At 51.7% G+C, this 139,272-nt stretch overlaps 5 protein-coding genes across 12 annotated transcripts in view; 1 reads left to right on the forward strand and 4 right to left on the reverse strand.

Annotated features, from left to right (window-relative positions):
* Window positions 1-10,447: 10,447 nt before the first annotated feature.
* On the reverse strand, window positions 10,448-25,516 carry HEYL (hes related family bHLH transcription factor with YRPW motif like). Of its 3 annotated transcripts, none has more exons than XM_059136667.1 (5): window positions 25,377-25,516; window positions 18,948-19,010; window positions 17,835-17,918; window positions 16,513-16,594; window positions 10,448-13,423 (listed from the first exon to the last, which is right to left on the reverse strand). In XM_059136667.1, the coding sequence occupies exons 2-5, from the start codon at window positions 19,008-19,010 to the stop codon at window positions 12,750-12,752; spliced, it is 903 nt and encodes a 300-aa protein (XP_058992650.1). In that variant the 5' UTR covers window positions 25,377-25,516; the 3' UTR covers window positions 10,448-12,749. The 3 variants fall into 3 exon arrangements, with proteins under 3 accessions (XP_058992650.1, XP_058992649.1, XP_058992651.1); XM_059136666.1 differs by having other exon boundaries at window positions 18,948-19,014; XM_059136668.1 differs by lacking the exon at window positions 25,377-25,516 and adding an exon at window positions 19,828-19,843 and having other exon boundaries at window positions 18,948-19,014.
* Window positions 25,517-37,805: 12,289 nt separating this feature from the next.
* Window positions 37,806-58,629, reverse strand: NT5C1A (5'-nucleotidase, cytosolic IA). Of its 2 annotated transcripts, XR_009345306.1 has the most exons (7): window positions 58,420-58,629; window positions 51,826-51,993; window positions 51,269-51,398; window positions 49,497-49,619; window positions 47,005-47,189; window positions 44,680-45,465; window positions 37,806-42,055 (listed from the first exon to the last, which is right to left on the reverse strand). XR_009345306.1 is itself a non-coding variant. In XM_059137224.1 (6 exons), the coding sequence occupies exons 1-6, from the start codon at window positions 58,543-58,545 to the stop codon at window positions 45,100-45,102; spliced, it is 1,098 nt and encodes a 365-aa protein (XP_058993207.1). In that variant the 5' UTR covers window positions 58,546-58,629; the 3' UTR covers window positions 43,282-45,099. The 2 variants fall into 2 exon arrangements, 1 of the variants encoding a protein (XP_058993207.1); XM_059137224.1 differs by lacking the exon at window positions 37,806-42,055 and having other exon boundaries at window positions 43,282-45,465.
* A 4,394-nt stretch (window positions 58,630-63,023) lies between these two features.
* Window positions 63,024-75,078, reverse strand: HPCAL4 (hippocalcin like 4). Its single transcript, XM_059137284.1, has 4 exons — window positions 74,928-75,078; window positions 68,957-69,126; window positions 68,557-68,772; window positions 63,024-67,037 (listed from the first exon to the last, which is right to left on the reverse strand). The coding sequence occupies exons 2-4, from the start codon at window positions 69,116-69,118 to the stop codon at window positions 66,840-66,842; spliced, it is 576 nt and encodes a 191-aa protein (XP_058993267.1). The 5' UTR covers window positions 69,119-69,126; window positions 74,928-75,078; the 3' UTR covers window positions 63,024-66,839.
* A 25,401-nt stretch (window positions 75,079-100,479) lies between these two features.
* Window positions 100,480-115,348, forward strand: PPIE (peptidylprolyl isomerase E). Of its 3 annotated transcripts, none has more exons than XM_059135808.1 (10): window positions 100,480-100,557; window positions 101,509-101,607; window positions 102,191-102,234; window positions 102,726-102,752; window positions 103,882-103,963; window positions 104,666-104,766; window positions 107,195-107,318; window positions 113,492-113,677; window positions 114,623-114,765; window positions 114,941-115,348. In XM_059135808.1, the coding sequence occupies exons 1-10, from the start codon at window positions 100,527-100,529 to the stop codon at window positions 115,007-115,009; spliced, it is 906 nt and encodes a 301-aa protein (XP_058991791.1). In that variant the 5' UTR covers window positions 100,480-100,526; the 3' UTR covers window positions 115,010-115,348. The 3 variants fall into 3 exon arrangements, with proteins under 3 accessions (XP_058991791.1, XP_058991792.1, XP_058991793.1); XM_059135809.1 differs by having other exon boundaries at window positions 100,495-100,549; XM_059135810.1 differs by lacking the exon at window positions 100,480-100,557 and adding an exon at window positions 100,883-101,017.
* A 2,442-nt stretch (window positions 115,349-117,790) lies between these two features.
* BMP8B (bone morphogenetic protein 8b) overlaps window positions 117,791-139,272 on the reverse strand; it is a 31,048-nt gene continuing 9,566 nt past the window's right edge. Inside the window, exons 2-7 of one of the 3 annotated variants that reach the window (XM_059135805.1) lie at window positions 133,271-133,460; window positions 132,715-132,863; window positions 126,376-126,570; window positions 125,506-125,585; window positions 124,837-124,947; window positions 121,094-121,390 (exon numbers count right to left, since the gene is read on the reverse strand). In XM_059135805.1, coding sequence (XP_058991788.1) covers window positions 121,241-121,390; window positions 124,837-124,947; window positions 125,506-125,585; window positions 126,376-126,570; window positions 132,715-132,863; window positions 133,271-133,460 — 875 coding nt within the window. In that variant the 3' untranslated portion in view covers window positions 121,094-121,240. Of the gene's footprint in view, window positions 121,391-124,836; window positions 124,948-125,505; window positions 125,586-126,375; window positions 126,571-130,208; window positions 130,547-132,714; window positions 132,864-133,270; window positions 133,461-139,272 lie in introns of those variants that run through there. The other 2 variants (XM_059135806.1, XM_059135807.1) reach the window with 2 other exon arrangements.

A 139,272-nucleotide genomic window follows, 5' to 3' on the forward strand; every position in this document is an offset into this window, starting at 1 on the left:
GAGCCACCTTGGCATCCCTAAACAGACTAGCATCTGTCATGCCACTGCTGTAGGTACTGGGGATGGAGCACGTGCATCCCTGCCTCCTGCAGCTGGCATTCTAGGGAGGGAAATCCACAATAAACAAAATTTAAAATTCTAATATTTTTTTCAGTATGATTAATGAAGTTAGCAAAAAAATAGAGCATGGGAGGGGGGTTAGTGCCAGGGCTAGAGGGGTCTTGAGATTGAAATGGGCTGTTAGAAAAGGCGTCACAAAATGACATCCAGCAACACCCACAGGAAATGAGCGGGGACCTTCTGGATATCCAGGAGTCACGTGGAGCAGAACACTGGGGCAGAGAGAGGAGCGAGGGTGAGGGCCTGAGACAGGACAAAGTGGCCTTCAGGGAACGGCAAAAGGGACCGCATGATGCCAATTTTATGTGCCAACATGGCCAGGCCCTGGTGCCTTGTGTTTCTGTCAAACTAGCTGTTCCTATGAAGGCACTTTTTGGGTGGGATGGATGTTTCCATCAGCAGACTTTGAGCCAGGCGGGTTACCCTCTATGTGCAGGTGGGCCTCATGTAACCAGCTGAAGGCCTGGAGAGCCCAGACTCAAGTCCCCCTGAGGAAGAAGGAAATGCTGCCCCCACGCGGCAACACAGAACTCCTGCTGGACCCCAGACCACACCAACTCCTGCCTGAGTTTCCAGACTGTGGGCCAGCCCTGCGGAGTTCAGACTGGCCTGCCCCAATGTGATGCGGAGAACTCTCTCTCCACACATATGTACGCCCCTCTTGGTTCTGTTTCTCTGAAATAGTCTGCCGAATGCAGGCCAGGGGCACAGAAGAGAGTGGGCGCCATGGGCTCGATGGGACGTGTGGGGCAGGGAGCCCGTGAGGTGCAGCCTTGCGGCCACGGGGAGGATGCTGGCCTCTCCATGGGCTGGGGAGTCATCAGAGGGTGCTGAGCAAACGGGTGGCCTCATCTGACTTGTGAGCTCAAGGCCACTCTGGCTGCTGCGAGGATCATGGACTGCAGGGCGAGGGCAGAGCCGCGGGTCCCCACGAGGAGGCCGCTGCAGGCATGCGGAGGACAGAGGGACACGCGCTGCTGGCCCGGACCAGCGGACAGAGGCGCCGCGGTGAGAAGTGGCTGAAGACAGGGCCGTGCCCACAGGATTTGCCCACGGACCAGGTGCGGGCTGTAAGGGAGAGAGGTGTCGGGAACAACCTCAGGGCTTTGGGACAGAGCAGCCAGAAGGATAGAGCGGTCACTTCCTGAGACCAGGAGGAGCTGGGGTGGACGGCGTCAGGGAGGGGGTGGCAATCGGGAGTTCGGTTTTAGACACGTTAGTTGGGGTGCCTCTTAGAGACCTGGCCGTGGGGTGTCCGCACCTGGACTTCCAGGGCTTGGGCGGCGTTGTGCATTTGGCCGCTTGGAGCCGCCAGGCCCCTGGCCACATAGGAAGGCGGGCGGAGCTCCTCCTGGGACTCGGGCCCGCGTGTTCCGGTCTGCACCTCGTGGTGGGCAGCGCCCTGCGGCACCCCATGCCACACCCAACAGAAGCCCCGAGCTCCGGGCCAAGGCTGGGCGGGCGATGTGCACACCTGCTCCCCACTGTTCCCTGCACTGGGTCATCACCCCGCAGGTCACGGTTTTCACAGAAAACAGGAACAAATCCCAAACCCGGTTACCCATTAGCCCAGCCCTGAGTGAAGGCCAGGGGACAGGCCTCGGTTTCTCCGCGGAGCTGGTTACGGTTGGTCCAGGGAAGGCACGGGCTTTAGGCGCATGCGCTGCCTCCGTTAATTAGGTGAGGCTCTGGATGGTGCTGTCTTGGTAGGAGGGAGGGGACACAGCAATTGACGAGCCGTGTCTGCTACGGGGACAGGATCTGAAAGCGGCCGTTCGCCTGCCCAGTGTTTGTCCTGCGTCATTCACCTGCAGATACTCATGGGTCTTTACTGAAAAGGGCCTGTTGCAGCCCCGAACAGTGTGGGTCAGTGAAGCCGGCTTCCTGAGATTCTCAGGGATGCCCGAGATGCTTTCAGTCCTGCCCGAATCAAACAGCAGAGCTCCCAAAGCCAACACATATCACCACATCCCATATCCCACTGGCTCCATAATGAAGGCCTCTCAGCAGCCCTTTGCATCAGAGATACAAGGACACAGAATCTGAGGTCCTGCTGAGGACAGGACTGGTAACGGCAGCCCACTGCTGCCTTTCTCAGTGGTCAGGTGACCTCCATGAACTGGGAAGTCCATGTCTTGTTTTTTTATTTTGTTTTCAGCTGGAACACAGCTTTCGACCAACCTCAAGAAGGCAAAGAATTAATGAACCTCTGCTCTCTGGAAGCAGGCTGACTACACTCTCTTCCTTAGAGGGCACGTGATGAGGGTGTACAAGTTAACCCAAGGCAGATTTAGAACTCAGTATATCGCATACTAACCCAAGAATTAAAGCTTTAGCATTACTCTTTCTGTTTAAAGAAGAAATCTATGTACGTTGTTTTTTTCTATAAATAGACTTTTTTTTTTTTAATGATTTTATTTATTTATTTAACAGACAGAGATCACAAGTAGGCAGAGAGGCAGGCAGAGAGAGAGAGGAAGGGAAGCAGACTCCCTGCTGAGCAGAGCCCGATGCGGAGCTCAATCCCAGAACCTTGAGATCATGACTTGAGCGGAAGGCAGAGGCTTTAACCCACTGAGTCACCCAGGCACCCATATAAATAGACTTTTAAAAGGACTTAAGTTTTATAATATTTATAGGTTGGGCTTATCAGATTAATGTGAATGATCTAAATCCTCAAAAAAGATTTGTCTGTATCAGATACGTGAGAGCCTGAAAAGGAAATCAAATCTATTAATCTACAGATGCACCTTAAAATATTCGAAGACACCAGTTTGTTAAAGGCCCATTTGAAGAATTTGCTAAAATGGGTGGCTCAGTCGGTTAAGCCTCTGACTCTGTTTCAGCTCAAGTCATGATCTGAGGGTCGTGAGATCAAGCCCTATCTTGGGTTCCACACTCAGCGGAGAGTCTGTTTGAGATTTTCTCTCTCCCTCTCTTGCCCCTCCCCACCACTCCCTCTCTCTCATAAATAAGTAAATCTTTAAAAAAACAAACTGTGGGGGTACCTGGGTAGCTGAGTGGGTTAAAGCCTCTAACTTCGGCTCAGGTCATGATCCCAGGGCCCTGGGATCAAGCCCCTCGTCGGGCTCTCTGTTCAGCAGGGAGCCTGCTTCCTCCTCTCTCGCTGCCTGCCTCTCTGCCTACTTGTGATCTCCGTCTGTCAAATAAATAAATAAAATCTTAAAAGAAAACTGTGGTACGTCCACGCAGTGAAATAGTACTAAACAATGAAAAAGGGAAGGAACTTATTCACAGAACTTGATGGCTTTCTAAACCATTATGCAAAGTGAAGGAAGCCAGACTCCAATAGAAAACAGATCAATGTTTTCCAGGGGGCTGGGGTAGCTCCAGGTGATGCCAAGGGAACTTATTAGGTAACAGAAATGTTCTATATCACAACTATGATGTCCTGAGTGTGTATCTTGTCAGGATGCATCACACTGCACATTTAAAACCAGTGAACTTTATTGTATGTAAATGATACCTTGATATTGTTGCTTTTTAGAAAATAACACTATTCTCAAGGTCGCCCAAACCTCCATATTCCACATGAGGAATAAAGAATGATCACCTTCTGAGAATGGACAGGGAAGGGAAATGGGTTGTGAGGAGAGAGGCCAAGTAGTAATGTGCTTACTGCCGAAAGCTGAAGCGGGTGGAGAGGCAAAGTGGGCCGCCATGTGAAATTTCTGATTGTGAGTAAATCAGACCAAAGGCTTTCTTGTCAGTTGAATGACTCTTGTCCAGCAGGTGTAGAACAGGCAAGAAGTTGGTTGTAACCCAGCTTCAGGTCTTGCCTGGTATATTATCCATTGCTGTGTAACAATTACCACAAACTGAGTGTGTTAAGCAACACATATTCATTACCTCATGGTTTCTGTGGGTCAGGAATTCTGGTATGGCTTACATGGGTCCCCTGCTCAGGGTCTTAGAAGACTGTGATTATGGTGCTGACCAGGCTCAACTGGAGGAAAATCCACTCTCAAATTCATTCAGGTGGTTGGCGGAATTCACTCCTTTGTACTATACGATGGGGCCCTGGCTTTTTGCTAGCTGCAAGTTGAAGCCTGCCCCTGAGGCCCCAGAGGCCCCAGAGGCCATTCATAGCACCTTGCCCATGGGCTTCTCCAAGAGCCACTGACTTCATCAAACATCCAGGGAGAGTCTCTTACTCCAGATGGCCAAGACAGAATCTTACGTTAGGTAAGATAACCACAGGGGGCGGGGGGAGGGGCCTCCCATCACCTTTGTCATAGGATGTAGTTTCTCCATGAGGGTGATACCTCTCATCTTTACCATATTCCATTGATTAGAACCAAGTCACAAGTTCTGCCTTCACAGAGTGGATAGGATTGATTATATAGGGTATGGACACCAGGAGGCGGGGGTGTCATGGGGTCATGGGGGCCATTATAAAGTCTGCTCCACACCTGATGACTGCAGTGAAGGGAGGGATGGGACAAGGACTGAGGTTATTTGAAGGGATGGTTACAGACATGACGGTCTGTGGGGCCTTAACAAGTTAAGGAAAGAAGTGAAACCAGGAGGTGACCAATGGCTGGAGAGGGTGGTGGGGTCAACCGTTTGAAGAACTGTTGAGGTTGAAGAATTTTTGTCATGGGAAGCCTGAGCAGAGGGAGCATGGAGGAGAGCACATGGTAGCTGGAGAAAGGGATGTTTGAAATCAGGATTCTCCAGGGCGCCTGGGTGGCTCAGTGGGTTAAGCCTCTGCCTTCGGCTCAGGTCATGATCTCAGGGTCCTGAGATCGAGTCCCGCATCGGGCTCTCTGCTCAGCAGGGAGCCTGCTTCCTCCTCTCTCTCTCTCTCTCTCTCTCTCTGCCTGCCTCTCTGCCTACTTGTGATCTATCTCTGTCAAACAAATAAATAAAATCTTAAAAAAAAAAATCAGGATTCTCCAGAGGAGCTTTCTTGGAGATGGTGGGTTCTGTGGGAGTAGGCAGTTGAGGTGGTGTGAAAGTGGTCACTGGAATTGAAGAGGTGTACATGGGCTCCCTGCTCCCACTCCTGTCCACGCTCAGTCTGATCTTCACACTGTGACTCCTAATATGTATGCCAGATCAAGAGCCTTCTGGACACTAACCCTCCCATGCCTTCCCGCCTCACTCAGAGTAAAAGCTAACATTCTCCCATGACCTGTCCCCCACCTCTCTTAGACTTTGTCTCCCCCTGCTGTCTACACCCCAGGTACACTGGACTCTGGGACTAGCCTTTGATCCTCCCTGCCTAGAATGCCCTGCCCTCTGAGAGTTGCATATCTCCCTCCCTCTCCTCCCCTCCTTCTTCCTTCACCCTCTTTGCCTTCCCTTCTCTCCTCTCTCTGCCCCCCCTCTAGTGTCAGTCCCTACTTCCATCCTAAGTAAAATAGCACTTTCCCCCACCACTCTCTGTCCCCTTATCCAACCCATCATTCTTCCGCATCAAGCATTCCATGTATTTATGTATTTGTCTAGGTGTTTATCATCCGTCTCCCTCCATGAATTGGGGGCTTTGTTTTATTTACTGCTGTATCGCAGCACCTAGATGAGTGCCTGGTGCATAGTCAACACTCCCTCTGTGTTAAGAAGGCAGACAGAGGGGCGCCTGGGTGGCTCAGTTGGTTAAGAAGGCAGAGGGAGCTGGTTTCTATGTCCTGAGTTGATACCGATGGGTGTGAGGCCAAAGCCTTGAGGTGTAAGCCAGGAATCCTTGTGGAGGTCTGGGAACCCCTCCCACCCTGAAATGTGGAAGGGGTGAGCACAGAAGATGGAGCACTTAAGTAGGCTGTAGAACTTGGCAGTTAAGATCTCTGCCCCCCAACACCTGTGTTACATCAGGTAAGTCACTTAATCTCTCTGAGCTTCTATTTCTTCACCTGTAAAATGGAGATAATAATAGAAACAAAAACTAAACTGTGACCTTGTGCAGACAAACTCAGACCTCACATGTACCTGGTACCGAGGTATAGGTACCAGGTAAAGTACCTGGTACCGAGCTTGCATAGGGCAAGTGCTCAGTGATGGTTGGATGATGTTCTGGGACTTCCGTGTGCCTGCTTATGAACCATGACTCTACTAGTTTCCAAACAAGTTCTGCCATTTGCTGTTTTTCTGATCTGGAGGCTAATTACTGTGCCTGAAATATGACTGGGTTTCTCATCTGTATTACAGAAATAATAATTCCTACCCTGGGTCCCTTGACCAAATTGTCAAGGGACATAAGTGAAGTAAAGCCCTTGAAGGCTCTTGAAATGTAACATGCTATGCTTTGTGGAGCATTCTTACCATTCCTTCTCATTGACTGATTCCTTTTAGGGTTGCTGGAGTTGTTCATTATTTTACTGAGGCTCCAACAGAGCATCTGGGTACCTGGGCTGGGGTGTGACACATTGGACTTCCTTAAGCAGAGCAAAGCAGCCCAGATTTTGCCCAAAGCTCTGAGCCAACCCTGACTTTAAAATGGCCCTTGGGCTCAAGTTGGCCCCTGAGGTTGGCCAGTCAGCTTTCTGAGATCCATGGGCTGAATGATACTCCTGCTGCTTTCTACTCTGACATGAAGTTAAAAAAAAAAAAAATGTCCTGAGAGCTGAAGTCTTTGGAGACCCAATGCCTGGCCCCTCTTCACCCACCAATGTCAAGTAATTAATGAGGGCCATCTCAGAAACCCTACTCATGAGAGAATCAAATGAGAGAGACTCATGAGAGATCACAAACAGAACCCATGGCTCTGTGAGGCCCGGCCTTTCACCAGAGCTCCAGGTAGGCTGTGTGCCTGGCAACTGGAAGAGAAACAAACAGGACAACTAGTCTGGGTCCGGGAAGGTATGAACATCACAGGGCCTCCACCCCAGTGGGGAGCCAGGATGCTGGAAAGAGGCCCTCAAGGCCCCGTGTGGCACAGTCCCTCCAGGGGAGGCTGATCACCTGTGGGTGAGGCCCGCTGGCAACAAGTCCTCTTACTCTTACAGTGTGTTTTCTGAGGGAGTTCTCTGGAGTGCTGGGCCCAGTGCAGACACAATTCCATTTGAAGGTATTTAACCTACCCTTGTGGAATCAGAGGATGGTAGATAGAGTGTCTGTCTATACTTGGTTCCTTAAACTCAAAGCAAATTGACCTCCAGATCATGCACGTGTGGATGTACGTGCACGTGTACACACACACACACACACACACGGGAGTCAGTAGCTTCCAATGGCCCTCCCAGGCTGGGTGGTAAGGGCCTAGTGATAGAGACAATATGTCAACATCCATTCATACCTATTGCAGAGAACAGGACTAAAATGCATTTCCCAGCCTCCTTTGCAGTGTGATGTGGCCAACCATCAAAGTTCTCACCTAGAGAAATGGATAGACATAGACATGCCACTCCTGGGTCTAGACTTTAAGACTGGTCATGCCTATACCAGGATCTTGTTCCCTTCTTGCTTCTTGCTGGCTTGAACCCATGGAGACCTCACTTCTACCAGGAAGACATAATGCCCTAAGGGATGGTGAGGAATCAAGATGGAAAGAATCTGGGTTCTAGAATGCCTGCATTGAGCAGAGCTTTTGGCTGACTTGGAATATTCACCAGGCAGTTACATAAGAAATAAATAAGCTTCTGTTTTCTTTCATCCACTGAGTTATTTATTGCTGGGCCTCTTTGTTACGGCAGCCAAGCCTTATTTTCACTAGCACAGAGGAAAAAAGCATGGTGGGATGAAGGCTTCCCAGGCTAACATAATAGTCCAGCAAGTCCTTCAAGCCTACCACTGAATGTCTTCCCCTTTGTAACAGGAGGCAGCTTGGGCAGGAAACAGTGTCCTGTACCAGGTTAGACTAAATCAGACAGATCTTCATTTTCATTTTGACTAGAACATTGATTAGTATTGTAAATTTTGGGTGCTTTCCCTAAAAAATTGTGTCAATTTCCTTTTTGGTAAAATGGGGGATAATAATGTTCTTGCTCCCAGGACTATAGGGAAGATTATAATGAGAATGTCAAGGGCTCGCAATGTTTACTGTTATTAATAGAATCAGCTGATACCCAGGCCTGGTTTTTCCTACACTTTTTCCCCAGGAGAGGAAGGGAAGGAAGCTAATATCTTAAGTTTTCCACAAAGTCAAAAAATACTCAATGACCCTTGAATGAATTACAAATCCCTAAAGCTTTCAACACAACATGTTTCTTAGACATCTACCATGGGCCAGGGACTAGGAGGGGCTCGGGGGATGGAGACATCCATCTGGAAATTAATTTCTGCTTTGTTTCCCAGAAAGTATCGGTTCTTTTTAGGCTCACAAACTAGAGTCCAATTCACCTATGGAATGGAAATTTATCTTGACTAGGAAATTTATGTTGAGAAAGAAATTCCAACTCTCCTTCACACCTCCTTATGGGATGTCTGGGCTATTGCACACAGGTTAAATCGTCATCTCTGGGGCCTGGGCACTGATGTTTTTGAAAACATCTAAGTGTTTCCAATGAATAGGTAGACTTGAGTCTGGAAACTCCTTCTCCCAGTTACTACCCCAAGCAAGAGTTTCTTAAATAGGTCCAACCTTGGCATTTACCTTGGCATTCACCTGGAAAAACCTGCCATGGCTTCCATTGCCCAGAAGCTAAAGTCCAAACTCTGCATGGTGCCCAAGGTTTCCACCAAATTGGATCCAGTCTCTTTCCATTAATGACACCAATGGCTAAGACTGACTCCATGTTTCATATGTCCCAAGCCCTGGGCTGAGGGCTTTCTGTGTGCTACCCCATTTGATCTAACTTCAGGAGACAGTGTCTTGGTTTAGTTGTCTCATCTGTAAAATGGGAACACTCCAAGAAAAGCATTACCAACAGTGCCTGGCACATAGTTACCACTCAGCTTATAGCCATTACTGCCTCATACCTATTTTATTGATGAGGAAATTGAGGTTTAGGGGTGTTAAGTAATTTGCCCAAGACCACAATCCTGGTATGTGACAGAGGTGAAGGCTGAACCCAGGAAGTCTGGTTTCAGTGCCCCAGCTAGCCTGCCTTTCCTTTGTTGCCAAAGGCCCATGCTCGACTTAGAATCAACTCACAGGGAAGCCCGTGATGTCTCCAGGTCTTTGCACAGAGGTTTCCTGTGCTGGTAGAATGCCTCCTCTGGTATACCTTCAGGAAGCCTTTCTCCCAGCTGTCCCCACCACCGTGGCCACGACGGGCAGAGGCAGACATCCCCTCTGGGTCCCCTGAGCCATCTCAAGAGGCCCCACTCCTTTCTCATCTCAGCATACCATCGCCAGACAGAGGTCCCAGGCCTCGGAGCACCGGTATGCTCATCACCCCTGGCTCTCCCACGCCTGGCCTGGCACAGAGCGGACCTCTGCAAATGTTTGTCAGATTGATCGCAAGCCAGATCCATCAGGGCAAGAGTGGAGAACAACATGTGCTGGAGGGCCGTGTGCCTGTGCTCAGCTGACGGTGTGTGCTCCAGCGCGAGGGCACGCACACTTTTCTTTGGCCAGAGCCTCCTCACCATTTGCCAGAACTTCCAGTCCCTTGGCCCTGCCTCTCGCTCTGCTCTCCAGCCTCCCCGCAAAGTCGGCCAGTCGGGGGTCCGCCCCTCGAGGCCTTGTGTCATCCAGCAGCTTGAGTCTGGAAGACTCCTCACCTCCTCAGTTCATTTATTCAACAAATATTTGTTGAACACCAACTTGGAGCCAGGTACAGTGCTTGACACTGGATCCAGGGCAGGGAGCAAGCCACCCGTGGCCTCACGGAGCTTATGTGCTGGTGGGGGACACGGTCAATCAAGATGTAAACACACACAGATGTGCGGATGCACGATGGCAAGTGCCTCAGGGACGGAAAGAATAGGGGACTTTGAGATAGATGCGCTAACTATTCAAGCACAGTAGTCAAGGAAGGCTTCTCTGAGGCGGTGAGTTTAAGCCAAGAGTATAAAGAGCTCAGCCATGCAAAAGGTAGGGGAAGGGCATTCGGGGCAAGGGAACCATGTATGCCAAGTCCTAGAGATGGAGACAGGCCAGAATGTCTAGGAAATGACAAGGAAAGCCAGGGTGGCAGAAGCACAGCGAATGAGATTAGAATTGGCTGGAAGTGACTGGTGGGATGAGAAGAGCTTGGTCTTTATCTTGGGTTTTACACCAGGGTTGGTGTGATATGATTTGCACGTTTAAAGCTCTCTCTGGTTGCCTTGGGAACTGAGTGACAAAGCAAAGGGAAGCAAGGTGACCTTGTGGAGGGTAGTGATCTGCAGACAGGTGAAGTGGCCAGATCAGCAGATAGCCGTGGGCTCAGAGAGAAGTGGATGGACTCCAGAGATCTCAAGAAGTAGAATCTTTCAGAGGTTTTTAGAAGAACTGAAACAATTTTATTTGATGTCTGCTACAGCCCCAGCAAGGGGGTAGAAGTCGGGGACACCAGAAAGGCTTGGGAATAGAAACAGAAGATACAAGTCCTCAACCACAAAAACGAATACACAGTCACCTTTCCCACCCGCCATCTCTTGGGGAAAATGAACCCAAGATCAACTCAGATGCTGAAAAGATCTGGGCTGTTTCCAACTCCTTCAATGGTATCAACAGATTCTTCTGCAATTGGGTCCCGGCAATGTGGGAATCGGTTTCCCATCTTCTCAGGTTATGAAGTTGTCAAAACTGCGGGACTGGAGCCCAGACCTGGTATCCTGGGAGCAGAGAGAGCTGTGGGGTGGGGGAGCTGGGGTGGAGAATGATTAGGAACAGCAGCCGTTCTTCCCGCCCTCTATGGCAAAGGTGAAGTCGGGCTCTGCCTTCTGCCACCTCCCCCTGCCCCCCTCTCCCAAGTCCTGGCAGTCTGCTGACTTGCCCTGCCCTCCCTCTCTGTCTCCCTTAGGAGCCCCCCTGGCTGGTGACCCACTCCCTGAGATTCTGCCCTCGCTCCCTGAGGCTGCACGTCTCAGACGCATCCAGAAACCCAGAAATCTGAACAAACACTGAATATGTTAGCTCTTCATGCCTCTTGGAGGAATTTGCGTTTTCAAAAGAGATTTCTGGGTCATTTAAATGATCTCTGCCCTCTGTCCCATTTCTCCAAAAGGGCCCTTTCACCAGGGTTTTAGCAAATTCTATGTCTGAGCCCAAGGATCTCCTCAATTTAGTCTCTGGGGAGGGTAGTCCCATCAAAGGGCGGGAGTGAAAGAATCTTCCCAGGGGTGACATTCGAAAGAAGTATTTACCAACCAGCGCAAATGAGCACCAAGGAATTGCCGGCCGGAGGACACCGTAGCCTCTGGTCAGCCTGGCACTGATCAGTGCAGGGTCCTGGGGGAAAGCCACACGGGGCAGGAGGCATTTGGGAGCCCTCAAGGGAAGCAGATATTTGCCAGCAAGCACAGACGTGGCTCTACATTTCAACAACAGGTCTGGCAACACGGGTCCAGCTGAACATCAGTCCCATGTCTGCCCTGATCTTGTCTGATCTCTGCTGTTCCACTGGGAATGGGGGCCAGGCCATTTGCTCCCTCTGCTAGAGGACAAGTGGCCAGGGCTGGAGCTGGGTCATGAAACAGCCTCTGAGCAGAGCCAGCTGCATGGTATCCTGGGTGAACAGGATCTCAGGCCCTTGACCCACTGTGTGACCTTGAAGGGCCGAACCGCCTCTGACTGTCCTTCCTCTCGTCCCCTCCTTGCAGTTATTTTTGTCCAGCTTGACAGCCCTTGGCTGTCCCACAGTCTGGGCTCTGCGAGCCGGATGCAAACCAGGCAGCACAAACGTCTGGTGCTGAATCCCAAGAGGGCTCCTCCTGGGGCGCCATCACATGGGAACGTGACCCTCCACACTGTGCACCCAACAGGGATCAGGCATCTGGAGGATGGTGAGAGGCAGGGAGCCTTTGTGTTCTCCACTCAAACCCGGCTCTTGTCTGGGAGGGCTGTCCCAGGCCTGCTGGTAAGGACCTCCTGTTTTGGAGTTTTACTGCTGCCCAGAAACCTCCCAGTCTCTATGTAGGGAACTGTGGCTTAGCTGGAGGGGAGGGGTCTGCAGTGGGACAGAACACCCGAGCAGGCCATGCTGGGCCCCTAACCCCCAGGCTTTGGCTGCGGTGGACGGGGGTTCCTGTCCTGTGGCCCACTGCAGTGGGGTAGACAGGGGCAGACGGGGGTTCCCCAGAGACCACTTTGTGTCCCCTGCTCTGTTACAATCTCCGGAAGTGAGGCAGACACTATGTCCTAGCCCTGGGGGCCTGGGAAGGCTGAACCAGTCACTGCACAAACTGGATTCTGAACTCTCTAGACAAGCAGCCGGCCTGAGGCTGTTGTGCCTTTTAGGGTCAAGCTTTATTCCCAGACCTTAGATTTGTGCCTGCTGCTCTCTGTGTGCTGGGACAGAAAAGGGTCTGGGCAATGCTTGTCAGGGCCTTCCCAGGACTTATTTGTCCCAGGTAAGAAATGAGACCAGGCCTCTGAGATCAGAACAGCTCCAGGAGAGCTGGGTCGACAAGCTGGAATGGGCGGTGAGGAGGGGAGGTGGGCCAAAGGAGGAAGGGGCCTCTGATGGGTAAGGGAAATGCCATCACAGACAGGAGCCAGGTCAGGAAGCAGGGCAGAAGACAGCACTGTTTAGAGCTCCTGGAAAAAGAACCCTCCTCGCTCCTTGGGAGAAGCCAGCTCAGAAGGCCCCGATTTCAGTGATTTCAGAGACCCAGGAGTGGCAGGGCCCAGCTCCTGCTGGCCTCCCAGATGCCCCTGGGGAAGAGGGTCTGGGGGCAGGAAGAGCCACATAAGCAGGGGACCCCACAATGCCAGGAGATACAGGGGAAGAAGATCGTAGAAGGGGTGTCGTGTGGCTGCTTCTGGCAGCCCTGATGCTGGGGGCTACAGGCAGGGGGGCAGCTGGTCTCTCCAAGGGACGGGCCCTCCTCATGGAAGATGCCCCTCGACTGGGCAACAAATTCCTGCGGGCTGGCAGGATGGTGCCAGTGGCTCTGCGCACAGGAGCGGTTCGGAGGGCCTGGAGGGGGTAAGCAAGAGAGGGGGCGCTGGGCAGGATGGGACCGGGCACTCTTCCCAGGATAGTAAGCTGGTTGCTCGGGGCTGACAGCCCTGGACAACTATGGAAGAAGGACCAGGGCCAGGCAGGGAAGGCCAGGGGGCCAGCAGGCGTGGGAGAAGGCTCCATCTCGGCTGCATAGCTGTTGAGGTGCGAGAGAAGACGAATCCGGACGGGGTCTGCACGGCTGCTTGGCCCTTCCAGGACCCCCAGGTACCTGATGACCTCGGTGAGGCACTCCCGAAAACCGATGCTGCGGAAGTCCACTGCCAAGGCTCGGGCATCAAAGAATCCTGCAAAGCGAGGTGTGGTGAGGGTGTGGGCCAGGCAAGGGCCAAGAGCAGATCCTAGGGTCAGGCCTGTGTGACCTTGCACCTGCCACCTCACTCCTTTGAGACCCCGTCTCCACCTCCATAAAGTGGGAATAATCACCCCTATGTGGGGTAGAGGAGACACACTGTGAGGATCCAATGAGTTCACTGAACTAGGAAGCATGATAAAACATGGAGTACCATTTTCATCAACATCTATGATGAATGCAAAGAAGAAACATGGTGACCAGGATAATGTCATTTAGGTGAATACTTGTCAGGCGTGAAAGGCCTGTGCCCATGGGAGGTGGCAGCAGCAGCCTTCAGTGCAGGTCAGTGGGGGGCTCCTCAGAGAAGGCAGTATAGTGTCATACCGTCGCCTGAGGTCTCTGGAGGCCAGGAGAGCTAAGTTCAAATACCAGCTCCGCCACTTAACTAGTGGCTTGACTGTGGATGCGTCTCTTAATCTCTCTAAGCCTCAGTTTCCTTGGCTGTAAAACGGACATAGAGTAATACTTGCCGCACAGGGTCGTGCAGGTGGAATTAAATGCAACAGTGGACAGAAATCATCCCTGACTTCTAAGTTAGCCCTCATTTACACTTGACCCTCAAACAACACAGGGGTTAGGGGCATCGATCCTCCCCCAGCACAGTTGAACACCGAGTAAACTTTTGACTCCCCACAAAACTACTAGTAATGAGAACTACCAGAGATCACTTTTTACTGTGATAGCAGTCTGGAAAGACGGACAGCTCAGGCACAATGATTCGTGCCACCTGCGGTCTTAAGCAGATACTTGGCAACGCGTGAATTCATTGCAAGAGTAACAGGAGGCAGCTAGGAAATTATTCCTGGAGTATAGTATGTACATACCACAGTTAACTTGATACAGTTACAATTCTACCGCATCTTTACGTCTGCATCTCTCTGTGCTGCAAATGGCACTGTGTATGATCTGAAAGGATTTGTATGAGGAAGTTCCGCTAAATTTTAACTTCAGTAATAAATGTGTATATATATTAAGGTAGTAAGTGATAAAACAGACTTGTATCTTTGTTTACTTTATACATTCATGACACACCTAACTTTCTCTTAATTTTTTCAATATTTTGAGCCTATGTGGTATGTGTGCCTTTTTTTTTTTTTTTTTTCCAAACAGTTGCAAATCTCCCAAAATGTTTCCACTTAGTGTAAAAACTCTGCATGTAAGTAGACCTGCACTATTCAAACCTGTGTTCAGGGCTCAACTGTGTATGACTGGCCTGGCCCTTGGAGGCATGTGAGTTTGTGCCCTTACCTGCAGGGTGGTCAGGAAAGCAGGACCTGACTCTGGTCCTCAGTGGCCACCGCCACCAGGCTGGGATCCTTACTCAATCTGACTGGTTTCAGTGAGGTCTGACCAGGTGGCCTGGCCACAGAAGTATTCAGTTCTCACTGCCTTTCTACCTGCCCTTCTCCCAACCATCCTCCGTGCAAAGACAGACCAGCCTCAATGAGCACTGGCCTCATGACTCTGGTTGCAAACATCTGGCCCTTGGCTAATGGCTGAGGCTCCCACAGACAGGCAGCTCTGCAGGAGACCGTGTTTGGAGTCAGGCCTCCTTGAGGGCAAGACCTTCCTTGGCTGTATACTTGTGATTTTGAGTAAGTCCATTCAGTTTCTGCGTTTGCTGTTCTTCTTCAGCTAACATATTCTGAGTTCTTATAAAGCACTCAATTCCCATTATCTGATTTAATCCTCAGAAAAATCCTATCATTCCTGTTCTAGAGATGAGAACACTGAGGCACACAGAAGTTAAATCACTGTCAAAGGTCATGAAGCTAGCAAGTAATAGAGCCAAATTCACAATTCATGGGATTTGAATCAATTTGATTCAGGATTCTAACCCAAAGCCAGGGCTCTAAGCCAGTCCTGTCCTCCGTTAGCCCTTGGCCAGAGAAGGGGGATGCCAACAACCCCTAACCTCGAGATTCTTGTGAAAATCAAATGAGATAATATTGGTGAAAGCATTTTGAAACGATAAAATGCTGGCCAAAATATTAGTCACTATTTTTCTTTGAATTGGATACCCATAAATGTAGTTGGAGAGCTCTCCCCCACTGGTTGATTAGAATCAGAAGTGTTCGCTGTTAGCCATGCATTCCTTTGGCAGAAGTTCTCAAAGTGACCACCTGCATCAGGGTCATCGTGCGTGTTTGCTAAACATGCAAATTCCTAACCTCCAGGCCAGGCCACCTGGCTCAGCATCTCTGGGGTGTGGCCCATAGCTGTCTGCCTCCAGAGGATACTGTGGCTCACTGAAGCTGGAGAAGCACCAGGCTGGGTCACTTGAAATGCGAATGACCCCTCCAAAGGTGGTCAAGTTAAGGTTTTAGGACTTAGGTCTTTGTGGCCCAGGTCTGCGGAGCTTTCAAGATTTCTCAATTGTGAAATCGCCAAAATACATAGGCTTCATGCAGAGAGAATTTCCATTTGTCCAGAAGTCTTTTTAAAGCCACAGTTCCGCGACTTCACAGTAATGGACCAGCCCAAAATAACAGCACGAGTTACATTTGGGTTCTACCTCAATCCCACGACGGATCTTCAACTGTGAGCATGACCTATGGTCCCAGTGCTGCTAAGGACACCACAGGACCCCAGCACTAGCCCACAAGGCACACCAGTAAACAGTTGTGGGTTAACATCTCAGGCAGCCCCTGCCAAGGTTTCAACTGGGACCCCAGTAAGAAAGAGTTCATTCAGGCTAAGGTTTAAGGAGGGTGGGGGTTAAGGTGGGGAACCTGTAGGGACAGTCTGTGTAGATGAGCTCCTCCAAGGGCTAAGGCTGGAAGAAGCAGAGTTGAGGACAAAGTGGGGACCAATGGGGACACTGACAGCAGAGAGGACAATGCTGAAAGGAGAGAGCCAGGCTTTGTGACTGCTGCCCCTGGACCTGCTCCAGCCCCACCACAGACCGTGAGCTCCTTGAGGCCAAGGACCATGTCTACTCTGCTCACCAATGGATCTGCAGGACCTAGCCCCCAGATACGTGTTTCATGAATGACTCCCCGGAGAGAAAAGCACGGGTACCTGTCCCACCAGTGGCATGGAGCATTTTCAAGTGGTCCACTGTCATCTGCAGGACCTCGGCCTTCTCCAGCTTGGAGGAGCCCTGTGTGCACAGAAGACAGAATGTGAAGGCCTCCCGCTGACCTCTCGCTCCCCTCCCTGTAGTCATCAGCCCTCACCGGCTCCAGGTCCCCATCTTCCTCCCACTCCACCACGGCCTGCAGGCAGCCTTCTGCTTTGGCCAAGGTTTCTAAAACGAATAGATTCTCTTCTGTTCCCATTTTAGTCCACGTGTACCCCTGCACTGCCAAGCATCCTTCCCAAAACCCCTCCTTCCCTTGACTTTTTCTGGCTTCTTCTACCTTGCTCTGCCTATTCCCTTAACATGGGGCTGTTCCCCAGCGGGCACTGGCTCTCTTTTCTCACTTGCACATTCTCCCCTGAAGGTCTCGTCAACCTCCATGGCTTGGCGCATCATCTGCAGAATCCCACTCCCATGTACCGACCAATTTCCTAGGCCAGCTTTCCTGGGAATCCAACTTTACATTTGCCATGCCCAAGATCTAGCTCACCCTCTTAGCCCCACAGCACCTCCTCTTCCCCTGTTCTTTCTCCTGAACAATGTTTGCTATGCCTCCAGCATCTCCTGGTCTCCTAAGGAAAATCTGAGGGTCAGACTCTCCCCGTGAACTCCTAAGGGCAGGGACCAGGTCTAGGTCATGGCTGGGCCTGTGAAAATTTCAGCAAACACCTCTGGAAAGACCGACTTGTTCTCACCAGCGTAAAGGAAGTCACATAACCCATGACCGTGCCTTGGAGTACAGGGTGGAGAACCTTTGAGACTGTCTGATTGATTTCTCCATCTGACTCCCTTCCCACTGCCACGCTCCTACCCCACACGGGCAGTGGCAGGGGGCTCACACCCCAAGCAGCCCGCTCCGCCTTCAAACAGCTCTGGAACTGTCAGCAGTGCAGAGGGTGAGGGGGCTCTAGAGGCACACAGTTCTGTGGTCCAGTTCTGTTCTGTGACCTCGTAGGTATGTGATCAAGTGCAAGGTACTTCACCTCTCTGTGCCTCAGTTTCCTTATCTGTGTAACGGGCATAATTGTCTCTACCCTTTAAGATCATTTTGAGGATTCCTGTCAAGGGGTGATGGAAAGAAAGCCCCAACATTGGAGACACCAGAGTCAATATAAATTTCTATCCCCTTTCTCCCTGGCTGATACCAGCAGGTGACAGGTATCAGCAAATGAGGCAGCAGCACGTCAAGGAGCTGCTGCCAATCAGTATGACATGCCACCTGTGTAGGGTTTCCTCTGGCACCAACAGGAATATCACATACCTGTTTCTCAAAGGCGGTGGGGACCAAGCGTCGCAACTCAGAAAGGCTGCTGTTGATGCGGTCTCGGCGCCGTTTCTCTATGATCTAAAACACAATGACAGGAATTTACTCACAGGCACTTCGCCGGTTTCCAATGTGCTTTGAGGGACACTGACTCATATCTTCTCTCACAATACTTCTGTGAGGAAGGGAAATCTGTTCTTACTTAAGCAGGGAGGAAACCGAGGCTCAGAGAGGGGCAGTGACTTGCTTAAGGTCACACAGCGAGGCAGTGCAAAGCTGGGAGTGGAACTCCAATCTCTTGTCGCGGTCTGGAGGGGTGATGTTCAAAATGCTCAACCACAGGCACAGCAGGAGACTGACCCATCAGAACAGGGACATCAGCCACAGCCCCGCAGCAGGCCCCAGAGGGCTCCAGCCGGCCAAGCTTACCCCTTCAGTTGCTGGGTGGTGAACAGGCACTGCTTCCAGCTGGGAAGGCCTCTCTCTCATTCACACAACCTCATTCTCACCTCGCCCTACTGGTAGCTGAATACTGATAGCAGGGCAGACATTATGACCCCCATTTTACAGATAAAGATGAGGACTGGAAGGAAGTGGTTGGCCTAAGTGAGTGGCAGGGCTGGTCTTTGCCCCATTTCCGGTCTTTGGACGCCCAGGGCAGAAGCACAGCTGCATCCTGGGGGCATAAGAGGGTGGGGGCTGGGATGAGGTGGCAGAGAGCAAGTCAGGGAGCCACCTTCTTCTGTTCCCCCACCCAGCACCCTGAGAGGAAATGAAAGTTCTGGTCTTGGACAGGAGAAGGGGAGGCCAGAATAAACAGTAAGGCCTAACTGCGTGTCAGGTGTCCTGAGTGTATTACATGAATTCATTTAATCTTCAAAATAGCCCTGTGAGGCAGGCACTCTCACTGGCCCAGTTACACAGCTGAAGAAATGAGGCAGGGAGAGGTTAGGGGGCTTGCCCAAAGTCTCTCTGCTAGCTCGGCAGAGCCAGGGTTGGCCTTCAGGCAGTCTGGATGGGGGTGAGGTTTCTGACCTGGGTTCTCCTGGCCAGGCCCTGGGGACTCAGGGCAAAGACTGGATGGGCAACTCTGCCCAGACAGACACTCACCCCTCTGCGTTTCTTCCTGGCTTGCATCTGCGAAGGACTGGGGGTGGACAGCGGCCTGGCCATCTGGCTGCAGAAGAAGAGAAAGGCTGATTTTTCAGCGCTCAGGGACCATCTCCCTGACCCGGCCTGAACTCGAAGGAGGCAGGGATGTGGGCGGGCACTGCCCCCTCCGAGGCTGGTTGTGGTCTCCGCGGCAGCCGCCGAAGACTCCCAGGCTGGGAGGCGGCGCAGGGCAGGCGTGGGTGGGGGCCCATTGCTCCACAGCCAAGTCGCCCCTGCGCTGGGTTTCGCCCCAGGGTCGCGCAACGGCTGAGGTGGAGGTTGCGGGGGTGGGGGCGCGGGGGGCGGTGGTCACTGGGCTCTGGGCCGGATCCGCTCGGCCTCGCCCCCTGCCCCTCGCCGCGGGCGTCGGGGAACCGCAGCCGGCCGCCGCGCTCCTGCAACCCGATCCCGGGCGGGGCGGGCGAGGGCACGGGCGGCGGCGGCGGCGGCGGCGGGGCCGGGCCGGCGGGTTGGGTTTCAGAGGGAGCCGCTGGGAAGAGCGTGGAAAGAGCAGATGCCGCCGCTTCCCACGGGCCGGGCGCGCCCGCCGCCCGCCGCCCGCCCTCCGCCCCGCCGGCAGCTGCCGCCTCCTCCCACGCAGCGCGGCCCGGGCGAGGGGGAGGCGGCATCTGGGTCACAGGCCCCCTCGGACTCTCGGGACGCTGCCCTGGCCTCCCCCGAAGGCTACAACCCTGCATCGCGTAGGGTCGCCCTTCCGCAGGCCTGGCACAGGATGGATGTTTGCTCGCACCCCGGGGAGTCCCCATTGCCGGGAAGAGGTTCAGTAACGGCCCCCCACCCTGGGGAGGGGGGGAACGGCTTTCCTGCCGCGACTGACCGATATCTTCTCCAGCCCAACAGCTCGCCCCACTAACGGTTTCCTGCTTCAGAGGCTCTCCCGGAACACAGGGGATTCGCGGGTTTGCACAGAGGGCCATTCATTTGGCCAACACCCCGAAGGTCCCATTCAGGTCCAGGGCTGGACTGGACATGGTCAGCCAGGCCCCAGCCGTCCAGACACTCCACTCCCAGGGGGAGAAATGCCCTAGCAACAAATAACTTTAGTCAAGGGGACTCCCCTGCCATTTCCAAATGCAAAATGCCACACATCTGAGCATGTACCCCTGAGCTTGGCTCTGCTCCACCACCACCCTTGTCTTCCCCAGGGGCTCCCATCTCAGCAAAGGCACCCCATCTCCCAGCTCTGTGAGGCCACCTGGCCACCACTACCTTTGATTCCTCTTCTGTCCTCATCCACCTCATCCAAAAATGCCCGTTCCGTGTGAGATACATCTCTCCTCTGTCCTACTTATTTCCACTCCTACTCAGAGGACAAAATCTGTCATCTGTCACCTGGACTGCTGCAAGAGTCTATCGCTGGGTCCCTTTGCACCCCTTTGACCCCCTACAAACAGGCCTAGTGATCATTTAAATACACATCTGATTTTGTCACTCTCTTAAAACTCCTCAGGGCCTTCCCAATGCTTTTAGGATCAAGGCTGTCATCTTCCAGGTGGCCCAGCTGGCTCTTGTCACCTCCTAGACTCAACCCTCCTTTGCTCTGTGTGCTGCAGCCTGTGACCGCTCTACTCCTCCTGTGGCTGTGCATACTGTTCCCCTAGCCTAGAGTTCTCTGGTGCTTCCCTGTCTCCCCACCCCCAAGCCTCAGCCTCTTGGCTAGTACCTTCTACCACTGTTCAGATCTCAACACAAATGCCACCTTCCCCGGGAGAGCCTTTTTTGCCATCCCTCCTCCCATTAGATAGCCCCTGATCTACCCTCTCCTATCATCCTGCATTCACAGCATGGATGCCCACTTGTTGTTTTTTATGTATATGATTATTTGATTAATGTCTATCTCTCCAGCAAGTACGTAGGCTCCCTGAGGTCACAAACCATGTCTGTCTCATTCACCATTGCAGGCCCTGTACCCAGCCAGTGCTTGGAGCACAGCAGAGCTCATGGTTGCACTCCCTCCTCCTGCCCCCATCTTTGGCATCACCGGGGACCAGAGAAGTGACACCATAAATGCTACCTCCCAGGCCTTTGTGGAATGGGGGCCTATGTGGCTCACCAGGAGGGTCCCAGCCCATGTAATTATCCTCTTGGCACGAGAGGCTAGATCATTTTCATCAAGTGCTCAAAGAAAGAAGGTTGCAGGAGAGTTCACATCAACAGTGATCAAATCCCCCTGCTATGTCCCTGGCTTTGTCTAGCTACATCTGGAAAAGGGCATCTCCTTCCAAACATCTGGATGAGAAAGGCTGGTAAGCTCCTGGGAGGAATGGCCCAGCAAGCTAGGTCCAGGGCTCAGATGGCCAGATCCTGAGATCTGTAGGGCAGCTTGTTTACAAAGCTATGCTCAGGACAAGCCCCAAGAGCCAAGGGATACTAAAACATGACCTTTGTCTGCCCCCCCTCCCGACTGGATAAGGAGTCCCTAGGGGTATTGGGTTAGCACTGTGCACGTCACTGCCCCTCAGCCTGATCCCTCCTCAGGGACCATCTGTAGGAGGCTGGCACGCCCCTTGTAGGACACAATAGCTCTGCAATCCCTTTATCCACTCTCCTGGTCACTCATTCTCTGTAGTATTATCCCCTTCCCCAACTCCCATATCTCACAGGCAAACCTCATTTCACAGTTTTCTTGGCATCACTACGTATATTTCCCTCCTTTGAGCCTAACAAAAGCCCCATTTTACAGATGAGGATGCTGAGGCTTGAAGACCAAAGGCAGCTTGCCCAGCCTACGCAGCTGCTAAAGAGCAAAGCCAGCATGGGAATCCATGTCTTCTGGCTCCAAAATCAGCATTGTTTTCCCCCTTAATTCCTATTTCCTGTCTGTCTGAATAGCCCTCCAGTCCCCTTATCCTTAAAGCTCCCAAGAGCTCAACCAGAGCTCACTTCCAGGCTGTGATCTGGCCCTGACACTGGGGGGAGGTGTGAGAGCTTCTTGTCTGACAGTCTGAAAATAAGGCAGATTTTCACGGACCCAGAGAAGATATGCTGACCACCAAGATCTGCTCCAGGGACCTTCAGTGGTCCCTAGCCAGATTTCTGGGGAGGTCTCTCGGGGTGGGGTTGCGGGGGGAGCAGCATTCTAGGTGGTCTGGCTGCCAGTCCTGACTGCCCTCAGCACTCACCCTCAGGCCCCCTGGGGCACTCCCCCCCCAAACCCTTACAGATAGATGACTCCACTCATTTTGCATTAACCAAAGGCAGAATCATGATATCCCCAGTGAAGGGTTTTCAGGAGCGCTGAGCCCACTTGCAAATCTGAGAGGGGAAGGGTCTGTTCCAGGCCACACAGCAAATTAGAGGAAATTCCAGAACTGGAGCCAAGTCTCCTGGCTTTTAAGCCAGTACTCTTCCCAGTGTACCCCGTATTGCCACCCCCTCCTCCACCATGTGTGTCCCATAGCCAGTACTCCTTGTTCTAGACAGTACTTCAACATTCACTTGTCTCCTTTATTGCACAACAGCCTTGTGAATTAAATCTTACTGGGGCTATTTCACATTAGGAAAAATAATCATTTGATAGATGGAGTGACAGAGACACAAAGAGTTAAGAATCATGCCCAGCGGGGTGCCTGGGTGGCTCAGTGGTTAAAGCCTCTTCCTTCAGCTCAGGTCATGATCCCAGGGCCCTGGGATGGAGCCCCGCATGGGCTCTCTGCTCAGCTTCCTCTCCCTCTGCCTGCCACTCTGCCTACTTGTGATCTCTGTCTGTCAAATAAATAAATAAAATTAAAAAAAAAAAAAAAAAAGAATCATGCCCAGCAAATCATCAGGCTCCTGATCTTTTCATTAGGCCAAGCTGCCTTGTGAACATGGCAGCTTCCAATTGAATGGTGACCCCTTCTAGAGCAGCCTTTGTTGGAAGTTACCTTGGGCTAAATCAGGGAGCTGTGCAGTTTAGGAACATTACCTCACCAAAGCCACCCCCACCCCCACCCCGTGAGGTAGGTATTAGCTTCCCTGTGCTGTAAGGAAGAAAATCTGAAGTCCAGAAATGCCCATGTTAATGGTGGTGAGAATCAAACTCAGGTCTGACATCAAAGGCCACCATGTGCCTTAAATCATGTAAGAAAGATCCACAGGCCCCGACCCAGTGCCTGATATATGACAGGTGTTCACTGAATGTTCACAGAGGGGGAGGGGAGAGAGAAGCTGTACTCTCCTTTGGGACCCAGCATGTGTCAGCGGAGTTGGGGGGGGGGATTGCTGGGTTCAGATAGGAGATCTGTGGGTGATTTTCTCATATGGGACAAGATGCCTCCACCAGGCAGACACCCACAGTAACAATGGAATACACCGTATTTCTTATTCTCACGTCTTCAAGTGTGGGGGATTTGCGCCCTGCCTCTGACCCCGGGGAGCCTGGCTGCCCCAGTCTTGTGGCCCTTGCCACTGTTTATCTGGCTCTCTTTGTACATGAAGCTCTTCTTCTCTGAGAGTTCCCCGAGGGCAGAGGCTTAGCAGGATACATCTGGGCCCCCCACGCCCAGCCCAGGGTCTGGGCCACAGCAGGCATCGTTCAGCACACCCTGAATTGAAGCATTGATGTCTGCTGGGGGGAGGGCCCTTTGGTGAGTGCTACAAAGAGGGGTCTATAAGTCAGCCTCTGCCAGATGTCCAACTGCTTTCTCTGCTCTGAGAGGGTCTGCTCCTTTAAGAATCTAAACAGTCTCTAACTAAAAAGGCTCTGGCTAAAAAGACAAAATGCCGTGTAGGAAAAATCTGCCCACCGATCCTTTAGGCCGTTGCCCCAATGCCACCACCTTCAAGAAGCCCTCCCTGATCCCTCTGTGTATAAGTGACCTCTCCCTGCTTGGATGCCCTCACAGCCCACAGTCTGTCTCTCCTTCCATCTTCCATTCTGTCCATGGTCTTTGTGTGACCTGGCAGGTCACTGGCCAAAATGCAAATTCTTGGAAGACAGAGCCAGCTCTCTGGCATCAATTTCATGCCTCTGATTCATAAAGACCCAATGACATTGAATTTGAGAACCCCCTCCACTACCACCACATGGTGCTGGGCCCTTCCCCTGCTCCTAGCAGGCCCAGACTCAGAGAATTGCTTCTCTAAATAGCAATTTCTGCTAAACAGTTTAAGAATGCTAATAAGTAGCATAGGAAATTGTATTATATATCCCCAAACCCAATTAATGTACAGGATTCAAGGGGGATATCTATTACCTTACGTCCCGTTATAAGCTATAAATACTTGGAAACTGGTAACATTTTACTAGGATTTGTGTTTGAGGTAGGATCTCCTGGTCTCAGAAAACTGAAGTCACTGAAATGATAAAGTCTGCTCAAAAACATCCCTAAGGATGAACTGAATCCCCCTTTCAAATTGTTCTAGAGAGTCAGGTTTGGATGAGTCAGGAGAGATCAGATAGCCCCCCTCCCTTTCCCACTCCATACCTTCCTTTTATTTTATTGATGAGGAAACAGACTCAGAAAGAGAAAGCAACAGCCCAAGGTCACCTGGTGAGTCGGTGGCAGGTTTGGGTCTGCAGACTCCCACTTGGTTCCTGCTGCTCTTTCAGGGCTCTGGGCATCACATGTTGGGTGCGTGACACGAATTAAACATTTGCTACGTGCTAAGCCCTCTGCTAAGCCCGTGACATACATGCATCATCTTATTTGATTTTCCCGGTAAACCTGGAATCGGTTCTGTTATTTATACCCATTCCACCCAATGAGGAAACTGAAGCTTGGATTGTTCACAGAACTGGGGAAAGTGGAATGGTGCCGGTGGAGTTTGTTCCACAGGTTTGAAGCAGGTCAGAATATTTACCAGGAGCTGAGAGGCATTGGCAGCAGGGTGTGCATTAGAAAGAGTGTTGGAATTGGAATCTAGGCCCCTGCACTGGCAAGTCAGCTATTATTTTCTTCGGTACCAAAACCTTCATTCCAAAGTCCAGTTTGCTCAAGGGAAGGAGATCCTTCCCCGCTGTGAGCCTTTTGTGTACTAGATGGAAAGTGCACCCAAGCTAGGGTAGAATAGAGAAAATATGGCTATTCTGCCTACTCAGCGGGGGTGTGGAACAATGAAGGTTTCCTAAGATCTTCAGGGAAAACTCCTCTCCAATAGCTTCAACCTGGCACTTCTACAGAAAGACTATCACCAACTGGGCATGAAACCCCAGAGCTGAACTCCACTTCCATCCCGGCACCCTGGGCCTCAAATGCAGAGGATCCAGACACTCGTGCGTATCACGGCCCACGCTGCACACGTGCCCCCACTCGCACCTCCCCCCAACACACACACCTGCGGGCCTTCGCCCACACCTGCGTCTCCTGAGGCCGTATGGAGAAAGAGTCCTAAGGCCCGCTGAACCCGTCCAGGCACTCCCAGTATCCCCATCCCAGCCCTCACCTCAACTCGCCCTCGCGGCCCACGTCGATGGGTCCGTCGGACTCGCTGTCAGACCCGCTCGGCTCCCTGGGCCGCTTCATGGCGAGCACAGGCTCTGGGTCTCAGAGCGATGGTGCCCGCTCCCGGCCGGGAAGTGGGGCCCCGCCCCCAGCCCCGCCCCCGCCCCCGCCCCGCCCCGGCCCCACCGCCCTTTCCCAGGGCCCTCTCCTGCGCCGCAGCTCCGGCGCCCCGGCGCCCCCTCGCCCCCGCGGTGACGCGCAGGCCGAGCCGTGGGAAGGCCCCGGGCGGTCACCGCCCCCTCCGACGGCTGGGAGGTCCGGCTCCGCTCCGCCGCCCTGGCCGCGGCGCGCTGGGTGGCCTTGGGCAGGTGCCCTTGGAGGCCCACCTCCGGGGAAGCCGGGGGTCCTCGTCTGTCCCTGATTCACCAGGGGCGCTGCGGGTCTCTGGGGGCGCCCCTCGGGGATGCCCCAGTTTCTACAAGGGACGAGCCCGTCGGCTCCTGCCTCCTGGGGTTCTGGGAAGAGTCAGACACATCGGGTTTGGTGAGGTTGGTGGGGGTGGCTGTGGTCTGATGCTTGACAAGAACCCTCTGGCAGCTTTTCCCATAGGGGTCCAAGGCATGTGGAATGTGTGTGTGTGTCGGGGCGGGGCGGGAGGGAGGCTCCAGTATGAGAGAGGCGGCTGTCATCTCCCACAAGGGACGGCTGAAGTTGTGGCTGTACCGGGGCTCTGGCCAAGAGAACTGGACCAGTTGATGGGGGTGGTGGGTGTCCCTGGGAATCAGTTCCCAGTTACCAGAGGCCAAGAGCACCAGGAGAGGTCTCCATTCCCAAAGCTGTGGCAGGGCCTCAAAAAAGAAGGTGGAGAAGTACTCTTCAGCCTCCCTTCCTGAGTCCCCCACACAACCAGAGCCAACTGTTCACTCAGTAGGGACTCCAGCTGAGAAGGGAGACTCAAGGAAGATTCTCAGGGATTCACCAGCCAACCTTATGGCCCAGTGCCTCAGGGGAGCTCCCAAGGCTCAGAAGGAGGCAGAAAGGGAACAGCCTACAAGGTGGACTTCAAGGAAGGCAGGGAGGAAGAGACGGGAGTGTCTTGATGGGGTGCATCAGACCCCAGAGAAGTCTCTCTCCTTCACCCACCCACCAGAACACAGAGGAAGCCACCCCTCTGCTTGGGTCATCTGAGCATACCTGCACTTTCCAGACCTGCTTGCGGACCCTTGATTACAGTAGTGGGCAATAACATCCCTGTGCCCCCTTCCACACATGTCCACGGACACATGGACAAGTACGCGTTCACATACACTCTGAGACATGGGTAGTAGGAACAGTCAGAACCTACACGCAGTGCTTTCTCAGAAGGCCCTAGTGGTCACCCCAGCCACACCTATGGACTCTTACCCCAGATGCCCTTAGCGCTCACACACCTTCTGTGGGCACACACCAGTGGAGTGGAAATCGCAACCAACATAGAAGTGGCATGATCCAGGCACTGTGCATTCCCTGGAAAGGCAGAGATCAGAGATGCCACGAGGTACCTGCCCCTGTGTAGGGACTCCAACTGCAAGGCCTGGCAGTGTCGTGGATTTGCAGGGGAAGGTGAAGGGCTCTTTTGTGCGCATGTTCATGTGAGATGCCCCAATTCATCAAAATGGGATGCACAGTGAAACAGGGGGTCTGGAGCTCAGTAAAGAGGTCTATTTAAATCTGGAAGTCACTGGGTAATAGGTGGCACCTAAAATTACAGGTGTAGATGGATTACCCAGAGAGAAAGTGTGGATGAAAATAGAAGAGAGGTCTAGCTAAATAGTTTTATTACACCTGAAACTGTTTTGTAAGTATTAATTCACTTAATTCCGGACAGCTCTATAAAGTAGTAATATTGTGTCATCCCCACTTTAAAATAGGAAACGAAGACCCTGAGAGGTAGAGTAACTCTATACCTGAAATGGACAGGGGGTGCCTGGGTGGCTCAGTGGGTTAAAGCCTTTGCCTTCAGCTTGGGTCATGATCCCACGGTCCTGGGATTGAGCCCCACATCGAGCTCTCTGCTCCGCGGGAAGCCTGCTTCCTCCTCCTCTCTCTCTCTCTCTGCCTTCCTCTCTGCCTACTTGTGATCTCTGTCAAATCAATAAATAAAATCTTTAAAAATAAAATAAAATGGACAGGGAGTAGGGGCACCTGGGTGACTCAGTTGGTTGAGCATCTGACTCTTGATTTCAGCACAGGTTATGATCTCAAGGTTCTGGGATAGAGCCACTGCATCAGGCTCTACACTCAGTGGGTAGTCTGTTCTGAGACTTTTTCTCTCTCCCTCTGCCCCTCGCTCTGCTTGCATTCTCTCTCTCTCTCTCAAATAAATTTTAAAAAAAACAAACTTTAAAAAATGGACAGGGAATTCAATGGAAGGGCTGGAATTCAACAAGACAACTGGGTTCCAGGACCAAACCATTAGGCTTTATTACCTTGTATAGTTTTTAAACGTTAGGCTCTCTTATCTAGTACTAAGCCTAGAACTACGCCATCAGTACTATAGCCATGAGATACATGTAGCTACTAGGCAGTTGAAACGTGGCTAGTCTAAATTGCTGTGTGCAGTAAGTGTGAAGTACATACCAGAACTGAAAGAGAGAGAGAAGAAAGGAAGGTAGAAAGGAAAGAAGGAAAGAATCTCATTTGTGTCTTTACTATTAATATGTTAAGATGATAATACTTTGCACATATTGGACTAAAAAAATTAAACTTAACTTCGCTTTTATTTTTAGTTTTTTTATGATTTTATTTATTTTTGTGAGAGAGAGAGTGTGAGCACAAGCAGGGGACAGGGAGGGGCAGAGGGAGAAGCAGACTCCCCACTGAGCAGGGAGCCTGATATGGGGCTCAGTGGTGTGGTCATGACCTGAGCCAAAGGCAGATGCTTAACTGACGGAGCCACCCAGGCACCCCTAGCTGTTGTTGTTGTTTGTTTGTTTTTAAATTTGGCTACTAGAAAAATTTATGCAACTCTCATTACATTTCTTTGGACCGTGCTAATCTAGTGCAGGGTTACTTAACCTCAGCTCCTTTGGGGCTGGAAAATTCTTTTTGCTTTTAGGCTTTTTTTTTTTTTTTTTTTTAAGATCTTACTGATTTATTTTTGAGAGAGAGTGTGTGCTGAGTGGGAGGAGGGGCAGAGCAGGGTGCCCTTGGGGGGACTCAGTCCCAGGACCCTGAGATCATGACCTGAGCTGAAAGCAGATGCTTAACCGACTGAGCCACCCAGGTGTCCCTGGGGCTGGAAAATTCTTTCTTGTGTGGAGCTGTTCTGTGCATTGTAGGATGGTTAGCCGCATCCCTGCCTTTTACTCGCTAAGTGCCAGTAACACCTGCCCCACTTAAAAATGTCCCTGTGTTGTAGGAAACGTCCCCTGGAGGAAAAAGCACCACTGGCCTAGGGAAACCCCAACACTAGGCGTTGAGTAGGAGAGAGCTGCCAGAAGAGACTGAGAGGGAGCAGCCAGGAAGGTGGAGGAGAGCCAAGTGGGGTGTTACAGCAGCCAGAAGGGTGTTTCAAGTCCTCAGTCAAGCTCCTTTAAAGTGTCAGTAGATCATGTCCCTTACTGCTCAAAACTATCCATAGGTTTGCCATCCCATTCAGAATAGAATCCCAAGTGTCAGCTGTGGTCTCTATCTAGGGTAACTATGTAACTTATCATCTAAAGCTGGGGCGCCCTTGAGAGGGGAAAGGAGGCAATAGTAATAACTATGGCGGGACATCCCAAGGCTTCCAGATGTGGAGGGTCATCCTAAGTGCTGGCGCCTGTCCCAGCCTTGCTCACTCAGCGCGAGAGCCTTCTTGCCACCAATATTTATGTTTTTTGCTATCACACGGCTTTACATTTACTGTTCCCTCTACCTGGACCCCTCGTCCTCCAGATCCTAGATCACCTCGCTCCATGCAGGGCGTCCCTCAGATCTGCCATCCTCAGAGAGGACCCTCCCCACCTCCCATCTAAAATAGCCACCAATCCCCTGGTCACTCTGTGTTCCCCCCCTCACTTCGTCTTCCTTTACTGCATCTACAAATATTGCTGACGTTATATTATGTATGTGGATATACTTGTTTATTGTCCATGTCCTCAATCAGAAGATAAACTCATCGAGGGTAGAGATCTGTCGCTTTTGTTTACTGCTGACTCTCCAGCACCCAGCACAGTGCCTGGCACGTAGTGGGTGTGCAGCGAATAAAAACTGGCTGGCAGAAGAGTAAGCTAGGACAATGGCTGGAGGGAGACGTGAAATTCAGCATTTGTTTGCTTTTGCTTTTGTTTTTTTTAAAGACGGGAAAGAGTGGGGTCTGGATCCAGTAGCAAGGACTTCTACTACAAAAAGGTTTCCATCTTGAAGTTCCTGGGGTTAGGAGTCATTTTTGTTGTTCAAAACCATGTCCTTTCATGTCCCCAGCTTTAGATGATAAAGAAAGTGCCCAGCACGTAGTGGGCATTCTAAAATATTAATAAAATAGGGGTGCCTGGGTGGCTCAGTGGGTTAAAACCTCTGCCTTTGGCTCCGGTCATGATCCCAGGGTCCTGGGATCGAGTCCCATATTGGGCTCTCTGCCCAGAGGGGAGCCTGCTTCCTCCTCTCTCTGCCTGCCTCTCTGCCTACCTGTGATCTCTGTCTGTCAAATAAATAAATAAAATCTAAAATAAATAAAAAAATAAAAATAAAATATTTATAAAATAAGTAAATGAAATAATAGTGATGATGATAATAACAAAATTCTATTGCACTCACCCTTTTACTGTACTAAGTATTTTGACATCTAATAACTCATTTAAACCTCACCACAATCCTATACTAGAGGGTATTATGACTATCTATTATAGTCCCATTTCACTGAGGCATAGGGAAGTTAAGTAACTCCCCCAAGGTCACATAGCTAGTGGGTAGTTGAGCTGGGATTCTACCCAAGCAGGTTGGCACCATCCACATTGGTCATCTCTGTGTCCTGCTTAGCGTGGGGTAAACCAAGCCCAAGACTCCAGCATTTGACCACGCAATGGGGACTGGGTTTGGGGGGGAAGAGAGGGAACAAACCCAAATGATGCTTGATTCCTGTCTGGGTACTTGAGGAGATGAAGGTGACAGGCACCAAGGGGAACACAGAAGAAGGGGAGAAGTTCAGTGTCGCCTTGTTCTTTCTGAGACCCATGAATACCCAGGAATAGAACCCGGCGAGAAGTCTGGACTGGAGTAAAGACTGGGGACTAGTAGCTGAAGCCGTGGGGCACAGGATCTCATGTAAAGCAAGAGGGAAAAGACCCAGGATAGAAGCCCGGGGAACAACAGCCAGAGAAACTCCAGGAAGATGGAGGAAAATTAGGGAAGAATGGAGGGCCAGGGGTCGCGGCCAGAGAGGACCAAGGACAAGTGCTTGGTTACCAGTCCTGGGACTCAGAGAGGAAGATGAGCAGTCACAAGGTCACAGAGGCCTCAGCATGAGTGGAGGAGGCAAGAAAGGGGCCAGGATGGGGAAGTGTCTGAGGGAGGCAGAAGCAGTCTTAAAGAAGAGGCAGGTCAATGAAAGCGCCCCAGAGGGCCTCAAGAGGAATTTGCTTGCTGATGGGGGAAGGGGGGTCAGAGCAGGCAGAAGAGCGAGCCCTTCTGGGGCTCAGAGAGAGGCCGAGAGGGGACTTCTGTTCCCCCCACTTTTCCTGTCCTCCTACTCCAGAGCTGAGCGAGCAGGGAGATTTTCAGAGGCAGATTTCAGCTTCAGCTCAATGTCTGGTCCCCACTCTAGGTCACCCCATCTCCTGTTGGCGCTGGTACTCGGATTCCTGAATGCTCACGGCCCAGGCTCCAAATAGTTGGGTTTCACGATACCTCCACTGGGCCAGGCACTGAGCCTCTGACTGTTGGCTAGCGACGGTATCTGAGGGGTCCTAAAGGAAAGGATGGCTGGCACGGAGGTGCTCAGGGCGGTGGTTGGGAATTACTAGTTGTGCAGTAATTTCTGTCCGTCCCTGTATGTCCCAGACGCGGGACCCAGGTCAGGTCTGCTCACCATCATGTCCCCTAGCACCTTTACCGAGGGCCTAGCAGTGTCTGGCACTTAGTAGGTGTTTGATAAATATTGGCTGAGTGTCTAGCGATGGAGAGGGGTACTGGGGGGCTCTGTGGAGGAGTCCTTGGGGGCACTCTCCTGAGCCAGGGCCTGGGGGGAGGGCTGGAGCTCCTGGGGGCCACTCCATCTTCCCTCTGTAGGGCCTTGCCCCTCCTTTTGTGTCTGGCCTTTCTGCACTTTGTTTTTCTTATCTGTAAAATAAGCTGATAACAAAGCTATTCACTCCATAGGCTGGTTGTGAGGGTTAAATAAGGTAAGGGGCATAGAGCAGTGCCTGGTGTTCAGGATGAAAGTTGGAAATATTAGCATTTGGGCTAAGCCTCTGTCTCGGTGCATTCTCTCCCTGGGAGATTCATCTGCTTCTGTGGTTTTACCTCCTATAAGCCAACGGTTCCCAGATTTATACCTCTAGTGTAGACCTTTTTTTCCCCTGAGCTTTGGACCCATATATCCAACGGCCCAGCGTCTTTCTCCTTATACTCCTGTTGGTCCACCGATGTTCCAAGACCCAGCGGGGTGTGCCGGGCCTGCCCAGGACCTCCCCCCCGGCTCTCTGCGCCCAGGCCCACATCCACAGGGCTCCCAGCCCAGATGTCAAGCGTCCCCATCACCACTTTCCTGCTTGCTGTTCCATCCCTGAGAACCCATCTGAGCCTCCTTGCCTCACCCCCTCCCTGACCTCTGCTCATCCCAGGCCCTTCCTGTCCTCCCCTTGCTCTCCTCCCCTGCTCCCCTGGGACCTATCAGCACTCACTCCCCACCTCCACAGCTGCCGCCACAGCTGGTCCCTGACGGAATGCGCAGCTGCTGAGAGCCACATGTGGGGAACAGGCTGTGCACAGCTACCCCTGGGGCCAGGCGGGGGTGGGGAGTGGGACCATCTGTCTGTGTCTGTTCATGCATCTACTACACACACACACACACACACACACAGACACACACACACTCCTAACCTCCTTCTCAAGGGATGGTGGTGGACAGTATTGATTTGGTCCCTTTCTCTGCCCCTGGACTGCAGGGTTCATGCCCCATCAATGGGGGTCCAGTGGTCCCAGTTTGGGGTCCCTGATGGCAGACTGGCTGGGTCCAGCTAGCTTGGTGCCCGGATAGTCCCTGTCCCTGTGTGCGGGTAGCACAAAGCCTCCCCAGAGCTTGCCGAGGACCAAAACGGTGGCCTGGTTGATCAGAGCCTCTCTTTCTTTCCCAGACCCTGGGGGGTGGCCGGTGACAGAGGAAGCCAGAGGCCTCAGACATTCCAGAGCCCCCTGGGCAGCGCCTGAGGCTCCAAAGGAGTCTCAGCCCTGGGGCAGCGCCAACAGCATCTGTCCCGGTTCCCACACTCTGGCCTCTGGAATCTCCACGAATTTCTCTTCCATGTGTGCATGATGTCAGCAGGACAAGGACACTGGGGATAGAAGGAGGGGAGGCACTGAGGACACTATGCTCCCAGAAGTTAGATGGCCATGGGGAGAGCCCCCCCACCATAAGGAGAGGATGACTCGGCCTCTTGCTCCCAAGCCTAACTAGGTCTGGACACAGCCCGGGGCATTCCTATCAGAGCCCCTTGCCATCTCTAGGGCCTCAGTTTCCTCATCTGTAAGACAGAAATAAGACTAGCAGCTACCTCCTAAGTGTAATATGGAGGCTATAAAATCTTGACCCTTGTTGGAGTTCCTTCGTGATGTAGACACAGCTCTCTCTCTCACCACTTCCCTGACCTCCACCCCAGTCCTGCCATTTTTCATGTTTTAGAACACATAATGTAGGTTCATACTTCTGAGTCTGTCCATCTTGAAAGCCTTTTCCTTTCTCTATCTGGAAAACTCCTACTCAGCCTTCAGAACCCAGCACATAAGCCCCTTTCTAAGATGCCTGTCTAGACTCCCTTGGGCACTGGTACTGCTTCTTTGTACTCCAATGGTTCCCTCTATGGCAGCCTGATCTTCCCATACTGTACTTTCTATTTACCTACCCTGACTGGCTCTCAGGAAGCTGTCCTTCCTGGGGAGGATGGCCACTCTCAGGAGCCCAGACACAGCACCCACCCACAACTTGCAGGTGCCAGAATATAACCAGGACATGGTTATAGGCTCACCCTGATACTACCTGGTAGAACTGCCCCCCACCCAGCCCCCAGCCCCTAGTCCCACTGGTTTGGTCTTAACAGGAAAAGGAAGTACTTTGTCCTTACCAGCTGTCAAGGCATTTCTTAAACCCAGGAAACAGCCACTGTTTCCTTTCTCCCACCCAGGGCAGCCAAGCCAAAGTCCCACTGTACAGATGGGTAAAACTGAACCCCAGAGAAGAGAAATTAGCAGTAAAGACTGGATTAGAACTCAGGGCTCCTACCCCAGTCTAAAGCCCCAAATCTGTTTTTCCTACCCCTAACTCCCTCTTGCAGGTTAGAGCTGGGAAGTGATAATGGGGTCAAGGCAGGGCCCCACTGGGTTGAGCGGGAGCCCCGGACTTGGGAAACAGCTGTCCCTCACCTCTGGCTGTGACTGGAATTGGGTCCCACCACGCTCCCTGGTATTGACAAGGAAACCTCCCTCTCTTGCACCACTAGTAATGATGGAGAATTTTAAGACCACCTGGGGACAGATGGGCATGGGTCCATGGCCCACAGAATGTGTGTCAGCTCAGGTTTTCCAGGAGACAGATGCTAAGACAAATAAGAGGTGCAGATTTATTGGGGACACCACCTGTAAAGATAAAGAGAAGGAGCAGAAGTAAGACCAAAGAGCCTTTTTGAGCATGGTGGAGTTCTGACGCCTGTGAAGGAAGAAGAGCCTCAGACTGCAACACAGCTCTGACAAGGTCTTGGTCAGGCCCCGAGTAGAGATTATCCACTAGGGGAGTCCCAGAAATAGTGAGCAGAAATAGCCCAGCTCTGGTCTCTCTATGGTGCCCAGCCACCAACTGTGAGCGGTCCAGGGAGCCTCTGCCATCTGCTCCCCGAAAGTCCCAGTGGATCCAGGTCACAGCAGCAGGGGACTATTGGCTAACGACGCTCCTCACAGCAGCTTCTCTTGAGGACACATAGGAGTGACGGGCCCCCCAGCAGCCGCCAAGTATCCGTGCTTGGCAAAGTCACCCAGCCAGCGAGCAGGTGTCAAGTTCACGTTCCCGCATTGCAGGCATCCTAGCCTAACCTTTAAACCTCTTGGATCTTCACAGGGCTTGATGTGGGGGGTGGGTGGGGGACTTCACCAGAGGAAGGAAAGAATGAAGATTCAGAGGAAGTCAGGTGGGAACATTCCAGAGGGAATAGCTGTGAACCCGGAGCAGCTGGTTGGCATTACACGTCCTTTCAGCATCCACCAGTGTGTGTCTTCAGATGAGTCGCTTCTCCTCTCTAACACGTGGCTTTTACCTTTGCAAGATGGGAATAAGAGAATATCTCGCTCACGCTTCCCCTGCCCAGATCCGAAAACAGTGGGACGAGGGGACCAGTTGTTTTGTGTCTGGAAAGATGGCTGTGTCTCTTACAGAGGTGCCCATGAAAGGCCACTCCTGAAACTTCCCCCTGGAGGAACCAAGTGGCAGAATACTATTTGTACTACGTCTGAGGTTCAGGGGGACAGAGCTCAAACTAACAATGAAAGCTCAAATTTTATGTGTGTTTTATCTTGAGATGATACACAAGAGAGTCGGTATAATGTAGCACTGAAGATGTAGACAACTTGAGTTTGAATCAAACTCTGCTACGGACTGTGGGTGAGTTACTTTGCCTCTCTGAACCTCAGTTTCCTCTTCTGTAAAATGGGATAATAATAGTACCTACTTCATGGGGTTATTGCGAGGATCAAATAAATCGGTTTATAGAAAGCATGTAGGACAATCATTCTGTTTGTTGTTACGATGTGAATTTGTCATTTATTCCTCGAGTTACCTGTTTGTAAAAAAATTTTTAATGGCTTACTGTCAAAGAAAACCAACCACCAATAAGGAAAAGTAAAGGCAAAGGAAGAGAACACACTTAGCCCTCAAGGCTCAGCCCTCAGGTCTTTCAGCTTTTCAGGTTGAAAAGTGAGGACACAACAGAGGAAAAAGAATTATGACCGTGATTTCTCCTTTCCATTGTTCCAAGGCACAGTCACACTTCTGTGTTGTAGCACTTTTGCTCCCAGATCCAGTCCAAGATCCTGTCAGAAAATGGAGGATTCAGTTATGGCACCAGAGGGTTGAGTCTGTTTGCTTGAGGCCTGGGCAGGGGAAAGTTAGGGTTCAACGACCTCCCCCACCACCCTTCCGTACCCCTGCCCTTTCCCTCGCCTTAGACATGGCCCATCACCTACAACCAGCGTGAGCAGCTCTGGGACCACTGGCCTTACAGACTTTCTGAAAACTTCACAACGAGACCGAGACATCTCAGAACACAAATTCTCCATGACGTTCCCAAGTAGGTGACCTCACAGCCCCTGAAGGAATCTGATGGATGGGAGGTGTGTGGAAGGATGTGGATGAGGAGTCACATTTCTCCTTCTCCCTGGTGACTGTCTGGGAAGGTGGAGGACCTTCAGGTGGGAGAACCAAAGAGGCACATTTGGGGCTAGTCTTGCCTGGAGGCTGGGGAATGGATAAGATAACGTTGGAGGCCTCTAGTGATAGCAGGCAGATGGGAGCGTAATGACTTGTGGGAGTTGACCTCCAAGATGGCCGCCGATTTTCTCCACTTCCTAAGTTCGCACCTTGGATCATGCCCTCCCACACTGTAACAGGTTGGTCTTCATGATCCACCGCATGTGGTAGAAGCGATAATATGTCGCTTCTGAGGCTGGGCCTTCAAGGACAGTTTTTTCAAAGGAAGTTTGCCTTGTCTGCTCTTGGTTACTTTGGGGGAAGCCACAGTTACGTTGTGAAGACACTTGGGCAACCGGAACTAAAGCTGCCTGCCGACACCCATGTGTGTGCGAGAGCAGATCCCCCAGCTCCCGCAAGTGTGCCGGTGACTTCAGCCCCCAGCTGACAGCCTGACTACAACCTCCTGAGACACTCTGAGCAAGACCCTCCGAGCTCAGCTGCTGCTAGGCTCCAGCCCCACAGAGACCATGAGATAAGAAATGTTTGCTGCTGTAAGCTGCTAAGTTAGTTGGGGTAATTTGTGACACAGCAAGAGATAACTAATGTCCCATGCCTTTGGTTTCCTACCCACATGGGGGATGCTTTGGTGGTCTTTTAGGAGAGATATTCAAAATACTTTACAACCAATTCAGAAATGACATTGGCTACAAACAGCAGACTCAGTTCTAACAGCCCTGAATTCATTTGTTCAATTATAGGCACCTTTTAAAATTTTTTTTAAAGATTTTATTTATTTATTTATTTAGAGCAAGAGAGAACAAAGGGAGGGTCAGTGGGGGAGGGAGAGAGAGAATCCCAAGCAGACTTAGTGCTGGACACAGAGCCGGATGCAGGGCTTGATTTCAAGACCCTGAGTTCATGACCTGAGCTGAAACCAAGAGGTGAAGGCTTAACCATCTGAGCCACTCAGGTGCCCCAATTATAGGCATGTTTATTGAGCCCCACTTGGGGGTCACTTCGGGAACACCAAAATAAAACCGGAGATTTCTCCTTTGCACTATGGGACAAAGAGCCATGGAGCTAAAATGGGAGAGAGTGATCTCTCCCTCACGAAGTACCAGGTTCTGAAGGAGCCTAGCTGAGGAAAGTGTTTGTTTGTTTGTTTGTTTAAGATTTTATTTATTTATTTGACAGATAGAGATCACAAGTAGGCAGAGAGGCAGGCAAAGAGAGAGGAAGGGAAGCAGGCTCCCTGCCGAGCAGAGAGCCCGATGTGGGGCTCGATCCCAAGACCCCGGGATCATGACCTGAGCTGAAGGCAGAGGCTTTAACTTACTGAGCCACCCAGGCACCCCATGAGGAAAGTGTTTTGAGCTCAGTCTTGCCAGGGCCTCAGCAGATGGAGGGGAAAGCAAGTGGCATGAGAAATGAGGGTGGTGGACAGAATGGGGTCGAGGTACTGGGCCCAGGTTTGATGGGCTGTGGAGGGGACTGGGGTGCAGGAGGAAGGATAATGGGAGGGCTGAGGCTAGAGACTGAGTCACCCTCTTCCTCCTCCGTTTCACACCCTCTCTTATCTGCTCTTCCTCCCGCTCCATCCCACCCTCCCTTGCTAGCTCCAGATGGGAACAGAGAGTCCACGCCAAGAGCACCGCCAGGAGAAGCTTGCCTTCTGATGGACTCGGGCCGCCGAATCTCCCCCCAAGGTGGTCTTCATGTAGACACTCGTACCCCAGGATGGAACTGATCTCAGGCCTGCTTGCTACAGGTCTCGCCAGGGGCAATCCTCCAGGGGGCCATCAGTCAGTCAGCAGATACAATCGTGAGGAAGGCAGACAAGACAGTATATGTTTATTTTAAAAGTCTTCGATTTATTTGAATGGCTTTTAAGAGGCAGAAGCCCATGTTGTGAAATTCAGTTACAGGACAAGCACGAGGACTGAGAGGCATCCACACTGACGATCACACAGCACCCTTTATCACGTGACTGGGTAGCTGCTGGGAGCCAGACCGAGCGGGGGCATGGGGAGGGCTGAGCAGACCAACGAGGGGCAGAGTCGAGAAGGTACGAGCCATCTTACCCCCTCTTCAGACGAGAGAACTCAGAGAGATGAAGAAGAACATGCTCTAACTGTTTAAGGAGGCACTTAGGAGATTTTAAAAAGCAACCCAAGGAGGTTCAGTTGTAAGGAAGACCAGGGCAGCCCGTGTTTGCAAAAGATATAAATAGACCTATAAAGATATAAGTAGGGCTTCTGACAGGTAGATACAAGCACGACTACATGTAAGGCTTCACTTTCAATCTTGTTCTACACGAGGGGGTGGGCACTGAGATGCTTTTAAATAGATACCAGAAGCTAAAGATACGTGTGTTAATAAAGAACTTTATATGTACACAGTTTAAAACACACAGGGGTGAACTAGGCTATCTCTGAGGTCTCTCAGAGACCCCAGACTCTGTGAGCCTGAGGATAATATCCTCACATGCTCAGTGAGTCGGTTCTGAAGAACTCAGTTCCCTGGGCCTGGGCCAGAGGGAGCAGACAGGAGGCTCCAGGGCTGGCTTCGGCCTGCAAGATGTGTTTTGTTTGGCCTGCACGATCCTTTCCAAATTCAAAATAGTTGCCAACATTTGAAAGTCCAGATTTTTAGCTTCCCTTGAAAAATGGGGTGCGATATCTGGGAACAGCCCCACACATTCCCACACGGCAGCAACCGTGTCCGACAAAGAGCAAATGTGTGCTCCATTACCCAAAAGACCCGGCCGGCCTCGTCTCTTCGCTCACTCACATTTCCCGCCTGGCCCTGGGAGGCTTCAGGGTTTGGGACCAGGCCCAGGCATCCAGTCTGCGGTGACCTCATGATTTTCTACATGGTGGCAACTCCAAGATTAGCCTGAGGCCTTCCCCTAATTCTGTGGCAGACCCATCTAACCAGTGGGCCCATGAAGGCATCTTCACCCACAGGCCAGGAGCGTGGGAGGCAGTAACTCTGGTCTATAGAATCCCAGTATGTCTTACAGGGACCACTAACTCTGAGAAGATGGGTTACTGAAAAGCTGCCAGCATACTTCACTTTCATAAATTCAATCTCAATGACATCAAGGAGATATTTCCAGATCAAGGTCAAGGGTTAGTCACTTCTAGGCCAGACTAGAACACCCAAGCAGAGAAAGGAATCCTAGCCTAGGCTGGGCTGGGCCAGGGGGGCAGGGAAGAAGGTAACTTTTCTAGCCATGATCATGAGATGACCAGGACAGCCATGGGAGGTTGGCAGGTTTTGCAGGTGTTTAGAAAGCTCCATTCAAGTCATAGCGTGAATGACTCTATCTGGATTTGTGCAGTATGCAATCTGCCCAACTGCCCACATTGGCCCTGGAACTATCAGTAGGAGGAAAGAAACAAATGGAGATGGTGAGGCAGGTGCAGTCAAAAGGGGTATCCTAGCACAGATTCTACCACTTCCTTTCCAAGTCTGCGGGAGGTAGGGCTTGGAGGCAGAGGGATGGGAGCCAAGATTTTATTGGCCAAATCTGAAAGCTGGAAAGAAAGATATGGAACTTGGCTTCAGTGGCCCCCATGCTGCACATGTGCAAATGCCCATGAGATGATGGGAATGGCCAGAAGCAGTCCCAAGAAACAGGGCTGGCCATAAGTATATGGGGCCCAGGATCCTTAGTTAACAGAGATAACCATCCTGTCCACTGTACATGTACACACACACACACACACACACACACACACACAGAGTTGTCACAGAGATATCTGATCTGTTACACGCCCACGTAAACATGGACACATGCAGCTTTCATCCTGTTGCACATGCTCATATGAATCTGTCCACACACACAGTCACAGTGGTTGCTGGTAAGAGAAATCAGCTTGTCACACAGGAAATTTTCAGAGCACCTATAGTGCTTTTAGGCCAAGCTACACAAAGGAGTCCAGCACAGCACCAAGTACCACAGCAGAGAAAATTAACCAGTGAAGAAAACCAGGGAACTTTTGCCAATGGCGGAGTGCTGGCCTCTAGCGCCACCTACTGATGGGAAGGGTTTTCGTGCTTTGCTTTGAGCTGGTGAAACCCAGAGAAGGACCTACATTTAAAGGCACCCAGTCTGGGGAAGCAGCCAACCCCAGGATGCCTACCATCCCCCCTCCATTCCCCCCTGCACCCCTCCTGCCCGGGTAAGGTGAGACCCCCCGATTCTGAGTGGTACCGTGTCATCAGAGAATAAACAAGGCCTTGCAGAGGCCCTGGAAAGCAGATCCTCACACCAACAAGGATGTCAAAATAGGGTTCCATCTTCTGTACCAACTCCAACTTGCTAGTAGGGGCTCCTGGAATGCTGGATTGAGAAGGATTCTGAGGCCAAGTCTGGGCTTAAGAGACAAGAGTATCATGATGGAACAATCATGTCTATAGGTGGGACCACTTCTGCCTTTCTTGCAGCGGATCCTGGAGACTGAGTAAACTCCTCTGGCTGCTGGGTCCCAGATTTCTCCTGATCCGCAGTTCCACCATGAGGGCGTGTGAGTTGCTCACACACGCACAGCCCAAGACAATTGCCTTTTGACTTTCACTGGAGTTTTAGCTCTTGCTTGATCAGTAAGTTCTGGATCAGCTAAAGCGCTCGCTGGAGTGGCCTTCATGAAGACCTTGTTCCTGCTTCCACGGAGAGCATACGGATGACTTGTTAGATCAGAGTGCTGAAGTCAACATTGGCTGCTCCATTATATCCAAAACCAATATTTAGCTAAAGCCCATTCACCTACCAGCACTTTTCATTTCCCAAGAGGCCCAGGAGGGCAATGACGAGCTGAGAACCACAAAGGCACACCGAACAGGTGCTGAACAGCCAGCTGGGCTCAGCCCTAGCCAAGGGTCCTGCTCCCTGCCCTCACCCATCAGCTGAGGAGGGCACACCCGAGTCAACTTTATGAGTCAACATTTCAAATTATAACAGGCCATGGGGCACTTGGAAATGGTCAAAACCTGAAATCTGAAATCCTCCGATACCAAGGATCTATTGTGTTCAACATCACGGTACTCAGCTAATGCCTATGATTTTCTGCAGCCCTAACAATCCCCGCAGATGGGCACAGAACCGGCCCATGCTGCCCTCCCTTGGCCGTGAAACCAGCCTCTGCCTCCAGCACTCAGGTGGATATGAGCTGGTCTCTCCCACGAAAGGGCACGCTGTGGGTGTTTGCCTCAGTCCAGGGTCAGATAAATATTTTCAGCTCCTTGGTCTCTGTTGAAACAACTCGACTCTGTTGTTGTGTGCAAAACCAGTAGGCATGGCTGTGTTCTGATGAAAGTTTCTTTACAAAAACAGGTGGTGAGAGGGATTTGGCCCATCATCAGTTAAACTCTGCATGAGCCCCACACAAGGGCCTTTAGACTGGGTTCCAGAGAACTTGGGTGATGCTTCAGCAGCTCTGCAAATGTCTGGCTCTAATTTAAATTCTTCCTAGCTACTTAGGACACTACAACAGCAATGTACCATGTATTGTATAGCAGTTTAACAGGAAGGAGGTCAGCATGCTAACTGGTGGGCAAGCCCCTCTGTCACAAAGCTTCTCTTGTGGCCTCTATGCTGTCTGGGCTGAACGGCAGAATGGCTGAGAGCCTGGGTCCCAAGGGACAGACATGGGCTCATTTCCAGGGCTGCCACTCACCAGCTGAATGACTCTGGGTAAGTTACTCTCTCTAGACGAGCAACTAGAGTGGATGATGGCCATTGGGCTAGCACAGACTCCTGGACGCCCCTTTTGCTGAATTGTGGGAAGACGGCGTTGTCACAGTGGAGGGAGGCCAGTGCAGCAGAAACCATGGAGGGGCACTCGGGGGCTTGGGCCAGCGCTATTTCGCAACTGTCATAGAGGTATTTCCATGTGTTGATCACCAGTTTGGTGTGCGGGCGCTCACCTGTCACACCAGCTGGATATCATTATGATCCCAGATCCATCTCATGTTTGAGCTTCTCACAGGTTTTGGTTTCTCCTAGAGTTTCCTGCTCCGTTCCCGCCAATCTGATTGGGCACCTGGGGAGAGGAGGGAGCAGCTTTGCGATGATCTTTGCAGTCTCAGCGTCTAGGAACAGGGCTTGGTTTCCTGCTCACTGGCAGATTCCCCTGGGTCTGGGACAGTGTGGGCAAGCACATCCTGGGAAGCATTCAGGGGACTTGTCGGGGGGCAGAGCTATGGGCTCCAGGGGTCCAACATTTCAGGAGCTGCGATTCCCTGCCCAGTGCTGCAGTCCAGTACGGGCTGTGATGCTCACCTGGCATTTCAATCTGCCCGGGGAACCAATGCACAATGCTCCTTGCCTGGGGTTCCTCCTCACCACTGGAAAGAATCAGAAATTGTGTCTGGCTACTGCCTCGCCTGCCCCCAGGATTCTGGCCTTTTACTCCGGCCCCCTAAAGCTTTTTTTCCAGGCCCGAGATGCTCATTTATGGTTTCAATAACAGAACCAGATCCCAGTGGCTCTCACTGCCCAGGGCAGTCTGTGTCTATTACTGGTGGCTCCAGTGAAATCCACAGCTTTTACTGTCCCTTATCTTTCTCCTTCCAGCATCATATTTTTCTGCTTCTTGAAAGACCTGGAAGAATCAGGGCTTTTTATCATTAGGTCCTGGAGGCAAGACCTCTTGGTTCCCAGAATCCCTAGGGTTTATCTTAATTAGGTGCCATCTGGTGCCTAATGTACATACTCCATTCTGGTCATGCAGACTAATACTATTCTTTGAACCTCAACTGTGCCAGCTTTTCATGCCGCATATGGCTCTGGCTGGCTTTGGAGCCCTAGAGGCTCATCCAAGGGGGTGATTCTGACTGAGGGAAGGACAGAGGGCCTTTCATGGTTCAGCCAAGATCAAAGCTGAATCCCTCTATCACTTTTTTTCCTAGAGGTGATTCTTATGTCTCCTAGTATCTCTGGCTGGGCTAGGAGCAGAGGGAAGAGCTCAAAACCAGGCTCCCTGCCCTGAGGCCTCCTCTGTTGGCCAGATGGATCCTGGATGTGGATTGAAAGACCTGTACGAAGACATCATCATCACATGCCCCTCCTGTGATAAGGCAATCAGTGGTGGGGTCTGCCCCAGAAACTCAGCATGGCCTTGACCTTCCCCCTTCTGCCGCTCCCCAGCCCAGCTCCATACACAGTGGGTGCAAAACCAGCCTGGCATTCCTCTTCTGGCCCAAACTATTGCTCATCTTGGAAACACTTCTGTCTCCTCACTTTGTCTTCCATCCTGGATCATCTTCCATCCTGGATCATCTTTCTGCAACTACTACCCTGCCATACACTGCCCTGAACTTGTCCCCATTCAGATCCTGCACTGAGTCCACAAGATGACAAAGGTCAGGCCCAAGGTAGCCCTTTACCTCCTTTTCCCGCCCTCCAGCGGTCCAGCTCTCTCACACACACCTCCAGGCTCCTGCTCCCTATGATGGGGCCTTTGGCTTCCTTCACAAAGTGCTTGCTTATAGCTGGGATGGCCCAGGAGCCAGATAATCGGTCGCCTGCCCTCTCAGATGACTGCCCACCTGTTCTGGGTCTTCCTGAGGGACCAGCCATCCCTGTTCACACCCTCCCTTCATAAAGAGAGCCAGGCTCGTTAGCAAAAAAAGAAGCGGACTCAGTAAAGAGTGAGAGTTCTCCCCTAGAAGTGGTGACAAAGAGGCTGCAGAGGCTCCTGCAAATGGTGGATTCACTGGCCCGCTGCCGGGAGAGGTCACTTCATTCTGGCGTCCCTTGCACAGCATCCCAGTGAGAGAGAGCTCAGTGCTTTCACTCATAGTCCCATAGCTGGAGGATCTTGCTAGTGCACCTTTCAGCTCCTTCCTGTCTAATGGGTCACTGTCTCAGACCAGATTTTCTCATGTCACCCTGGGCAGGCCTTCTCTCAGGGGCAAGCAGGACACCCTCCCACTTCAGCCACTGAGCTTTCTTCCCCTGCATTTGGACCCATGACAGCGAACCCCAACACTCGACCTTTTCCCCGCTGGCAAAGCTGCTTGGAAACACAGCAGAACACGGTAACCAAAGGACTGAGAGCGGAGGGGAGAGGGTTGGCAGGCAGGAACAACTAAACTTTGGCTAAAAGCAAAAGCAAAGGAGGCCCTGAGCAGGCAGTCCGGAAAGCTCCTCCTGGGGAAGAGCCCGCAGTGCCCCCTGCTGGCGGAACGAGAGTTTGTGTGCAGGTTAAGGTCACTCCTCTCTCCTTCCACAAACCCTGCTCGTGGCAGCTGACCCTCGACGGGGGACTCACAGTAGAGGATCATGGGAAGCAGACAGGTCATCTTGTCTTGTGGTTTCCAAACGTGCAGAATGAGAGGTAGGGTTGCTGCGGACGACTGTGCATTTTGCCCCTTTGACAAAGACCTCCGAGCCGAGGAGTCCGTGGGGGCTGAGATAAAGGCTACGTGCTTCTGAGCAAGCAAAGTGCCCCAGAGTGGATCTGGGTCAGCGCAGAGCAAGGGTCGTCTTTTTGAAATTCACTCTCGAGACAGTGTTCTCCTCTAATTGCACAAAGGTACCCTACGGTCTGGCAGCAGCCCTGGGCCGGGCAATCTTATTAAACCATGCCAATGCAGCTCCAAGAGAGATGGAAAACCACCTACAAGATGCGGGAACTGAGGCCCATGAAAGGGAGGGACTTACCCCAGGTCGTCAGTGCACGCCGCCACAGAGCTTGGAAGCCGGATGCCTTCTCTCTCAAAGCCAAGTTCTTTGCACTGCACTGAGCTAGTCTTAATCCCAAGCCCCCTTGGAGGCAGCCTGGCTCCTCTGACACTGTCACCCTCATTCCCATCAACCCGCCCTCTTCCTCCCCCGAAACCAAGCTACTCTACAATCTTACTCTTCCAGCCAGGATGGTGGCACAGTGTTTGCCCTGCGGGAGGGCTCTGGAGGGTGCTGGGTCAGTCTGCCTAATTCCCTACAAGTTCCTCACTCGTGGGGATGAGGGCAGACGTGCAGAAGGACAGAGCGGTGAGGAACTAGAAGGGTCCACTGGACGTTGGGGTGGAATACAGACAGGGATCTGTGCCCGCAGCTCTGCAAGTCAGTGAAGCTGGCGGCTCACTGTGCAGCTGGGGCTGGCTTCAGAGGGGCAGGCGGCCGGGGCTTCTGGGCCACACCATAAGGCACATGGGCAGCCACCGTGCCCATCTCCTGAGCCCCGGCTACGTGGAACATCTGGTCATCGAAGAAGATGTGTGGGCGGATCTTCTCGAGGAGGGGGCCCTTGGGCGCTCCTGCAAGGAACAAGGCCTCATCCGTCTCCAGGCCCCAGCTGCGCAGGGTCTTGAGAGCCCGGGCCCCCGAGCTGGCTGCGCTGCGTGCTGTCACCAAGTAGGTACGGATCGGGCACTCCAGCCGCAGGCCCTTGGAATAGAACTTCTTCTGCAGCCTACCCAGTGCCTCCAGAAAGCCCTTCAAGGGGCCCTAGGAGAAGGCAAGGGAACACCGTGAGCTCCTCTGTCTCCCAAACACTTGCCCCCTCTCCGGCAGGACTCCTCCCCAAAGCACTAGGATCCTGCTGTTTGGGGTGGGAAAGCTTTTCGAGACCCCTACATCTCCTAGCTCTGCTACACCTGCTGGGGCCACTGTGTGCGTCAGTGGGTCTGTAGGTACCTATGTCAGTCTGGGCATCCATATTGCTGTGATTGGGGCTGTCTGGGTCAGAATAACCATCCCAGGGCAACTGTCGCTATGTATGTCCATCTATATGCCCTGTAGGTACATGGTTGTCAGTCATGCAGCTGCGTAACTGTGCCCTTCTGTGCAATATCAGCCAGGAGGATATTTTAGTGATTATGGGATGGGCAACCTCCAATCAGAATGGACTCCAGCTGCAAACAACAGGGACAGACAGACCAATGGGTACCTGCCAAACACCGACTCTGCCCATTGGGCACAGGTGGCTCAGGATGTTACGCCCCAGCTCTCTAGGGTCAAGGGAAAGACCGACTCTGCTGTGCCCAGAACAATACAGCTGAAGGAGGATGTGTGAATAAAGAACCAGATGCTGATAAAGGGGAAAGCTGTATCCGTGGCTGGAAACAAGGGCAGGTGGGCTTCTAATCTTAGACACCCCTCCCTGGCTGGGTGACCTGGAGCAAGTAGTGGTCTCCTGGGCCTCTGGCTACCACTTAGTGGTAAAACTGGTCCTGTCCCGGGTTTCCAGAGATTTCAGGAGGACTCCACAAGAATGGAAGTCAGATGAGTATTTGGGAGCTGCCACTAAAAGCCTGCTGAGCTCTTGGGGAAAGAGTTCTGGGATTATTGCACACCCAGACTTTTGTTAAAAGCACAAATAGGATCTCCCAGGAGGTCTGTGGATTCCACCACCTCCAAACCCAGGAAATTTTCTCCAGGCTTCCTGGCATATTCTACTCTCAGGGAGACTCCAAGCAGTGGAAGGGTCCCCAAGCCTCCTGGCCAAGGGATGGATGGCAGGAGGTAGGAGGGCTGGTGTGGCCCAAAGCAGGGGGCTTGCTCCAGACCCCACAACCAGTTGGGTCTCCCTGCCCCCTGAGGAGCTGCCCAGATTTTCCTCTGCTCCAGTAAGGGAAACAGGGGCTTCTTGAGGACGTGGGACCTGGGAGACTACTCAGAGGGGTGGGTGAATCTCAGAGAGGGGTTGAGGGTTCCGGAGAGAAGATGGCAGTTTTGGAGACAGAGCGAGGCCTTCAGAAAGAGGAAGGAAGCTGCAGAGGGCAGAGGAGCTTAGAGAGAGAATGGGGGCTTCAGAGGTGGAGGATAGGACTGCAGTGAGGGGCCGAGGGTCAGTGAAGGTGGAGAAACACATTGAGGGGGCCAGGAGTCAGGTGAGAGGGATGAGGGCTGGAGGCCTGGAGAGGGGAACTGTCTGGATTCTGGGTTGGGCCTGGGGTTTGGTTCTGGGCTTGAAGTTCCAGCCAAGGGCAAGTTTAGGGGACCCGCCTTGCTCCTCTCAGGGGTTCTGGGGAGTGTATGCAGCACCTGGGCCAAAGGTTTGTTCTCGTGGGCCTTCTCATGCTCAAAGAACCTGTCCAGCCCGTGGGCCTTGACGATGCGTTCCGACTCATCCGAGAAAAGCACAGCATCCCCATCGAAGGCCACGCGCAGCTGGCTCTGGGACACAGCCACGTCCCTGCTGGGGCTGAAGATGGTGGCCGCTGCGATCCCTAGGCAGAGAGAGGCAAGTGTTGTCTGCCTTCATCTAGGTAGCGGGGGCCCCTGACACGTGCCTCAGAGACCTGGGGCCAAGAGAAAGTCATCTCAGGATGCCTTTGGCCCCCCGCCCCAGCCTCTCCCAGGACTCAGGGCAAGACTAATGGGGGCTCATACTCAGAATATTTAAAAACTGGTCAATAAGAATGGACAGCGGCTTTTGCTCTGAGGAGGGCTCAGAGGGCCCTGGCCCATGTCAGGGTTTCCCTTTAGTTGCTGCTTTGTGGGAAGGTTGAGGGGTGGGGCTGTGTGTGCCAGAAAGAGAGGTAACTCAGAGGACTCAGGGAAACAGCTGTTTACCAATCAGTATGGAGAAAATTCAATTCCTTAAAATCTAATAAGGTCACACTGGTATGGACCAGCTGAATGTCAATCCTGACCAGAAGGAAGGGTCCCCCAGGCCACTGCTGTCCTTCTAGCAGATCCTCACAGGCACGATGGGGCTGGGCTGGCCTGGCCTCAGTTACTCTCCACTGCTGATTCCTGCAAGTAATCAGCACCCTCTCTGGACCAAGGTAGAATTAAGGGTGTTCGAGCTCTGGAGCTGGAATTCCAGGCTGAAGTCTATGGGCACCCCCAGTTCACTGCCACAGTGGCCCCAGGTATACCCTACTCAGGGTTCCTTGAGGCAATGTTGGTGATCAAAAAGGGCAGTACCAATGCCATCTGACCATGCACAGACTCTGCAACCCTGGGCTTCTCCAGGAGTCAAGGATGCCCGTGGGAGCCCAGGCCCCAGACTGGAGCTGCACTGGGCAGCAGAGAACCAATGCTAGGAGGCTGGAGGCCTGGGGGTCTGTTGTCTACTGGTCATCTCCCAAGGGCTGTTTCAGCTCTGCTCTTGGAACTCCAGGCTCGCAAGGGCTGGGCTAGGGCAGAGGTCCTGGGAGGAGAAAGCAGTGTCAGGCTCCCGGCAACTTCAGCAGCCAGAAGATGCGCCCGGGCATCAGGCCGGGCACCTTCTCAGTGCCTGCAACACGGGAGCCAAGAGGAACCAGGACCACCCAGCTGGGGGCAGGGTCTCCCTCCTGACCATCCCTTGCTTGCTATCAGGCATTCAAATTACAGATGTGGAGAGGCACGCACTCAGGTGCCAAGGGCCCAACCAGACCAACCAGAGGGTGTGCCATCTGCCTAGGGAAATTGCTTCTGGTTTCTGGTTAAAGAAAGCATCTTGCAGCCCAAAGCAACACAGAGGAGTGAGGCATTGCGAGGCTAGAGGCCAGGCTTCTAGGCAGGAGACAGCATGAAGAGGGAGAGAACAGTGGATATTAAAAAAAAAAAAAAAAAAAAAAGTGGGGCACCTGGGTGGCTTGGGTTATGATCCCAGGGTTCTGGGATGGAGTCCTGCATCGGGATCCTTGCTCAGGGGAGAGTCTGCTTCTTTCTCTGGCCTTTCCCCCCGACCTGTGCTCACTCACGCGCTCTCTCTCTCTCTCTCGGGTGCTATCTCTCTCTCACATGTGCTCTCTCTCATGTGCACAAAAATAAATTTTTAAAAATCTTAAAAAAAAAAAAAAAGTGAATATATTGCTGGTTGATAGCAAAACCTGCCGGGAGTGTTTGGCCTGAGGAGCCCGCGTGGGCAGTGCGGCAATCCTTCCTCCCCTGTGGGCCTGTTTTCTTCCATGAGCAACAGGGATACATACTGTGTCCGGAGAACCAGGTCTGTGGGAAACAAGGTTCCCACAGTTTAACCCTAAACTGTCCCTTGACAGAGACCCACGGAGGGAGATTCTCTTTGTCAGCCCTTGTGGCTGGGTCTCCTAACCTCACCCCAGCACTGGCCAGGCCGGCTGCTGGAATGCCAGCCGTTGCCCAGACCCCAGGGCTCAGGAGGAACTAGATACTGACCTTCCTCCCGACTGGCCCAGACGGGCGGCAAAGGCTGCTTTTGGTCACACAGGCATCAGAACTACCGACCTGGAGGGCTCTTAAAAGTGAGTAGCCTTCCAGGCTGTAAGGAGGGTTTCCACGGGAAGAGAAGGCTGGGGGATGCTGATGAGTAAAGGCATCCTTACCACGGGAGGGCGGAAGGTGGCAGAATGGAATAGAAGGGCAATCAGTGGAACAGGTGGGCCTTGTTCTCAGTTTACCTGACAGGTCACAGGAATTAAGGAAGGCACTCCCTTTCCAATTACCACAGTAACCCCTAGCATCTGCTTAGAGCTTTAGGGCCAGCACCCCCCCCCCCCCGCCCCGGCAACCTCTGCAACCCTTTTGTCAGACTCCCCACATTCTCCCTCCTCAGCATGACTCACCTTCATCGATGGCTTCCCGCACTTTCTCCGCATCAGCTGACAAGTAGAGGTTGGTGTGATAGGCCTTGAGGTAGCAGATGGGGCTATTCCCACCTGTCATGCAGAACCGCTCAATGAACAGGTCTGGGGAGGAGGCAGAGAGCACCGAGGTGATGCCTGAGTCAACCCTCAGGGCCTCAGAGGGGGTCCCTCCGTGGCCAGTGGGCTCCATCTTGGCTCTGAGTGGGGATGGGGCAGCAGAGCGATTCTCGGAGTGATTGTAGGCCACCCTTCCCCCTCCATCCTTCACCCATGAAACATGGATGACTAACCAGGAGTGACCGCTTGGCCCACGGTAATGTGCTCTTGTCAGATAATCACACTACTGCTACGGAAGGTGGGTGTCCAGCCAGAGGCTGGCCCTCCTGGCCGTAGCTGATTGGATAGCGGCAGACACCTGACCCAAGCTGGGCGGATCAGATCCTCTGCAAGCCCAGGCTAATGGTCACCCAGTACCCCTGCGCGCAGCGGCTGGAGTGGATTTGCCGGTTGGTAAAAGGCTGCTGCTCTGGGCCTACTGAGTCACTCCATCACGACTACCCCAGTCCCTCATGGGGGACAATCCACAACAGAAGGCCTAATTCCTGGCGCGGCAGGACCCTGCTCCGATACTACGGCTGGTGTCTCTTGATCGCTCCGTGCCTGTGTCCTGAGGTAGTTAAATATTTTGAGTATCATTCTGCTCCCAGCAATTTGAAATGAGGATTACGAAAATGCCACCAAACTCTGTTGGTTGCTTAAAACAAGGATTTGTAAACGTATAAATTTTGGCCATATTCAGGAAAAGCAGAGAGACCGAGTTTGGGAAGAGAGATGTGGGTAGGGGGAGGGGCTGGAAACAGGCCGAGAGAAGCAGAAATAGGGGCTCACCTGGCCCAGAGAGAAAAAGCCCAGGAGAGATTTCCAGTACTTGGATTCAGGCTGCTCTGGGCCCGGTTTTACTTCCTGCCCTGTAGTTCTAAAAGACATCCTTTTAACCTAGTAAGATTCTCACCAGCGTAGGCTAGCTCTGGAGGGTGTGTTAGTTTCAATCAAGAGTTTGGATTAAGGGGCGCCTGGGTGGCTCAGTGGGTTAAGCCTCTGCCTTCAGCTCAGGTCAGGTCATGGTCTCAGGGTCCTGGGATCAAGCCCTGCATCGGGCTCTCTGCTCACTGGGGAGCCTGCTTCCTCCTCTCTGCCTGCCTCTCTGCCTACTTGTGATCTCTGTCAAATAAATAAATAAACTCTTAAAAAAAAAAAAAAAAGAGTTTGGACTAAGACACAAAGTCCCTTCACTCTGACAATTGCACCTGCTTCTCCTAGCAGCCTTGTAAGGCCTGTGAGCCCCGCTGGCGAAAGAGAAACTGAAGCACGGAGGCAGCAGGTGCTCTGCCCAATACAACAGGGCCTATGCAGTGGTGTGCTGGCTCTGGCCTGCACCAGCTTGCAGGAGCTGAAGGTTAAACATTCAGGGATTTTTTTTTTTTTTTTTTTTTGGAGCCAGTTAGAGTGTCCAACTGTAGATAACTTGAAATCAGGCACCGAGGGATATTCACACCCTAAGATGACTATGTTACAATCAGGGTTTTTGTTGTTATTTCTTTTGGTTTGTTTTGTTTTCTTGAGGAACCAGATTACCGGCATACCTCTGGGCTTCAGGTTCTAGCTGGTATTACCTACCCCCTCCCCAAAGGAGCGGCCCCATCTGCAAGCATCCGGTAGGCGTGTCCCATGGCCAAGCCCCTGATGCTCACCATAGTGGTTGATACTGTTGATCAGACGGACACCCACTTGAGCGTGGTTGTTGGTCACAAGGACGATATCAAAGATGTCCTCACTATCGGGGTACAGCTCCCGCAGCCTCCTGTTCACAGCCTCCAGAGCCTGGATAGGAGAGGGGACCCTCCTGCTCAGAACCCCAGGGACTGACATCTGGAGTTGGTAGCCAGCTTTGGGAGGAGGAGTGAGCTGGGATCTAATGGGGGCGGACAGGGATGGTCAAGGGCTGGCTGTGGACGTGGACTGTCTCATCCTAACATCAGCCATTGCGCTGGCTGATATCTGCACAGGGGCGCCTCCATACAGGGTGAGTGGGGGTCGAAATCCTGCCCAGCTCCACTCACTGAGCTAGTGACCTGGAGTGGGGTTGCATTAGCGCAGGGGACAGGGAGGCTTCTTCCCACGATGGCTCTGTCCCCTTGTCAAGCCGTGTTCCTGCGGGCTGGCATCTACCCAGAGGAAGCCCCCTTTCCTTATTCAAACCCAGGAGGGCTTTTTTCTAATCCCCACAAAAGCACTGCATGGCACCTACCTTCACAAAAGGGAAGGCTGGCCCTGGGCTGAAGGGCTCGTTCTCGTGCTCCAGCTGGTAGCGTACATACTCCTCCACGCCCTGCTCCGTGTAGATGCGCTGCTCCTCGTCCATGCGGAACAAGGCTCGGGAGGACACAGCAATGGTGACAGCATTCTGAGGCTTGGGCTGTGAAGGTGCAGGAGGAGGGCTGTTACTCCCACTCTGAAGCAGGTCTCCCGTGCCAGCCTCTCTAGGTGCCCAGCTTTGGGCAGGGGCAGACCTGGGTCAGGACCCCTTCCATGTGGGACCCAACCAGGACCTAAGGGAGACGGGGGCTCCCTGCCAAGAGAGCATGATCCAGTGGGAGGACATGTCTTCAGGAAGTGTACAATCTCGTGGGCCATCTGGACACACGGGAAAAATGAATACAGTGCCTGTAGCCAGAGTGTAACTGATGCTTGAGATGGTCTCCAGATGATTTCCATTATAACATGAGAGCTACATGCCCTGTAGGAAGAAATGGTGCCCAGAAACAAGGTAGTTATGTAAGAAAATTCATCTCCAGCCCAGATCTTTCTCCTGAGATCCAGGCTGATATATTTCATTGCCCCAGTTGACTAACAGACACTCAAACTTAACATGCCCAAGTTTGGATTCCCACCACCGCCTGCACCTCCAAACCTGGTCTCCCATCTGCCTCCTCGTCTCAATGCTCAGCACCACCATAGACTCAACGCTGAGGCCAAAACCCAGAAGTCAACCTCAAGTCCTCCCCGCTCCTCAACTCCCCTCCCTACACCAGTCAATCAATCAATCAATCAATCACCCAAACCTGTCAACTCTATAGAATCCATCCACTTCTCTGTGCCCTCCCTGCCAGAGTCCAGTCCATCACCATCTCCCATCCTAGGTCATCCATATCATTGTTAGGGGGTGTTCTCAAGTTCACATCTGAGGATGTTCCTCCCCCTTTCAGTGGTAACTGCTCCTCTCAAACTCTGTTCCACAGCCTTGAGTATGGAGTAGGAAGCCCTTGGAGACAGATGCCTACCTCTTCACACTGTCAACTTTCTGCTATCCAGCTTTGCTCAATCTGACCTTTCCCGTGTCTGAGTATCGTTTCCTGTCTGTCCCTGAGCCTCTGCACATGATGTGCCCTCTGCCTGGTTCTTCGTCTAGCTAACTTCCCCCCAACCTGCAGGTTTCAAACTACCTGTCCCCTACCTTTCCTGCTCCTAGTCATAGGTTTCCTACCTCTCCCATAGATTTCCTTTTTAAATTAAATGTAGCATGGCCCTAATTGCTTATTTATCTATTTCTATTTCTAGACAGAGTCCTGGGGAGGAAACAGGGACCATGCTTAAGTTTGGAGGGAACATAAGCCAGAACTATCTTGTTCATTCAGAGTATCTATAGTGCTTAAAATTGTGCCCAGCACCTAGTAGATGCTCAGTAAATTTGTAATGCTCCTGAACTCTCACATAATCTATTTCAATGAGAAACAGTATTTGCTATGACAGATTTAACATGACCTAGAAACTCCAGGACAATACCCTAATCTGTTCAGATTGCTTGACATACAGTAGATGCTCCAAGAATGGGCTCTGAGTTTTCTATAGGTGCTCTATTGTGTTGTTTGTTTGTTTGTTTTTGGTTGATGCAAATTTTACAAACATTTACTGGTTCTTTGCTCCAGGTCCCTGGGCTCTGCCTGGGAAGTGGTCCTGGCAATGACAGGGCTCCTGCCCTCAGAGTCACCTGCTGATAAGGAAGAAAGGCAGGTAAACAGAGACACAAAAGGGGCTAGCATGAGTGATAGGACACAAGGGAAAGCAGAGTCTTGATGATGGGTTCACAGTAGGCTGTCACGGGAGAGGAGGCATTTGTGTGCAGCCCAGAAGGAGGAATCAGGTAAAGGAAGGTATCAGGAAGTGAGCAAGTACGCAGTGCATTCACAGAGGTGAGCAGAGCCCAGGGCAGGGAGCGTGAGTGCCGATAAGTCCAGAAGAGTGGGCAGGTGCTAGGAGGCCTTCCCCAAGGCCCAGGAGGGCCTCAGAACTCCTTCACCACCCTCTGTGGAATAGAGAGAGACAGCAGCTGGACCCTTAAGAATCCCTGGGGAGGATCAGAATGTGGGGGTGACTCCCACTTTGCATGTGAGGAAACAGAGGCTCAAGATGGGGGCAAGATTCATAAATGGACCTCAAATTCAGGCCTGTTCCTGATAGCATTGCAGGCCATGTACCCAACTCCACTGCTTCTTTCTGGAATCAAGCCTGGGACCCAATCAGTGGGTAACATTGAGTGATTACCATGTGACAGGCACTGTGCTGGGGACATGGCAGGAAACAACACAGACAGGATCCCTGCCCCCACAGAGCTTATGATCTGTCCCTAAGCAGAGATTTGTGCCACCCTTTCGAAGAGCATTATCCACTAGAACTTTCTGTGATAACAGACACGTTCAGTCACTTGCAATGTGACTATTGAGACTGAGGAATGGGATTTCTAATTGTGTTTAATTTTAATCAATTTAAATTTGAGTAGCTATGAGTGGCTAGTGGCTAATAAAGCTTTAAACCTCAAAGCAGTAAATGGAAGACCAAAGAGTTCCCCAAGCGCATGCAGTAAATCTCAGTTTGCCTTTGACTTTGACCCCAACAAAGATGGTGTATCCAGCCAGAGGGGTCAGGGAAAGGCGGTGGCAGGCAGGACAGGTGCCTCTTCTGGGGACTCAACCCAGGTACCCTCTCAGTTGCCAGCCACCCCTGTTTGTGTGATCACAGGTTGGGGAACTCCCAGCCCCCTTGGCAACTGTGAGCTTTCAAGGAAAGAAGGGAAAGCAAAAGCAAAGCATAGAGGGATGGCCAGGGATGGTAAGTGTGGGTGGGGCTGGTGGGTTGGGGAGACCACTCTCATAAACTCAGGAATGGCCTTCAGAATGGAGACTGAGTTTGCCCCACCTGCTGGGCTTACTTTCCCAGGGACAGGCCCAACACCATCCAGGACAGAGAGCCAGCTGCCCTCCTGGCCCCTTCAGGCAGATTCCCAAGCCAGCCGCTCCAGCCCAGGCAGCCAGCCAAGGTCTCACTCTTGTCTTGTTGTCCCACAGTCCCTGCCAGTCTTCTCCATTCTGGGTCCCCTCTGGTTGAGCTGCTCAGACCCCATCCCTACCCATCCCACTTCTGGCCATCACAAGAAAGATATCCTAGTTGTCTTGGCCCTAGGAGTCTCCACTTCCTTCTTTTACAAATGGGCAAGCAGACTCAGAGATGGACAGAGTATCACTCTAGGTCACACAGCAAAGTCAAGGCAGATCCAGGTAGGTAAGATCCCTAGGCTCTGGCCTCTAACCTGGCCTCTGTCCACATAGCAGCATCCCCCCATATGCCCTTCCTAGATAGCTTCCAGATGTCCCCAGCCCCTTCCATTTCAGCCACTTCCTTGGGACACTTGCCCCAGGGAGCCCTCCCCTTCCAGATTTGGGAGAAATGGTGGGGGAACACCATGCCCCCAGACTGAGGTTTCTAAGCCGCAGGGCTCTCTTTCTCCTCAGAATGGGGGTCCCCAATGAAGAACCTTTCCACCAGCTCCACCTGCTCTCACACTGTACAGGAGGGTAGGGTCTTGGGGCCCAGAAGGCGTGAACTGCTGTGAAAGATACAGAAAGAGCGGCCTCTCCAGGCTCCAGCAGAGTTGAAGGGACAGGTAAAGGGCTGGCCAGAGCTGGGGAGAAGCCAAACACTTGGAGACACCCCTGGGCCTAGCTGCAGAGGGAGACCACCCCTTCATGTGTTGTTAGGCATGGCTAGGAACAAACTGTTCCTCCAGAACACAGAAAGAAGTCCTGATTCCAGACTGGGAAATGGGTCAGGGGGACCCTTGTCCTAGACAGGGGACTCAGCCTGGGAACAATGGGCTCCAGGGAGCTAGGGTCCTGCCAGTTCTCTGCCTTCCACTGGTGCTGGGGGGCTGGTGGGGGATTAATGGAGGAAAGCCAGCCTGCCTGAGGAGCTCTCATTTAGACCGACATGATTCTGCCTATTGGGCCCAAGTAGGGAACACAGCCAAAAGCTGTTCTTTCCGAACAGTCTTACTGGGAGAAGAGCTGCTGGAGGAGAAAGGGACAAGATAGGTCTGGACTGAGGAGTCCTCTGACCCCATGAGGTGAGGGGCTCCTCTGGGCCGTCAGGGCTTAAATATTTCACTCAGGCTCCTGGGAATGAGACTAGGCTCTAATGGGACCCAGGAGGCCTAAAGCCCTCAAAATAGCTTGTGGGAGGAGGGGCTACTGCAGGAAGGAGTAGAGGCTGGGAGGCTGCCAGGCCCCTTACCTCCCAGAGGCCCGTGAGGCGTCAGGGGTCATGACTGACAACTAGGCCTGAGCTCCCTGGCTCCATGGTCCTTGAGGGGGAGATGTATTGGTGAGGCTCTACTTGCCACTCCAGCCCCAGTGTCCATCTCCTGAGCCATGGCCATGAGATCAGTCAAGGTTCCCCCTCAGGCAGGGACCAGCTCCTCATTGGTCTGCTTGCTGCTGGACTCACCGTCTCCCATCCACTCCCCAAGCAGCCCCAGAGGGATCGCGCTCAAATGAAATGGGACCAGTTAATATCCTGCTGAAAAACGGTTTTCATACTTTTAAAAAGGTAGGTTGACCTTTTATTTCCATGAACTCCTGGGTAGAACCCCAATATGTAAATCAGCTAGTACTATAGTTGATTAGCATACAATTATTTTACTAGTTTACTTTTTGATTTCAGTGTATTACCTGTACATGATCTATTTCTTATAATGACAACCAATGGAAACAGCACGGTTGTGTAAGTGATAAATTTGAACCTAGGAATTAGGCTGTCGGTGCAGACTTAAACGTCATCTCCTAGTTAATTTGTTCCTGTATTTGATTGGTTTGTGCACAGTATTAGAAAGTCCTGAGTCCCATCAATAAGTGGTTGCAAATTGCAAAAAAAATTTGTTTTCTGTTAAAATATAAGCCTCAAGATACTCGGCAACAATAATTGCCAGCAAACTCAAGATAAAACAGTTCCTAGGGAAGGCTTTGTCTTGAGGTTTGCTAATGAGAAACCAAAAGACAAACAAAACAACAACAACAACTAATCAACCTACAGCATTAAATTAGTATGTTGGTGGTACTGAAGGTGCTAAGATGTCCACATAACACATTTGAGTGAATGGAGTTTTATTACACATTTAATAGTTTAAGAGGAGTTGGGAAAAAAAAGAAAAGAAATTAGATCCGCATGTGTGCAGACCTCCAGAAACATAGGGCCCCAGCGGAACCTGGTTTTAAAACCCCTAACCCCACTGACAACCCAGGCTCCTGAGTATGGCATTCAAGGCCCTATGTGGGTCTCTGGCACCTGACCCATGTATCTCCCCCAAATCCTGCATTCTCCCACCCAGTATCAAAGACATCCTCAAGCCGTTTGCCCATCCTGTTACCCAGTCTGGCTGAGAAATGCTGCCTACTCAGCCTTTAAGCTGAGCTCAAACGCTGCGTCTGCAAAGCCTTTCTTAGTCTGTGTCTGCAAAGCCTTCCTTAGCGGGCAGTCTCTCACTCCTGTATGCTCCCTCTGGACCATGTAGGGTCTTTCATCTGAACACTCAACCTGGCCAGGGTCTCCCTCAAGGGTCTCCCTCAAAAGTCTCCCTCAGTGCACCGCCGGCTCCTGAGGCAGGGACTCAACCAAATTCATCTCTCAGTCCCCACTGCTGAGCAAGCAGGACCTGGAGATGCTGCAGGGAATGACTGTTGATAGGGTGGGCCTCCTGGGGAAGGGCCCTAGGAGGGAAGCAGCAGGATGCTTTAAGGTCAGGCTGGAACCTTTCGGAGGATGCCTCTGGGCCAACCTCCGTTCAGCCCCCTTCCCAAGCTCTGAGATCTGGGAAGCAGCAATGAGCAAGGCCCAGGGGACAGCGGGGACATCAGGAATCTGTCCGATGGGAAGAGGAGCTCTCTTCACTGTGTGAGTCTCTCAGACCACCACGGGAGTCACGGAGATGTTGATGCCCACTGCAACAGGACCAGAACCTCGAGCTGTGGCGCAAAGTCCAGCCTCGGGAGCCCTGAACGTAGGGCGAAGATCCAGTGCAGTTCCCTTCCCTTAGGACGCGGACAGCGCAGCCCCCGGAGCCCACAGCGCAGGGCCGTGAGCCAGAGCCCGAACGCAGACTCTCGGGTCCGGAGCCCGATGCCCCAGATGGCAGGGACCTGAGCGCACAACGAGGAGCCGGGTTTCCAGGGTCAGGTTACCCTAGCCCAGGGCGCTTGGGCAGGCGCCGCTGACCCGCTGTGCCAACAAGTGCTGTCCGCGAGCCCCGGGCTGCAGGCTCTCGGAGGAACTGGGCTCTGAGGACAGCATGGGGGAAGGGGGTTCCTGGCGTGGAACCCGAGCCCCGGGGAAAAAAAACACCGGCGCAGAGCTCCCAAAATAAACGCGAGCCGGTGCCAAGGGCCCGGCACATTCTGGTGCTAAAGAGCTGCGTCCCCTCCTGGAGGCCTGCCACGGGTCCCTCTCCAGAGGGCTTACGACCCTCCCTCAGTGACCCCTCCCCTGCTCTCCCCCCGTACCCAGACCCTGCTGTTACCGATTTGGGTTTCTTCTTGGGCGCGAGGTTTTCGTAGAAAGTCTTGGTCTCCTCCCAGCACCGGGCCGCCGCGGTCTCTGCCCCTGGCCCGGGCTCGCGGGGCTCCCGGAGCTCCCCGGCTTCCATGATCCGGCTGCCACCCTGCCGGCCCGAGCTGGCGGCGGCGGGGACGCGGCGCTGACAGGAATGGGCTGCAGCAGGGAGGCGCGGCCCGGGAGTGAGAAGGGGGCGGGCCGCGCGGGGAGTGTGCGCGCGCGAGCCGCTGGGGGTGGGGGTGGGCGGGGGTTTGTTAAACTCGTTCTCCGCTGCGGGCGGGTTGCTGATGTTGGATGTGTCCTGGGGGGGGGGGGGCGGTGAGGGGGCAGCTGAGTCCCCAAGTGAATGTGGGGGTGGGGGGTGGTGACTGGGGAGGGTTTGGCCTTTCGGGCTCCCAGGAGCACCGGCCCTGAAGCTGGGCTTGCGGGCTGCCGCGGATTCAGGATTTCGGGGATCGTGTTCTTCGCTGGTGCTTAAGGGCGCCGAGAGAGGAGAGGTCTGACAACATTTCCCCCCAGGATGGTGATCCTTAAAGGAAAAAATGAAAAGCTAGCCTCCCGTCGCCAAAAGCTAGCCGGCGGCCGCTTTCCCCTCCGGTGCCAGGACCCTGGGAATCCGATTGGCAGACCGTAGTCAGTTCTGCGAAGGGAGAGGTGGCTGTGGATGGACAGCTCCATTCTTGAGCTGGATTCTGCTCCTAGCCGGGCGCACAATAGACGGCCCGGATGGGCAGCTTTTCCCCTCTAAGGCGGAAGGACCTTTAAAGTCGGTGGAGAAACCAGGTCCCTACAGCCTGGCTGGGGACCCACACCAGGAAGACACCCAGGGACTCTGAACCCAGGTTCTTGCTGGCCCCTTGACGGCCAGTAGGGGGCTCACGCTCACAGGTCCACCTGCCGAGGGAGGGTAGAAAAGGAGCTTGGTACCAAAGACTATTGGACCACCATCCTGGAGTTCCAGAGCACTGTCCCCTCTTGGTGCAGAGCCCGGGGTGCGGCCACTAATGTCACCTGTCCTGGAGTACAGGTCAGGAAGCAGACAAGGGGCATCTCTGTGTGAGCCTAGAAGTCCACACAGGTGAGTGGGGGAAGCAGAAGAACATACTGGCTTAGCCTGGAAGGCATCTGGCTGGAAGGGGGTACAGAATGGAAAGATATGCCCAGCCTCCACCATGTCCTGGGGGGAACCAACGAAAGTTTGTGTGGGAGGAAGGGGGAAATAATAACAAAATTTGGGATCGGGGTAAGTATGTTTCTTCTCCAGACTTGATAGTTTCCATAGATGGCCCCAAACCCTCTCCTGTCTGCCTACCCTCTGGCAATGTGACTTGGACAGAGATCTGGGTGAGCCTCAGCAGGCTGCGGCCATGTGCAACATGGAGGCTGTAAGAATGAAGTTTGGGGGCAGTCCAAATGTATAGATGTGTTTTTTGAATGTTCGGTGGTAGGGGGTGGTCAGTGCCTCTAATCCCTGCATTGTTCAAGGGTAGTTGTAGTTCAGGAGCCTGGCCTCCCCAGTCACAGGAGTAAGCATGTGAACCAGGCCTGACCAATCGGAAACCCTATTTCCCTGGACATAACAGTTGAACAAGGAAAGAGCCTGGGACCCCAGCTGAGCCACCCGCCTGTGCTCTTATTTAGGGTTGCTGGGAGATTTGGCTCTTCTCTGGGGTTATTAATTTGGGGCAGCGAGAGCTAGGAACCCATCTTTCCCTGCGGCAGGCGAAAGAACGTGGGAGAAGCCCATACAGAGCAGACGGCGAGGTCACAGAGGTGGAGAAGCAGAAGTAGAGAGAGGAAGAGAGGATGTGACCCAGAGCCTCTGGCCCCAGCAGTGCCCAAATTCCCAATTACAGGAGCCAATAAGCCTCCCTTTTTTCTTGAGCTTGTTTGAATTGGGTTTTGTTCCTTTGAAACCAAAAATCTCAACCAATCTAGATGGACATGACTAAGCCTCTGTCTAAGGATCCTGTCTGACTCTGGGTTCAGTTCCTTTAAGAATCCTCCCTAGATCCCTCTTTGGAAGGGTTCTAACTCAGTGCTAGACTGTTCTTTCCTCTCTATTAGGCTTCAGGCCATTGCCTCTATCTTCTCTGCCACCTCCGACCACGGGCTTGGTGCAGGGATTCCCTGGCTCTGCATTGCTGAACTTGGGCCAGCGCTTCAAGGTTCAGCTGAACCTGAACCTCAGGGTTCAGCTCTTTTGCAGCTGGATAAACCGGGAACACACCATTCTGCACATGACTCCAAGGATCTCCGCACCTGAACTGCTCATCTGGCCAGCCCTGCCCCAGCGTGCCTGTTGGCTGGTCTTTAGCAAGACCTGGGGCAGAAGCCACCTCCATGAAGGCTCCCTTCACCCTTCTCTGCTCTCCCCTCCCCCCACACAGAAAGCACAATAAGCAGTAGGCTTGATGTTAGAAGACCCGAGTTCAAGTTGTATTCTTGCCATTCCCTGAGCCTTTATTTCCTTGCCTTTTTTTTAAACTGGAGACTTGGCTTCCAGTTTCTTTAAACTGGAAACTGGAGCTGACAGGTAATCCCATGGAAAACTGGTAGCTATCATGGACTGTGTTCGAAAGAGGGGTCATTGTTTGAGCTTTAGGAGGGCTTCGCAGGGAAGGACATCACTGAGATAGGGAATGGGGGCTCAGGGAGAGGCGATGGCTTGCACACCAGCACAGAAGCATGAGAGATGCCTTAGGGAAATGGAGGGCAGTATGGGGAGGCCAAGTGCAGGGTGAAAGATGGGGAGGTTGGGGAGGTAGGGGAGGAAAAGGCTTTGGAGGTCAACAGGTGGCAAGCAGATCCTGTAGGACCTTGAGGGACTCTCTCTCTCTCTCTCTCCCTTTTTTAAAGATTTTACTTATTTATTTAAGAGAGAAAGAGGATGAGCGGGGGGAGGGAGAGCGAGAAGCAGACTCCCCACTGAGCAGGGAGCCCAATGCGGGGCTCAATCCCAGGACCCTGGGATCATGACCTGAGCCCAAGGCAGATGCTTAACCAACTGGGTCACCCAGGCCTTAAGGGACTTTTAGGAAGCTTATCACACTCACACTGAGGGAAGAGTGGAGATTTCGGAGTTTGACACTGTCAGACTTGCGCTTCAGGAAGATCACTCTGATTTCTGAGGATACCTGGATGGCATGGAGGGCAAGCCTGAAAGCAGGAGGCAGACCAACCTGTGTCAGAGGTGCTGAAGGCCAGGAGGGTACTTTTGAGGATGTAACCCTGGACCCGGACCTGTGCACCCCAAGTAGGTAGGGAACAAGCCTCCCGATTACCCCAGCAAGGCTTCAGCGGAGAATAGCAGCCCCAAGTTCTCAGGCTCTTGAGTCACCTCCGGAGGTTTATGGCTACCCTGAGGGCAGGTCAGCCTCCTTCCTCTGTCCTAATTGCTTCCTGCCAAGGAAGCTGGCCCCCTCCAAGCGTCCTTGAGAAAATCCTTGTTAATGCAATTGAGTGTTTCAGGAGCAAGCAGTCCCCTCCAGCTGCCACTGCCCCTAGCTCCCTGCAACAAGCAGTGCCTCTCTGGCCACTGTGTTGGGTGGGGGTGGGAGTTGGTATTCTAAGAAAAACACGTCAACACTAACTCCGTTCCAGAAGGTCTCAGGGCCTGGGCTGGTCTCCTTGGGGACGGCGGAACAGGTAACGCATTGCACCCTCCACCAGCAGGGCAGGTGGGACTGAAATTCAAGATATGCTTCACTTGCCAAGCCATGCACCATGGCATGACAAGGCTGTTTATTCAGAAGAACGGGTATACTTTTTCATTAGGCCAAAGGTGCCATCCACTGGCCCAGCTGTGTTCTTATGAGGCTGTTTACACCCAGAAGGGTGTCTTTTCCTAATTTGCACAAAGGGCACCATATAGCTTAATTAATTATAATCCTGGCTCTTGGCCTTTCTCCCCACTCCCCACTATTCACTCTTTGGGGCTCTATGAGCCTTCCACTGGACGGAGGGAGAAACTACATCCAATGCTGTCTGCCATTGGCTCCCTTCTGGGGAAACTGCTCCGCCCACAGGCCCACCTTATCAGCACCTGGTGTGGTCATTGATGAATGGACCAAGGGGTCCCACCATAAGCCAAGCTCAACCAGTCAGATTCTTTTGCTTGAGAACTGGAACTAACTGGTGCAGTGGGGACTTGTCCCCTGCTGGGAAGTCTTGATACAGAGTTGGGGATGCAGCCACTTTTGCAGGGAAACCAAGGAAGTCTGAAGAGAAACCGAGGAAAAGAACACAGTTGCAAATATTGCCTAGGGGAGGAGAGCCTGAGAGGCCCAGAAAGGAGAAGGGTGAGGCCCTATTGTCGGTTCCAGTCCTTCTGAGGCCAAGCCATTCTTGATTTTCCCTCTTCATGGCCCCTTGAAATCTGCTCACCCCTTTCTCTGAACTAGCTCAAGTGGGTCTCTGTTCCACATAACCAGAGTCCTTGCTAGAAAAAGGCCCTCAGGCCCAAGGAGGTTCCTGAGGCACCCCCACTGTTGAGCTCCCTCCAGGCTTCTTCTCCCCCTGTCTTGTATCCTAGGGCTACCTCAGCTTACGGAAGAGCAAGAGCCCTCAGCATGGTCACACCTTTATTCACGGTCAGTGACAAACACACCATACAGCACAGGGTTGAACAGTGAAGATAGTCTCTGCAGCCACAGCCAGGAGCAGCACATATGGAAGGGACAGGGGCCACACTAGAGAATGAGTTGGGATGCCCCCCCTCTGGCACCCAGCTCCCCCTTCCCCCCAGGCCTCTATACCCCCACAGCCTCCACCAAGCAGGAAGGGCCATATGCCCTGGGAGGCCCAGTTCTGCCCCACCTTCTGGCAAAGGTAAAAGAAAAACCTTGAAAATTTCAGAAAGAAAATTCCATATTATTCTGAGACTTCTTCACAATTATAGGATTTGAAAGATTTTTCTTCAAAAATGATAAAATACATAAGAACTATATTCTTTCTTACACAGTGATCTCTAAAGTCAGAACAAAACCTCACCCAGGGCAGATCTTCAGGAAAATTGTTGTTTTAGTAAATTTTTTGTGTAAAAATATCTACAGTGTCAGCTTACTACCCTGTGTAGAAACCCCAGCTGTTCTCTCATTCTCTTTCCTTTCTCTTCCCTTGCCTCCTTCTCTCTCTCTCTCTCTCTCTCTCTCTGCAGCAGGATGAATTTCTACCTCTAGAAACTGTCAGTAAAAGATTAAGTGCCTTTGCTTATGGGCTTCTATCTTCTTAACTTTTGATTTAAAGGTAAGTTACAGAACCCTGACTACAGCTGAAAGGACCAGAGCAGCCATCTGAAGTGGACCCTGCTGATGGTTTTTAGAGATAAGAAATAAGCGGCTCATCAGTTGGTCCAAAAGGATGAAGGACAGAATGCAGTTAGGAGGTAGATTCTAGAACCTTTTAATTCATATATATTCAGACTTGCTGCAAGAAGATATAAAACTTCAAAAGGAGAGTTTGAATGTATCATTGTTTTCACTCTCTGTATATTTTTGTCTCTGTCAGTCATAATTCAATGTCTCCTTACCATGTGCTCTATGGCAAGTCCCTCAGAGCTGGCACGGAGATCAGAGGCCTGCCTCTCTTCTCAAGGGAGGGCCAGTGCTCTACCACAGGAGTCCCTGAGCACACAGTCCCTGGGACATCCAGGAGCATGTGGGAGCAAGATCTGGCCTGCCTGTGTCTCCTCTCATCAACAAGATGTTGGTCTCAGTTCCCAGCCTGGCTTTATGTGTTCACACCGCTGGGTGTGAATTTTTGGCCATGGGATATGTCCAAATCTTGGTGATCAAACATGCTCTCACAGATAGGACTTGCCCACCTGCTGGAGAAAAACAGAAACTGTTCTCTTAGGGAGGAATATGGTGGTAAAGATATAGCAAGATGCTTCTAGGGTGCTTAGTCAGAGGCATCCCAGGACAGCACTGACCTGCTGGCAGAGCTGCCCAGAAGCAGACAACAAGATGCTTGAAAATGTCAGGAGTTCAGCCAACATCCTATTTCTTTTTGGAAGACCACTGCCTCAGAAACTTCTTGGCAGGAAGCTTGTCAAAGACCAAAACTAACTTGGTTTGCCCCACAGTCAACTTGGTATGACTCGGAGTCAGAGAGATGAGAAGGGAGAGACTCTGAAGGACAAAACCCTCTTAAAGCCTTGGGTTCAAGTCCTGGCCTGTGCCACCCTCCTTGCACAAGGGCAGCCCCCCTTTCTGTGCCTCACTTCCCAAGTCTGGAGAAAGGGAATGAAAATCTCTATTTCCCCAGGCCAGAGGATACAATGTGATCGAGCAGATCAAGCAAGCGTCTGAAAGCTGTGAAGTTCTGTGCGATTATATATCAGGTTAGATTCAACATTTGGGGGATGGGAACCCCACTTGGTAAAAAGTCTGGCAGTCTCAGCTCAGCCAAGCTGTTAAGCATCTATGTATCTGTGGTGCTGACTAGTAGCGCAAGATACGCCTAATGACCCGCTCCTCAGAGCAATGGAACATTCCTTGAGGCATTACTGGATAAAAACCTGCTGGTTCCTGCCTGAGGATGTAAATTCCCAGCCTCACCACATGGCTGGTCATAGGCATAAGACAGAAAGAGAGTGGCAACTAAGTGGCCTTGCTACCTTCAAGGGCAGCAAGAAGGAAGGTCCAATAGAGCTTGGGACCAAAGGTCAGCAGCCCCAAGAGCTTCCACTTTCAGAGAGGGAGGACAGGTGAGCCCCCAGAAGAGGCATGCCTTTCCTCTTTCCCGGAGATACAATCCCACCCCGCTGACTCAGCAATCAATCATTCCCGGCTCCCACCCTGGGCTGACAGCACCTGTGTACAAGACTGTTTTCACCAGCAGCTCAAGAGGAAAACTGCCACTGCACATCAAAGCTAATTTCTGATCACAAGTACAGGAGAAAATAAAGTGAAATGCTTGAAGAAGCAAGATAAGTTTTCTGGCAGTCAAAGCATGCAGCTGTAGAGCTCACTAACCCAAAATCAGAAAAGCAGAAAGCAAAGCCAGTACACCTGGAAGATGATGAATTTACCTGGCACAGTGAGGATTTGGGGTTAGGAAGAGCCTTACAAATGGAGCACATCCCCAGCACTTGAGGCATTTGGTCCATTAATGCAGTCTGGCAACCTAAACAGTGGCTGTAGCTTCTTCTGCTTTGGTAGCAGAAAGAACAAGCCCATCCTTGAAACAAGACCTAATCCAGAAAGGAACTACCAAGATGTAGAAGATACACTTGTCTCACTCTTAGCAAACCTTGTTTTTTTCTGTTTCCGCAGTCAGCATCCAGCCAGAGCAAGTGCACGATGAGAGAGAGCTGCCCACCGAGTTGAAAAAGGAAGCAGCAGAAGCTGCTGATGGTGACGCCTCAGGACTTAGTCTGATAAGAGGTGTTATTTGGTAAGTTTGCTGGTATTTTCCCTCGTTTTTTCTCAGCTCTCCCTCCCCACCACTCCCCAAGTTAGCATTTTCTATATTCATTTAATCATTTTACAAGAAACCAAGTAATATAAAGTATGTTTTAATATCCTAAACTAATAAAATGACTTTAGCTCTTTTAAAGGGTACTAAAAAAATAAGTATTACACAAATATCAGTGTTTCTTAAACCTTCCACTCACAACTGTTCCTAGACTTCTAAATACCTTTCATTTCATCCCTCTGCAGCTCCGGGTGGAGGTGAGCTGAAGGTATTTCATGGTTCCTTTCAAACTAACTGGCCTCAGCACGCCCGCTGCTCAGCTGTGTGCCATGCTTCCAGCTGAGACTCTGACCACTGGACGTTTGCCTCTCTTCCCTTACGAGCTTCCAGAGGGCACAGAATGTGTCTTGTAAACTACCATAACCTTAGCACCCAGAGATGCCTGGCATTAAACAGGTGCTCAATAAACGTTAGGTGAAGAAAGGACTGAATGAACGCTCCACAGGCTGGGGCCGGAGGGGCCAGGTAGAGTCAAGGGGGCAGGGCAGAGACCACCTTCAAGGAATTTAGGTCCTCAGCAAAGGACAGACCCACTTTGGCCCTTTAACTGGGATCTGTGAGATCACATCTTGTAAAGCGTAATCCCAGGAGGAACAGAATTTCAAAGCAGACCTGCAGCCCCCTTTCCTCGATCCTGCCTCTTGGGGCAAAAGCCATCTCCCTATGCCCAGAGGATGCTGGTTCTGGGCCAAGACGGGGTGGGGCTAGACCACAGAATACCCGAGGATCTGTCTCTTTTCCAGGGTGAGGTGGTCCCTCAAGGATCTCAACTGAGGGGAGCAAGGGCTTGGGCAGAGGGGTGGGTGGGCCAGAGAGTGAGGCTAGAGTACCCCTCCCCCTGAGAGGTCATCAGGTTGGGAGGTGGCCACGCCCCTCCTGGCCAGGGGCCCTGCCCCTCACCAGCCTCTACTTCTGCATGTCACACTGCAGCAGCAGCACAATGGACGGGTCACTCTTGGCCGCCTCCTTGAACTCCTCCAGTGTGATCTGGTCGTCCTTATCCTGGTCCATCTTCTTGAAGATCTTGTCCACACGCTGCTGGGGTGTGAGCCCATCCTGGTTCATGCGCATCATGATCACAGTGCCCACCATCTTGTAGATAGCCTGGTGGGGGTGGGGGGCAAGGGGGGAACTGTGAACACTCACAGTGGGCAGGAATGATCCGGGGTGAATGAAGGGGGTTGGGGATGGGCAGGGAGAACATGGGAGATGGCAAGGATACTGGAAGGTGATGTGTGGTCGTTAAGACTGAATATTTAATGGATATCTCATACCACACATGTCTACAACCCAACTCTTCACCTCCAGCCTGCTCTTCCCCCAGCATTCCCAGTCTCAGTAAATAGAAAATTCAACCTTTTGGTTCAGACCAAAAACCCTGACGCCATTCTTGGCTCTCCCTCATGTCCAATCTTTCAGCAACTCTTGCCAGCTCAAATCTGGCAACAGGTCCCGTATCCAATCACTTCCGCTGCTTCCCCAGAGTTGCTGTGTCCATCAGCTCCTGACTGGCCGGCCGTGGACGCATCCTAACTGGTCTCCTTGCTTCTGCCTTCCTGCGCCCTTAGTCTGTTCTCCACACAGAGAACAGAGCACTGTAAATGGCTTCCTATCTCACTCAGAATAAAGTCAATTCTCTACGACAGACTGTGAGATGCTAAGTGATTGGGTTCCTGGCTGCCTACCTGACCGCTTCCTACCACGCTCCCCTCACTCACTTCTCTCGTACCACTCTTGCCTCCTGGCTACTCTTGAACACTGCAAACATAACCTCACCTCAGTGTCTTTGCATTTACTGTTCCCTCTGCATAGAACACTGTTCCCCCAGGCATTTACATGATTAGCTCCCTCACCTTATTGAGGTTGATGCTCAAATTTCACCCCATAGACTTCTCCATTGCTCTCACTCTCCTTACTCAGCTTCGCCTATCTTCTTCATAACACTTACTTCTTGACATAGCACAGGTTGTTTTCTTGTTTTAAAACCTTCTCCCTGTTTTGGGGTGCCTGGGTGGCTTAGTCAGTTGGGTGACTGCTTTTGGCTCATGTTGTGGTCCCAGGATCCTGGGATGGAGCCCTGCATCAGGCTCCCTGCTCAGAGGAGGTCTGCGTCTCCCTCTCCTCCCTGCTTGTGCTCTCTCTGGCTCTCTCTCTCTATCAAATAAAATCTTTAAAAAAATAAATAAATAAAATCTCCTCACTATAGAATGAGTGCCCTAATAAAACAGAACTTTGCCTGGCACACGGTAGGCACTCAATAGATATTTGTTGAAAAAATAATGAATTAGAAACTTGGGCTCTGAAGTCAAGAGTCCTTGGATTTGACTCAAGAACCATTACACTACGTTTCCTCCTATGTAAAATGGGGTTTCTGTCAGTACCTACTCCATAGGGTTGCTGGGTAAAGCACTTAGCACAAGGCTTGTCCTACACTGCGCCCCCAACCAGTGCCAGTTAGCCACTGGGTCCTGGCAGGCGGGAGGCGGGGACAGGTGGAGTACAGCCAGGACACTCCTGAGGCCCGACAGTAGGGTGCCTGGGGAGGGCTGGAGAGGACCCGCCACGAAAATAGGAGGGGCATCACCCCAGCACAACCTGGCCTCCCGCATCCACCCCCGCGCACCTCGATGATCTCCAGCATCTCCAGGCGCGTGATGCGCCCGTCGCCGTCTAGGTCGTACATCTCAAAGGCCCAGTTGAGTTTCTGCTCGAAGCTGCCGCGAGAGGTGACCGAAAGGGCACAGATGAACTCCCGGAAGTCGATGGTACCGTCGCCGTTCTTGTCGAAGGTGCGGAAGGCGTGCTGCGCAAACTTGGACGCGTCGCCATAGGGAAAGAACTGAGGAGTGAACCGAGCGTTGGGGCGAAGCCACAGCCTCGCGGTCTCTGCGGGTCTCCGCGATTGCGTGGCCCCGCCCCCTGGCCGTCCGGCGAGCTCCCTAGGTGGCCTGACCCCGCCCACACCCGCCTGCCCCGCCCCCTGGGGTTCCCTGGCCCCGCCCCCGCCCGCCCTGCCTGCCCACCTTGATGTACAGCTGCTGGAATTCCTCCAGGTTGAGGATGCCGCTGGGGCAGTCCTTCAGGAAGCCCTTGTACCACTGCTTCAGCTCCTGTTCGCTGAACTCGGTGTTCTGAACCAGGTCCTCCAGCACCTCTGGGGCCAGCTTGCTGTTGGTCTTCCCCATGGCAGGGCCTGGGGGACATGGGCTCCCTCAGTTTGGTTCAGGGCAAGGCCCTCACCTCAGCAGCGGTCCCCCAAGTACCCAGAGGACAGGGTTCCCTTTCTCCACAACGACCCCTCCCATAACAGACCTCACGTTCCCACCGCCAGGATCCCTCCTTCCACAGCAGGGTGGGTCCTCTCCGGTCATCACTACCCTCAACAAGCTCACTTTCCTACAACTAGGCCCTGTCCTTCACACTCCTTCCCATAGGAGGTCCCGTCTCCCTTCCCGCACACGGGAGGGGGTCCCTTCCCCCATGAAGCTCCCCCATGGCAGGGCCTCTTCTCTCCTCACACAGGTTTCCTCTCCACCCCCGGGTCTCAGATCCCCACCTTCTCCCCGACCAGACCAGCGCGGATGCCTCAGTCTTCATCCTCCTTCTCCTGTGTACACCTGGCAGAGCACCCCACACCCTGTGAAAGTCTTAATCCTCTCCTTGCTATTTAGAGCTTTCGGCCCCTGGTCCCCACCCGCCAAGGCAGGCTCTTCTCTGCCCGGGACCTGAGGAAGGTCCCTCGTGTATCCCCCTGGCACCATCTCCCAAGTTCTTCCTCAAGGCTTTCAGGGCCATCCCAGCAGGAAGCTTCTCTCTCCTTCTTCTGTACAGAGAAGTCCTAGCTGATAGCACTGACGACCTTGACTCATCCTGCTTTTCATTAGTCATTCATTCCCTGAGCCTTTACTGAGGCTGACTGTGTGTGCCAGGTCCCATGCCAGTGATGGGGATAAAGGAAATATGGGCTAACCTTCAATAACTCATAATTGGGTCAAAGAGGTAGCTGGCTGATTGTGAAGGCCCTTCAATCCCTGCCAAGGAGCTTGGCTTATACCCATAGAGATTTTTTTTTAAAGATTTTATTTATTTATTTGACAGACAGAGATCACAAGTAGGCAGAGAGGCAGGCAGAGAGAGAGGAGGAAGCTCCCCACGGAGCAGACAGCCTGTTGTGGGGCTCGATCCCAGGACCCTGGGATCATGACCTGAGCAGAAGGCAGAGGCTGAGCCACCCAGGTGCCCCCCGCCCCGCATAGGGATTTTAAAGCAAAGGCTAGGAACATAGCACTCAGTCCACAAACACAGAATGCTTATGTGGCAGATCCTGAACTAGATGCTGAGAGAGAAGGAATGCATTTAGGAATTTTTCCTTTGGCTACAATGTACAAGATGGCCTGAGTGGGGGGGCAAGTAGAGAACAGAGAGAGGCAAGCTGCATAGTTCAGGCGAGAGATGGTGACACTAGGGCAGAGGCTGTGGAGTGACATAGATGGATGGAGGTGTGTTAGGAGGGGCATCAGCAGGGCTTGGTGACCGAATGTGGGGGTGAGAGGGACAGAGAAGTTGAGGCAGATGCTTAGATTTGGGGCTGAATGGAGAAGTGGTAGTGTTGAGAAGCAGGTTTGGGGAGGATGAAAAGTCAGTCCCCCACGGGAACAGAAGCCCCTTCATGTGGCCTGTGACAGAGGCAGTTTTTGCAGAGAGGTACAGGACCTCCCCAGGATGCATCAGGAGTGAGGCCCTGCCAGGGCCTCAAGGTGGGCACTCTTGTCTGACCTCCATGGGAGGAATATCCCTCCAGGGCCTGAGTTTCCTAGGACATGGCCCTGGAGGTAACTTTGACCTGTCTAGTCTTTTTGGAAGGGCATTAGACCCCGGCCACAGGGTAGCCTGTCATAAAGATACCTTGGAAAAGGAAACCATCAGGTTAGCAGAAGGAATTCCACATCCATAGCCCACCGCCTGCCAGTGTGGCTTTTAATCCTTACTGCTGGGAGTGCCCCAAACAACCAGACCTGAGCTGGGTCTCTGCCACACCCCCTCCCTTGCTCCATGGCTTCAAGTTAGTCATAGGATATCTCTGGGCCTCCTCCACTGGGCCACAGGAAGATCAAGCAGCAACGGGAGTAACAACATCCTCCCCTGCTCACCACCCCCAGAGCATGAGGACTCCTCCATGCTCCCGGGGGAAGAGAGAAGCCGGTGGGGAGGGAGGTATGCTATCTTAGGAACCTGGAATGTGCAGTCTAAAATAGCCACATTAGGTGCAAGGATGACTCTTGGACACCTATGGGCAGAAGAAGACAGGTTTTCCCCTCTGTTGATCCATCCCCAAGTCCAAAGCACACTGAAGTCTTGGGGTATAGTCAAGGAAGCTGGAGAACCCAGAGAGAGAGGTGTCCAGTGGGGGAAGTGAAATCTCTCTAGCATGCTCCCGGGGGACGTGCCCGAGTGTCTGTGTAAGGGGCTGGATGTGGGTGGGAGCACGTCATTTTATGAGATTGCGTATCTGTCAGAGCACATGTGTGTGTGTATACGTGTATGTATCATGGCGTCTGTGTGGCTTTTCTTTCACCTTTTTCCTCCTCCCTGTCCTGTGCTCCCTTCCCACAATTCTCTATGTCCTGGGGTCACATTCCCAGCCCAAATCTGGTCCCAGGCTTACTGGACACTATATCTCCCTCTTCATTTCCTCTATTGTTCTTACATTGCCAGTCAAAGTTGGCAGTCCCATCAAGATATCCCCTTATTTTAGTGGAAACTGGAACCCCGAGAAAGGAGAAAACGCTCAGAGTTACACAGTCGGTCAGTAGAAGAATCCAGATGAGCACCCAGGCGGAGTCCATGCCACCTGCCTGGACCACCCTCTCCAAATCATGGCTACTCTTGTCCAGTACAGACTTTCCCCACTCCTGCCTGCCTTCTGGGAAAACCCTAGCTCTGATCTCCCTCTTGGTCCCAGGGGGACCATCTCACCAAGCTTCAGGCCACCATATCTGACATCTAGGAAACATCCATCGCTTGGAATGGCCCAACATCTCCTCTGACTCCGCTCATCTACAATCAGACACTCGCAACCTGTGGCCATCTTCCCTCTCCATCAGCCCTTCCTTCCTTCCCTCCCTTGTCCCACGGCCGAAATGCAATCTTAGTTACCTTTAGTTTCCCCTCTTCCTTTTCCCTAGGTCCGGCTGTCACCAAGTCTTGTTGTTTTTTCTTTTCAAGTGTTTCTAGAACCTTCACCATATCTTCTCTCTCCCCATAGTCAGGGCCAGGGGCACAGCTGACAGGCTGAGGTCCTACACTGCACTGCAGCCTAAGGCATGCCCATGGGCTCAGGGGTCTCAGAGAGAGTGCCTTTCTTCTGACTTCTGTGTTCTGAGACAATGTCATATCTGGTTTTGCCCAGAAAATATAGGCTAGAGGTGGACATGCCCATTAGGCCCCTCACACTCTAGAATCCTCTAGAATCTGGCGTCATGGTGCCCAACCTGTCTAGCCTTATCTCCACTGCTCCTCGCACAACTATATGCTTTCCAGTTAGTCTTCACCCAGCCAGGACCTACGTCCCTATTGCATAGCTGCTTTCCCTTCCCCTAATATCCCTTCCTCCCATCTGGGCTAATGCAGCTCTCCTCAGCCTTCAGGCCTGGCGGAAGCCCACTTCCTTATGATCAGCCTCTCCCAGCCTGGATAGTGGACAGTCAGCAGCATGGATTCAGCATTTGAGGGCTGTGAAAGTGAGCCCCACAAGTGTGTAGACTCCAGAACTCTCTGACCCTCACCCGGTGCTCTAGAATTCCAGAATGGAACCTGATTTGGAAGAGATCTTCGTATTAAGCCTTGGCCCAAGCCAAAAAAAAAAAAAAAAAAAAGTCCTTTAAGCCTTTTTCTCAATGGCAAAGAGCTTATCCCCTCCTCCTATAGCCAGGTCCTCTTCGGGGCAACCCAGAGAGTGAGGAAAAACATTTTTCCCATCATTGAGGTTTCTCCTCTTGTAGCTGCCCCACACCGGTCCTGCTCTCCCCTCTGTGGCTACACAGAACTGCCTGCAGAGACCCAAAGGCCATGTCTGGAACACAGAGATGTTCAATGAATGTCCCTTGGTGGGTTCCATGAGAGGAGCAGAACCCCCTTCTTCCTCCTCGGAATGGCGTCGGGCTTTCTAGTTTATCTGTGTTCTCCTGCCATTGCACCCACTTCAGAGACCATGGAACCCCGACCCGGGAAAGGAAGGGTTTGCCCAAGGCCAACCACAGTAGCAAGGTAAAGGCCTTGGGGGCATGGCGTGTTCTGTTGGAGCTGTGGCCCTGCTGGACATGGGCAGGCTTCTTGCCTACTGCTTGCGGGCTGCCCTTCAGCCGTGAAGGAGATGGCATTGCCTCATACACAAAGCCACGGCCCCTCTGTGCTCAGAGGCTTCTTCCAGAGGGCAGAGCTCGGGGTCCTGAGTTTCAAATGAGGAAGAGGCGGTGAGGGTGGGAGGGATTGAGGGAGGCAATAATCCCACATCCTCACCCAGCTTCAGAGGAGCTGGTGCTGAGACGGTTGCCATAGTGACAACAGCTCCCTGGTCAGGAGATTTTCTCTTTCCTCTCCTCCCTTTGCTCTTCTCCAAGCAGCAGCCATAGCAGCAGCAGCCAGGTCTTCTCCCTGTCCTTAATGAGGGGTAGGGCGTGATAAACAAGATGTGGGCCATAGTGACCACCTCCACCGCAGAACTGTCCATGCCACATGGGCTGGTGGCCTGGGAGGGACTCCCAACAGCTGAGAAGGGGTCTGGGCCCGGAGAACATGTGGGAGGGGGAGGCCTGAGTAAGAAGCAAGTCCCCTTGGTGAGGACTAACGCCACTCAGGCCTCTTCTCTGAAATGTCCTAACGGTTCACGGCAAGTGTGAAACGGTCCCATTTGCTCATAATCAGCCACAGAACCAGAGCACGTCAGGGTTGGAAGGCTGTTCAAGACCATCTCATCCAGTCCACCCTCTGTCCTGCCCCTTCCCCATTTCATGAAGGATCAGAGAGGGAAGTGGCTTGGCCAAAGGCAAACAGCAGCTGAGGCAAAGGCAAGATTTAACCCATCTCTTCTGCCTTCCAGATTCAGGCCACCTTAGGGAAAGGAGTGACACAGTCCACATGGAGCTTTGGCAGGTCCTTGTGGAACAGCGGGAAGATAGCAGAGCAGGAGTGACTGGGCACAAGAAGGCCAGAGAGGATCCAAATAAGAAGTGTTTACGAAGTAGAGTGAGAGAACTTGGTGCCTGTCAGGAGTGAGGGGAAAAGGGAAGTCTGGGACCTTGGCAACACTGACGGACAGGTGTGCTGGGAGGTGGTGCCCCTGGTTCATCCTCCAGCCAGGATGAAAGAAGCCAAGCATGGGACTTCTCCTAGCCCTGGGACCATGTGGGGTGGTTCTGCTGATTAGAGAATGTGAGGAGGAGAACTGGGGGAGGGGGGCGCTTCTTTCCTCTTCCAGATATGCTGTGAGCTCCGGCAGCTTGAAGGGTGGGAGGTGGGGACAGTCGGAGGGGACAGTGTGAAGTGGGAGTAGGCTCTCTGTGGAGGTGGAGGCTGTCTTTGGGGGCAGCGGCCTTGTGGTGTGAAGTGCACAGGGAGCTGCTGGGGGGATGTGTGGGTGGGGGCTATCTGTGGAGGTAGGAGGTTGCCATGATGCTGGGCAAATTACCCATCTCCAAAGGAGAAGGGTGATTGATGCCTCCTCAAGCACCAGCAACACCACACCCCCAGGTGTGTATGTGTGAGTGAGTTGGGGGGCCAGAGCAGTGGGTAAGGAGGCGGCTGGGCCCCCTTCCCTGGGACCCATGGGGCCTGGACTGGGGTGGGAGTCCCCTGCCCAAGGGCGGCCCCCCAGATGCTGCCGCCTATGGGGGGAACCAGGGGTCAAGGATGAATGAGGGGGGCAGGAGAGGAGAATGGGAATGGAGAGTAGAGGGGGAGGGGACAAGGGCCTCTGCCCGGCCCCGCCCGCGTTACCTGAGGCCGCTCGCCGGGTCGCAGGATGGCTCTGAGCCTCGGCGGGCCGCGGGGACCGAGACTGGCTCGCGGACTGGCGGCCGGGCTCTCCGAGGTCCGTACCGGAGCCGCCTCCCAGCTCTTGTATCACTCTGTCTCTCGGAGGCGACAGGATTTGCATAAGCCCCGCCTCATCCCGAGCAGATCGGGCGTTGATTGGCTCCGCTGGGGCGGAGTGGCAGGCGGGGTTTCAGGTGGGGACTGGATGACCAGTGAGGCCCCGCTGCCGGTGCGCGCCCCGCCCGCCCGCGCTGACCTTCTCCGAGTCGCGAGAAAGGGGGAGGGCTGTGCTCCCAGCGGTACCCCGCCCTAGGGTTCAGACCCCGGGCCGCAGTCTGGGGCGAAAAGTGATGATTGAAGTGGATTCGCAAAAACAACCGCACGGTTGCTATGGAAACGTGAGAGCCACAGCCGAGTCTCTAAACCTTCCCTCCCAGGGCCCCAGACGGGGGTGGGGATGGAAGAGAGGATGAGTCACAAGATGTGACCCCCTCCATGTCCCACCCGAAATCGGAGGAGGGCGACGAGGAGTTGTGGAGTAGCTGAGTGGGGGAGGGAAGAGTTGGGGTGGTCGGCTTCGCGCCCCCACGCCTTCGCGCCGCCTCCGCAACACACCCACAGCGCTGCCGCCGTGGGACTGCGCCGAGAGCGCAGCACGGATGGCGAAGCGCCCCACTTCTACCTGGCCCCAGACTCCTCGTGCTTTCCCTACAGCCCTTAATTCCGATCCTCTCCAGACAGGCCTTGCTTGGTGCTCATGGACCCCCAACAGGCCTCTCGGGATCGCCTCCAGAAAGTCCCTCTGCCTATCCCATGGACCCTCCTTTCCACACACTCCCATCTTCCCGTCCCGCAGACGGAGCCGGTCCCCAGACGCCGCCAGCCTCCGGCCTCGGATGTTGACACAAACCCGTGGCGGTTTACACTGAGTGGGTCTGGAAGGTTTCAGGGCCGCGGGAACACCTCTTCCCTGCACTTGGGGGTCTCCCCAAAGCCCGGCCAGGTTGCCCTAGCTGCTCTGGCAGCTGAGAGCTCCTGAACCAAGGCGGTGGGAAGGGACTCTTTTATTCCAAACTGGGGGTTGGGTGGGGGGGCGCTGAGGGGCGGGGTATAAGAGCGAGTGTCTCTCAGACTGGGCCATGTGCGGGGGAGGGACTTCGAAGCATCTGTCAAAAAAGTGAGGCGGGGCTTCTGGAGATTGGTCGAATGGGAGCTGGGATACTAAAGATGGGGGGCGGGGCTTCCGCCGCAGGAGCAAAAGTTGAAGTGAGCCGGGTGATGGGGGATGAGGACAGGTCAGCCAAGGCTGATCTTCAAAATTCCTGGATCAGGCTCCGTGGGGGAGGAACCGGAGGATATTTTTTTTTTAGGAACCCGTTTAGGTCCCATTCCCTCTGGAACTCGTTTTGCAGTCCCATTCTTCGGGCTGCAGGCTGTCTTCTCTCTGGTGGTCCCCACGGGATGACAGCACTACTTAGGCCTCCAGTTAGCCGGCACATCCTGACCCCTTGGTTGATGATTCACAGGGACAGAGCTTTGAAAGCCCTGACAGTGTCACTTCCTGAGCACCTTCTCTGCTGTGGGCCCTGGGGACCTGGAGATAGGCAAGAACTCCCCATCTTCACAGTGAAGCGGGTACGATTATGATTCCCATTTAACAGATAAGGAAGTTGAGGCTCAGAGCGCTTAAGTGACTCGCCGGAGCTCACAAAGCTAGTAAAGCTGCAGGGCTGGGACTTGAACCCAAGCAGTCTGGCTCCAGGACCCACCCTCCTAGCCAGAAAACAATACTGCCTCTCTTGAAGATCTTTCAAGTCCTTAAGTGTAGAAACCTTGGATTAGAATGTTCTTTTTCGGACCCTCCAAGCCATGGGAAAGGCAAAGCTCAACTTCTGGTGAGCAGCTTCTCTGACTCTGAGGTGGTCAAGACGGGATTCCAGCAGTAGCTGGCATAGTAGAGCTGGTAACTGTGAGAACAAAAAGAAGCTCCCCTGAACTTCAAGAGGGCTAGAATGTGGCTGCTCCTGACTTCCCCACCCCCCACCCAGCCATCAGCATGGGGTCCATGCAAGGGGCAGTTAGTGAAGCAAGACATAGGACCCAGGCAACCTTGCCCATGAATCATCTCAAGCCCAGTGACTGACTGTTCCTGAGTTTGCAGTCTAAACCTATCTTCACCAGCTCTAAGACTTGAGAACTTGATCTTGATCCTGCATCTGCCTTTAGGTTTGATGTTTAAAACAACAACAGCTGGGGGTGCCTGGGCGGCTCAGTGGGTTAAAGCCTCTGCCTTCTGCTCAGGTCATGATCCCAGGGTCCTGGGATCAAGCCCTGCATTGGGCTCTCTGCTCAGCGGGGAGCCTGCTTCCTCCTCTCTCTCTGCCTGTCTCTCTGCCTACTTGTGATATCTCTCTGTCAAATAAAATCTTTAAAAATAAATACCTAACAATCCATTCAGACAGGAGCATGATCAGTCAAAGTGGATGCTGACCTTAGTGCTAGACCAAAGACTTAGTAGGTCTCTGTTCTGCCAAGAGCTAGCACTTCAGCTACTGGATCAAGGGAAATAGGAGAGAAGCTAGGGATGGGGTGGGGGAGCCCAAGACCTGTGGTTCTCTATTTACAATCAGTCTGGAAGTATTTTGATGTTTTTCTCAACCAGCTCAGCTGTACCAGGCCTGGGGACTGAATTTCAGCCCGGGGAACATGACTTTATTTTATATAGGTCATTAGCAACAGAGTTGGGATACCCATTCAGGTCTGATTCCAGAACCCACACTCCTACCACCGACTGACCTGTGTTCCTAGGAAGAGATAGTCAGGGTTTCCACTTCCTGCAGCTAAAAGCCAATCCCAAAGAATGAGATTTAAGTTCTGGGACTTAGGCTGTGGCCTTGCTATTCTCAGGCTTGGAGCCTTGACAACACCTGTCCCATGTTGTTGAAGGAGTGCGCCCTACCCCTGCAGAGTGAGGAGGGCAGAGCAGGCTGCCTGGAACAGCGTGCTTGTGTGGGAGAACCCAAGATGGGGGCACAGAAGGGGAAACCCAGTAGGGTTTTGATGAGGGCAGAGAACTGCAGAAATGGCCCCTTCAATCTGCTTCCCCAAATGCTAACATTCCTCACTGTTGGGTAGGGACAAGGCCTTTATGATGGATAACACCTCCCTAACTCCCTGGGTTTCCTCAGCCCTGGCTAGTGCAGCCTGGTGACAGCTAGAATTCCCCTGGGTCCGAGATATTTCACAGCCTTTATGGCTGGGAGAGAGTGAGATCACCAGCTTTGGACTCCTTCCCTCTCCCTTATTGGCTAAGTAAGAATTTTTTTTTTTTTAATTTCCAAAATAGAAATCTGTTATCTTTTTTCTCTTCCTGTTAATACATGGTGGCTTAAAAAAAAAAAAATGATACTGAGAGAGTGGAAGTTCCCCGGTAATTCCTCCCTTGAACATTACCTGCAGGGGACCTTGTGTTTTTGTCCACCCTTCATTTACTTTCTTCTGAAGAAACCCTATAGTGTAGTGGGTTACTCACACAGACTCTGGAGCCAGGCTGCCCAGGTTTTCATCCCCACTCTATCACTTACCAGCTGTATGACCATGGGCAAGTTACTTAACCTCTCTGTGTGTCCATTTCCTCATCTGTAAAATAAGGATGGTAGTAACAGTACCTATATCAAAGGGCTACTCTGAGTACTAAAATGAGTTAGTATGCACCAACTGCTTAAAACAGGTTTTGCTATGGGGGAATTACACAGCCCCAACTGTATATCTTCTTAGTGGTATTATCAGTCCAGGAGTCCTGCCCTCCTGTAGACAAGGGTTGGGCACGAGTCTCAACTAGGGCTAAAGGGACACTCTGCCCCCTGCCCAAGCTCATCTGAATCTGGAGTGAAGTGACACAAGCCCTCTAGATGGTTACCACTGGTTTATTCCAAGGCTGCTCTGGTGAATGCCCACTCATTCCTCCTATCTGAATCCCCAGGGGGTGAACTCTGGTACATATCCTTTCCAAGACCTAATTTTTCTGCTTTTCCTTTGGTTTTATGAGCCACTCTACATCCCCCCCCAAATTTCTATTCTTTCTTTCTTTTTTAGCTTAAGTTATCTAGAGGTGATTTCTGCTTACTTGTGGAAAACATGAGTTTAGAATATTTCTCTATCCATTATGGCTCTTGGTTGCAAGTGACAGAGAATCCAGCCCACAATGGGTTAAGCAAAAAGAGGATGCAGGAAGAGAAAACCCAGGAGTAGATTGGACTCTGGGGATGGCTTGATTCAAGGGCTTAAATAGTGTGATTAATATAGGACCTCTTTTCAGGGCATGGCTTTTCTCTTCTGTGTTGACTTCATTCTTGAGATCCACATAAAGGCAAGGTATCAGCCAGCATCTCTAGGCCCACACACTCTCAGTTTAGAGAACCAGAGAAAGGAAGAGAGCTTCTTTTCCCCAGTGCAGGCAGCCAGTGTACTGGACTGGTTTGGGATCCATGCTGTGCTCTGAACCAGTCACTAAAACAGGGGATACAGTGCTTGAATTGGCCAGAGCTGAGGTACATACCTACCCCTAGATAAAGTCAACTCCTCCCAAAGCTTGTGTCCGAAGCCTAGGGCAAGTGGGTGTTCTTACCAAGGACAGCAGAAATTCCTAAATTATAAAAACACAGACAAGCTGTACTATCAGGGTGCAAGCAGGAAACAGATGGCGCTCAAAGAGATGACTGAAGATAGGTCAGGGAGGGAACTATTAGCACAGTTTTGGGCTATGGGGAGAGAAATCCAGAAGGTATCCTGAATCGCTGGGACTAGGGCCAATGGAGAGCCACTACCAACTCCAGGCCTCAAGGGGCAAGGGGAGGGAGCAGAACTGTTGTTGTAGGAGAGAGTCTTCTAGCAGGAGTTGTAGCCTTTGGTAAGGGAATACGGCACTGCCAATACATGGCCTGGTACAGAAAGTCTGAGAGTGGGTGGAATAAAGACCTTGACCTCCTTCTACTCCCGCAGCCCGTGAGTCTCCTACTTATGTCTTCTATTGTCCAAACCCAACTGGAAGCCAGAGAGCAAAGAAGCTCCAACTCATGGGGTCCCACAGGAACCTCGTGAGTGGAGAGAGTGGAGACGAGCAGAAAACAAACCTAATGGGAATAGAGAATGTCTGGATACACATGTTATGTATTTGCATGTAAAATATCTATCTATATATGTACCCAAGTGCGTAGGGCTCCAAGTGAGACAGCCCTTGGCCAAGGTTCTTAACCTCTCTGCAATTCAGAGACTCTGCAAATGGGAATGATAAAAAAAAGTACTTGTTGTGTGAGACTCCAGTGAGGACAGAGTGCTTAGCAAAGTGCCTGACATTCACGTAAATATGCCAACCATGGCTGTGAATGTGCCTTATTAATTGAGGCAAAGGTGAAGCTACTGTAACAGATACACCCCAAACTACAAAAACTCAAATGCAATAGCAGTTTCTTTTTCTTTTTTTTTTTTTAAAGGAGAGATTTATTTTTCTTTTTCTTTTTTAAAATATTTATTTATTTATTTGACAGACAGGATTACAACTAGGCAGAGAGGCAGGCAGAGAGAGAGGAGGAAGCAGGCTCCCTGCTGAGCAGAGAGCCCTATGTAGGGCTCGATCCCAGGACCCCGGGATCATGACCTGAGTCGAAGGCAGAGGCTTTAACCCACTGAGCCACCCAGGTACCCCAGTGGTTTATTTTTCATTTACATACAGTCTAAGGTCACTGTCAGGTGGATGGGTGGCTCTCCCTTTTACAGGGATTTGGGAGCAAGTGTTCATCTCCTGTGTGGTTCCACCATTCCCTGGGGTCTCCAGCCAGTGGAAAGGTAAAGAGAGAGTGGAGGAGGCAGACAGTGAGGTGACCCAGAGATTTCGAATTGGAGGAAGATACTACCACCGCTAGGCTGAAGGGGCAAAGGGGAAAATGATATTAGCCAGAGCCCCCTCCTCACTGCATGGCTAGATCGAGTGGAATGCCTGCTGCCATCACCATCAGAACCACCACCATCAGAACCGCCACCATCAGAACACCACCGCTGCTGCCTCCCAGGAGCTCCTACTCTTGCTGATGCTAGTCTGGAAGTCTGAAGTCACTTGCTGCTGTTGTTGGACCCTAAAAGCCCAGCAACCAACATGTGGTTCCTTGTGCAGGGGAATAGCGGTTATGACCCAAAGGAAGAGGCCTGCCCCAACTCATTCGGGGCAGTCACACGAGAACCTGTTTTTTCCTGTCTCCCTCCATCCTCTTACCCAGACCAGAGAAGCAAACACAAGGACAGGAGTGAGAGTCTAAGAGCTCCCCCGCTGCCTCCAGCTGCTGGAGCCTTAAGTCTGCGCTTCATAAGGTGGGGCTGGGAAAGAGCTTTGAGTCAAATGTGAAATGGAAACTTTAATTGAATTTCAAGAATCAAAAGTGACTGAGATGTTGGGCTCAGGGGTGGAGTAGGGATGAGTGGCCCAGTGAAAGGAATCAACTCGCTTGATTCAAGTGCTGATCTCCTTAGGGACCTCCTTCTCCTGTCTGCCATCACCACTCCCAGGCAGCTCTTCTCTTACCCTGGCCCTGGGATGTCAGCCACTGAGCCTAGGGAATGCCTGCTTGGTCCTTTGGCCACCTACATGCACACACATACCCCAGCACACCTGTCTGCTCTGAAGACTCCCAAGGTCCTTTGGGAATACAGGAGCAAATCAAGGCATTCAGGGGCCAGTCTGGCCGTTAGAGGGGGAGACCCAATGAAGAGACCCCATAACCTCAGTCTGCTCTTGTGGAAAACGCCTGGCTCAAGTGGGACCAGTCAGATGTTGTATCCTGGGCATTTGGAATTTTGAACAGAGAGCCACAGAAACCCCAGTGTCATTAGAGCAGAAGCACATTGATGGCAGCCCTCTAGGGAGAAAGTCCTCTGGTCTCCTATGGGGAGTTGGGGGTGCTCTAGGCCTGCCCTTCTGTGAATTGTCTTAGTTGTTCAACCCCGTCTTGGAATCCATGAGCTACTCCATACCTCTTCTAATGTTCATCCTCTGCTCTCCTCACTCACCCCCCAACATACCTTTTCCCCCTTAAGTTAGCCAGAGCTGTTTTCTATGACTTTCAGTCAAATGATTGAGCTAATAAAGGCCATTTAAGGTCAGAGACAGGAGATGCAGTGAGAGGTAGAGGCCAGCAGAGGGCACTGCGGGCTCATTCTAAAGGGGCTTCTGAGTGTGCCCCAAAGGTTCTGGAGGTCTTTGAAGGGAAGTTGAGTGGAGGAGCCAGGCAGTGGGGAGAAGGCTTTTCCTTGCAGTAGGGAGGGCATACAAGGAGATGGTGAGATGGAAAGTCAGGACCTTTGTTGCAACTGTCTATCATTTCACTCACCGTGTGACCTTTGGCAAGTCATGTCACTTCTTTGGTTTCCTCATTCGTAAAACTGGGATAAGACTAGAACCTACTTTACGAGGCTGTTGTGAAGATTAAATCCAACAATGCCTCTTAAGTGCTTAGCACGTTGTCTGGCCAGGGGCACCTGAGTGGCTCAGCTACTTGAGCATCACACTCTTGGTTTCAGTTTAGATCATGACCTCAGGGTTGTGAGATCCCAGGCCCATGTTGGGCTCCACGTTGGGCAAAGAACCTGCTTAAGATTTTCTCTCTCCCTGGCTGGGGCGCCTGGGTGGCTCAGTTGGTTGAGCAACTGCCTTCAGCTCAGGTCATGATCCCGGACTTCCAGGATCGAGTCCCACATTGGGCTCCCTCTGGCCTTCTCCTCTCTCATGCTCTCTCTCACTCATTCTCCCTCAAATAAATAAATAAAATTTAAAAAAAAAAAAAGATTTCTCTCTCCCTCTCCCTCTGCCCCCCAACCCATGCTTGTGTTCTCTCTCTCTCTTTGTCTCTAAAAACAAAAACAAAACAAAACATTGTCCAGCAAATACACTATTAATAGGTTTTAGTTATTATTATTATTTTCATTTCACCACGCACATAATCAAAGGGTCAGAGAAAGAGCCAGAAAATAGCAAGGGACAGGAAAAAAAAAAAAAAGACCACTGAACCGTGGCCACAGACTTCAGATGTTTCCAAAGAACAGGAATGTTATCAGGAAGCCCTTGGTACAGAGGAAGAAGAGGAGAAGGGATAGAAGGAAGGTTGGTGGAATGGTCTGCAAAAGGGAAATGGGGCATTTTCTCCTTTGGGGCAAGAGGAAAGGCAATCAGGCAAACACCGGAAAAATTAGGTACAGATGTGGAGGTCAAGTCTTTGTAAAGCACACCATGTGCTTAGCAGAGAGTGAGGGGGTGGGCGTGGCTGGGGAGACCCAGCCTTCTCCACTATCACGGCCCCAGACCTTCTTTATCATGTGAGCCCTATGTCTGTCTTCTTTAAGTTTTCACCATTCATCTACTGAATACATATTTATTGGATGCCTATTAAGTATTAAGCTCTGGGGATATAAATAAAAGAGTCTATATTGGTCTGGGTTCTCAAGAGAAACAGAACCAAAAGATGATAGAGATGGATGGGTAGGTAGATGGATAGATAGATAATACATAATAAGGAAAGGTTTATGCACTTACAGAGGCTAGGAAATCCCAAGATCTGCAGTCAGCCTGCTGGGGACTCAGGAGAGCTGATGCTATAAATTCTAGTCTTCATCCATCCAAAGGATGTCCTAACTCGGCGATGGTCAGGCAGCAGGAGCAAATTCTTCCTCACCTTTTGTTCTATGAGGGCCTGAATGGTTGGATGTTGCCCACCCACATTGTGGAGGGCCGTCTGCTTTACTGAGTCCAGTGGTCCAAATGCTAACTCGTGCAGAAACACCCCACAGGCACACCCCAGAACAACGTCTGGGCACCCCATGGCCCTGTCATGTTGACCTGTGAAATTAACAATTACAAAGACCAACATGGCAACTCCTCTCCTGCAGTTTATGGTCCAACAGGAACAACAGACCCAAAAAGTAAAACCACGGGTATGTAATTCGTACTGTCACAATATGCCATGAGAGAAATGAACAGGGTCTGTGATCAAATAAGGGGGCACCAAACTGAATGCAGATTGGAGGTTTAGGGGAGCATCTCTAAGAAGATGACATGTCAAGGATTGGCAGTGGCCAGCCAGGGGAAAGAAGAGGATGAATGTTCTGGTGATGAAGAGTGGTTTATCACATGAGCTCGGAAAAGACCTCTGTAGCTGAAAGAGAAGGGAGTTCACTGAGAGAAGACTATAGCCAGGAGCTGGGGTTTTATCCCAAGGGCTACCAGACTGTTTTGTGCGTGGGTGGTGGGTTATGTGAGCTGTCTGAATCACATTGTTTGGTGTTATTCAGGCTTCTAGGGAGAGACTGGGTTGGAGGGGGCTGAAAGTGGAGATGGCTGGAGGGGGTTGAAGCCTGCAGGGGTCCTGATGGAAAGGGGTGACAGATAAAACTTGGGATTAGGGTCTCTACGCCTGCTCCCCTGGCCTCCCACACCAATACCGTGGAAGGAGACTGGAAGCCTAACTCCCTGTTCTGGATATTGGGGGCCTCTGGGTGCCAGGTGGGTAGGTGCCTATGCTTTAGGGTGCTGTGGAAGGGGAACCCCAACAGTAGCCAGCCCATGGAGAGGGAAGCACTGAACTTATTCCTTCTTCCTAGTAGACCGCAGCTAGCTAGACTGAACTCAGGGGTCAATTCCAGATCCGAGTTCTAGCTCCTGATCTCGGGTGAGCAAGTGAGAAGGGAAAGAGGAGAGCTCAGGACAAGTCTGATTCTATCCCAGCTCTGCGCTATAACTCCCTGCTGGGACTTCCCCTTCAGTGATTACTTGGTGTCAGCAAGATTGATAATGGTCCCAGGCTCACAGGATTTGTGATCTGCATTGGGTGAGGCAATGCATGAAAAAATACCTAGCACGGTGTCAGGCACAGAGCTGGGAGTCAACACATGGAAGCTGCATCCCCATGCCCAGAGAAACTCTAGTTTCTGGCTGAGACTGAAGGGTCATCTGGGGCTAGGTCATATCATCTGGGCTGGCTCTGAAGCCTCACTTATCCTCTACTTGCAGATGGAGCCCGGTTACATGGGGCTGGATAATCTCTCTCGAGATCTGTCTGGAAGGTGGGGAGGTAGCCAGAGGCAAGAAAAGGCAGAGCTTGAAGTGACCCAGAGAATAAAATTGGAAATGTTGGGGTGACTTCTGGGAATCTACATTCTCTGTACACTGAAGTTTGAGAACTACTGTCTTGTCCATTTTATTTATTTTGGGTTCATGAAGACTTGAGGCCAAAGGAGGAGAACTAAAGGCAGGGTAGTGGGTGCGCTTGGGTGAGGAGGCTGGAGGGGAAAGACAAGACCCCCTGGAATGAATGAGATAGGCAACGGGTGAACACACGGGGCTTGACTGGATTAGGGAAATGTTCTTCCTGTTTAAAAAGAGCAAACAGGGGCGCCTGGGTGGCTCAGTGGGTTAAGCCTCTGCCTTCGGCTCAGGTCATGATCTCAGAGTCCTGAGATCGAGTCCCGCATCTGGCTTTCTGCTCCACAGGGAGCTTGCTTCCTCCTCTCTCTCTCTCTGCCTGCCTCTCTGCCTGCTTGTGATCTCTGTCAAATAAACAAAATATTTTAAAAAAAGATTCTCTCTTAAAAAAAAAAGAACAAACAAAACACTTCTGTGATGTGAATTCTGAAAAGAGAATTTGCAAGTGGGGCGAGTTTTCTAAGTAAATAACCCAGTTCTGCCCCACCCATACCCACCCCCCATCGTGGCAGGACAACTGGGACAGGTGAGGAAATATTGCCAGCTGACATACCAGTCGGAACCTCACTAAATTGCAAAGTTAATTATATATAAATATAAGTTCTAGATTCATTAGTTCATTGGATACCCTCATGAACATTGATAAATGTCCTCCTAAAATAACCACCGCTGAGAAACACCCATGGCGCTCTCAGCGACTCTGCCCACGTCTCTGCACCCAGCACCCGGTGCCTTGCTCATTCTTTATAAAGCGCTCTGTGCTCTAGGGGAATCATCAGTTTATCTTTATCTTCAAATTACTCACGTGTTAGGGGCTCTAAATAGTTTACCCTTTCCATCGGCTTTAATTGGTGGCCCATTATGCTTGTATAAGTAGTAGGTGGGCAGGGTGTTAACGTTTTCTTGGAAGATCCAGAACTTACAGAAAAAAATTTAAAGATGAACATCCAGGAGAAAGACAGTGGTGTTTGGGTAAATGTTTCTTTTAAATATCGGAAAGAAAAATCTTCCGGCTCTAAGGGAGAAATATTCAAAAAGGTATTAATAATTGCTAGGCATAGAAATGTTGGGTCAAAGTCTACCCCAATTTTCCTAAAAGTAGAAGGTGTTCGAGCCCCTTGGTGCTTGTACTATTTGGAATGGCAAATCTGTTCTACCGAAGTTCATGGCTTACATGAATCAGGGTTATAGCAGATAAGCAGAAACAGTATGAACAATATAGAAAAAGGAATTTATGAAGGGATTAGAGTTTATGCAATTGTAAGTTTCCCTTAAAGGCATAGTTGGCAAATGTGGCTTCTCTCTGTTCCTCAACATCTGGGGTTCAACTGGGAAAATCAGAGACGGAGGGCTAACGTCATCTGGCGCCATCTTCACACGCACATCAGGGACTTGATGCTGGTGTCAGTCGGGGACCTCAGCCGGAGCTGTTGTGTAGACATGGGACTGAGCTCTGGCCAATGGAATATGAGTGGAAGTGGTACGATCTCCTCCAGGCCTGACCCATACAAACTTCCTGTATGACCCTTTCTCTTTTCCATCTATTAGCTCAACAGACAGAAATTCAAAGACCTAGAAGAAGGGAAAACCCAAATGTAGAAGAAGTCTGGGTTTCTGAGGAACCATGTAGAGCAAAGCCCCCACTGCCTTGCCCCGGGCTGGGGCATGAATGAGAGCATGTTGCTACTAAGCCATTTACAGTTAGGAGCTGTGTGCTACAGTGGCCAACATTCACTGCCTTGATTAATAATAACCATCTCTGCTCATTTACTGAAGTTACACGCAACTGGAGGCTTTCATCTGGTGGGATCTGATGAGCTGTGAACATCTCTGGGGGTTGTGTTCAACATCTCACTGTGACAAGAACCCTTTGTATGGGCACTGTGTCAAAGGGTTGGTCTTGCAGCTCTGACCAGCTGTTTTTGATGTGTTTGATCGAATTTTGATGATCTCATATACCTCTTTCTGGTCACAACATATGAGTTCGTTTTGTTGGCATTTTGTTAAGGAAAAGGGCAAACTCCATTGTCTTTCTATCACCCAGTTTATGAAAGAGCTCAGATCTGGATCCATCTCTTCTGTCCCCATGAACTTGGAGGAGTGCTCATCTCCTACCTAAAGGCAGTCAAGTGTACAAATATCTTCCCCCTGACCAAATCCCATAGTATTTCTATGTTATTGTCCCTCTTAATCCCATCAACAATGCAGTTGAACAAATTTTTCCTTGAGACATTTTCTTCATTGGACTCCTATAACACACCTTTCCTATAACATGCTGGCTTCACCATAATCCCTTTTTCAGGCTCTTTGGTTGTATATCTAATAATATCTCAAATAAAACAACTCCAAATTAGAAACTCTGATTAACCCCTCCAGATCCAGACCCCCTGCACGCACCCACACATCAACCCTTGGCACCATGCTTCATATAGTTGTTCTGGCCAGTCACTCAGGATTCATGCTTTTCGCCTCCTTCTCATACCCCCAAACTCTAATCAATGGATAAATCCTACCAAATCCAACTTCAAATGATATACACCAGGATCAGTCAACTTCTTGCTATCACTGCTTTTACTGTTCTAGTTCCAACTACCATCTTCTTGTGCCTGGATGATAGAATAGCCTTGGAATTGGTCAACTCTCCTCCATGCTTGTTCCTACATTGTTTATTCTCCACAATGAAACCAGAGTGATCTTTTAAAAGCAAAAACTGTCTTTTCAGTCCCCCAAACATACCAAACACTTTCCTACCTCAGGGCCTTTGCACTTGTGGGTCTCTTTTCCTGGAACATTGAATGACTATTTCTTTTTCCTTCCTTCCTTCCTTCCTTCCTTCCTTCCTTCCTTCCTTCCTTTCTTTCTTTCTTTATCAGAGAAAGAGCATGTGCACAAGCAGGAGGAGAGGCAGGCAGAGGGAGAAGCAGGTTCCCCGCTGATCGAGGAGCCCAATGCAGGGCTCGATCTCAGGACCCTGTGATCACAACCTGAGCCAAAGGCAGACGCTTAACAGACTGACCCAACCAGGTGATCCTGAATGGCTATTCCTTATGCTTCAGATCCCAACCCATATGGCATATCCTCAGAAGCACTTAGGTTCTCCCTCTCTTGCTGTTCTCTGTCACAGGACCCTATTTATTTTTCAGTAGGACTCATAATTATATTTTTGTTTACCTGTTTATATTGTTGAAATGTCAATCTTCATGAGATGATAATCTCCATAAGAGTGAGTGCTATGGACTGAATTGTGTGTCCCCCTACACCAAAATTCATAAATTGCTTTAACCCCCAGTGTGCTTGAAGATATGGTCTTTAGGAGGTAATTAAGATTAAATGAAGTCATGGGCCCCCCGAGGTGGCTCAGTCGGTTAAGCGTCCAATGCTTGGTGTCAGCTCAGGTCACGATCCCAGGATGGTGAGATCGAGCTCCATCTTGGGCTTTGTTCTGGTTGTGGAGCCTGCTTAGGATTCTCTCTCCCTCTGCCCTTCCCCTCACCCCCACATTTCTATGCTTGCTCTCTCTCAAAAAAAAAAAAAAAAAGATTAAATGAAGTCATAAGGATGGGGTGCAAATCTAATAGGACTGATGGACTTAGAAGAGGAAGAGTTCTCCTCCCCTCTCTCCCTCTCTCTCTTAATCTTTCTTCCCCTTTCCTCCACCCCAAGTATACACCCTAGGGAAAGGCCATGGAAGAACGTAGTGAGAAGGTGGCTGTCTACAGGCCAGGAAGAGCGCCCACGCTAGGAACTGGATTTAATCTGACATTTCCCAGCCTCTAGAATGGTGAGAAAATACAGTTCTGCATAAGCCCTCCAGGCTGTGGTATTTTTTTATAGCCGTCCACGCTAAGACAGCAGATTTGCAGAGTCTGCTTGTCTCTATGTTTTTATCCCTTGCACTTAACATGGTGATCTGCACACAGTAGGCATGCAAAAATTATTGTTGAATGAATGAATGGGCTCCACACAAGCTGCTTGTCTTACCCTTTCAGCTGTATATGCCACCCCCATACCAGTCCTCAACTTCCCTAAATGTGAGGACCATGTCACAGGAATTTAAAGAGCAGCTTTTCCTTTCTCCTGCCCCTTTCCTGATTACTGGAAACATTACTGATGGATGACTGCGCCGCTTCCCACTTGTTACGACACTTTATCCAGAATTTAGCTATTCAAGATTGCCACATGAGATGAAACCTGTTGGCCTTCCTGGGACTAAATGTAACCAGCTCTGGTGAAAAAATGAGACCTCAGGGGTCATCTGGGTGGCTCAGTCGGTAAAGCTTCCGACTCCTGGTTTTGGCTCGGGTCACGATCTCTGGGTCCTGGGAAGGAGCCCCCCCATCAGTCTCCACTGAGCAGTGAGGAGTCGACCTGAGATTGTCCCTTCCTCTCCCTCCCTCTCTGCTCCTCCCACCCCGTTGTGTTCCCTCCCGCACAAGTGTGCTCTCTCTCAGAAAGAAAGAAAAGGAATAAGGAAGAGAAAGAGAGAGAAAGGAAGGAAGGAAGGAAAGAAGTCAGTCTTCAAAAAACAAACAAAAACCCTAGGCCTGTCCCGTGACCCTCACTCAGGGCTGGGTTAATGGGTAACCGGGTTTGGCGTTTGTCCCTGTTTTCTGTGAAAACTGTGACCCGCGGGGCGATGACCCTGTGCAGGGAACAGTGGAGAGCAGGTGTGGGCGCCGCCTGCCCAGCCTTGGCGCGGAGCTCGGGGCTTCTCTTGGGCGCCGCGCAAGGTGCAGACGGGAACACGCAGGCCCGAGTCCCGGGAGGAGCACCGGCCACCTCCCTGTGCAGCCATGGGCCCACGGCTCCAAGTGGCCAAATGCACAGCGCTGCCCAAGCCCTCAAAGTCCAGGTGTGGACACCCCACGGCCAGGTCTCTAAGAGGCACCCCAACTAGCGTGTCTAAAACCGAACTCCCAATTGCCACCGCCTCCCTGACACCATCCACCCCAGCTCCTCCTGGTCTCAGGAAGTGACCGCTCTGTCCTTCTGGCTGCTCTGTCCCAAAGCCCCGAGGTCGTCCCCGACACCTCTCTCCCTCACAGCCCGCACCTGGTCCATGGGCAAATCCTGTGGGCACGGCCCTGTCTTCAGCCACTTCTCACCGCGGCGCCTCTGTCCGCCGGTCCGGGCCAGCAGCGCGTGTCCCTCTGTCCTCCGCATGCCTGCAGCGGCCTCCTCGTGGGGACCCGCGGCTCTGCCCTCGCCCTGCAGTCCGTGATCCTCGCAGCAGCCAGAGTGGCCTTGAGCTCACAAGTCAGATGAGGCCACCCATTTGCTCAGCACCCTCTGAGGACTCCCCAGCCCATGGAGAGGCCAGCATCCTCCCCGTGGCCGCAAGGCTGCACCTCACGGGCTCCCTGCCCCACACGTCCCATCGAGCCCATGGCGCCCACTCTCTTCTGTGCCCCTGGCCTGCATTCGGCAGACTATTTCAGAGAAACAGAACCAAGAGGGGCGTACATATGTGTGGAGAGAGAGTTCTCCGCATCTCGTTGGTGTAGGCCAGTCTGAACTCCGCAGGGTTGGCCCGCAGTCTGGAAACTCAGGCAGGAGTTGGTGTGGTCTGGGGTCCAGCAGGAGTTCTGTGTTGCTGCGTGGGGGCAGCATTTCCTTCTTCCTCAGGGGGACTTGAGTCTGGGCTCTCCAGGTCTTCAGCTGGTTACATGAGGCCCACCCGCACATAGAGGGTAATCCGCCTGGCTCAAAGTCTGCTGATGGAAACATCCATCCCACCCAAAAAGTGCCTTCATAGGAACAGCTAGTTTGACCGAAACACCGGGCACCAGGGCCTGGCTATGTTGGCACATAAAATTGGCATCATGCGGTCCCTTTTGCCGTTCCCTGAAGGTCGCTTTGTCCTGTCTCAGGCCCTCACCCTCGCTCCTCTCTCTGCCCCAGTGTTCTGCTCCACGTGACTCCTAGATATCCAGAAGGTCCCCGCTCACTTCCTGTGGGTGTTGCTCGATGTCACTCTATGACACTTTCTCGGACAGTCCCAGCACACCCAGTCGCCCCTCTGCTGGGCTTCCCTGTAAAGTGGTCTCAGGTGAGGCGTGTCTCAGAGGCACACTTTTCTGCTCCTGCGGTCTCATTGTCAACAGCTGTGCTCTGGACTAGAAACTCCTTAATTTGCAAACCCCACCCCCTTCCTATATGGACTTTGTGAGGCTGGAGCCAAGATTCTGGGGCCCGCATTCGGCTTTGCTAGCAGGGCTCTGCCCTTGGGGCTGTCACAGAATGCTCTAGGGGAACGTGGGGTTTGTTTAATCAGATATGGTGGGATACACACACACAGAAATGACAGTCGTGAAGGAGACTGCTGATGCACAGTCCTGGAAACAGGAAGGCAGAGCTCACTGTGTAGGGCTGCTTGGGGAAACGCCAGGATGGGTCAGGAGGGAGAGGGACTTAGGGGAAAATGGGGGAAGAGAACTGACTGATGGGTTGCCGCTTCCACTGGAAGGAAGAGGCAAGGCAGAGTTAGCAGGTCCTGAATTGACTAGGTTGAGTAATTTCCGGGGGCTCTGGGGTATAGAGGCTGTCCTTAGTTGTCTGGCACGTGGCTCTGGGGTGCCTAGAGCAAGAGAATAGTGACCCTGAGTGTGAAAGCCCACTAGAGGAGGTGGCTGGTTTGCATATGAAAGGCAATCTCTAGGGCAAATTGTGTGCTACTACTAGTTTGTTTGTTTTTTTTAAGATTGTATTTATTTATTTATTTGACAGAGAGCGAGAGAGAATGCAAGAGGGAATACAAGCAGGGGGAGTGGGAGAGGGAGAAGCAGGTTTCCCGCCAAGCAGGGACCCCGATGCAGGGCTCAATCCTGACCTGAGCCGAAGGTAGACGCTTAATGACTGAGCCACCCAGGTGCCCATACCTCTATATTTTTTAAGGTTTTGTTTATTTATTTGAGAGAGAGAGAGCAAGAGCAGGGGAAGGGGCAGAGGGAGAAGCAGAGAATCCTAAGCAGTCTTCCCGGCTGAGCGCAAAGCCTGACATGGGACTCAGTCTTACAACCCTGAGATCATGACCTGAGCCAAAATCAAGAGTCTGGATGCCCAACTGACTGAGCCAGCCAGGAGCCCCTTACCTCTAAAGGTGATGGTATAAGCAGTCCCTTCAGAGCCAGTAAGTCCCCAAGGTGCCAAAGCATCAAATAAAAGGAATCAAAAAGCATAATTACTAGAGGCATACCTTGTCTTATGGCAGTTCACTTTATTGTGCTTCACAGATAATGTGGGTTTTTTTTTTTAAACAAATGTGGCAACTCTGCATCAACCAAATCTATTGACACCATTTTTCTTTCTTTCTTTTTTTTTTTTTTTTAAGATTTTATTCATTCATTTAACACAGAGAGAGATCACAGGTAGGCAGAGAGGCAGGCAGAGAGAGAAAGGGGGAAGCAGGCTTCCCACTGAGCAGACAGCCTGATGCGGGGCTCGATCCCAGGACCTTGAGATCATGACCTGAGCCAAAGGCAGAGGCCCAACCCAGTGAGCCACCCAGACACCCATATTGACACCATTTTTCCAACAGCATTTGTTCACTTCATGTCTCTGTGTCACATTTTGCTAATTCTCACAATATTTCATTACAATTATATTAGTTATGGTGATCTGTTGATCCGTGATTATGAGTTGCTGAAAGCTAAGTGATGGTTAGCATTCTTTTTTAGCAATGAAGCGTTTTTTAATTAAAGTACGTACTTTTTTTTTAGACCACAGTACAGTGTAAACTAACTTTTATATGCACTGGAAAACCAAAAACTTCATCGGACTTGCTTTATTCTGATATTTGCTTTCTTGCAGTGGCCTGGAAGGGAATTTGCCGTATCTCCCAGGTGTGCCTAGACAGGGAGGGAGCACGCAAGGACAGGAATGGAAGAAGAAACTAACTCCCTTGCCCCAAGCCCTGCGAACTTCCCGTGGGCTCTTGAAATGGCTGACACTTTCTGTGTCACTCCAGCAATACTCTGACTCCCTAGTAACAGCAGCGCCTTCCCGCTACAGCCCCAGATTCCAGGGTCCAATTTCCTAACTGCTTGCAAAGCCAGCCCCATTGTGCCCATCTCAGAGATACCAGCACTAGCCAGCCCGTGTCCTGTTCCCAAACATGGGTCTCAGCCCCATGGAAACTTCTTCCAGATTCAGAGACACCAGCATCCTCCAAGCAGTGCCCATCCTTAGAGGCCTGTGTTCCTGCTCTGCTTTGCCCTCCTCCAAACTCACACGGAGTCTGGATCGTTCAGCTCTCATCTCTGAGCTCCTTCAGCAACTTTTATTGAGTCCGTTAACACCTTTATAGCTAGTTAGCAATTCCTGATAGTCCGTTCTCTCTGTTGCAATCATCGGTGGGCTTCTGCTTCCTGAATGGGCTCTGGCTAACTGAGACAATGTGACAGGAGGGAACTTTTTTGACATTGCTTTGGTTGTGTTCTTGGAGTTGAATTTGGTGCTGACCTCCTTGTCCGTGGACAATGGGATGATAGCAGTTGTAGCTGTGGAGGCCAAGAAAAACAAGGCTGTACCCATCTTGAGCCCTGACATAAGTGCAGCCATCTTGATGTTCCAGATTATCACAAAATATTTCTTGGGTTCTGACCTACTCAGATGAGCACTTTAAACAGTCCCTCTCTCCTTTAATGATTGATTTAAGCCCCTGGACTCAGTTGCCTCTGTCTTTCATAACTCCCCTCTACATTCCCCAACTGATCAATGTTGACCCGAGTATGTAGGGACAACTCTATGCCCCTACTCAGCAGGAATAAGTTACAGAAGATGAGACCTCCCACCTTCAACAACCTTAAAGATTTAAGAGTCAAAATTGTTCAGGGGGAAATGTGGAGGCCAAGAAAATTAAGGCCATCCCACCTCAGGTTTAGCCTTAGCATAGGTACAGCCATCTTAGCTCTGGCAGCCATCTCAGACCTCTGTGCCCAAGGGCTGAACTTTCCCCTACTTTGCTTTAGTAAGCCCCACCCTGCTTTGGTTCCAGGAATCCCCACCCTGCTTTAGTAACAGGAACCCATAATTACCTCTGCCTTAACTAAGCTCGGGGTCCAAGTCCCTACTCCGTTGTGTTGAGTATACTTGGGCCCAAGCTGAAGCTTGTCAAATAAAGCCTCATGTGATTGTATCGGTGCTTGGCTCCTTGGTGGTCTCTCAGACGTGAAAACTGGGGCACAACAGTAGCATGCAAAGACTTCACAATCAATCAAACTATCACCCCTGGTTGACTGTGATGAAATGCCTATTGAAGTGCCAGGGGATAAAGCAGCTGCTTCCCTTGGTCACTATGGTGGAGACCATGACTACAAGGACCATGGTGTGGCATGAATTCTTTTGAATGCCCCAGAGTGCTTGTGGAAAGAAGATGGATGAGCTCACATGAATAGTCAGTTGGGATTATGACTTGAATTTGAGGAGTCATTACCATATCTTAGAAATGGATGTCTTAAAAATGGATACAACCATTACTGCAAACTTGACATCTTCTCCTTTGGGGGAAGAAGATTAGATGTCTCCATTTGTATGAAGGACAGTTTTATTTTGTTAGGTAGAAAGACAGGCTTGTTTATATTGTCTTATGGAAGTTCAAATACGTGAAGACTTGTGCACAGGGATGCGGAATAGCCAAAGGGAGGGAGGGTGCCATTCGTTAAGCTGTTGTCTGTTAGCTCCAACCGGCCCTTTCAGACTTTGCCTTGCAACGTGAGGGCAGGGACTCCACCAATCATTTCTCTGCTCTGCCAAAAGCAGGCTCACTCTAGTCTCTGTCTACATGCGGTACAAGGGACGACAGGATTGCCAGAGGAGGAACTGGCTTCTTCCCCTGGAGTTCCCAAACTTGTATCCTCCAGGAACACTTCACCATGGTCACAGCAGACCCTCCTGTGGGGCTTGCTGAATCCATTTGGGGTTTTTCCCAACATTGGGACACCAACCTTATTGCGCTTCGCTCAGAAACCCCAACCGCAGCTGAACAGTACCCCTCCTCAGAGATCTCAGTCTCCGCTCTGCAAGGCCTGCTTCTCCGCTAAGCTTGAGTTTTTAAAAATTTAAATACCTTCCCTTTGTTCTCCCAGCCCAGATGATGGTATTGCTTCCAGTAATTGCTGCCTCCAAGATACCCACAGCTAACCACTCAGTAACTTTAGACCTAGGGGACAATCACTGAGGTTAAATTCTCTCTGCTCAAATAAATCGTGTGGTTTCTATCTCCTGATCAGACCCTTCCCGATACATACACCATAGTGCAGGACACTGTAGCACTGAAAAAGATATTTGTCGAACTAATGGCAATAACACTTATGAGCCTTACTGCCTCGGGATTTGTTTTAAGTGCCCTACAGGCCTTTCTTCATTTAATTGTCAAAGTAATCTGATGAGATAGGAATTGTTATCCCTAATAAAAGGAAAAATAAGTACTTATCTGTAGTGAGTATTCAATTGAACACACGGCCAGGGAAAGCAGGGGAACTGGATCCAGTAGAGAAGTGAGGCCCTGGGAGATCGCATCTTCAGATTAAGTGTTAACAAATACCTGGGGATGCCTGGAAGGCTTCCTTCGAGGTAGTTAATGTACAGGGGCTGAACACGCCCTGTAGAAACAGAGGGTGAGTTTCTAAGGGCGACAGCCCCAGTTTCAGCAGAAGGGGGATTGGTTGATTTAAGCGTACATTTTCTTATCATCTCATTCTTACCACGAGGAACCTGAGCCACAGAGCAGTTAAGCAGCCTCCCATTGGTCCCATGGCAGCTCAGTGATAGAGCCAGACATTGGTAGGTACGCAGGTGGCTTTTCATGGGAATCGGTTTCCTGAGGCCGTATTTCCTTTCCTCATACGGGCCAAGCCTTCCTGGTCAGGCAGGTTGACCTCAGAGTTGGTATATTTAACCACTTTGGTACACTCTTTCTAACAGGAGGGGGCAATAGAGAGAGAGAGAGTGAGAGTGAGAGAAAGAGAGACCAAGAATATAGTATTGCTGGGGCGCCTGGGTGGCTCAGGGGATTAAAGCCTCTGCCCTCGGCTCGGGTCATGATCCCAGGGTCCAGGAATCGAGGCCCACATCGGGCTCTCTGCTTGCCGGGAAGCCTGCTTCCTCCTCTCTCTCTGCCTCTCTGCCTACTTGTGATTTCTCTCTGTCAAATAAATAAATAAATAAATAAATAAATAAATAAATGAATGAATGAATAGATAAATAAATAAATAAATAAGAATATAGTATTGTTAAGAGCACGGACTCTAGTGCTCCATAAATCTAGGCTAAAACTCCAGATTTACCTTATGCCACTTACAACTTCAATGAACTCATTAGGTTACTTAGCTTTTCTAAACTCAGTTTCCTCATCTGTATAGTGGGAAAAACAATACGTACATACCTAAAAGAGCAGTCAGTTTAATCTATTTTGTATCAGTTTTTTAAAAGCATACCAATTTGTAGTCCATGACTGCCCCCTAGAGGTAAGATTAAAAATTGCGCTCTATCCTTACACAAAATACAGCTCTGAAAAGCCGTATACTTCCCCAACTGTTCAGTGACAAAGCCAGTAGTTTCTGCAAATCAAATGGCCCAATAACCACCACTCTGTAGAGTCTCTGATGTCTTTGAATTGCAAGATTAGGCTTCTTCAAATGGAATCAGCAAGGCTCGGCCCAGGTGAGTACTGCAGGGCATTGTGGCACCAAAGAAGGGATTTGCATGAAATGTTAAGTGACCTGCTATGAGCAATAACAGCAGCATGAAACCCAGAGTGTTCCCAGGTCAGAGAAAGAAATGATCCCCTCTCTTATACAAACGGCTTCAAATAACAACAGAAAGAGAGAGAAGAAACCTGACCAATTCATTTTATTAGGTTAAACTAAGTCTGCAATCCTTTATCTTAAATTCTTTGGGGTTTGGGAGTTTAGAAAGATAGTACAGGGACGCCTGGGTGGCTCAGTTGGTTAAGCAGCTGCCTTCGGCTCAGGTCGTGATCCCAGCGTCCTGGGATGGACTCCCACGTCGGGCTCCTTGCTCAGCAGGGAGCCTGCTTCTCCCTCTGCCTCTGCCTGCCATTCTGTCTGCCTGTGCTCGCTCTCTCCCCCTTCTCTCTCTCTGATAAATAAATTTAAAAAATTAAAAAAAATAAGTAAAAAAAAAAAAGAAAGAAAGAAAGTACAATGTACAAGTTGTGTATAACACCTCCAGCAAAGTCTGGACCAACTCTGACAATCAAATATGTAATATCTTCATAGCATAACATACTAAATGGGATATGGGGCACTTGGATGGCTCAGTGGGATAAGCCTCTGCCTTCTGCTCAGGTCACTCTAGGTCCTGGGATCAAGCCCTGCATCAGGCTCTCTGCTCAGCAGGGAGCCTGCTTCCCCCTCTCTCTCTCTGCCTGCCTCTCTACCTTCTAGTGATCTCTCCCTCTGTCAAATGAATAAATAAAATCTTTTTTAAAAAAATAAAAACTGGGGTGCCTGGATGGCTCAGACGGTAAGCGTCTGTCTTCGGCTCAGGTCATGGTCCTAGGGTCCTGGGATTGAGCCCTGCATCTGGCTCCCAGCTCAGCGGGAAGCCTGCTTCTCCTTCTCCTGCTCCCCCTACTTGTGTTCCCTCTCTCACTCTCTCTCTCTGTCAGATAAATAAATAAAATCTTTAAAAAAATTTTTTTTAAACTATAAATAGGCTCACCTCAATTCAGATCAGGTTCTGCTGCCAAATGAGTTTGCTGAAGAAGTACTCTCCCTTAAAAAAAAAAAAAAAAAAAGCCCCTATTGTTAGTTCTCAGAACTTTATGAATTTTAGAATCGCAGATAAAGACCGTGAGCCTATTAATGGATGCCAAACAAATCTGGGAGGCTAGTATGAAAAAGAAAATTTAGCCCAAACTTGTTAAAATATTTGGAAAGCTCCTAAAGTAAAACACAGCAGGGTATAAAACAAACAAGCACATAACATGACCCCTTCTCTCCCATTCTTTGCCCTCTACTTTCAAAATATATCCAAAATATATCCAATATATAATCCACCACTTTTTACCACCTCCAGAGCCATTTGTCCCCCATTCACATCACCATCTCTCAACTGAATTTTTGTAATAGTTAGTTCTCTCTCCACAGAAGCCAGAATGGTTCCACTAAAACACATCAGGTCTTGTCACTCCTCTGGGCAAACCTCTGGTGTCTTCCCATTGAATTCAGAATAAAGTTAAAGTTCTTACAATCACCTGCAAAGCTTTACCTGATCTGATCTCCCAGCGATTTTTCTGGCCTCACCTCCTACTGCCCTCCCACGGCTCCTTGAACTGGAGGGGAAGCCCCAGGCAAAACACCAGAGTCCCTCCGTTCTTACCTGAAGTCCACCAGGTTTTCGTGAATAAATACTTCTCAATCTGTTACGTGGCTGAGGCACAGGGGCTCAGGAGCAACTGTGCTAGGTTCTAGAGACAAAGATCCAACATAGGTATTTTTCATTATTCCACACCCACTTAAAGGATACCTGGTCAGATTCTTCCTGAGAGTGACCTTATGGGTATGGAATCGTGCCAGGGACCCAAGGAGATGTCAGAATCAGATCTCAGAGCCTTATTTCTATTAGCATCTCCATGGTTTGGCCTGAGGTTGGTACGGTCAGCTACTGCTTGGCTCTGAGAACACAATAGGCACAAGCCTTGGTGTCCAAGTGGGACAGAGAGACACACCTGACTATAGTTACAGGGTGTGTTTTTGATTGGCTTCTGGGTTTGAAAGCTGTGGCCTCTCATCTGCTGAAAATGAACTAGGACCTCTGACAAGGACTGGCAGGTAGCTCCTGATGGAAGAAGGGGAGAACCAGACGAGCAGGGGCAGAGGTGAGGGAAAAAGGCATGTGGTAAGGGCCAGAGTTAATATGGAGGTTAGGGTTGACTTGACACAGCCATGGCCCCTTGTCAAGGGCTCTAGGAGCCTTGTTATTAGCATTCATCAGTGTTTAAGAAGGGAGCTCTAGAGTGTTTACATTTATTTTGAAGAAAGATCACCCTAGGAAAAAGCTGGAGTGTGGATTGAAGGGGCAAAGCCACCAACTCTTTCCTAGTCAACTGCATTAACCTTCTGGTCTCCAGGATTCCACCCAGTCCTCTCTGGACATAGTGGTCAGAGCACTATCTTAGAACATAAAATGTGACCATGAACTCCCCCAGGATAACCTCCAGTAGCTTCTCCAAACTGCCAAATCCCTCACGTGGCTTACAGCTGCCCACTTTTCCTGCCTGATCTCATGGCCCTCCTCTGCACCCTCTGACCTTTTCATTCCTTGAGTGTGCGCAAGTGTCTCTCCCTCAAATCTTCTCCCACCTTCCTCCTCTCCCTGCTGCTTCTTCCTTTAGGCTTCAGCTTAGAGGAAACTTTATATTTTTTGTGAGAGAGAGAGCATGAGTGCAAGCATGTGAAGGGGGCGCAGAGGGAGGGAGAGAATCTTAAGCAGGCTGCACCCAGCTAGGAACAGGAGGAGGTGGAGAGCAGAACTCAGTCTGCGCACACTGAGATCATGACTTCATCCTAAATCCCCCACTTAACTGACTGAGCTACCCAGGTGGTCCAAGGCTTCGACTTAAATGTGACTCAAAGAGGTCTTAACCCACAGCTCTACGAAAATTAGGTGGTCCCATTATTTTCTACCACAAATGGCAATCTGTGATTTATGTACTGGTTTATTCCAAGAGTCGCATACTTTTTTCCTATAGTGTCAGGTGGTAGATATTTCAAGGAGGTCTGATCTTGTGTGAAAGAAGCCACCGACCATACTAAAAGAGATGAGCATGCCTGCGTTCCAATAACACTTTAGAAACAATTAATTTTCACCTGTGACAAGATATTCTTGTTTTAAAAACGCTCCCCATCTATTTAAAAATGTAAAAATCTGGGCACCTGGGTGGCTCAGGTCATCAGCCCAGAGTCCTGGGATCAAGCCCCGGCATTGGGCTCCCCGCTCAGCGGGAAGCCTACTTCTCTCTTCCCACTCCCCCTGCTTGTGCTCCCTCTCTCATTGGCGCATTGGCGGATTCCGCCCAGGCGGGTTTCCAAGGCACCTGACACCGACCGACCTGGTCTGGGCGCTGCGGCTCACTCCTGGGCTCACTCATGAGCTCACTCACGGGCTCACTTCAGCCGCCGCGCCTCCCACCACCCCCGACGCGGACTGACAGCCGGAGGCAGGGTCTGCGGGCACCTAGACGCGGGGGCGGGGCCGGAGGGGCGGGGCCGGAGGGGCGGGGCCGGAGGGGCGGGGCAGGGGAAAGGGGGCGGGATGAACGCCGACTTCCGGCGGGTGAGCGCGGGAGCAAGATGGCCACTACGAAGCGTGTGCTGTACGTGGGTGAGCAAGCGCGGAGCTAGGCGGTATCGGGGCTAACCGGGCCGGAGTGGGTCTCGGCGTGGGGCAGGAACGCGTTTACGGTTGCGGAGGGTGGCGAGCCTTTGTCTAGGCCGGATCGATGGCGGTATTGCTTTGCTTCGAGGAGTTAGCCCCAGACTTCCGCAGTCTTTCCGGGTTTTTTCCAAGCCGGCTGAGATCTAACGGGAACCCCTTCACCTGCTGGGCCGGGAGGATTGGTAGAGGAATGTTATGAGACTCAAGATCCTCGCGCTCCTTCATTTTACAGACCCTCACTGCAGTGATGGTTCAGTCCTGATCCCTGCCCTAAAGAACGAAGTTCCCAGATTAACCCAGTAGAAGTGAGAAAAACCTCCGTAGCGAAGTTTGATGAGGGCTTTGTAGCCTAAGTAGGGGGCAGCTGTGTTTACTGAAAGGGAACAGCAAGAGCAAAAACCCGAAGGTATGAAATAGCCTTACCCATGGAGCAAAGGGGTCCTCTTGGGGGAAACCCAGAGAATTGAGGAAGCAGAGGGAAAGAGGGTGAAATAATTGACAGGGCCCAGGTCGTAAAGAGCCTTGTGTTCGCTGCTAAGGAGTTTGTACTTTATCCTGAGGACAGTGGGAAATCTTTGAAAGAGTTTAAGCAGGGAAGTGATGGATTAAAAATCTGCATGTTCCCGGGATCGCTCTAGTTGGCTGTGTGGAGGAGAGGGAGGCCAGTTAAGAAGCTATTGCAGTAATCCTGGCGCTAAAATGAGCGCCCGCAAGAAAAGGTGAAGAGGTGTGTTTCATAAGGATGGTTGAGGGAGCAAATGAGAAACGTGCTTATGTACCCAAAGGACTAAATGGAACAACCCCTCTCCTTGGCTGTCACATGCTAACTGGGCTGCGGGAACTTCTCCTCAAGAGAATGGAGGACAGTGGCTCAGAAGGCATTTGGCATCTTTGCAGGTGGGTTGGCAGAGGAGGTGGACGACAAAGTTCTTCATGCTGCTTTTATCCCTTTTGGAGACATCACAGATATTCAGATTCCTCTGGATTATGAAACAGGTGAGTCCTTTTCATGTCTTGTTCAGAATCCTAAGAGGAAAAGAATTTGAAAAAATTCTAAATGTGCATTCTAATATGGTTGGTATGTAGGAAAGTTCCAGAGGGTGCCTCATTAGGGTAGCAGGACAGTGATCTTTCTAGTTATAGCAGCATTTTTCTGAGGATAAAGAGTGAGCATCCTACTCAAGATTTTAGGATTCGTGCTTTATGCACCGTTGATGCTCAAAATGTGGGATCAATAATTGAGAAGTTAAATAACTTCATTTTTCTGCTTGCTTTGTATGCTGAGGTTAAGGTTTTAATTTGGCTTTGGTAGAAGAATTGACTGCCTGAAAGATTAGAAGTATAATTCATTACTTAGCCTTGTCTTCTAAAAGTCAAAGTTCAATATGGCTTGAAATATTGTTTAAACTGGGAAGAATTAAAGAAGGAGATTCCTTCTTCCAAAACAATGATTGGGTGGATTTTCCAGTGTCAGGATATGGCACGTGACTGACTTCACTCTCCTTGTAACCCTGTTTCTTCCCATTGCCCCCCAGGGTAATTACTTATTTTTGTCCCCACCCCCTTTTTTTTTCCCCAGAAAAACACCGAGGATTTGCTTTTGTTGAATTTGAGTTGGCAGAGGTGAGAAAATTCTGTGTTACCTGTGTTTAGTCTTGGGCTTCTTTTAGTGTCGTTACTAATTACAAAAGCAGCTGCTCTCCCATTTGGTTGGTTTTCTCCCATTTGGTTGGGTTTCTCTAACTGATGCTCCCATAGAGGCAGGAAGTGCCGCTTGATGGAAAGCTTCTCTCAGTTAATTAAATTGTACACTGTTAACAACACTGACATGCCCCTCTTGCTCTGCCGAGCTCCTGCAGCTCTGCTCACTGAGCATTTTTGCCTGGCATTGCTGGTGAATATTTCTTACGCCTTCTTCGAGATGGCAAGTTGCTGCACCAGCAGTTCTAAACTCAGCCAGGATGCGCTCTTTGTTAGACGGACACACAGCCCAGAGAAGAGGTATAGATGGGACTTTTTCCTGTTTTGTTTTGTTTTACTCTGTTTTTCTGTTGCTATGAGTATGTGTTTAGACACCACAAGAAGCTAAACTTGACCTTGTCTTTCCTTGACAGGATGCCGCAGCAGCTATTGACAACATGGTAAGGCTGAGCATCTTCATTCTTACTGAAGTTGCTTTTGGGTGGTACAGAGGGGCCTTGTGCGTCTGCTGGCTTGCTGAACTGTCAGAGTTACAAGGTTGCACGGGGAAGCAAAAAGCTGTGGTCGTGTGAGAAGATTCACTGTGAATTAATCACTTATAAGATCAGTCCTTACTCAAAAGTCCTTTGCCGTTTAACAGTGATACAAATTCAAATCCTTGTTATTGGCCAGTCTCTCACCGGCTGCCCCATGTCTAGGATAATAAATTGCAAACACTATGTAAATTGATTGCACAGTGAAACCGCATATGTTGCAGAAGAGGCAGAATTTCATGAAGCTTCAGACTAATTACAAGTGAGAAATTTCAGTAAGGATAATGGCAGGGCGTGCTCGTGATGCCAGTGATTTTAATATCCTGGAGAGGTCTTTGGGAGTAATGATGAAATGCTGGAGTATTCGTGATTTTCCTATCAGAAAGGAAGTGCAGTGATGTCACAGCATACTGTCGATAGAATCTTGTTGGAAAAAACACTGCAAATTAATCAGCACCCATTGTATCTTTGCTCTACAAATTAGTGCGTAGTTAAACCTGAAGTTTATAATAAATTTATTCCCCTTATTTTTAGTTTAATCACAATAAAATCCCATTCCTTTTTTTTTCCCCTTAACTTTTTACTGTGAAATTTTCTTCACTGCTCTAAATGGATTTACATGAAGTGACCATTCCTGGTGCCAGTTATCTTTGGATGATAAAGTTCTTTATTCTTCTTCCGTTACCCACTCACCGAACATATTCCTCAACCCCCCGAGATCATTTCTCACCATTTCAAAGCAGATCTTGGCTTTTGAAGGTGAGCTCAAGTACGTGGAAACTACATGTATCCTTGTAATCCCAGGGCACTCTGGACCTGGAGTCACTTTAAGGAGCACAGGCCTTTGCTAGTATGAAAGAAAGGTGTGTGATGGAGGGAAATTGCCTGCAGCGCCTGGGCTGAGCTTGCTGCTGGGGCTCACAGATTAAGGGAGAACGAGTCATGAACTTATCTCACATGTAGCAGTAACAAATGCAAAAGCGGTCTGACTCATAACCCAATGGAGTTTAAACACCTAGGTATTTAATCTTTTCAGAATGAATCTGAGCTCTTCGGACGGACAATTCGTGTCAATCTGGCAAAACCAATGAGGATTAAGGAGGGCTCTTCCAGACCAGGTGAGTGGGGCATGTAGGTTCCCCAGCGTGCCCTCCACTGTGGCCCTGGTTGCATTTTTATCCGGATTTACTTGGAAGTAGGTGCTGAACACCACTCTGGATGGTTTGTGTTGGCAGAGGGCATGAGCCACCTTTGTGGGAAATAAAAAAGAGGTTGAGCTTCTCAGAGTAATTGCATTAGGAGAGAAAGCCTGCTTGATCTCCCATCTTTCCCAGTTTCCTCCACTTCGTTCCTGAGATGTTCCCATCAAGGGCTGGAACTGGCAAGGCTACACCTTCCATCTTGGCATAGTTTTGTTTTGTTTTAGATTTTATTTATTTATTTATCTGACAGAGAGAGATAGCAAGAGAGGGAAAACAAGCAGGAGGAGCGGGAGAGGGAGAAGTAGGCTCCCTGCTGAGCAGGGAGCCCGATGTGGAGCTCCATCCCAGGACCCCGGGATCATGACCTGAGCTGAAGGCAGACGCTTAACAACTGAGCCACCCAGGTGCCCCTTGGCATACTTTTTTACTTGGCCTTCTAAGAGCTGGACTTCAGGGCTGACATTCCCAGTGGAAACGTTATACTTGGGAGATCCCTCAGCCGAAGCCTCTGGCTGAGAGGGCCACTGAGTATGTTCTGCTTTGCAGACAGAAGCAGCTGGCGAGCCGTGGGGCAACGGCTTGAATTTCTGAGCATTTGTTCAATTCTTTTCCTTGCAGTGTGGTCAGATGATGACTGGCTGAAGAAGTTTTCTGGGAAGACTCTTGAAGAAAATAAGGAGGAGGAAGGGTCAGAGCCTCCCAAAGTGGAAACCCAGGAGGTGAGTCGAAGTCATGCGCCTCCCCAGAGAGGCTGGCACTTTCCATAAGAGATTTTTTTTTTGTTTTCAAGTTTTTGTGGAAATTTGCATAACATATTTTAAAACATATTCAAAACATATTCATAACAGGTCTTAGTATTGTGGTAAAGGAGGTATTGAGTGAGTGAAAGAGACAAACAGTAGGTCCCTCACCTTGTGCTCTGTGTGATGAGCTACTCCGCTCTGCCCAGCCCTGCCCAGCCCTGCCCAGTCCCAGGTTGGGATTACCTGCTGAGGAGGACACCTGAGGTGAGGAAGGCGAGTGAGGGCTCCTCTTCACCCCTCCTGCCAGTCCCTCCTTCACTGAAGGACTTTGCCCAGGCGCACGGCCGGGGTGTGGTACCTGCCCTCAGTCTGCACATGGGTCCGAGGCTCTCCCTCCCCGGGAGCAGCCTGCCGGCACTCTCTCCCTACTCTGGACGTCCCTCTCTGGCTGGCTCCTTGGGCTTTCCCAGCGCTCCCTCTGGGTGGTGTTCTCTGGACTTCTTTCTGGGCTCGGAGCATCCCCCTTCCCTTCTCATCTTGGCCGAAACAGTAGCAGTCACGGATCTTTGCAGCCTCTCCTGTGCTCTTGCCTTTTCTGGTCTCTGTTCTAGTGTCAAGCTGCAGACGTTTTGGCCACCAAGTGTCACAGGCAACGTCGAGTTGCCCAGAATGGGTGGCCTCCTCTCTCTAATCTTGTTCTCCATCTTGTCGATTTGCCACCATCCATCTGCACTCACACTGACCCAAGCCAGAAACTGGGTTGCAAAGCAGAGCACACCTGTGGCCTTCACAGTCGGAGACACCATCTACAGAACAGGGCCTGCGTGTCTTCACGTGCTGCTGAGTTCTCTCGCAGACCGTCCTGAGTCCCCCTTCCCTGTTTGTCCCACTGTACCCCGCAGCTGCTTCTCCTGCACGTAACAGCAGAAGCTCCCTAGCTGGTCTCTGGTGCAGTGCTCCCTAGCCCTTCACCAGGACAGCTAGAATGATCTGTTTAAGGCACAGACTGCTGCCCTGACTCCTGCCGAGAACTTTTCAGTGGCTCCTACCGCGCATCCCAAGGGATAAAGTTGGGGGGGGCGTGCCCCAGCTCCTGTCCCCCCACCTCGCTGTCTCACTTCCACCCTCTGGAAAACCAGTCTGTTTCCCTGTACGTCTTCGCTCTTGTGCAGCCTACGCAAGTGTTTATTGCCTGTCCCTTTCTAGACAGGGATTCTGTGAGGTTAGGGGCCTTGTGTGAGCATCTTACTAACTAAAAAGTGAGGTGGAGGAACGTGGTTAAGAGTGTGGGCTCGTTGGGATGCCTGGGTGGCTCAGTTGGTTAAGCAGCTGCCTTTGGCTCAGGTCATGATCCCAGCGTCCTGGGATCGAGTCCCACATCGGGCTCCTTGCTCCACAGGGAGCCTGCTTCTCCCTCTGACTCTGACTCTGCCTTCCACTCTGTCTGCCTGTGCTTGCTCTCACTCTCTCTCTCTCTTACAAATAAATAAATAAAATCTTTAAAAAAAAAAAAAAAAAGAGTGTGGGCTCAGGGATGGGGTGATGATTGAGGTTTTATTTCCAGCTTCACTTACCAGCCTCTTGTTTTGGACAAGTGACTGCACTTCCTTGGACCTCTGTTTCCCCACCTGTAAAATGGGGATAAATAGTGGTACGGCTGGATCATCAGGATGGTAGTGAAGAGTTGATGGGCTAACAGATGTGAACATCGAGAATAGTGCCCTGCTCTTGGCAAGTGCTCTGCGCGTGGCAGCCAATCACAGCCGTGTCCTCTGTGCCTGCGCCGGGTCTCAGCACACGGCCGCTAAACTGAGCCCCAAACCAGTTAGGAACTTTGGACTTTTCTCTTTGGAACATGCAATGCCTGAAAATGTCTCTTATCCCTTTTTAAGCCTTGTCTCCATGGGGTGGAAAACAGGCTCCCTTCCTCCCCCGCTGTCTTCCGAGCAGGCCAGAGGGCTGCCCTCCTGGTCTCCATTGTAGCCAGCCTGGGGGGCCAAGGGGGCCCAGCCGAGGGGAGGACATGCTGTCCGCCTGACTGGCATGAGATGGGTTTGTGGGTGTGGAGAGCCACGTATTGTGGGCTAGGGAGGTGGGGTTCTTTGACCATGGGGCAGGGTGCGGCGAGCTGGGAGCTGGCATGTCTGAAGGCGAGTGTCAAGGGGTCCCAAGCTGTGGGGCAGGGCTGAGTTAGCTGGAGCTAGGTGGCGGGGTTGGGGGGGTCCCCAGAAGTGTCACTGGGGGTCTGGCTGGTGGCTGCCTTCTACAGCCCCAGGCCTTCCCTGGTGGCACCAGGCAGCAGCCCACTCCCCGCACCTGGGTTCTTGGTGTGGGTACGGAAGACTCAGTCTCTGACTTGGGGAGGCGGGGTACTCTCCAACCTGACCATTTCTTCTGTGCCCAGGGGGAGCCCAAGGCAAAAAAGGCCCGCTCAAACCCTCAGGTGTACATGGACATCAAAATTGGGAACAAGCCAGCCGGCCGCATCCAGATGCTGCTGCGTTCGGACGTTGTCCCCATGACAGCAGGTGAGCGGGACTCTGGGCGGGACGCTGGAGGCCGTGCAGGGGGCCTTCCCCTGGGTCTCACTGCCTCCCTTCTTGTGCCCTTGACACTGTTGCTGACCTGAGTTCCTTTGAGGCATCTCAGACCCTGGCTTCTAGTAACAAATGAGGCCAGCCAGGCACTTTTGAGGCTTTATAGGTGCTGCTTTACTATTTTCTTTTTAAATACATTTCATGATAAAACAAAACAAAAAAAATCGGACATACGTATTCAAATAATACTGAAGGTAGTAAGTAGAAAACATCCATTTTTTCCCTCCCTTCTCCATATCCAGTTTATTCTCCAAAAGTAACTGGTTTTTGTTTTGTTTTAATTAATTATTATTATTTTATTTTGACACAGAGAGAGAGAGATCACAAGTAGAGAGATAGGGGAAGGGAGAAGCAGGCCTCTTGCTGAGCAGAGAGCCTGATATGGGGCTCGATCCCAGGACCCTGAGATCATGACTTGAGCTAAAGGCAGAGGCTTAACCCACTGAGCCACCCAGGTGCCTAAAAGTAATTGCTGTTAACAGTTTCTTGAGTCTTTCTAGTGTAAATACCGACTTCCACTCATTTTTTTTTTTTAAATCTTAATTTTGTTATGTAGACACATAGTTTAAAAAGTCAATTTCACAAAGCTTGTTTTGAAAAACAGCAGGCCCCTGACCCTGGCGCCCCACCAACACCATCTGCTGCTTGTCAGAGGCAGTGGTTTCAACTTCCAGCTGGTTCTTTGGGCATTTACCTCCGTATTGGTAGAGAAGAGATTTTTATGTTGCTACTTCCTGGTTTTTTGTTTTAGAGCTCTGTTGGCTTTCCATTCCATTCCATTCCATTATTTTAGACCTCTGTTGGATTCCTAATAAGGAATCAGCTTATCCCTCTCACTGCCCCTTCATCTTCCTTATATAGTTACTGTAAGTTTGGTTAGGCCATAGGTGATTCTCACTATGTAAGCATCATACTAGGGTGACCTCCTTTCGTGCACAGCATTTTGTTTTCCTGGGATTCGTAATTGTCCAGTTTTCACACAAGCATAGTCTTTTGTTCGTTTATTCCTGATGCTCCCCCTGATTCTGCTGCCTGTGTAAATCTCTCCTCATGTTCACACACAGCAGATAGTCAGTTTCCCTCCCCTGCGGAAGTTCCTTTTGGAGCCTTCTGACTCTCCCCAGCCTGGACCGTGCTGTCCAGGCCCACTGCACAGCGAGTGTCATGGGGTCTCCTGTGTTCACCTCTTAGGTTGGACTCTCTTCTGTCTTCTTTTTTGGTGTATTCCCTCATTTTAGTAGAAGACATCCTTCTGTAAGCTTCTGCAGCAAAAAGCTTGGGAAGTCCATTTTTGGAGAGTGAAGGCGAAATACATGTACCTTCCCACTTAATAGACAGGGTGTAGATTTTTAGAGAAGTCTAATGTTCCAATTCTAGATCCTTTACATAAAACTTCTTTTCTCTCTAGTGCTGAGCTGTTCGATATAGTAGCCACTAGCCGTATCTGACTGTTGAAATTTAAATTAAATAAAATTAAAATTCATTTACTCAGTTGCACTAGCCAGGCGCTTAAGAGCTGTTCAATAGCCCTGTCTAGAGGCTTGTAGACTGTCTGTGTGGTGTTCTTTTTTTTTTTTTTTTTTTTTTAAGATTTTATTTATTTATTTGACAGACAGAGATCACACATAGGCAGAGAGGCAGGCAGAGAGAGTGGGGGAAGCAGACTCTGCCGAGCAGAGAGCCCGATGCGGGGCTTGATCCCAGGACCCTGAGACCATGACCTTAGCCGAAAGCAGAGGCTTAAGTCACTGAGCCACCCAGGCGCCCCATGTCCTGTATTCTAAAACCATGTGCCTTTGGCTAGATCTTACATGAATCTGGATATTCAGTGGGCCCCACTGTATTAGTTTTCTCTTGCTGTTGTCACAGATGACCACAAACTTAGTGGCTTATGACAACGCAAATTTAAATTGTCTCCCATTCTGTAGGCCAGAAGTCCTGTAGGCTACAATGAAGATGGTCGGGTCACTGCCTTCCCTACTGGACGTGCTGGGGGGAACGTTTCCAGGCATATTCAGGTTGTCAGCAGAATTCAGTTCCCTGCGTCTGTAGGACTGAGGTACCCCATTTCCTTGCTGCTGTCAGCTGAGGGCTATTCCCAGCTTCTGGAGGCTTGCAGCACCCACCCCCCTTCCTCTGTCTTCAGAGCCAGCAATGGTGGATCCAGTCCTTCCCACATTTTGAATCTTTCTAACCCCACCTGGGGAAAGTTCTGTCACAGGTTTATGATCATATTAGGCCCATCCAGATAATTGGGGTTGTTTTCCCCGTCTTGAGGTCCATCCATAACCCTAATCGTGTCTGCAAAGGCTCTCTTGCCATAACAGGTTCTCAGCTTCCAGGGACTGGCATGGACGTGTTTAGATGGCTGTTACTCTGTACCACACCCACAGGACAGTGTTTTATCCTCTGGTTACGGAAATTTTCTTCAATTATTTGTTTGCTTTTGTCCCCTCTGATTCCTCTCCGTGTGGAGCCTTCCTAAGTGTTCTTTCTCTATAGCACTCTGTGCTTATTTCCCAGAGGTAAGATCATTTCATCTTTCTGAGGACATTACTGAGTTTTTTCTTCCTATATTTTATGTCTTAAGTCGCTATTTCCTGAGTATTATGTTTTGCTTTGTGTTTGGTCTGTTTGTTTTGGTCTTTGCTTTTCACATCAGATGCCTCCCTCATATTAAGAATGGGTCCCTAACTATGTGCTTGCAGAACTTCCTAGGAGAACTTCCTAGGCATTGCTAAGGCTTGCTGGCTGCGGCTTCCACTGTGGGGTGATTCATTTGGGGTCTTCTTCTGTCAAACCCCAAATATCCATTTCCCTGACATATTCTCTTGGACAGCTGGGAGTCCCCTGAGAAGAGTCTAATCTGCTGGAGGCTGTACATCCAGTTATTAGCCATTGTGATGGTGGGAAGCGGGGCTAGTGTAGAAACCTTCACCTAATACCTGTTTGTCGCTAGGGTCCCTCAGCCCCCAGCTGCGTCTAGTGTATTCCCAGCCAGAGACCTCAGCTTTTACCCACCAGAAAGCAGCCTCCAGCCGTCTGCCTGCGGAGTGGGGGAGGATCCAGGGGTTAGCTGTTTTCTTAAATAGCCGACTTCACTGTTTTTAGAACTACCTTCACCTTGGACCTGAGCTTTCGGCATTTCTGTAGCATAGAGTGAGTTGGTTCTCAGCTCTGCCAGCTTTTAAGATTCAACTTTTCTTTTTTGGTTTAAATGTTTCAAGTTTTTATTTAAAGTCCAGTTTGTTAACATAGCATATAATAATAGTTTGGGGAGTAGAATTCAGTGATTCATCACTTACGGTTTGCCTCCCTTTTTTTTTCTCCTCTGTTCGTCTGCTTCATTTCTTAAATTCCACGTAGGAATGAAATCACGATAATTGTCTTTCTCTGACTGGCTTATTCCACTCAGCATAATACCCTCTAGTTCCATCCATAGCATTGCAAATGGCAAGATTTCATTTCTTTTGATGGCTGCATTGTAGTCCACTGTATATATACACCACATCTTCTTTATCCATTCCTCAGTCGGTGGACATTTGGGCTCCTTCCACCGACATTTGGCTGTTGCTGATAATATTGCTAAAAACATCAGGTATAGGTGCTGAGATTCAGCTTTCTGAGGTCTGCTACATGTGGTATGATTCTGTCTGTTTCCTAGCTTTCAAAACTTTTATGTTGCTTGGTCTCCTTCCCCTATCTCTCTCTCTCTCTCTCTCTCTTTTTGGCCTTTTAAACCATTTTTTTTAAAGATTTTATTTGTTTATTTGACAGATAGAGATCACAAGCAGGCAGAAAGGGAAACAGAGAGAGAGAGGGGGAAACAGAGAGAGGGGGGGGAAGCAGGCTCCCCGCCAAGCAGAGAGCACAATGCGGGGCTCAATCCCAGGGCCCTGGGATCACGACCTGAGCCGAAAGCAGAGACTTTAACCCACTGAGCCACCCAGGCGCCCCCTTTTTAAACCATTTTTAAGTGTACGGTTCGGGGGCATTGATCGCATTCACAGTTGTTGTACGACCATCCCCACTGTCTCCAAACTTTGCTCAGCCCGCACCGAACTCCTGATCCCATTAGCCCACTCCTCATGGTCTCCCTCCTGCCCCTGGGGGCCTCTCCTCTACCCTCCATCTCTGGATTTGCCTGCTCTAGAGACATTTCCTATAAATAGAATCATACACTATGTGGTCCTTTCCTTACAACTGGCTTTTTTTCACTTAGTATGTGTTCAGGGTTTATCCATGTTATGTGTTGGGGTTCTGTCCCTTTTTTATGGCTGAATAATATCCCGTTTTCTGGATATGTGACATGTTGTTCGTTCATTTATTGATGGATATGAGTATTGTTTCTACTTTTTTGGCTCTCGTGAATAATGCTGCCATGGACATTCGTGTGCCAGTATGTGTTTTAACACCTGTTGTCAGCTCTTTTGTGTATATACTTAGGAGTGGAAATGTACTCACATGGCAATTCCGTGTTTACCTTTTTGAGAAATTGCCAGACTTTTCTACAGTGGCTGTACCACTTTACATTCCCACCTCCAATGTATGAGGGTCTCAGTTTCTCCATATTCCTACCGACACTCATTATTTTCCATTGATTACGGCCATCCTAGCGAGTGCAAAGCGGCATCTCATTGTGGTTTTGATTGGCATTTCCCGCATTTGCTAATGGTGTTGAGCATCTTTTCTTGGTCTTATGAGTCATTTGTAGATCTTCTTTGGAGAAATGTCTGTTCAAGTTTTTTACCCATTTATCAACTGCGTTGTTCGTCTTTCTGTTTCTGAGTTGTAGGAGTTCATTATATATTCTGGGTATTGAACTCTCATCAGATAAGATTTACAGATACTTTCTCCCATTCTGTGGGTTGCCTTTTCTATTGAGTATCCTCTGATCCAAAAAGGGTTTTAGTTTTGACGAGGTCATTTTATTTTTTCTCTTTTATTATTTGTGCTTTGGGTGTCCTGTTTAAGAAACTTGCCAAATCCAGAGTCACAAAGATTTTATTATTCCCTAAATAAATATCCAAAGATATTATTCCCTATGTTTTCTGGTAAGATTCTGTTTAGTTTTTCTTTAAAAAAAAAAAAAAGAAAGAAAGAAAGAAGGAAAAGTAAAAAGAAACCAGGATGCCTGGGTGGCTCAGTTGGTTAAGCATCTGTCTTCAGCTTAGGTCATGATCCCGGGATCCTGGGATCGAGTCCCACATTGTACTCCCTGCTAATGGGGAGACGGCTTCTCCTCCTGCCTGCTTCTCCCCCTGCTTGTGCTTTCTCTCTGACAAATAAAATCTTCAAAAAAAAAAAAAATGAGATGCCCTCCATTCAGAGTAGAGCAGAGCTGGAACACAGGTATTCAATTTTCCTTTTTAACTGGAGTCTCTCTAGTCCTTTATAGTGTGAGGATCACACAGGTTTGGAATTCACAGCATATTTTTTTTTTAAGATTTTATTTATTTATTTGACAGAGATCACAAGTAGGCAGAGAGAGACAGAGAAGCAGGCTCCCTGCTGAGCAGCGAGCCCGATGTGGGACTTGATCCCAGGACCCTGGGATCATGACCTGAGCCGAAAGCAGAGGCTTTAACCCACTGAGCCACCCAGGCGCCCCACAGCATATTTTTTAATGAAAATACAAATATTAAACAAATATAGTTTATTAGAATCTAGCTTCAGAGGTTTTGTTTTGGGGCGGTTGTTGTGTTTTGTTGTTTCCTCAGAGACTTTGGTGTTATTAGAGTACATGGGCTAGGAGTGATGGGAAGGGGGGTAGCTGTCATGGGCAGCCCTGAGTCATATCAGATGCCCATCCCAATGGCCACAAATGTGCCACAGGTCCTGCCATGCTGCCCTGCCTCATGGTTTTCCTGCCGGTGCTGCCCACGGCTCCTAGCCCTGCATCCTGCGCCTGGCCCCCACGCCCACTGTGTGGCACACCTCAAAGTCCATCTTCATGTGGTTGCAGCAGCTCGGCTGGGACTGTCTGGGGGCCCCACGGCCCCTAGCATCTTGCTGGCAGCTTTGGTGGCACAGTGACCCCACGGCCTGACGAACGGCTCTCTTTTATTTCCTGACCTCTGTACCTTTTCCTTTCTCTGCACCAGAGAATTTCCGATGCCTGTGCACCCACGAGAAGGGCTTTGGCTTTAAGGGAAGCAGCTTCCACCGGATTATCCCCCAGTTCATGTGCCAGGGCGGTGACTTCACGAACCACAACGGCACAGGGGGCAAGTCCATCTTTGGGAAGAAGTTCGACGATGAGAACTTTATCCTCAAACACACAGGACCAGGTGGGAGCTGCTGGGGTGTGGGGGGCTAAGGTCTGCAGGCGAGCCAGCCGGTGACCCAGTGCCAGTGTGTGGCCTGGTCAGGGTCGGGGAAGCAGCATCCATCTGTCTACTCGTGCATACCTGCTGTGGTCTAGCTCCGGCTTGGGCCTGCCATGGTGAACTGGGTCCGTCAGCCCCGCAGCCCCGTCTCTCTGTCGGACATACCTCTCTGCAAGCAGCTGGTCCCCCAGCAGCTGGAGAAAGACAGCTGCTGTGCTGCGTGATCATCTTGAAATTCAGGACTACACTTGAGGGGCCTGAGCTGTGCTGCTAGAGCCCCTCAGGGAATCATGCTTGGTCCCTGTCCGAGACCACCGTTGCCCCTTCCCTTCATTCCTCAAGCCTCCACAGCACCTTCCAAGTGGATAGATGGCCCCCTGCATCCCTCCCAATGCACCTGCTCTGCCTTCCCTCCAAGGAAGGGAATGAGCTGTCTCCTGTGGGTGGCTCTGCTCATGGCCTGGACCCCATCCCCCTCTCCCACCAAGGAAGCGTGGCTTCTGTAGTTGTCCCCCTGCTGCCTTGTGGCCGTGTCCCCTGCTCTGCTGGATCAGCCCAGCAATGTGAAAGTATGTGGTATTGATCTTTAAAAAAAGAGTCCTCCTTTGACTTGTGTGAGCTGTCGCCCATGCCTCCAATGCCCTGGTAAGGAAAACTTGTTGGAAAAGTGCAGCCTCCCTGCCTTTTGTTCCCTCTCTCCCCCTTCAGCCAGACTTCGAGCCCCACGCTGTCTCTGAAGCCACTCTTACCACAGATACCAACAGCATCCATCTTGCCCGTGGCCAGTTCTTGGCCCACATCCTGGGCCGGCTTCTGGCAGCATTTCCACTGCCCTGTCTCCCACAGACATCCCTTTGGGGGTTGGGGGCCAGGGGAAGGGGGTGACGCGCTCCTTCTCTCCCCCAGGCCTGCTCTCCATGGCTAACTCTGGTCCAAACACCAACGGCTCCCAGTTCTTCCTGACGTGTGACAAGACGGACTGGCTGGATGGCAAGCACGTGGTGTTTGGGGAGGTCACAGAAGGCCTGGATGTCCTGCGGCAGATTGAGGTGGGTGGCTGCCCGGGCTCTGGGCCCAGTGGGACAGCTGGAGAGGGGGGCCACGGCTGCTCCCAGGGAGGGCTGCTTCTGCTCAGGTGGCAGCAGGCACCTGGAGAGGGCATCCCTGAGCTGCTCCTTACTCTCCAGCCTCCCTGGTTTCTCTCCCTCTTCTGTCCCCACAAAGGCCCAGGGCAGCAAGGATGGGAAGCCGAAGCAGAAAGTGATCATCGCCGACTGCGGGGAGTATGTGTGAGTCTGCGCTGGCCATCTCTGTGCCGCCCCTGCCTGTCCAGGATCCATCTGCCTGGGAACCAGCACTTGAGGTCGCCTGTCCCCTCTGCGGCAAGCAGGGATGTGTGTTGTGGCCCTTCTTGGGGTCAGCTTGGAGTGGCTCTTGTGCAGACGCAGCCCGGACTCCCTCTGGCTCTCTCCCAGGTGTGGCTCTGCCCGGGAGCGCACAGAGGCACCGCCTTCCCCACTGGGGACAGGCTGCGCGTGGCCTTTTTCAGGCCTTTGCTGCCACGGCTTCTCCTGGGCCCATCCATGGGGCTCCTGGACATTGCTTCTGGTAAAATAAACCCTCTTTCTTGTACTGCTGAGTCCAGCTAGTTCCTAGGGGTTGTCAGGGATTGCGTCTGTGACTGAGCAGTCCTGCTGAGTTAGGCTGTCAGAGGGGTAGGGCTTAGCTTTTCTTTCCTCCCTTGGGTGGATTCCCGGAGATGCCAGGTGGGAGATCTGAAGCCCAGTACCCTTGTCAGACCATGGTCAGGATAATGGAAATCAGAAATACTGAAGAAGTCCCTGTGTCCTGCTGCCTCCACTCTTGAACTCCTGGCCAGTCCTTGAGGCAGCAAGGGTATGTTATGATTCTCAACAATTCATTTGTTTCTTCATAGTCAGTCTACAGAGGTTTTTTTAAGTAAGCTCTATGCCCAGTGTGGGGCTTGAACTCATGACCCTGAGATTGAGAGTCGCCTGCTCGAATGACTGAGCCAGCCAGGCACCCCCATTCTACGGAATTTGTAAATGCTATTTTATAACTCGAAGTGCCTTCTCTGTGCCAGGTATTTTGCTTACTTGTCTGGAGGCAGGAGGTCACTCAACTCTGTGGGCCTAATTCAGCCTGCTGCTGCTTTTGTGCATAAAGTTAGTAGAATCCAGCCATATCCATCCATTTACATATTATCTGTGGCTGCATCCCTACTGCAGGGACAGATACTGTATGGTCTCTGGGTTAGAGCTTTCCAGAGAAGCAGAACCAGTAGGATAGGTGTAGGTATGCATATAGAGATTGATTTATTTCAAGCATTTGGTTCCATGATTGTGGGGGATAGCAAGTCGGAATTCTGCAGGGCTGATAGGCTGGAGACCCAGGAAAGAGTTGATGTTGCAGTTCGAGTCCAAAGGCTGGCTGGAGGCAGAATTCCTCCTCCCTCATGCAGTCTCTGTCTTCTCTCTCTGAATAGCCTTCCACTGATTAGGTGAGGCCCACCCACATTATGGAGGGTAATCTGTGCTACTTCCAATCTGTTGATTTAGAGCCAAACTGACACAAAATGAACCAACACAGCTTCAAAGCCTAAAATATTGACTACTTGAACTTTTACAGGAAGAGCTTGCTAATTGCTGAAAGACATAGCCCCACCCCATGCTGAGCTCTGCTCCTTCTAATGCAGCCACTGCTCACGTCAGGCTGGCTTCTCTCTCCCTTCCCTCTCCACATACTTCCCTCCCCACATACTGCTCAGTCAGGTGGGTTTTGAGAATCCCTCACCTGCTGAAGGCCCCAAGCAGGGACTGAGCCCTATGGCCACTAGACACCTCTCTCTGATTGGGTTACTAAGACCATTCAGAATCCACTGGGCTGGGCTTTTTCATCTTGAGATCTGGACAAGCCAGGTGCAGGAGAGGCTTAATGCCTCCTGGCCCTGGTGGCCCCAGGAGCGCTCCTGTGAGGGATGATGGCATTCTCACCCTGCCTCTGGCTTCTCTGGGCCCAACAGACTCCCAACCCTTTGTTGAGCTCCTGCTCGGGGTTTCTGCCTCCCTGTGGCCAGGATGTACCACATGGTTACCCTTGGCCCTGTGGGGCTTCCAAAGGAGACCTTCCCCCAAAGCACATGCCTCCACTCTGAGGGCAAATGCTGGCCATCACAGGTCAGTCACTAGGAAAGTTTGTGTTTAAAGGGCATAGCATGGCACATGGCCACCTCCCAAGAGGGAACTAACTTCTGTGACAATGACCTTGTTGCTTTCTCTTCTTCTCTGTTAGCACCCACTGGGCACCACTGCCCATCCCAGTGCACTCCGGAGTATCCACAGGTATTATCATCATATCCACAGTGGAACTCTATACAGAGGGAAACCAAGGCTCGGGTGACATGCACCCAGAATATGGCAGAACTGGGATAGGAAGCTTGGCCTGCCTCCCCATACTTTAATGTGGTCCTGGGAGGTTTACTGGGCTCTAGCCTCAGGCTATGGCAGGGGCCCAAGGCCCTGGGGGAAGACATAGTCATGGTCCTTATAATTAGTCTGGACCCTCTGGGGAGACTCAAGGAAGCCATGCTCTTCTCTGCCAGGCAGGAGGGGCCTGGGGCCCAGGGAGGAGTGGCCCCATGGCCTGGTTCGGCTGTCACAGCCCAGCACCAGCCTGTTCCGTGGGAAGTCTGTGCACTGACAGAAGTGGACCTGAAGGTGCCATGCAGCATCTGCTATGGCCCAAAGGGCAGAGTGCCTTCCTTGGTCTGCCTGGCTCCCATCCAGGGTGGCCTGGTTGGTGTACACGTTGCTCCATTGTGGCAAACAGGGCTGGGTTTTGCCAGTGCACAGACTCCTTTGGGCTGTGGCCCTGAGATCAGGCCTGCGGCTGCTGGAGCTCCCTCTTAGACAGCAGGTCTGCCTTCAGGCACGGTGGGCTCTAGGTGCCAGTCATGACAACCTACAGCAACCCTCCCAGGAAGGCTAGGGACCTACTTTTTAGTTGTGAACACTGAGTCTCGTAGGCTTCGGGGGTTAAAAATCTAAAAAGCCATGTTTTCAAAAAACATTTATTAACAAGAAAATTTTTTTACTGCATAATAAAGTGGGAAAAGCATATTTCGAAACAATTTATAGAAGACGGTATGATCCCAATTTTGTAAACATATCTGTCTATAATATATAAACATCTGTATGTGTATATGCTAAGAAGAAAGCCTAGAAATAAATTCACCAAAATATTAAGTGTGTTTATCTGAGTCATACAACTGTGATTTCAGTTGCATTTTTTTTCCAATTTTTCCTCCAAAACTGCATTATTTTTGTAATAAATGAAAAACCCATTTTTTTTAAGAGGTGGGTCAAGCTTTGTACCTTCAGCAGGCTGGTGGGATCCCCTTGCCTCTGGGAACACAGGGAAATATTCACAGCCTTGGCCATAACCAGGCGTTTTCCTTAGGCCTTGAAAGCAAGTGGGTACACAAGGTCTTCCCTCCACAGATTGCAGGGTCTAGATTTTCCAGGAAAAAGCACAACTCTGAAATAAATACTCCACCTACAGCACACTTTCTGGGAGGAGATTTAGTGGACAAACATGGAAAGGGCTAAGCAAATCAGTAAATCAGTAAATGATGCCAACAGGCGCCTGTTGCTAAGCGTTCAGATGGCAGACATTGTCCTAAATGTGAATGTCCATATGTTTGTAATAGCCTGGAAGGAAAGAACCAATACCTTGCTCCACAAAAGAAAAACGGATTCAAACCCATTTGACTTCAAAATTCTGTCCTCTTGCTATGCTGCCTCTTTTTCTATTTCTTAGGGATTTTTCCATAATGGGTCACTTCCCCACCTTAGAAAACTGTGAACACTGATGTGTTGACTTGGCCTTGAGGCTAGCCTCGCACTGCCCAAACCAAGACTGACCGCTGCGTTTCTTCTCAGCCTTTTCCCACAGCCCACCCCCCCCCCCTTCCTGGCAGCAGTCGCTGACTCAGAGCTATCGGTGCGTCTAACCAACTGCCCGTATTTATCCTGGTCCCATGCACCCAGATAAGCCATGCCTTGAGCAAGAGAGAGGGAAACGGTGGCGTGTGGGCCGCTCCCTGCCGCTGCCGTGCGTGGCTCAGCAAACAGGTAACTGGGAATACGTAGCATGCAGTGAGTGCATGCAGTATCCTGCAATAAACGGGATAAAATGCGTGGACCTTATATCCATTCACAATTGTTTCTCTGCTCAGGGCTTTTTCTGCGCGATCTCATTCAGTGACGGCGGGGATGGCGACAGTTGCTGTAAGTCTGACCCAGGTCAGCAGGCAAAGGCTTACTCTTCAGGTGTTGGGCATGCAAACGGAGAGGGACAACCTCCAGGCATTTGTGCCATGCTCACCCTGACAGGTGAGGTGCACTCCTAGTCTATAAACCTTTTGAGTGATTTGACAGACATTCCTGGTACATCCCGAATTGTGCTGGGCTGTTGGCTGGGCACAAAACATACCAGGTGAAGTAAAAATTAGCTAAAATAATTGGCTAATATTAAATTTATATTTGCCTAAAGGACAGTCCTTGATGTTAGAAAGACAGAAGTGTCAAAGGACTAGAATGGCAAACAGGTTCCCTATTATATACCAACTCTGATCTGACTGCCACCGGACCCCCAAGTTCAGGATCATGAGGCTGTTTCTGGGTACAGTGTGAGAAAGGGCTGGCAGACAGATTCCTGGCGGGAGGCCCTTTGGAGACCCAAAAAGCGCACTGCCTTCAGGTATAGATGGAAAATGAGGCCCAGAGGCAGAAGCCACCTATGAGTCTGGTCTCCTAACCTCTAAGCCAGAGTTTAGATCCCTGCACCGATGGAGAACTCACCACTTTGTCAAGAGTCTGGGCCCAACCTCTGTGTACAGAGAGGGTCTCCCTCTGTGCTCACTCCAGACTCACCTCCCGGTCCCTGTGGAGGGGCCGCTGTCCTGCAGCAGGGCCCCAGCGTCCACATTTGCTATCCCGGGCCCCTCCTTGGGGTGCGGAATGACTGCTGAAGGACTCATTCTTGGGCACATGGGGGGGCTCCACCTTGGCTGGGCTATGCCTGTAGGGTGGGGCGGCCCCACGAACTGCTTTTAATGACAGTATTTTAGGGTTCGAGCAGCTGGACTCTGTGCCAGCAGGTAAATTACAGGCTTAGCAAGTCAGAAATCAAATAAACAGCCCAGCTGCCTGGGGCGGCTGCTCCAAGGAGAACAGCGGTTTCCGGGAACCTCCCCACCCGGGGCCAGCCTTGTTACTGCCTGTCACTCCCCTGGGACAGGGGCCTTTTCTTTGGCTCACAGGTCTTGAGAAACAGGACAGCACTCCAGGGCGTACAGGGTGGTGCAGATTATGACAGCCTGTTTCTGACAACTTCTGGACATAAGCAGGTGCTGGGAGGCCCTAGCCCCAGCCACAGGCTGTCCAGGGTCACGGAGGTATGGCTGTGGATGAAGGGGATCGCTCCTTAGCACACCAGAAGATGGCAAACAGTTTTCACTTCACGTGTCAACTCTGATCTCTTGGCAGTGGCTGTGTGGAGTTTTAATATGGATCATTTTGAAATTCTATACAGGTTTGGAAAGAAAAAATACCAAGTTTGGTGACTGATGTTTGCCATGCCAAAGGGAAAGCGAAATGATGTCATCTGTGCTGAGCGTTGTCCTCCTGGACCACCCAATGTATCTACCTGCTAGGTTCAATAAAAAGGTAACTTTTCCAGGGAGCTGAGCTCCTCATGATTCAATGTGATGACAGGCGAATGAGGCCCTCCAAATTTTTTGTTTCTACAAAGGTCAAATGTCCATGCCTGGCACTTCTTCCCCAGACAGCAGAGGCAGATCAAGGCAGAGGATGGGGGGAGACAGATGCCATTGGCCTTTGCCTTACATCATGTTGTTCATCAGCTCATTCTTGAGTTGACCCACATGCCTCTCAGCAGGCTGATATTCAGATCCACAACGACACAACAATGAGGGCAAGTCCACATTCTAACAAAAGTGCCCAGAAAATGCCTGGGAGTGGCAGGCAACCGGAGGTGGACTAGACCATGTCTACACATATCCATGCCCTGAAATGAACCGTGAAGAGCCCGAGGTAGCCATTTGGGGCCCCAGGTGCTTCTCAGTTCACCCCATATTACCCGAAGCCCGGGCCAGCAATGGACAAGAATAGGTCCTCAGACTTTTGTTCCAAATGCAAAATGTTGGGCAGCACCTGCTTTTGGAGGAGACGGCTGGGAGAGAACCTGCTTGATGACTCAGACCACCAGGCCTGGAGGCCAAGAGACTGTCACAAACCTCAGGCAGGGAAGGGGGCAGCAGGGCCTGGAGAAGATCCAGCCCTGGCAGGAAGGAGAGAGGAACACAGATACATTGATCTGTGAGGGCCAACCCACCGGAAGTCTGGCGAGGTTTGAGGGTTTCCTGGCTCTGGAGAGGGGCCTGTCCTGGGCGGAAGGGGTCCCCCGCGGCGGGCACTGGCCTCAATGGCAGCCGCAGGCCCGGACCACCATGTTGCGGTGCTTGCGCAGGATGACATTGTTGCTGCTGTCGTAGTAGAGCACGGAGGTGGCGCTCAGCTTGGTGGGGGCGCAGCACGCCTTGGGGACTGCATCTGGCTTCATCAGGTGCACCTGGCCAGAGCAAGGGGGCAGGCACAGGCGTGAACATGGTGGCCTTGCCCTGGCACCCCCACCCTCGCTGGCCCCAGAGTCTCTGGCCACTCATCCTCCCCTGCTCCGTCCTCTGCCTGTAGTGCAGGCAGGTGCTCATGTGGGGACCTGCCCCACCCCGTGCCCCTGTACCCCTGCCCTGGCCCGCTGCCCTTAGGGCCCACCTACTCCCTTCAGACAGGACACCCCAGCACATGGTGTGCCCAGAAGCCCTCCGGGGACCCCTCTGCTCCTCTCTCTGTGTCTCATGATGTGTCTGCATTGTCTCTTGTCCCCATTAGCTGTTTGCCGTCTGTTTCCCCTACCAAATGTGGGCCAGTGAATGTTCCCAGAACCAAACAAAGCCCAGAATCCTCAGTCCACCCCTGGAGTGTCCGGCGCGCTTACTCCTCAAAGTCCTTACGTCCCAGCCCTGACAATGACCTCCAAGGCAGCTCTGTTCTGGGCAGACGGAGACCGAGCGTGTGGAAGCTGCACATGGTGCTGAGTCACGTAGCTCTCGGTGGCGAGACGGGGACCAGGTGTGGGGACTTGTGACCCTCTTAACAGCATGACTGCCAGCAAAGAGCCTGCCTGAAGGAGCAGCCTGTACTCAGCCTCCTAAAAACAGTTCTCCTGAGCAGTGGCAGGATGGGCTGCACTACCTGTGACTCCTCCCTGGGGCCAGGGAGGTGGCCAAGTGGGGAGGTGGCAGGAGAGAAGATGAAGCCTACCACACCCAGGGGTGGTGGCCACCCTGCAGCCCAGGACATCGGGCCTCTCAGAGCCTGCCAAGTGGGACCCAGACAAAGCTGGCTAGGGGCAACCTGTCTGGCAGCTCCAGGTGCAGGGACGGGGCTTGGTGTTCATGTGGAAGAAACTGGGGGACACTGGCCCACCTGCACCAGCCGGGGTCCACATGTCTGGAAACCAGGGAGGGCCTTTCCTGCACTGGGGTGCTGGGGAGAAGTCAGGCACTGCAGGGGTGCGGCCTTCCTGAAACTCCCCCAAACAAGAGCTTTGTTAGCTAAGTGACAGAAAGAAGGCCTTTTACCCTATCTGGCACCAAACAGAATGATCTGTGGAGGCTCATGTGCCATTCCATTTAGCCTGTCTTTGAGCCTCTGGGAGACCAAATTGGAGGGTCACTTACTGGCTGTGCATTATTGGGTACAAATCACGCATCTATGGGGCTCATTTTCTTCTCTGCCAAATGAGTATAATGGTTCTTTTCTCATTTTCCAGCATGAACATATCTAGAACATGTATCCTGTGCCAGCTCTGCCAGGATGGGTCACAGAAATGTCCCAGACATGGTCACTACTCTCACAGACTCAGTGGGGAGGAAGGGGAGACAGGGAACATTCCAGTGGACAAACAGGACCCATGGGGGTTGGCACAGCACACGGGTGCTTAGCACTGGGAGCATAAGCATGGTGACTGACCCTGACAGGAAGGGCCACAGACACGGGGTGTGCAGGTAAGCAGGTGGTAGCTGGGCCCAGAGCGGGGGAGTCGGCCTTCAAGGTGGAGGGAACAGCAAGTGCAAAGCCAGAAAAGTGGGAAAATCAGGCCATCCTGGCACTAGGCCTGTGCAGGGAGATAAGGACACTGGGGCATGTGGGGATGCTGGCGAGGTCAGCAGGGTGGCTCATGAGGAGTTCTGTGTCCCAGGCCAGGGGCTCAGCCTTCCCCCGGGGAATGATGGGAGGCAAGACGAGCTTCTCAGCGGAGAACAAAGTGCTCAGCTGTGCTTTAGTGGGGCCCCTGGCTGCTGCATGGAGAAGGGCTGGGAGGATGAGCCCAGGGGGAAATGCTTTCTTCTCTTGGCCCCCAGGACACCCCAAGACCCCCATCACTGCCCTGGCATCCCCACAGAGGAGGCCAGTCCTAGCCACCTCTTCAGTGTCTGCGGTCTCCCCAAAGGAGCTCATCTGTTTCGAGGACTTGAAGCTTGACCACATGCCCCTCTCTCACAGAGCTTCGGCCTGGCCACCTCTCTGACCTCAGATCTGTTGCTTTGGTTTCCCACCGGCAACCCTGCTTGAGATCTAATTGGACCCCAATCTTACGGTGCAGCTGGTGCAGAACTGCTGTCCCCCCCTTCACCACCTTGGACCCCAGCAACGACTCTGCCCCCGACAAGGCTCCCCATCCCTGTCTTCACATAGCCCTCATCTGTAGGCTCTTGGGTTCCTCCCACCCCACACCCATGCCCATGAGCAGCCTTACCTCCACCCTCCACCAGCTGCCCCCACCCCTTGTCGGGTGACCACAGCAGCCTCTCACTTGGCTCCCCGCCTGCCCCACCCTCGATCCCATTCATCTGCGTGTTGCTGCCAGTTACTTCTAGAGTAAGTCAGATCACTGACCTGTGTTGCTAAAACTCTGCACCAGCTTCTCAGTTTCCTTGGAAATCAGTCCACCCACCCAGCATCCTAGGTGGGACCATAAGCTCCTCTGTGCCAGCCCCTGCCCAACCCCAGCATCACCTTCCCAGCTGCCCCCCCACTGCCCTGCAGCCTGAGTCCACCCAGCCATCCTGACGTGGGTGACCACTACCCACTCGCCCCTATGGGCCGGAGGAAGCACACATATCTCATCACTCCCGAGCTTCTCACAGGAAAAGGGCTCCTGGGGGCAGCAAGTCCCACTGGGTCTGAGAAAGGCAGTGTCACCACAGGGTCAAAACTGCTGTTGCAGATACATTTACTCTTGCTCAGAAGCATCACATCACCTATTACTAGATTAACATGGGGTGGATTCTATCTAAATGTTCTAGGAAGAAATTTCAACCCTAGAACCAACAAACATTTAAAACACTTAGCAATCAACGGCAGCTTGTGAAGGTACCCCGGCCACAGCTCCCAAAGCCATACCGTCTACGGAAAGCACAAAGGAAAAAAGTGCCAGCGGGGAGGTGAACAGGGGAGGCCAGAACCCAGAAGCCCAGCGAGGCACACCCGCACCCCTCCCTGCATACACACGCAGCAGGCGGCTGAGCGCACGTGTGTGTCACTCATGTGCACACAGTGATGTGTGTGTTCGGAGCACATGGGCCCCAGGAGGGATGTACGCCCGTTATGCAGGCACTGTGTGTCTGACCATGAGCAAGCATGTCTTGTAAATCTGGGTACCCACATACTGTCTGTGGTGTCCTCACACATGTGTGTGCAGTATACAGAGGTTGGTGTGCACCAGCAGTCAGGGTAAGTTGGGTATATGCATGTTGAGGTACATAGGCGTCTACACGGCCAGCACGGCCATAGAGGCACCCATTTCCCTCCAGGTGCAGGCCGTCCTTGCTCATGTGTACAGGGAAGGTTCTAGGCAGAGAGAGCCCCCTGACCCCCTGGCAGGGGCTTCCATTCACCGGGCCGTGCCAACCCCCGTCCCCGGGAGCCGGACCAGACAGACGCAGTACTGACCAGGGACTGCAGGATGGCATGGTTGGTGGCGTTCATGCACGAATCCAGTGGGAACGAGCACTCCCCCTCACAGTAATAGGCCGAGTAGCCTTGGGGAGCAATGACCCAGTCCTGGGGGTGTAAGGGGAGAAGGTGAGTCCCATCCAGATGCCCCCTCCTGAGCTCCTGAATCTAGCACCCGGCACAGGATGGCTCGGGGCTGCCCCGCACCCAGCCCCTAGCCCCAGGCCAGTCAGCCAACCCCAGGGTCCCTTCAGACAGGCTCCCCCAAGAGGCTGGGCACTCTCAGCAGGTGGGGCTGGGCACAGCTCTGTCCCCCTCATGTGCAGTCAGCCCGGGCCTTGTCCTCCCCACCTGCCCCTACCGCCCACGCCTCCTAGAGCTGCAGTCCCAGCAGGTGCACAGGCGCACTGCCCACCATGGCCTCCGTTTCCCTGTTGCAGATCTGGCCTGTTAGGGCTGAGGATTCAAACTATCCCTCTTTTCATGGTTTTTACCAAGAAGCACTTCTCACAATAAAAGTAAGATATTCTCCCTTCAGAAAACACAGAAGAGCCTAATGCATGAGAAAATGAAAATCACCCATAATTCTACCTCCTCCTGGAGCTACACTTAGGATGTTTGGGTGGGGACCATCATTTAAGAAGGAGGAGGACAGTCAGAAATTACCAGCCAGCCGAGGTCCTGGAAGCTGACGTAGAGCTCATGCCGCCGGCAAACCTGCCGGCCGTGGGCACCGTGAACATCATCTGCAGGGACAGAAGCACAGGTCTTTTCTGGGGTTCCTGCTCACGCAGCTACCCCTGGTGGCTCCTAGGGTGGGGACACCGCATTGGGCATATTTGTTGAATAAAATGATTGAAGAGGAACTAAGGCATGTGGTGTCATAAAGCCCATCCTGCAGCTCTGCTGGTGCCCTGACCCAGCTTGAGAAACTTCCATGGCTCCAGTGGCTCCTAATAGCTACAGAGTAACCCTGCACTGAGCCCAGCCTCCTTTGACTTCCAACCTGTGGCCCCAAAGGTGCCAATAAAGAGCCCAAGGGGGCCCAGGACATCAGGCGGCTCCTCCTCTGCAGAGATACCTCCTGACCTCCCCACACCTCTTCTGCCGCACCCATTCCACCGGGTTGAGTGGTTCTATGGAGGCCAAAGGCTGACTCCCCATGGAGGAAAGGAGGGCAGGAGGGCAGGGCAGGCCCACTCCGATCCCAAGGAACTTGGTCAGGTGGGGAGAAAACAACAATGGGTCCTCAGGGTCCCCAGGGGAGACCTGAGAGCCACCAGTGCCTGGAGGAAGGGGCACCTGGTGCTGACAGACTTCTGGAAAAAGCCCTGGTGAGCCAGAGGAGGTCTGAGAAGATGCTTCTGGGTGGCAGGAACAGAGAGGACAGTGGCTGGTCTTCAAGGCACACAGGACAAAGGAGGTGTCGGGAAAGTGCTGGAGGGTAAGCACAGGCTTGAACCTATGGCAGGCCTGGAGGGTTCTGTCCCCCAGAGCTGTTCTGGGGCCCAGCCGCAGGCCTGCCCTGGACCTCACCAAAAATCCCTGGAAGTCTGTTTGCATGTGGCAGCTCGTTGGTTTTCTTCGGCAGCCTCCTCTTCAGGGGCCTGGCTGCCCGAGGGGCTCGGATGGGACTGGGGTTTGCCCTGAAAAAGGTGACCAGGAAAGGCTGCTTGGAGCGTGGCGCCTGTCGCCCCAGCAGACCGGCCAGGCCAGGATCCACGCTGTGCCCTGGGATGGAGACAGGAGAGAGGGCGGTCACTCACGGGCAGGGCCGGGCACAGGGGACAGCGGGGACCCTTCCATTAGAGACTGCACGGGCTCTGGCCCATGGAGGCAGAGGTCCTCAGTTTCCTCATCTGGAGACCCAAGGGAGATGGTCCACGGAAGACAGGGCGGGGGGCCTTGCCAACACAGGGTCGTCATTTGTGACAGTGGTCAACACTGCCATCTGTGAAGCCCTTTACAGGTTTGAGCGACTCCCACTTGTGACCCCATGTGTCTCCACAGTAACCTGGACCACATGCCTCACGGAGAAACTTTGGAGCCCCGTGGCCAGGGGAGCACAGAACCGTGGTTCCCACTGCCGTATAAGAGCTCCAAGGCCCAAGTTCTCCCGCCCACCCCATACTTTCGGAGGACTCGATGGATTGTGCCCCAGCAGATGGGAGCAGCTGCCAGGACATAGCAAGGGCTTGTTCTGCTTGTGATGCCCACAAACGGGACACCGGGGACAGCAGGGCCACAACATCAGGCCAAAGTCCCAGAGCTGGGGTTCAGCCCACGTCTAATTCCAGACCCCAAGTTCTTATTCACTTAAGAGTTAACCCCAGGTTTGTGGGTCCAAAAAGAGAGAAAAGACTGTGGGCAGGGAAATACGGAGGCCTCTGGATAGGAAGAGGGTTACCCATTAAAATGAGATTTGGTCCCAAAGCTGCTTAAAGATGAGTATGCCTTAAGAAACACAGACATGATCCCTGGAAATGTCGACTCCACCAATAAAACTAATTTCCTGTACCTCTTTGTATTTCCAAAGGACCTCCTGATTTTTTTTTTTAGGATTTATTTATTTATTCTGACTGGGAGAGAGAGTCTCAAGTTGACTCCCAGCTTAGCATAGAGACCCATGTGGGGCTTGATCTCACAACCTTGAGATCATGACCTGGGCCAAAACCAAGAGTGAGCAAGGCTTCTCAACTGACTGAGCCACCAGGCTTCCTGCCTCCTGATTTTTTAATTGTCCAAGTAATACAATAGCAACTGTAAAGTAACCTTTGAGAAAAAAAAGATCCCCCTGAAATCTCTCCACACTCCAACACAGCATTTTCATATTTCTGGAATATATTCATGTCAATTGAAGTTTTACACAATGGTGACCATGAGTGTCTGTATTTTTTCCAACTTTTTCATATAAACACGTTCACTGCTGTTAAAATGTCTCCACAATGAGCATTTCAAATGTATAAAATCCTTTGAGAAAATACACCATATTTAGATATTAGCTTCACTTTAAACACGTCAGTTATTTCCTGGCTTCCACTGTGAAGACGAGAGTGCCACAGACCCCTTCATTTTCTCTTCCTGTGGAATTTTCTTAAACAACAGGAGAGGATTACTAACTCAGTTTTATGCTTTATAACATGCAGAGTCAACTGTTCCCCTTCCGTGTCCCTGTCCCCTCGAAGTGACCACCCTGACATACACACACATATGTATAGAAACACATGCATTTATCATACAGTATACAGACGTCCACATGTACAAATACCTATGTTTGCTCCATTAGTGGGTCTATTATGAGTCACTGGGATATACCACAGGTCAAGGGCACTGCCTGCCCCACCCACAGTCCTGCTCTTCTGGTAAAGGTCAGTCCTTCAATAGCTGTGCTGTAGGCCCATGTCCTTGGGCCAAGTTGACTGAACAACGAATCAATCCAAAGACTGAACTCTGACCTATGACATCACCTGCCACACACAAATGCCCTGGACCCATTAGAGGTTCACTTGGGAAGAATCCTGCTGGACAGGAGGCCAGCAGCAGCAGGAGCCTGAGGATGAGAAAACCCAGAAATCCGTCTTAGGTTTCTAGAACCTCCTCCCACAAGCCGCAGCCTTCGACAGCACACGGAGGGACGGCTGTTCGACAGGGGAACCTTGTCACTGCGTTGCCAGTCCTCTGGCCCAGCAAGACAACCTTGCTGTCGTTCCAGACACACCCATCGAGCCACGAGGAGGAGGACGTGCAGGGAGGAAGAGGGAGGCCGCAGGGACACAGAATTTGACCAGAGGACGGAGGCCCCAGAGGAAAAGTCAGAGGGGCCGCAGGAAGACAAGCTCACCCGGACAGCATCCCCCAGGTCACGGGGCGTACGGTGCTGGCAAAGTGGGGCCTTGGGGGTATGGGGGTGGTCACGCCTTCCTCCCCATCCCCCCACGTTTCCTGACTCATTCACAAGGGGAGGCCCTTCTGTGAAAGCTGTCCCGTGGGCTCATTCAAGCTGCACACAATGTCATGTAAACAGCACAGTGAGGAGGGCGTTCACAGCGCCTGACGATGGTACCAGACCATTCTGGGAAGTACAGAACAAACAAGATAAAGGGCTCCGTTCTTCTTTGGCTTTTAATTAAAGCCATATCCCTCTTGGCAGAATAGTCTGGCGGTGGGAAAGCAGGTCAGACAGCCAGCGCCATGGAGAGAGGTGACCAGACCTCCTCTGGTTTCCAGTGAAACCCACCCTCTGTGACCGGGGCTTCCTTCCCAGCTCAGGCTGCCACCTGCTGTGTGGGTCTGAGGTTTGGGGACAGGGCAAAGGGCTGCCCGAGCTCTTTCTGACGTTGTCCTCCATCAGGCCATCCCAGAGTTCGATCCGCGTGGGGCCTTTCTTCCCGTGCACGTGGAACACAGCCTTCTTGAGGATGGTTTTGTCCGCACAGTGCCCTGGTCAGCGGCCCAGTGCATTTCTCCAAGACATGGGGTCCCTTGTCCTTGGTGTGGCGTTGCATGGTGACCACCATTCTGGCCTTGGTGTTGGACACCAAACCGATGGCTCCCTCCAGGCTGCTCCCCTTCTTTCTGGGGGTGACCCCGTTAGCCTGTCACCAGACAGGAAACCTGCACGGCTCCCAGTATGGTGAGGTAGAGGTGTCCCCTCGAATTACTACAGATGAGTCTTCGTGGGAGAAAAAACAGCTCCCGAGGGAAATGGTGACTGTCTGCTCACCCGCAGTGATGAGATCTGCATCCACCTCCTCTTTTAATGGAAACGGAAGGAAGCCCAGGATCCCATTTTCACGGTGAAGATGAATAGTTACATCTGGGCTGATGTAGTTGCTGGGCAGGAGCGGGATTCCTATGCCCCAGGTGGCGCACATGCCATCCTCGTGTTCAAGAGCTGCCCATGTGATGATCCAGGCCCTGGGGTCACCCACACACTTGGCTTTCTCACCTTCCTCTGGCTGCACCATGAGATGTTCAATTCTTTTCTCATACTTTTCTCTCCAGATGACACGGCCGTATCAGCGTTAGGAACCTGGACATTTTCGGGGGCAGACATGCCCACACCTGTAGCTTCCTCTGCCCCCATCATGGAGGTTTCTGCAGCTTTGCTCATGGGCATGTTGGAACTCCTGGCGCTTCTTCTGAAGATAACGTTTCCTCCGCAGTGGGCCTTTCACCCTTTCACTAAAGCAAACCCACCAAGATGGACGCTCCAGAAGACAGTGGTCCCCGAGAAAGTCCCTCACCTCTGGGTACTGGTTCTTGAGGGCCATGTGACCTCCTGCGAGTACCTGATGGGGGCACCTCTCTCCTGAACCAGGATCCTGTAGGCTATGGGCCTGTAGAACAGGGGCACCCCTGTGCACCCCTTAGGGATGTGCTCCCCCGGGGCCCTGGGGTGGCAGCTCCAGCCCCAGCTGCGGGACAGGCACTGGTTCTCCCCTGCTCAGTGCCAATGATATGGGGGGCCTGCTTGGTCTCCAAGAGAACGCCCAGCCCAAAGTCGTCCACCCCCATGTTGCTGCTTCCTTGACATGTATCTTGAGCAGCACCTTTATCAGGTTCTCTGGAATCCTGCAGAGCCCAAAGCCATGACCCTGAGCTTGACACTGTCGGAGATGTCTTTCCCAAGCTCCATGGGGTTCGTGTACAATCTGGCGAACCGATGAAGGGCTGCCATCATGCCCTCTGCCTCCTGGCTCTGGACCTGGTAATGAATGACTGACTGATTGCCACAGCTGCCACGTCACAGAGCAGGGAGGGCACACAGGGTGTTTATGTGGAGACAAGGTGACCCCCGACGTCCTGGCCCCTCCACACTCCCAAGAGGCTCGGGAAGCATCGTGCCTCTTAGCCTGCAGGACCCAAACCCAGGACCCTGCACCCGATGGGGGAGGGAGCCATGCCTGCAGAGGCCCCTTGGTGGTGTCTATGAGGGGAAGACTGACCCTGAGCCCTCAGGTTGGCTGGAAGGCCACCTTCTCCACCCCAGAAGCCCCATGGGATGGAAAGATCCTCCACATCACCCCTTCTGGGCAGCCCTCTCCATAGGGGAGGCCCCAGAGTTCTGGACTGTCCCCTTCCTTCTCCATCCACACCCCTGCCCAGGAGACCTGCTCCGGTTCCAGGCCTCTCAAGCCACTTAGATGTGGGCGCTTCCCACCTGTGCCCCAGCTCTCACCTGTCCTAGCTGACTCTCCATCTGGATGTCAACCAGGGCTCTCAATAACATCGCTGCCGAAAAAGGCCTCCTGGTTTGCTCCCTCAAGCCTGCCCGTCCACTACCCACACTCAGGCAGGAAAATATAACGATTATATTAAAAATGGCCACTGGCTCGATCCACGTTTTCCATCATTCCTCCTCTATCCCCTCTTCTCTATTTCTGCTGCTACCAACCAACAAGCACGTCTCCACTCTCCCCTGCAGCTCGTGGCTCCTGTTGCTCCGACTTTGCTCTTGTCCCCCCCAGACTACTGCAGGGGGACAGGACCTTTGTTGGACACACACACTAAGTTTTTATTTTACAACAGCTGACATTTACAGAAAAATCGCAAGGACAGTACAGACAGTTCCCAGATACTCAGGCCCGTTTCCCCGGGAAATGCCAACATTGACATTAGCACTGTGCACTTGTCACAACTAAATGACCAACACTAAGTCCGAGGATAAACTAAACACAATGTATTCGGACCTCACTGGTCTTCCCCAGTGTCCTTTCTCTCCTCCAGGGTCCCCTCCTGGATCCCACATGGCATTCCGTTGCTACAACTGCTTAGGCTCCCCGGGCTGTTACTATCTCTCAGACTTTCTTTGTGTTTGACGACCTGGACAGTTGTGAGAAGCACTCGTCAGGCATCTGTAGCAGGTCCTTCGATTTGGATTTGTCTGATGTTTTTCCCATGGTCAGGTGGGGTTCTGGGATGAACGAGATGAAGGGCCCTTCCCATTCCATCACGTCAAGGGGACACAGCAGGTGCAGGACACCTTGAGCCTTGGTCACCTGCTAAGTTAGTGCCATCATCTTTCTCCTCTGTGAACTCACTTCGCTTGCCCCGTCCCCACTGTACTTATGGGAAGCCTAATTCACTAAGCACCGGGGTAAGTGATGCCCTCCTCCAGGGGCTGTCTCAGAGGGCTCTTTTCTAAAAACCTGACTCAGATCCCGTCATCCTCCATTGCTATGAAATACAGGGAGCCACTCTGACACGGGGCCCGGGTTCACCCACACTCAGGATGTGCCCTGCAGCTCTCAGTCTCCTCTCCCACCTCGCCCCTGCCCACCCAGCTCCAGCCATGGCGGCCCCTTGCTGTAGCTCAGATCCACCATCCTGTGCCCACTTCCTGCCTCTCCCTCCTCCACTCCACTGCCTGCGATGAAGGAGATTCTCCCCCAGCTGCCTGGGGAATGAATGAAGATGTGAACCCTTGTTCTACAGAGGAGGACACTGAGACCCTGAAGGTAAGTACCCTGCCAAGCTCACCAGGTTAGGGTGCTGAAGAGCTGGGATTCAAACCCAGGCCTCTCTGCTCCGAGTCTGAGGGTGTAACTGCCTCCCTTCGGCCGTGCCCAGTATGGACACGCCCACATACACGGCTGCTCTTGGGGAGGGACAACATGGACTCTCTCTTAGTGACTGAAATGTTGGTTCTGCAAAAGGAGAGGAAGGAGACCAGCGTGGTAGGGGGCTCCCGCTGTGGGTACCGTGGCTTCTGCACCCCAGTGAGCACCCAAAGTGGTTAGGAGATTATCACCCCAGTCGCTGGCTGAGAGAGGCCAGGCCTCCAGGGCCAAAGGAGGTGGTTGCAGCTGGCTCTGTGCCAGCAGCACTGAAGAGCCCCCAGGAGAAGGTCTGCTGCCCAACCCTGAGCCTTACCATCATCCGTTTCCACATAGAGGCGGAGCGCCAGGTCCTTGTTCCGGCTCAACAACCAGCGGTCACTGGCTGCTGTCACGTCCAGCACCAGCCAGCCCTCGTCCCCAGCTCGGAGCGTCTGAAGATCCAAAAACAACAAGTCAGACTCCCTGTGGACATGAAAAAACAATTAACTGAGGGCCGGCACAGCTGCCTTTGCGTTTCTAGAGCCCACCTGGGGGTTGCTGTGTGGGGCACCTATCCCGCCTGGCTCGGGGTGGGCACCCCATGTGCCTTCTCTCATTTATGTACTGCACAAAATGCTACTGGGCCCAGCAGGGGTGTGGAAACCAATGCTCGGGAGCTCAGTGACCTGCCCATGGTCCCACAGCCGGGACAGCATGGCAGGGATGTGAAGCGTGACCTATGCTGGGCCTCTACCCACAGTGACATGAGGCCTTGGCCAAATATCCTTCTGCCTCTGAGGGTGTATTCCCCAGGGAATTCCCCTTCTGTCCTCTGGGAAGTGTCCCCTCCTCGGCCAGGCTTCATCAGGAGGCAGCGTGAGGGTAGGCACCTGTTGGACTGCTCCCTGACCACCTGGAACATGCTGACGTGCAGGGTCCTGTTGAGCAGGTGGGCGCTGGCCAGCTTGTAAATCCGGAACTCGGCGGCTGTGACCGCCTCGCCCTCTGGGATCTGGGTCAGGTCGAAGCGGAACTCCTTCCAGTGGGGCTCCTGGTAGCCCAGGGTGCGGTCACGCTCCACTGAGAGATAGAGTAGGGCCGTCAGTCACTTGTGCTCTGGACAGAGCTGGGGCTGGGGGAGATGGGGCCCGGGGCAGCCTGGGTGGGGACAGCTCTCTCCTCTGCAAGGGGACTTGCTCCCAAGCTCTGCCTCCTGGTGCTGAGAGGGCATGGCAGGTCAATCGCTGAGGTGTCCGGCACAGGGCCCAGCACACCAGCAAGAGCTGCCTCTGCTTCTGACCCCCAAGCCCTAAACCCAGCCTGCCCCACCCATTCCCTGCTGGCTCTGGGACCCAAGGATGGGACCTGAGGGCACGTCCCTCCTCTGGGAAGACTGACATCAGACCTAAGGCAGAAACAGGCCACGGGGTGGGCAGAGACAGAGCTGATCATGTTTTTGAGGCCGGGGCTGAGCAGAGTCTGCTGATGTGTATGCACGGGAGCCTGGGGGAGAGGGAGTGTTTGCAACTGACTCCGGAGCTGGGCCTCAAGGGCTGAGAGTGTATGTGCCCCCATGTCAAGGGAGGACAATGCAGAGGAATGGCCCAGCCTGAACCAAGGCTTAGGGCTGAGGAATAGATAGCACAGGCAGGGAAAACAACAGCCACAAACACAGCGAAAGACAAAGGATGGCAGTTCCTGTTTGGTGACAAGGTGAAGGAAGGAGGAGGGTCAGAGGGAGACCTGGAAAGGAACAAGAAGGAGCAAAGTAGGAGTGACAGCGCCTGGTGACACCTGGTCAGGTCCCAGGGAAGCTGGACGGTCCTATGATGGGTGGGATCTGAGCAGGCTTCCCAGGGGAGGTGCCACCTGAACTGGCCTTGAAGGATGGGACAGAATCCTGTGGGGTGGAAAAGGTGGCAGGGAAGCCATACTAGGCAGAGGAGACCTCAGAGGCACAGGTGTGCAGCGTGGGGGTGTCCACAGGTCAGCGCTGTGGGGGACTGGCCCTGAGTCTAGCTGTGGTCTGACTCTGGAGGGCTGGAATTCTGGCCTGGGAGCACCAGCTGTGTGTCTGGCCAGCGGGGTTTAGGGTTCTGGGCAGCAGGGGGGCGATGTGGTTTGAAGTGCGGGTGAAAGAGGCGCAGAGGGGAAAGGGATGCACAGGCTGGAGGGGAGCCGAAGTGGGGCTGATCTATCTGGGCCGGAGGCTGGGGTGGCGAGTCAATCCCACATCCCCCCACTGCCCGGAAATGCCCAGGACGGTATATTTAGTCCCATCCCACTTTAGTCTCCTGTCATTGTCAAACACCCCAAATCTGTTTCCAGAAAGCAGGGGCGGGAGCCACCCAGCACCTTCCCCCAAACCCAACACTGAGATTTTAATGACATGTCTGTGAGTCTTTTTAAAAACTCTCTCTCTGGCTACTGGGGTCCGGGACCACAAGTCACCAGGCTGGGGCGGAGGTGGATGTGGGGAACGCTTCCTGTCCTTGCGGTAGGGACTGGGTCCAGCGAGGGACAGGCCAACAGCTGGGCTGGGTGGGGCTGGTAGACACACGGTGACGGGACAAGGTGGGCTCTTTCTCCGGAGACCGCAGTGGCAAAGAAAGACAACGGCTAGGCTCAGCCAGGTTGGTGAACAGGCAGCACATGCGCAGCCGGGAGCCAGGATGCTTCGGGGGCGGTGACCCCGGGAGGTACCCGTGTCCTCCCACACATGTGGAGAGCGAGGACGGCAGGGCTCTGGCCCTGCACCCGGGGATGTGGGCCATGAGTACTGCCACACGCGTCCACTCCTCCCTATGGACACTCCCATACGCACAGCTTTGGGGACAATTTCTGTCGATTCAGGGACCACACAGACCACCTCTGTTCCGTGGCTGTGTTAAGAATCCTGGATGTGCAGGATGCCCCAGGTCGAGGCTGCTGGCTGTGACAGGGGTATGGCTCAGAGGAGGAAGGAGGGTGGCTTTGTCCCGCCCTTCACCTGACTCCTCACAAAGCCTCGAATCCGGATCCGTGAACACATATCTGCTCCCAAGGCTGTGGGGCTGGTGCGCGGGTGGAGCCGCAAGCGATCTCGTTCCACAGGCCTGCAGCTGATTTCCTTCGGATCTGGGGGCCAAGGGGACAACCCACGAATCTGCCAGCTCCAAGGGAGGACCACGCTCTGGGGCCTCCCTCCTTTGCTGACCTCCTTTGCAGGGTCAGGGAGCCTTGTGCACCTGAACTGAACCTGGTTCCAAGCTTCTACCTTATGCATTTGTGAAATCCATGAACTACCCAGTAGCTCAGCACAGGAAACTGCCCCCCTGGCTGTTCCAGGCAAGCACCAGAAGCCAGGACGTTGTGAGGAAAGTGATGTTTTTCATCCGAAATGAGTGATGTTTCCTGCAGTGTGGGACTAGGTAAAGAAAGATCCTTCATCTGACAGTCAGTTGGGAGGATGGGAAGAGGTAACCTAAAGATTTGCCTCCTTTTCAGTGGCTGTTGCTCTGAGCTAGGAGAAAGATTTTCTAAAAGCAGATGTTCTGGGAAATCATTTTCTGGCACCTCTACGTCCCTTTTTTAACCAAGTGCAGGCCAAGACTTCTTTAGCCAAAGAGGCAGCTCAAGGCAGCACAGGAAACTGTGGAGGTGGTCAGGTCAGAGCCTCATCTCCTCCGTGAACAGGGAGTAAGGGTGCAGTCCAGCTTTCCTCATGGAAGGGCTTTGTAAATAGTCAGGAACGGACTGGGAGGAGTAGTCTTTCAACTTAAGTTCTGAGGAGCCTAACTTGCAATCTCCCTATTTATTTGTGCCAAAATGTGATGCCCTCAAGAGGCCATGTCAGAAATTTCAAAGCCATGGGAAGGAGAGGAAGGGGAGATTTGGGATGATCTTTTTTTAAATAAATGTATCACTTTGCTCATTTAATTTTCATTGGTTTATCAAGTTCTATTTATAAACAAATGTATTAAGTTCTTACGATGGTAAGGTAGAGACCACCTGAGCACTGGGAGTACAGTAAGTCAGATCTCTGTTTTGATGGAGTTTATGGTCTAATGGGGGAGACACAATATGAACACCACCAACAACAAAACAAGTAAGACAAGGGATGCCATTTACATTGTTGAGTGGACTATGGAGGGTTATGAGGTCAACAGTAATGCGGAAAGGAAGAGGATACTTTATAGGGTGCTCAGTGTGGCCTTTGAGAAGTAGGTGAGAGCAGACAAGAACATTCTCCCACATCACTGGTAGGAATATGTTGGAGAGCAATTTGGCAATATCTACTTTTGCAGTACCCTGGCAAAATTACATACGAATTTACTCTTTAACACAATAACCCCAAGATATACTGGCGAGATATGAAAGGCCCCACACGAATTATTCAGTGGGCCTAGGGAACAGACAAAGCTACACCTGGCTCAAAAGGCACTTCTAAATGTTTATTTTCTACATAATTATAAAAGCTGCCCCAAATGATCAAACACTGAACCAGCTTCTGTCTGGGGAAGGAGCAAACAAATTTACTTTCTGAATCACCATAATGTGGCTTCCGGAACAAGAAATTATTATGAATCATCAACGTGTGCTGTTAGGACTCTCAGCCTTCTTTAGTCTCTGATAAACCAACCTCCAGATCCCACATTTGGGAAAGGCCCACTGTGGGGACGTGATGTCCTCCACCCTCTGTGACCGCCATCCACATTCTACGTTTCTGTGTCTGAGGCCCTGCACCACTCGTGGGCTAGATTTCCAGATGCCACACCCTGAGTCCACCAGTCCTACACCAACAAAAGCTTTGTCTATTTTTGTGCCCTGGACAAAATTTAGTCACTCAGGACCTAAATCTGTCTTGCTTCTGACCAAAAGTAAGCCACCCAGAGTGGCTGTTAAGAAAACAGAATTGCCTGACCTGTCTGCCCTCAAACCCTTCTCCAACCCCACAGGGTCCCCAGGAGGAGACTAAGCTCTGGTTCTGCCCCGCCACGAGCTGGCCCGGCCCAACCTCATGGCCTCCTGGGCCTTCTGGCTACAGATATCTCTTCCCTCCCCTGAAGGCCCTCCCCAAAGTGCCCTCTCCTGAGTCACCCCCATTCTGCCCTGTCTAAAGGATGCTTTTCCTCTAGGTCCAGCTTTCAAGGCACCTCGTCCTCCTCTGACCTCACACAGATCAGCCTGCTGGCCTCTCTCTTTCCCCTGTCCCAGGGGTCCCCATCTCTGGTTCGTGTGTCCCTCTGGACGGTGAGCAATTAAGGGCAGGACTGTACCATGTGGGGTGGAAATGGGAGGCTCTCAGTGGATGTCATTTGTTCCGGGGGCCCAGAGAGGGCATGTGTCTGCAGGTTCTTCCCAAGCTCCGCAGGACAGTGGGGCAGCTGCTGGTCTGGCAATGGCTTCCACAGCACAGCGGGTCTCGGTCAGAAGCCCCTCACATCTTCACTTTGCTGCAGGACTAGTCCCCACTCCCACAGCCAGGCTGCTGAGGTGGAGAGCAGGCTCCTGAGGGTCCCAGAAGCAGAGGCACTGGTCCCATCTGGCTAGTCCTGCTAGTGACAAGGCTAAGGTGCCCCCTTTAGACCTAAAGCAAGACCAGGATCTCTGTGCCTGGTGGGGGCCCCGGGAGGAGCTGCAGCACTGATCACCTACCAGTTCTGTGTCTGAAGGGCTTCTCCCTCCCACCCAGAAATCTCAGTGCTACCCAGAGGAGGCCAAGGAGGCTTCATTTCTAAGGTATTTTTAGTCAGTTTTCATTACCGACTTTTTTCAAGAGCTGCTTCCATAAATGGCTCTGCACTCATGATTGCCAGTCCAGACCTCAGACAGCTTTAGACCCCAAATTAAAAGGGAACACCCGCACACTCCACCACATCAAGTCGGTCAAGGCCAAAAATAGATCCAACGAGATTGAGCAAGTATACGATTCCCCAGTGCAATTCCAGGGAAAGAACTGAACTGTGGGAGTTTTCCAGAAAGATGTGGTCACAGTGACACATCCCTTTCTCCCGTAGGGAATGGGTCCCATGAGGAGGTGGAGTGGGTGTACCTCCCTGTCCTGGGCCCCAGTGCTGGAGGAACCCCATCAGTGGGCAGGGCACATTCTTTCAGACTTAAAGATGATGTGAGATGCGTGGCAACAGATTCCCTGTAGGTGGCGAAATTAGGATGGGAGGGTCACCTGTCAATGAGGTTCTGCTGTCAAAGGGAGGACCCCAGTCCCTTCAGAATGCCTGCTGAAGCCACCTTCCTCCAGGCAGGGCCCTGGGAGGACTGGAGATCCCAGGAAAGCGTTTAGGGAGATGCTGCACCCATGGTGAGCCTCCATAAGGACAGGGAGGGCAGGCCCTGCTCTGCCCCAGCTGACCAGGCCCAGGCTCCTGCCCCTGCTCTCAGCCCCCGCCTCCCGCTGTGTTCTTCCTCCCTTCACCTTGCCAGTCTGCCCCATGCACCTGCCACACAGGACCTGGGGTGCACAGTGGGAGGGGGATGTCATGGAGAGTCAGATCTGGCCCCTGTTCTCAGGTTGTTCATGGTTTCTTAGGGAGCAGGAGAAAGGGGCAAGGCATGGCTCTGAATGAGGCTGGCAGAAAGTGACTCAAATCCTAAGAAAAATACATAGGATGGGGGATCAGGGCTCTAATCATGGAGGGTGCTGTGGGGAGAAGGGTCAGTGACACTTCCTAGAAAACAGATTTGAGAGTGGTGGGAGACTTCTGACAAGCCAAAAATGCAAGAGAGGCAAAGGCACAGGGTTGGGAAATAATGTGCCAGCTCCCATTATTTAAGCACCCCACTGTGTCAGGCATCACACTGGGCACGTTACACACACCACTTCTGTTAATGCTTACCTAACTCTTTCAGTCACCTGTTGCTGTGTAACACAGTAACCCAATTGTAGCAGCTT

Source organism: Mustela lutreola, chromosome 10 (assembly GCF_030435805.1).
Source record: "Mustela lutreola isolate mMusLut2 chromosome 10, mMusLut2.pri, whole genome shotgun sequence".
NCBI lineage: Eukaryota > Metazoa > Chordata > Mammalia > Carnivora > Mustelidae > Mustela > Mustela lutreola.

Bases quoted from the DNA above. Each gene is read 5' to 3' on its own strand.
- HEYL (XM_059136666.1), bottom strand. From the start codon at position 25,456: ATGAAGCGGCCCAGGGAGCCGAGCGGGTCTGACAGCGAGTCCGACGGA. The intron at 17,919-18,947 runs GTGAGTGTCTGT...ATTGTGTTTTAG, and splicing joins CCAGGAAGAAACGCAGAGGG to ATCATAGAGAAACGGCGCCG. The intron at 16,595-17,834 runs GTATGTGATATT...CTGTGCACACAG, and splicing joins CCACCGCCTTTGAGAAACAG to GGCTCCTCCAAGCTGGAGAA.
- NT5C1A (XM_059137224.1), bottom strand. From the start codon at position 58,545: ATGGAAGCCGGGGAGCTCCGGGAGCCCCGCGAGCCCGGGCCAGGGGCA. The intron at 51,399-51,825 runs GTAGGTGCCATG...TCTCCTATCCAG, and splicing joins CAGCCTTCCCTTTTGTGAAG to GCTCTGGAGGCTGTGAACAG. The intron at 47,190-49,496 runs GTGAGTCATGCT...CTCTCTGCCTAG, and splicing joins GCGGGAAGCCATCGATGAAG to GGATCGCAGCGGCCACCATC.
- HPCAL4 (XM_059137284.1), bottom strand. From the start codon at position 69,118: ATGGGGAAGACCAACAGCAAGCTGGCCCCAGAGGTGCTGGAGGACCTG. The intron at 68,773-68,956 runs GTGGGCAGGCAG...TTCACTCCTCAG, and splicing joins TCCAGCAGCTGTACATCAAG to TTCTTTCCCTATGGCGACGC. The intron at 67,038-68,556 runs GTGCGCGGGGGT...CACCCCCACCAG, and splicing joins AGATGCTGGAGATCATCGAG to GCTATCTACAAGATGGTGGG.
- PPIE (XM_059135808.1), top strand. From the start codon at position 100,527: ATGGCCACTACGAAGCGTGTGCTGTACGTGG. The intron at 101,608-102,190 runs GTGAGTCCTTTT...TTTTTTCCCCAG, and splicing joins TCCTCTGGATTATGAAACAG to AAAAACACCGAGGATTTGCT. The intron at 107,319-113,491 runs GTGAGCGGGACT...TCTCTGCACCAG, and splicing joins CGTTGTCCCCATGACAGCAG to AGAATTTCCGATGCCTGTGC.